At 61.7% G+C, this 135,855-nt stretch overlaps 4 protein-coding genes across 6 annotated transcripts; 3 read left to right on the top strand and 1 right to left on the bottom strand.

Annotated features, from left to right (window-relative positions):
• The first annotated feature begins 772 nt into the window (after positions 1–772).
• On the top strand, positions 773–7,903 carry RNASEH1 (ribonuclease H1). The gene is made up of 8 exons (XM_090280875.1): positions 773–962; positions 1,245–1,354; positions 3,917–4,078; positions 5,361–5,460; positions 5,827–5,881; positions 6,112–6,196; positions 6,758–6,882; positions 7,559–7,903. Exons 1-8 carry the CDS (start codon positions 841–843, stop codon positions 7,778–7,780), a joined length of 981 nt encoding a protein of 326 aa, XP_090137001.1. The 5' UTR covers positions 773–840; the 3' UTR covers positions 7,781–7,903.
• Positions 7,904–16,971: 9,068 nt separating this feature from the next.
• On the top strand, positions 16,972–20,735 carry ADI1 (acireductone dioxygenase 1). Its single transcript, XM_090280149.1, has 4 exons — positions 16,972–17,106; positions 19,127–19,246; positions 19,968–20,147; positions 20,302–20,735. The coding sequence occupies exons 1-4, from the start codon at positions 16,987–16,989 to the stop codon at positions 20,419–20,421; spliced, it is 540 nt and encodes a 179-aa protein (XP_090136275.1). The 5' UTR covers positions 16,972–16,986; the 3' UTR covers positions 20,422–20,735.
• Positions 20,736–23,533: 2,798 nt separating this feature from the next.
• TRAPPC12 (trafficking protein particle complex subunit 12) lies at positions 23,534–42,658 on the bottom strand. The gene is made up of 12 exons (XM_090280874.1): positions 42,516–42,658; positions 39,904–41,117; positions 38,325–38,441; positions 36,831–36,944; positions 35,494–35,632; positions 30,682–30,794; positions 29,246–29,318; positions 27,478–27,551; positions 25,781–25,879; positions 24,569–24,669; positions 23,898–23,985; positions 23,534–23,824 (listed from the first exon to the last, which is right to left on the bottom strand). Exons 2-12 carry the CDS (start codon positions 41,110–41,112, stop codon positions 23,582–23,584), a joined length of 2,370 nt encoding a protein of 789 aa, XP_090137000.1. The 5' UTR covers positions 41,113–41,117; positions 42,516–42,658; the 3' UTR covers positions 23,534–23,581.
• A 3,714-nt stretch (positions 42,659–46,372) lies between these two features.
• On the top strand, positions 46,373–115,600 carry EIPR1 (EARP complex and GARP complex interacting protein 1). Of its 3 annotated transcripts, XM_090280871.1 has the most exons (9): positions 46,374–46,602; positions 51,954–52,037; positions 57,476–57,608; positions 93,810–93,966; positions 106,477–106,576; positions 109,723–109,859; positions 112,019–112,186; positions 113,292–113,459; positions 115,396–115,600. In XM_090280871.1, exons 1-9 carry the CDS (start codon positions 46,561–46,563, stop codon positions 115,568–115,570), a joined length of 1,164 nt encoding a protein of 387 aa, XP_090136997.1. In that variant the 5' UTR covers positions 46,374–46,560; the 3' UTR covers positions 115,571–115,600. The 3 variants fall into 3 exon arrangements, with proteins under 3 accessions (XP_090136998.1, XP_090136997.1, XP_090136999.1); XM_090280872.1 differs by lacking the exon at positions 51,954–52,037 and having other exon boundaries at positions 46,373–46,602; XM_090280873.1 differs by lacking the exons at positions 106,477–106,576; positions 109,723–109,859.
• The last annotated feature ends 20,255 nt before the right edge of the window (positions 115,601–135,855 follow it).

Below are 135,855 nucleotides of genomic sequence, written 5' to 3'. Positions count from 1 at the left end.
CCAGCAGGGACCTGGGAGGGCGCGTGGAAGGAGTCGCGCAGGGACGTCCAAGCTTATCCGACGCCCCGAGGGGGTTAACACCCTTGTCCCATTAACGAGTCTTAGTCATGACCTTGTAATAACCAGTTGTAATCATTTTCTCGATTCCTTCTTTTAAAACCAATAATTAACATTTAAAAGTGTAAATTCCAATTACAAAGACATTCACATTTAGTAAAACATTTAACATACCAACTAAGGCCTGCGCTTCGGCGGAAATACTTCACCTGCAGTGCTCGCTGCCCTGTTCCACCGTCGGAATGGGAAACACAGGGCATCACGGGGCTGCAGGCCCCCGGCCAGCCGGCCGACTTGGGACGGCAAGTCCTAAGTGGGTCTGACCCACGGCCGCGCCGCGGGGCGGGAGGGGGCCCCTGTCAGGCAGCTCTGTGCCCCGGCCCCCCGGTACTCCCTCTCTTTGATGGACGAGCCCCACGGACTTCCCCGCCCGCTACTCCCAGACCACGCCCACACGAGGCTCAGTCCACACCCCGCTCCCCGCCACAGGCCCCGCCCTTCGTGTGGCCCCGCCCACGCCGCCCAGAGCCCCACCCCCCACATGCTCCACCTCTCTGTAGCCCGGTCAGAGCACCCTAGGCCCCGCCCCTCCCCGGAGCCCTCCCACTCCAGGCCCCGCCCAGCCCAGGCCGCACTTCCCGGAAATGGGCGAACCAGAAGAGCGCTTGGCTCTAGGCCCCGCCCACCGACCCTGACCCTCCGCGCCCCGGCCGGAAGTTCGGTCCACGTGATGGCGACGCGAGGCCGGGAGGCAGGCTGTTGCCCGGCCCCTGGGTGCGCCCGATGACCCGGCTTCTGCGCGCGGGGCACGGCGTCGCTTTGGCGGCCGTGCGCTGCAGCAGCGGCGGGCCGGGCATGTACTACGCCGTGAGCAGGGGCCGCAGGGCCGGCGTCTTCCGGACCTGGTGAGCGGGCCGCGGAAGCCTCGCCGGCGCCGCCTCTCCGGGGACCCCGGGGCTGTGGGTGCTCTGAGCCCGACAAACGCCCGGCGGTGCTGGGGGCCGTCTGGGCTGTGCGCGGGCTCCACCGCGGCGAGGCGGGACTCTGCGCCCGGGGGCGGCGGCCCCAGCCTTCCGCACGGGCCGCCCAAGGGGGAGCCGCCCAGAAAGGGGACGCGGGGGCGGGGGTGACGCTGCGCAGCGGGGACGGGGAAGGCCGGGCGGGGGTGACGCTGCGCCGTGTTCCAGGGACGAGTGCCGGGCGCAGGTGGACCGCTTCCCGGCCGCCAGGTTCAAGAAGTTCGCCACGGAAGAGGAAGCCTTGGCCTTCGTCTCCCGGAGCCCGCCGGACTCGGCAGGTAGTCCCGACCCTCGGCCCTGGGCCCCGGGACCCCTCCGGGCCTTCCCCGCGCCCTGATGAGCGAGGATGTGGCGCCGGGGAGACCCGCGGTCGGGCCCCGCCCCGCCGGCGAGGGACGAGCTCAGGCGAGGACGACACCGCGGAAGGGAGATAGGGGCCTGCTCACGACACTCCCGGGCGCTGGGAGTCCGGTGTCGCCAGGAGAACCGGGGGTTTCAGAGCAGAGCGGTTGGCTTATCCCCGCTGGTCCGAGTGCCCCGACTGGGGGTTTTGGGGGTTTCATGCTGCGGCCACTTCTGGGTCCCCCCTCCCCGCTGCAGACCGTGGGGTGGATGCAGAGCCTGAAAGGCTTCCTTTCCCGGGCGGTGGGAACGGTCCCCACGGAACCCCAAGGACGGCCCTCCCCCGGGCCGGCCTGGTGTTGCTTGTGAGCAGCTGGCGGTCTCACCGGGCCGCGCCCCGGACTGCCGAGTGCGTGACACGTGTGTGCCCGGCCCCTCCGTCCTGCCCGTCGGCCTGTCGGTGACCGCGTCGGGGGCCAGCACTCGGCTCTCGCTCGTTCCCGCCGCTGTCCTCACGTTTGCTCTTGTGCTGGGCCGGGTGGGCTGCGATTTCACGTGGGGAACGGAGTCCTGTCCCAGCAGGCGCCTGGGTGGGGTCCTCACGGCATTTACGACGGGGACACAGTTGGAATTGGCTCCCGTCTCCCGCGTTGCAGGAAGGATGGCGAGTTGCAGCTGAGGGATGGCAGGTTTGCAGGGTCAGCTGTGGCTCTGCTCAGACCACAGCATTTTAAAAAATCGACCTTCCCCTACCTTGAAGAGGTGATTTATCATTAACTTGATTCATTTTTTTTTTAAATAATTTATTTTTTTAGAAAGGGGAAGGGAAGGAAAAAGAGAGAAAGAGAAGCATCCATGTGTGGTTGCCTCTCACGTGCCCCCAACTGGGGACCCGGCCTGCAACCCACGCATGTGCCCTGACTGGGCATCAAACTGGCAGCCCTTTGGTTCGAAGGCCGGCGCTCAGTCCCCCAAGCTGCACCGGCCGGGGCTCATGTTTCTTTGCTGCCGTAGACTAAGCCGGCACAGGGTAGTTTGAATCGGCTTGTTTTGACCAGTCTCCAGAGCCCGCTAGATACCTGCTCAAGCCCCAGACGGCTGTCCGTTTCAGATGCCATAGCAGTCGTGGACAAAGCAGAATTCAGGGAATGGCAGATGCGGCCGGGAATGCCCCCCCGCCGGGCTTGTGTCCCACGCGGGCAGACCGTCACCCCATGTGCGTCTGCCTCACCCTCGGCCTCCCGCTGCTTTCGAAGGAGGTTCTGCGTGAGCGTTTCCCACTCAGACGGAGGGGAGATCAGTTTGGGACACAGAGCGGGTGGGGGCCACGGTTCTTTTCTTGGCTGGGTTCTTAATATCTCCTGTTCTCGGATTCTCGTTCTAATCAGTCAGTAACGCACAGCTCACGGCTCCCAGTAAAAGCACATGTGTGTTTACGAAGGGCTCTCAGCACTCAGGAAGGCTCGTTCCTTGTCTCTGTGAGTCCGCCCCTCCAGGAGTTTCCGCAGACTTCCCCGTCGGTGACACACACGCACGCACACACACACACACACACACGGGCACCCCGAGAGCGCAGGCCCCGCCCCAGCCACCTCCCAGGGCGAGCCTGGGCCTCTGGGTCCCCAGCGCACAGGGAGCTCACGCCCGCGCTGTGCTGCCGGCAGCGCCTGCCCAGAAAGCAGCGGGCAGCCCGTGATGCCAACCCTGTGCTGCCCAGCGGCAGCGAGCTGTCACGTTCCTGCGGGTAAAGGGTCCCCGCCCGGACGGCGGAGGCCCTGGCTCACCGGGCTGGTTACTGCGGGCCCGGCGGTAGTGGCTCTCCAAGTCGGCGGCGAAGTGGGCTGCGTGGGTGGCCTCATGCTCTCACGAGCGGGCTCTGCAGCGCGCATTTCCCCCACGGGACCTCCTGCAGGCAGCCCGTCCTCAAACCCCCGCTGCCCCATTGACTGCCCGTCGACGAGGCCCGTGGCACGATCAGAGCGCTTGGCTGTCATCTGAGACGTCCCCGCACCTTCCCCGGGCGGTGCCTGGTCAGGAACCCGTCCCCGCTCCCCTCCGAAGCTGCTCCTCGTCCGTCAAACATGCTGTCGCGGGACGGCAGCCGTGCCGTCCCCTTCGGGCTCCGCTTCTAACTCCAGTTCTGCGGTTTCTGTACGAAATCTTGGTCTTCGTGTTTTCTGGAAGGAGCCCCTACAGTTTCCAAGCTCTGACCCTGAGGGGTCACAGCCCTCGGTATCTGCTGCTCCATCAGAACCACACCTGTTTCTTAACGGGAGCCTTGCCCTTGGCTTCCCTTTGCCCTGACCCGGCTTATCCTGGAGACCAGAGGGCTCTTACAGGACGTCAGAGGCTGGGAAGGCGGGGGCCGCCTCTGGGCGCCCTCTTCACGGGTGTTTAAGGCGGCGTTCGTAAAGTGATGGACTCGCTGAGTTCCTGGGGTCTCAGCCCTTCCACATTGGGTTCCTTGTCCAGCCTCTGAGCAGACCCCTGTGTTTCAGGGCAGGCGCACGAGCGGGCACCGGAGCCGCCAGCGACAGCCAGCAAGCGGCCCCGCGAGCCCGCGACTGCTGGCGGAGGGGACGTGGAGCCGCGCGCGAAGCACGGGAGGCCAGCCGCGGGGGCCCCAGCGCCAGCCGGCGGAGACTCGTTCTCCTACGTGGGTATGGCTGTCTTGGGCTTTTTCGTCTTTAACATCGAATGAAACTAGACGTGTAAAAACCTCTTTCAGTCTTTAAATGGGGACATTAGAGCTGGAGTTGTAACACCCTCGTTCTCATCTGAAAAGGCATTTCCTTACGAACCTCCAAGGTTACTACTTGGTCAACGGCACAGAATTGTTCCAGCTTTGGGCAGTTGTAGGAAAGCCGCTCTGTGGGCTCCGCGTGGAAGACGCTCAGCGGCCCAGCCCCCTCCAGACCGGGCAGCCCTGGGTAGGGGGTGTGGGCTCCTGCGAGCAGCACCCTCACCCTCCAAGGTCAGGAGCCGGCCTCAGCCCCGGGTGCGCGTGGGATCTCCACCAGCTGCAGCGTCGCCTGCGCCCGTTTGTGACCCACCGAGTGGGCTCCTTTCTGTCTCACGTGTGTGAGCACGGACTGGGAGTGAGGAGTGTTTCTGAAAAATACAAGTCGGTATCTGCGGGGTCCGTGTTTTCCCCCAAGAAGCAGCCCTTTTACAGTGAAGGCAGGCCGGTAGTGTTTTGTCGAGCATGTAAGTCGCTTTGCAGTTAGTTTTTTACCCCACAGGGGGTCCTGACCGCCTGTCACCAGGAGGCGCTGAAGCAGCCACCGGCAGGGTCCTGGCTGGAGGGCAGCTGCCAGGGGCGCAGGCGCGGCGCAGGTGCTGGCAGTGGACGCGGGCGGGGTTGGCCGCTGCGCAGATAGCGCCGAGGCCAGGTGACCTGAGCAGGTGCCACACGGTGCCCTCGCGCTCCCCGCCTGCACCTCCGGCCCTCGGCGGCCTGTGCTGCGCGCAGGTGCCTCTGTTTGCCGCGCGCTCCTGCTCCCTCGCCGGCCGCCCTGCCGCGTGTCCAGCTGGCCGTCGGTGGCCTGAGGGTGACCTGCTGTCAGTCCTTCCGCCTCGTTCTGTACAGCGTGGTGTGTTGATCAGATCCGCTGTCCCGACAGAGGAAAGCAGGACGGGCGCACAGCTGACCCGTGGCAGGCGGGTCCCCATCAGGCCAGGGCCCTGCCCCTGGGCGAGAACGAGACCCGCCCCCCGCGCCCAGGAGAGGGCGGTGGCCTTGGTCTCGGACCCCTGCCGTTTACTGAGTGGGGTCCTCGGTGCCCAGCGATGGGCTGCACCTGAGCGGGGCCCCGGCACGAGGTGCCAGGCGCCCGTCAGGGGCGTGATGACGTGTTTTAGCCGGAACCACCTAGAGACCTGTCGGCCCCCTCCAAGTCTGCGGGGCTGAGCTCCCGCGCTCACGACCCCGTCCGCCCGCAGGAGAACGTGTCGTCGTCTACACCGACGGCTGCTGCTCCCGGAACGGCCACGGGAGGGCACGCGCGGGCCTCGGCGTCTACTGGGGCCCTGGCCACCCGCTGTGAGTACGCACGCGCCCCCTCCCGGGCCCTGGGCTGAGTCTCCGCAGCGCAGCGCTCTGCCTGTCGCTGGGCTGTGACAGTGACACACAGCCTGCACGGGGGGTGGCAGAGTCACCTCTCTTCCCAGTGGCCGCTTCCCACCGGCCAGGAAGCCTTAAGCTCGGGGCCGGAGGGATCGGCGCCGGAGGCAGCCCCGCCCCCGTCCACAGGTGCACCCCCCCCACCCCCACCCCCCCACCTCCGTGGCTCTGAGCTGTGTGGTCTGCGAAGCCGAGGGCCGTTTTTATGTGGTGCTTTCGTATTTCAGATGAAAATATTTACCAGTCTGTTAAATTTTATTCTCTCCTGTACTGTTTTGAAACCAGAAATGTAGGTGACAGACTTCCTGGGCGACAAACCAACCAAAGAGCAGAAATTCAGGTAAGTTATCAGATGTGTTTGTTGTTTCCAGCATTGACTAGGACAGGAGTCTTCTAGAAAAACTATGAAACGTTTCAGAGGTGTGTGAACAGAACTGTGTGTAGCTTGTCTCACACGGGGCGTGGGTGCGTCACGGCCGGCGCCGAGGAAGGGAAGGCGCCCTGCGCCGGGACCGGGCGTCCCAGCGTTGGGGGCCGAGCCCCTCTGCAGCCGGCCGGTCTCCCCCGCAGGCGGCCTGCAAGGCCATCGAGCAGGCGAAAGCCCGGAGCATCCAGAAGCTGGCCCTGCACACGGACAGCATGTTCACCATCAACGGTGAGCTGCGGTTTTGCTTCTGCTAGTGCTTTGCGAGTGAGTTTGCTGGGAAGTAGGTGTGTCCCTCCCCTGCGGGAGGGACTGGATCAGGGCGGGACCCGCACGTCCACGGGGCTGTGTTGGGTTGGTTGGGTATCAGGGAGAAAGTGCAGACCTCGGAGTCCCAGGTCTGCTGCTCTGGTATTTGCCACATAGGGATTTCTGTGCCAGGCACCTAAGACACAGTGGGAAGGGAGATAAGGCCCTGCTCTGGTGGCCTTTCGAGTCTCAGCGTGTGAGTACCTGAGGATGGCGTGCTGATGGCTTCTGTGGGAAATACCATGTACAGGAGCATAGGGAGCGATGCTGAGGGCTTCCTGGTGGAGGTGATGTCTTGGGCCGAGAGATGTAGGTCAAGGACACTTAGGGTAAAGGGAAGAGAAGGAGGTGTTTCAGGTCTGCCAGAGGCCCAAGCATGGCCCAGGGGAGGAATGAAAGTCCAGGTGGGGGTGAGGCGGCGGGGGGTCCAGGGGAGAACAGCAGCGCGACCTAGACTCAGCGCCCCGGGGGCGTGGCTTCTAGGTATCACCAGCTGGCTGCCAGGCTGGAAAGAAAACGGGTGGAGGACAAGCGCCGGGAAGGAGGTGATCAACAAGGAGGACTTCATGAAGCTGGACCGGCTTGCCCAGGGCATGGACATTGAGTGGGTGAGTGTCTTCCCAGGGGCTGGTCGTGTGGCCGTAGGGCCCCGCAGCGTCCACTGCCAGAGGCGACGCTTCCGCGAGGGGCTCAGACGCGAGGCGGAGCAGCTTCCCCGACACTCGCGTCCTGCTGTGCGCTAGGACGCGGTCCTGCTGGGCCTGGAGGGTCCCCCTCGCGTCCCCGTGGGGCGAGCAGCCGGCCTGCTGCTGTCTTTGGAAGCAGCCGTCACGTTAGGCGAAGCTAATGTGATGTCGTTTCTTAAAGGTGAAGTGTGATGGGACCTTAGGAACATGAGTATTTTCCTTGTAACACACAATCTTCCTTAAAATTATTTTTTGGAACAATCTAGAGCGAGCTAGAGGGCCCCCGTTTTCCTCCCCACCCTGCGGTGCCGGCCGGGCCCGCTGCCCGAGCCTGCCCCCCAGCCCGTGGGCCGCGCTCAGTGCCCTCACGGAGCGTCCACGCGTGTCGTGTGCACACGCTCTGCCTGGGTCGCGCGCCAGCTCATCCTGCGTGGGGGAAGCAGTGAGAGCAGTCAGAGCCGAGCTGGGGGGACCGGAACGGGGCTGGGTCTGCCTGACACAGTGCGGCGGGGCCCGGCCCTGTGCCCTCCGTGTCGCGGTGTGGGGGCATGGCGCTCTTTCCCGAGAGGGCGCAGGTTAAAGGACACGCCTCTCACAGGTGCACGTTCCTGGCCACGCGGGGCTCGTGGGCAACGAGGAAGCCGACAGGTTGGCGAGGGCAGGGGCCAGGCAGCCCGAAGCCCGCACAGAGCCTGCTGGGGCGTGGGAGGCCTCGGGCCCTGGCCGCCCGGTCGCCAGTGCGCGCACGGAGGCCGCGGGCCACGGGGGACCCCTCTGCGCCGACGCGGGGTGTGGCGCCGGCCCCCGTGATCCCCTGTGACGCAGCGGCCTCTGCGTGATGAGCGCCGTGTCCTCGGCAGTGACGTCCTCTGAGTTCGGGGCGTTAGGCTTTTGGGGCTCAGTGCTGTTTTCATTTGTCCCATGTCACCTGAGCAGAAGTGTTCGGCCTTCCTGCGACAAGGGTGTATTAATAAAGGGCTAAGCCTCGCAGACAAGAAGCGAAAGTGTCGTTTACCTTCCACTTGGCGGGACTGAGTCTCGGGACTTGCGGCTTGGCTTGTGCTGCCTGCCTGCAGGCCAGAGGCCGCCGGGCTGGGCTGCAGAGGAGAGGGCCGGGCGCCCCCTGCCGGGCTCCCGGGCCCCGCGCAGACCTGCACGCATGCCGCTCTGGCAGCTCCCCCGTGTGGGACAGGCGCGACTCGGAAAGACCAGGATGCACAAATAAGTCTTTAAAGTTTCCTTTGGCTGCTTGTTAAAAGCTCTCTCTGCAAGCTTAAGAAAATGTTAGCTATCATTTATTTGTGTCTTTATTACCCTCTCGCCACAGAAACATACGGAAGATGACCCCGAACAAATAGCTTATTGTAGTTTTCCTAAGGTGGATAGCCCTGTCACCTCCGCCCAGGTCAAGGGACAGAGCTTTGCCCGACCCCCCGGAGGCTCCCCAGCCGCCCCTCCCCTCCCCCCTGCCTTTGACAGAAGGGACTTCCTTGGGGCCCTGTGTGGCAGCTGACTCGCCCTGAGACCAGTCTCGTTCTCCAGCGTTCGTCTGGCGCCGCCCCTGGGCTGCCTGTCCTCCCGCGCCCTGCGGTCCCGGCGGGTGCTCGCAGTGCCGCAGGCGTCTGTCTGTCCTCGGGTTCCCCGCAGGTCGGCAGCCGGATCGGAGGCCTGGCCAGAGTCAGGTTCGGAGCCTTCGGCACTGCCGGGGCCCCTCGCCCCGGATGCTGGCGGCCGCCGGTGCTCGTGGCCTCGATCCAGTCACAGTCCGGTTGCAGAGCGGTGACATCGCCGGCTACCTGCCTCCGCCGCTGGCACAGTTGCCAAAGGAGGTGCTCCCCACCCTGCTCCTGGTTCCCCGGTGGTGGGGCCCACGGAGGAGGGGCAGGGTCACCGCGGGCGGAGAATCAGCTCCCCGCTGTCCTTAGAAGGAGAACGGTTTCATTTCGTGACGTGCGTGTTGACCTTCGTGCAGAACGGACCCAGACTCTGCGTGTTCCCGCCCTGCCCGCGCCCTGTCCCGGGGCCGCCGCAGTGCTCTGCAGCCGCGTCCCTGCCCCCAGTGCAGAGGCCGGCTCCGTGGCAGCGGGGCTCCGGCGCCGCGCGCTCCACCCCGGGCCCCCACTGTCCGCTCTGCTGGCACACCTCCTGCCGGGGTGTCTGTGGGTCCCTGCTGCTGGGTCCGGCGGGAGTGAGGGGAGAGACGAGGGGCGAACGGGCCATGAGTGTGGGGGTTTATTTGGGCGCAGCACAGGCGGGCTGAGGCCGGGGAGGCGGGAGGCGTCGGCAGCCAGCAGACAAAGGCGGGGCTCCTAAAGCGTAAGGGGGGACAGATGTAGGGGAGCATTCTGTGTGCTTTCGAGAATTGTGGCCCAAACCGCAAGCCAGGCTCCTGAGAGCCTTGGACAGGACCGGAACACCGGGAAGGCCGGGCAGGCGCGACCCGAAGGCCGCTCAGGAGGTTTCCATGGGAACCGGATTTGAAGAATGCGTATTGTGCTAGAGCTTGCGCTGCTGTTCTTACTCTCAGCAACTAGAGACTGTGTAGCCAAAGTGCATGAAGCCTTGCACCTGATGTCAGCATGGCGTCAGGAGGGTGACCACACCCTGACAGACCGGTCACTGTGTTCTTCGCGTGGACATCTGTAAGCAGTAACTGCCAACCGTGACCTAAGCATCTAAAGTTTACTGATGATTCATAAATCTTGACCTTGTGTCTCCCGAGTCCCCTCCTCAATAAAAGGGACCAGGGGAACACGTTCCACTCTCTTCTCCACTAGAGAGACTTGCCGCCTCTCCTCTCCCCAGACAGAAGGCAGTGTCCCGGGTAGGTTTGTCCTCTCAGCAGTGACCCTGAAGCCTCTGCGGGACGGGGCTTCCCGCCGAGCCGGGGCGTTGCAGGCGGACAGCCGTACGCAGAGAGGCTTACTGAAACAGAAAAGTTACCAAGGACTCGCGGGCAGGCTACGGTGTGTTGGTGTCAGCAGTTACCGCAGGGCAGCACACTTACTGGGGGTCAGGCCGTCCCTGACGCCAGCGGTTACCGTGGGGCTTTCCTGAAACCAGGCCTGGATTCCCGGAGTCGGGTCTTACGCCTAAGACCTCCCCCACCTCCGTCCCAGGTCCACCCAAACGTCATTAAACACCCAGCTTTGCTCGCCACTCCTGTAGGCGTGATTCTGCTTCCTGTCCCCTCCCAGATCTGTCTGCCTCTCTGCCACTCACTCCTTACCTGTGCGCCACGAGTGTTCCCACCCAGCACTCGCCACCGCCAGACCTACACGGTCACCTTTGTCTCCACGCAGGAACTTGAACTCTGGGGGCACAGACGTTCCCTCCCCCGTTGGCTCACTCGTGTGTGCCCAGGGCCGAGAACAGTGCCTGGCACAGAGCAGGTCCCCAGGAGTGTTTGCTGGGTGAGCGGACACCCTGCGCAGTCAGAAGGCCCTGAGCAAGCAGAAGCCGGGTGCAGGCTCTCAGCGGGGGAGGGGTGCGGGTGGGGACAAGACCGGCCCGCACCCCTTCAGGAGTGACTTCAGACAGGTGGGGCCCTGGGGAGTGAGTGGGGGCTCCAGTGTGCCAGGTCACAGATAGATGCTCCCAGCAGGCACTGGGGGGGGGGCTGCCTTCTGTGGGGCAAGCTAGCTTTTCTCCAGAGAGCGCTTTGCTCCCCGAAACACTGTCCTTACGGCTCAGAGCTCAGTATCTATCAGTTTTACGTTCCTGTGGGGTTTTATGCTGAGAAGGTTCAGTCTGAGTGCCTGTTGTCTGAGTGCCCGTTGTAGGTGGTTAGTGGCTTGGCCGCCTCCTCCTCCTTCTCCGCCCCCAGTCCCGGTGTTCAGGACGGAAGCCACCTGCCTGGGAAGGAACAACACCCCCGACAGACAAAACCGGTTTGGCTACACAAGCAAAGCTTGATTTACTTTATTTTGAAGACTAGCCTCTTGTTTGTCATTTAAGACAATTCTAAGGTAAGCAGTCGGCGTGCGGCACGAGCAGCCCCCGGTCACCAGTGTCTGGGGCGTGGCAGCTGCACAGCAGCCCTGAGCTGGCGGGGCGACAGGCAGGGTGACGGGCGGAGCGCGCCGGGCGCCCTTGGCGGCGGGCACGGGACCTGTGACGCCACCGCCCGGCGGTGCCTCAGCCTCGCCTCTTCTGAACTTGGCACAGTGTTTCCGAAAGGTTCTTCTGTGGACTGTACTTGGAATTAGTGTCCGCCTGCCCCAGAATGCTTAATTGGTCTCCACTAAACACCTCCTTCATCAGGAGCCTGACCATTGTCAGGGGAGCGGAAGGTTTTTTTTGACCTTAAAAGTCTTTGCAGGTGACACCTCTCAACTTACGTGACACGGGGCACATCTGGGGAAGTGCTTTATGGGGATCTGTGTCTTGGGGTGGTATAGCCCCAAGTGATGACAACGAACCTCCAATGGGAGCCAACCCAGGGTCTGAGTTCCATCTCTGAAGCACGAAGCTTTGGGGTAATTCACTGAAAGGCTGCAAATGAGCCTGTGTCTCCCCAGGAAAAGTCTCCAGTTCTATGGGTGTCTCTGCCTCCTTTCAAAGACGTATTAAGACCAAGAGAAATGTCTTCCTTTTAATTAGTTTGAACAAAGTTTTGCTGACTGTGGCCTCCAGGGAGCTGGTTCTGAATGTGGCCCCCTTCAGGAAATTCACACACACTGATGGCTTATTTCTAAATTCAAAACCATAACTTTTTGTAAGAATTGTTGGAGTTTTTAAAACACACAAAAAAGAAGAGCTTCAGGAATGTCTATGTATCTCTGCACCCGGTGTCACGATGTGGGTCTCCTGTCACTTATGTGCCTTCAGTGAAGGTGCCAGGTTTTCTGGCCTTGGGGCTGGGGGTGGGGACAGTCCTGTGGGTTCACTGACTTCCTGCTCCCCCGTTTATTGGATGTTCATTTACAGCTGGGCCTTGGGTTTCACAGCTAACTCTTTAGAGAGAGAGGGGAAGGGAGGGAGGGAGAAAGAGGTAAAGAAACATCCATGTGTGGTTGCCTCCTGCGCACCCCCAACCGGGGACCCAGCCCGACCCCAGGCCTGTACTCCCCTGACTGGGAATCGAACCAGGGACCCTTTGGTCCGCAGGCTCAGCCCACTGAGCCACAGCAGCAGGACCACAGCCAGCTCTCTCGGCAGCTCTCCCTGTAAAATGCCCTGAAACAGCACTTTGTATCCAGTGGAGCTTCCCGCTACTGCCAAGTCTTCCTATTCCTCCCGCCCTCCCGCCCTCCCTCCCTGAACTCTGCGTGTTTTCAGAAGCCCCCCCGCCCCAGCGTGTCCCGGTGAGCAGACAGGAGCTGGTCTCGCCCCAATGCAGAGTCTGCAAGCCGGGCTCCCCACGGAGGCGGCTGGAGGCGGAGGCCCTGCACCCCGCACTGGGAGCAGTGGGCTGGTCTTGTTTTCTATTCACTGGAAACTCAAAATGCAGGGCCCCCCACCATGCCGTGTGTGTGGTGAGCGCCCCTGTGTCTGCCCGCACGGTGCCCCCCGAGGACTGCGCGCGCTCGGAGCTCCCCCGATGCACCCAGGGCCCAATCGGCACAGCCTGGGCTGTAGGCCAGGTCCCTGGTTGGGGGCACGTGAGAGGCAACCACACGTGGATGTTTCTCTCCCTCTCATTCTCCCTCCCCTCCCCTCCCCTCTCTAAAAATAAGTATATAAAATATTTAAAACAAAATGGAAGCCATGGGGAAAGATGGCTTCCTCCTCGGCCTGTCCTACCCCAACACCAAACAGCAGTGGCTCCCACTGTGTCACGTGCAAAACGTAATCAAGGACCCCGCCTTCCATGACACCGTTACCCCCGCTGTTGTCAGGACCATCTGCCGGCACTCAGGTGTCTCCTCACCTCTTGCCGCCCGGGGTAGGGTCTGGTGTCCGGAAGCCTGTGCTGGGGTCTGCCCCCAGTGTCTCTGGTCACTTGCCAGCTTCTTGGACCGAGGACAGGCTCCCCCGTCAGCTTGTGCCGGGGTGAATCGCAGACCCTTCACAGTGCTCCCCACAGGCCAGGAGGATATAGTTCTTGTTGATCGGGCGTGAATATTATCAGTGGGGTAGAGGCGTGGGCGGCCTCCAGCCCGTGACCGCAGACGGTGCCTGCGTTTGTATGTTCCATGAGCCGAACGGTCCTCATGTCCTGACCTGGTTCAAGGAGCAGCTGTGCGCCTCCTCCCTCCGTGGCCTCTTGGCCTGCAGAGCCCCCCAGGGTTCCTGCCCGGTCCTCACGGAGGAAGCCCCGCCCCGGCGTGCGTGTCCCTGTCCTGTCCCCGCACAGCTTGCCAGCGGCCCCAGGGCCGGGAGCACTTCGCCCGGCCTGGGCGGCATGGTCTGCAGGCAGGGCTGCGGCGGGGGGCACGTCCATCAAACATCCCGACAGGGTCTTCCCCGGTCGCCGGCACTAGAGCGATACATTCTAATCATGAGACATTGTTTTGGCTGCTGGTTGGTCTTCGGGAAGAAGCTGCTCAAGTTCAAAAGCGTCAGGAGGAATCCCGTGGGCCAGCGGGGTCCCATGAAGCCAGTGAGCAAGGCCCCCGGCCACCTGCTGGGCCTGGGTCCTGGCAGCTCTGCAGGCATCCGGGTGCCTCATTTCCCCAAATACCTTTCCAAACAAAGCGGCTCCCTCCCCTCCCCCGCAGAGACAATGGGCTCTGAGATGGAGCCAGCGGAGGGTGATGGGACGGAAGGGGACCAGGGGCAGGTGCCTTCCCTGCCCCGCGCGGTAACAGTCCCCGCTGCCCCCGTGGGCCGGGCGCCCCTGAGCTCCAGCCCCAGTCGGCCACGTCCCGGCCACGTGTGGAGACTATTTGGAGTGTTGCCCGTCACACCCCTTCCATGTCCCCTGAGCAGACCGCCAGGCACGCGGTGGGGGGCGGGGGGCAGTGGAGCAGAGGGGAGATGCCCTCTGGCCCTGAGCTACGAGCCGGCACTGGCCGTACAAACCAGTTCGTTCCTTCGGCGACTAACACAGATGCGGCTGTCAGGGCCGCGGTGGAGGGGCAGGCATCAGACGAAGGGATCGTTACCCAGGGCCCCTGAGAGCGTCCAAGGGCGACCTTTCCTGGCACAGGGGGGGGCGAGGGGGCCTCTCTGGGGAGGGATATTTGGGCTGAAAATGGATGTAGCCACGGAGAGAAGTGCTTGGGGGAAGGAAGAGCATTTCAGGCGGAAAACTGCATGGGGGAGGCCGGCGGTATGGGCAGCCGGGATCCAGACAGAGGCCGGAGCGGGGGAGGGGCAGGGAAGGAGGCCAGGAGCCGGGCGGCAGGGCCCAGGCGCTGGGACGGGGACAGGGATGCAGCAGAGGTGACGCAGTCAGGCGTGTATTTCTGAAAGCCGCCCGGCCGCGGGCACAGGACGCACTGCAGCCCCCCGGGGAAGCAGGGCTCGCTGCCAGGGGCCAGTTCCATCACGCCAGCGGCACGGCGGGCAGAGCCGCACCGCAAGGGGCCAGCGACCTGTCACCGGACAGCCCGCCTTGGCGCGCTCCTTTTGCCGCTGTGACCCTCTTTCCAGAGCAGAAGCAGCCCCACCCTGGCTCACCCCTTCGCTGTGATCTTTCTTGCTTCCCCCTTTGCCTGTCCCCAACGTTGATAAACGTCCTCTCAAAATCACCTGGACTCGTGTTTCAAAACCTGTCCCACATGAAGTCAAGAACCCACACATTCCAAACCGGGCCAGGACAGGCGACCACCTCACCCACTCCCTTCCCGGGGACAGATCTGAGGTGTTTTGAAGGTCAAAGCGACAGGACCGGCGGAGAGGGTGGATTGGACGTGGAGGGCGAGGGGGAGAGAAAACAGGGAAGCCCCGGCCTTTTGGGCCAAGCCACTGGGTGCTGGGCGCTGCCTCTGTCTGAGTCGGACGTGTTAGGTGGGAGACACTCAGTGGCCATGTAGGCGGTGATGCCTAGTGAGGCACCCAAGTCAGGTCCTGGGTGATGTTCCGGCTGGGGGCACCCTGTGGGGCCGCCAGCCTGTCATGTAGGGGAGGTCACTTCGAGTGCACGTGGACGGAGAACAGGACCAGGAGAGGGCTCCGGGGCACAGGGCGGAGGTTCCCAGCGAGCGGAGGGAGGAGGAGAAAACGTTCCCAGAGGGGGGCAGGCAGATGCGGAGAGCTTGCCCGCAGGGCCCGAAGCAGTGATCACGCCTGGCAGCCCCAGCGTGGGCTTCCTGCTGGAGCTGTCTGGGCGGGGTGCTGAGAACAAGCTTTCTCCGGTGGTGACAGCGAGGGGACGGGGCAGCAGGAACCTGGCGGTGATGTCTAAGGGGGAGCCCTGGGGGATGAGCAGACTGGCCAAGAGTTGGAGAGCAGGCTCTCTAATGAGGAGGATGCGGAGAAAGAGAACAGAAGGGCAATAACTAGGCTTTCTGTGCAGCGTTGCTGAGGTCTGGAGCCTGCCGCACGCGCACACCTGGGGAACAAGCTACCTTAGAGCGGCGGGTTTAAGTCCCACAGGTGCTGAGTCACCTGACCCCCTGTGGTGAATGGCTGGGACAACCCGATCTTCTTTGGTTGATTGCTTTGAAAAGATAAAGCCAGGGAGATTGAGCAGCTGGGTTTACTTTTCTTTCTTCCTTTTATATTTTATTTATTTTTAGAGCGAAGGAAATGGAGGGGGAAGAGGGAGAGAAACATTGATTGGCCGCCTCTCACATGCCCCCAACGGAGACCTGGCGGGAAACCCAGGCCTGTGTCCTGGCCAGGAATCAAACTGGTGACGTTCAGGTTCGCGGGCTGATGTTCAATCCACGGAACCGCACCAGCCAGGGCTGGATTTGCTTTTCTTATCAGCTGAATTTGTAAGAAATATGAGGACTAGGAAGGGGAATTTTTGGTTTACCACTGATTTTAGAGATGGCAGGAGAGAGAAAAAACCCCATCAATTTGTCAACGTAAGAAACATCCAAACCTGTAAGAATTTTAAGTTTGTTCGAGCCAAACTGACACTCGCTGGGAAGCAAAATCGCAAGGGAATGAGAAAATGGTGGGAAATGAATGGCTATTTCACCACTTACTTTGCACATCAGGATCAAGGGGACGGCTAAGAAGGTCCCATGAAATCTGCGGGCGAGATTGGTTAGGGAGGCGGGAGAGAGCACAGCGGGAGCCTCTGGGATACGAAGGTAGAATGACAGACCCGCGCTTCTCTTGCCCAGCTGGGTGCGGGGCGGTTCCCGGTTAAAATGAACCCGATAACAAGGAGGGAACCTGTGCCCCCTGCGCTGGCGTGGGGTGGTGCTTCCGGGGGTCGGAGACGAGATGTCTTTGATATCCCAGCGGTGGGTGACCCTAGACGCAAAGAGAGGACCGGCTCCGTGGAGACCGGCCCGTTAGGGCAGGACAGCGCCCAGCACGTGACTGCCCCCCCCCCCACCAGCCTTCAGCCAGAGTTCTAACTGCAGACCGTCCTCCGTGGTCCCCTTCGGTGTCCGCGTCTGTGAGGTCCCTGCAGGCCTCGCCTGAGCTGGTCGGGGTATGAAGTGGCCCCTTTCCCCGCCAGTTTGGCGCTCCACACGCGTCGTGGGTGGGTTCTTGCACGTGCGCCCGCCAGGGAGGCAGCCCGCCGCTCGGCGCAGGGGGCGCGCGCCCCAGCCCTTGGGGCCCCGCCGGGGTGTACTTCGTGGTCCCCGTTCTAGGACACGCGGCGGTGTCGACGACAGGGCAGCGCCGCAGATCGGGGCCGGCCCGGGGCGACACCCGCTCCCCGGCGGGGCCCTGGCCGCACGGGTTGGGAAAACCGCTCGCGCCGCCCTTGGCTCTCCTCGCGGGCACCAGGCCTCGGTGTAAAGAGTCCCGGGTGCGCGGGCTCCAGGCTTCCTCCCGAGCCCCGACCCCGGCCGCAGGCCCCGCCCCCGCCCCCGGGCAGGACCCCCCCCGAGCCCCGCCCCCCCGGCCTCAGGCCCCGCCCCCGACCCCGGGCAGGACCCCCCCCGAGCCCCGCCCCCCGGCCGCAGGCCCCGCCCCCCGGCCCAGGCCGCCGACGCCGACGCCGCCGCCATGGTGCAGGCCTGGTACATGGACGACTCCGCCGCCGACCCCCGCCTGCCCCACCGCGCCGAGCCCGCCCGCCCGGTCGGCCTGGAGCAGCTGCGCCGGCTCGGCGTCCTGTACTGGAAGGTGCGCGGGCTCGCGGGCGGGCTGGCCCTTTGGGTGCCCCCGCTCCGCGCACTTGACCTTCCTCTTCTCCCGACGCCCCCCCTCCCCTCCCCTCCCCTCCCCTCCCCGCTCCGCCGAGTGCGGGGACCGGGGGTCGCCGGCCGGGGCGCAGTGCGCACGCGCGGCAGCAGGACGCGGTGGTCGGCGCCCAGGGGTGCGGCGCGTGCTCAGCAGCCGCTGGCGGGTCCTGGGAGGCGCCCCGCTCCCGCCGGAGCCCGTTGGGACGGGGCGCGCGGGCTGCGGCGGGCTGCGCTGTGCTGGCGGCGGCGGGCCGATTTGGGGGTCCGCGGGGCGGGGTGCGGGCCGGGCCGCCGCCGCTGTGACGTCCGCGCTCTCGGCGGGCGGCCTGGGACGCAGACCACGTGTGTCCGTTCGCACCTGGTGTTCCCTGTGCCCTGGGCTGGGGCTGCGACTGCGGAGCAACGGGAGGGTTTGCGAGGGCCGTTGCGGCCGGAAAACAAGCTTCGTTTGGTCATAAACTGAGCACCTCCGCCACCCAGGCGACCCGGGGCCCGGGCTGCACGCGGGGCGTCGCTCTGCCAGCGAGGCAGCGCCCGGGAGCGACGGGAACACACGCACGATTGCACGTTAGACCTGTGCGCCCCGCGTGGGGTGCAGCTGAGCCGGGGCTGATCATTCTGGGGGTCATCTTTGCAGAAATTAATGTATCGACGACTAGTAGATTGAGATATTCTGGAGTTTGTTATTCAGAACTCATGATACAATATGCATTTTATAGCAATTTACGGCAAAACATGCTAAATCGCTGCTAGTGGTTTTAACTGGGGGTTCAGACTGATTCTGGCTGGCTCCCTAGGGGGCTGGCCCTCACAGAGCAGGTGGGGCGGGTGAATGAACAGGGTGAGTGTTGGGGACCCCGACCCGCAGAGATCCCGCGTCCGGATGAAGTGAAGACTTCCCAGGCAGCCTGTGCTCAGGGAGAGAAGGCCGGCCAATGTCTGCGAGACAGATGCCCCGGCGGCCTTCCCCCAAGTCTTACTGAGTGCAGTCAGCTTACGGGCACACAGCCTGCACGGGAAGCTCATCAGCCAGCGCCAACCAGTGCTGATCACAGAAAACAGATATTGTTCAGGGGTTACAACTGAAGGAGCGTTGAGACCTCCCTCAGGTCAGGGTGTGCTGGACACAGACTTCAGATGGCTGTAAAGTAGGGAGGGTGAGTTCATTCTGAATTAAAGCTAAAGCCTCCGCTGTTGGTTCGATAAAGTGACCAGGCGAGGTAAGAGGGCAGGGCACGCTTCCAAGGACACAAAGCATTTTCTCACGGCCCGACTCCCACCGGGCCCCCGGCTATGGCATCGAGGCTCGTATGCACCCAGCTTTCCCGGTTTTCCGGTCCGGTCTTACAGGCTTCGTTTCCTTCGCCTGGGCTGCCCGGGGCCCCAGGTCTCGGTACTTTCCCAGGGGACCCCGACAGGTGAGAGCGTTTCCGGCGTGGGAAGCCATCAGGAGCGAGGGCGTGCGGAGGGGAAGCATCAAGGATTTTTGAGGGGTAGCAAATACTGCTGTTTGGTGTACAGTGTAGTTCGTTGTTTTTTCTTAAGTAGGGAACAGGGACAGAGAAGAAAGGGCACCTGGGACCAGGTGACAGACGACCTTGGGCTTCGCCTGTAGGCTGAGGACGCAGGCGTTCTGACCCAGGAAAACAGACTGACCGGAGGCCATAGCAGCTCAGCTGGACCGCGGGGCGGACGGGCAGAGGGCACCACCCGGAGGCGGTGTCTCCCTGCCTCTTCCTGGCGGGGGACACGCAGTGTGAGGGGAGCCCTGGGAAGGACTTGGGGAGCCGGGGGGTGGGACTTACACATGACTGCGTTATTTTTAGCTGCTAGGGAGGAGGAGAAGGAAGGTAAATTAGGGTTGGCAGAGGCCGGATGAGGAGCGCACGGGAGGTCCTGGAAGAGAGCGACTGTCCCCTCGCGTTAGCGTGACCTCGTTTCTGCTGTTTAAATGTTTTTAGCTGGACGCTGACAGACATGAGGATGATCCAGAATTAGAAAAGATCCGGAGGGAGAGGAACTACTCCTGGATGGACATCATAACCATCTGCAAAGAGAAGCTGCCGAATTACGAAGAGAAGGTAACAGGCTCTGGGCCACGGGAAAAGGGGAGTCGTCATAGTCACCCCTAATGCACAGGCTTTTTTCCTTCTAATGTGTCCACTGGGATTTATATCAGGAGTAATGCATATTTGCATATTTTTATTATAGGATGTTAGGGGGAAAGACACCAAAGCGGGGTTGAACAGATGGAAACTCCTTGTTTATTGAGATGGTGACTGCCTTCCTCAGAGCTTCATGTGGCTTCTGACCTTGCAGTGTGATCAGTGTGCATGTGGTCATGTGATGGTGGGTGATCACGTGTGATTGTGTGACTTCCTGTGACTATGTGTGATCATGTGACTGTTGGTGTGATCTGTGGTGGGTCATGAGCAGGAGCGAGCCTGTCTCTAGGAGCCCTGGCTGTGCCCACGTGAGGTGTGTGGTGCTGGGTCAGCGACCTGGCCTTTCTGCACCCCATGTCCTCATCGGTCCAGTGGGGACCAGATAGCACCCAGGTGAGTGCATTCCCGTGTTTAGAACTCTGCCCGGCACGTGGTAAGTGCTGGGTTATTGTTCATTCTTTTCCTGTTGGCTGGTTGATAGGTTTCATAGAATATTGTAGCTCCCGCCCCTTCTACTTATTACACGACCTTCTTTTTATGGGGAGAACCTGCGCCCACCTCAGTCCTGGGCTTCGAGGTCGATCTGTGTGCCCGCAGCGTGCTCTGCGGCACTCAGAGGCTGCCCCTCGTGCTCTAGATTAAAATGTTCTACGAGGAGCACCTGCACCTGGACGACGAGATCCGCTACATCTTGGACGGCAGTGGCTACTTTGACGTGAGGGACGAGGAGGACAGGTGGATCCGGATCGCCATGGAGAAGGGAGACATGATCACCCTCCCTGCGGGCATCTATCACCGCTTCACGCTGGACGAGCAGGTGGGGACCGTGGTGACTGGAAGGTCCCTCGGCAGACAGATGCCCGGAGGGTAGACTGTGGCTTACAGCGTGGAGACATGGGAGTTAGGAACAGCGAGGAACGTTCTCCACAGCTGGTTTAACGCGGCGCTGCGTGTGCTTGTGTGTGTTCTAGAACTACGTGAAGGCCATGCGGCTGTTTGTGGGAGACCCGGTGTGGACGGCGCACAACCGGCCGGCCGACCACTTTGCGGCTCGGGAGCAGTACGTGGCGTTCCTGGCGCAGAGGACGTAGCGGGGTGCACCCCTCGGCCGGGTCCTCCTTGCATCTCTGTTGCGGGTTTGGGGCTGGTGAGCTTTCCTTTGTGAGGTTATTTGACCAAAGTCTGTCCCAGTGCAAGGAGCCAGAAAATGGATTTTCACGTTGAAGCCTCTGTGGGGATGTGGACAGTCCCATTCCTCCCTTCTAACCCTGTCACCCTGTGCCCCACACATATTCCCCGTGGGCCCTGATGAGTTCTGTGTCCCCAAGTGTCACTGCCTAGCCACCCCATTGGGACCTGAGTCCGTGCGAAGCAAGGCCACACCCGCCTGAGCAGGTCATGGGACGGGCTGGGGGGCGACTTCTCATACTAGAGGGACCCTGCAGCTGCATGTGCCACTGTCTTGTTTAAAGTAGCCGCCTTACCTTTGTGCCATGGCTTGGAGTCACCTCAAGTCCAGGTCCATGTGGCGCCTTAAATTCACCCCTTGCAGGTTTTGTGTGTGATCACATCCGTGTATCATTCATATTTTATGTGTTACTCTTTGTTCGGTGTGAGATTTCTAGGTTAAACTCCCCGCTGTATGTTCTGTTACAATCAAGCTTTTGAATTTTAACAAGATATTGGTACGTTAATTTTTTATTCAATAATTCTGAGATGTAATTATGTCTGATTTGTTATAATCATTAAAAAAACTAAAATCAACATCATGTTTTGAAGGGCAGATTGTTTTAAGTATTTTTAAAACTGGAATAAAAAAAATCTTACCATTAAAGTTTATCTTCCAAGCCTGCGTGTTGGCCTTGGGAGCGCATGCCCGTGGCACAGAGGAAACGCGAGTCTCAGAAATGTCAGTAAACTGAATTCTCGGCTCACGCGTGCAGGTGGCAGGATGCTCAGTCTACTCCCTGTTGCTCCAAATCCAATTAAGTGGTGATTTAAAAATAAATATATAAAAGTATTTGACAATATTCTCAAAAGGTGGAGCCCAGTTCTCCCTGAGTGGGGGCTGGGTTGGCGGCTCATTTCTCCCAGATGAGAGGTGGCAGGGACAGCGTGTGACAGCTCTCTCGGGTCAGAAGGTGCTGGCCTCCTGCTGCTCCCTGGGGTCCCTTTTGGGGAAGCCAGCTGCCATGCCAGGGCACCAGCAGCCATGGCATCGCTGGGCGGGGGGACGCTGGTGCTGCCCAGTGACCAGGACTCTCCCAAGGGGCCCGGCAGCAGCCGAACCACTTCCCGGCCCCTGGCTCAGAAGCCACAGGCAACGGTACACTGTTGCCTTAAAACACCGGTCTAAGTCACGAACTGTTGGGGTGACTGCCGCACAGCGCTGACAACGGGTAGATTAGGTATAAATCCTGAACAGCAGCGTTCCCCCTGCACCGAAGGTGCTACCCGGGACCTAACATGAGGTGGAGCAAACGGAGCCAGGCCTGCGGGGAGGAGCAGGCCCGGAGCTGCCTGTCTGAGCAGACGGCACTAGACCTGCGCGGGAGCAGGGGACACGTTCCTGTCCCCAGGCCGCAGGCTCCCGTGGGCCATGCATGGCCGGCCTGTGGGCAGCAGCTCTCAAGTGGGCAACAGGGTGGGAAGGTCCTTCCTGTCCTGGGTGTGCACAGGCGGGTGCGCGGCCACAGGGTTCCTGCCTCTGGGCCCTCAGGGTGTTGTCCCAGCCCAGCGCCCCGACTCGGTGCGTCACAATGCTCGGGACACAGTTTCCTGTCTCAGTTGCGCTGTTCGTTGCACCGTGAAGGAGCTTCCGCCCAGTGGCCAAGGCAGGAGCACCCGGGGGGGGGGGGGGGGTGCCAGTCCAGGGGGCGCCGGGCCCTGTTCTCATTTGCTGCCTCCGTCCGGCAGGAGCCTCCAGCGCTACCTGCTCATCTGTACAACTGACCCGGGACACCCTCAGCCGCCACCGGCACGCAGGTCTGGGGGGGGGGGGGGGGGGCGCTGCGTGGCCTCTGGCCGGGTTCCAGCTGCAGGCTGCGTCTGGTCTCACCTGCCAGAGCCAGACTGAAGAAACCCTCATGATGAAGGAATTCAAATGGCATCAGATTTTGGGGCTTTTGAAACAAAAGATTTTACATTTCTCTTATTTTATTTTTGGTTTCAGAAGGGAAGGGAGGAAGAGAGGGAGAGAAACACCGATGTGGTTGCCTTTCGTACGTGCCCCAGCCGGGGACCAGACCCACAACCCAGGCCTGTGCCCTGACAGGGAATCAAACCTGTGACCTTTTGGTCAGCGGGAGACAGCCAACCTGCTGAGCCACACTGGCCAGGGCTCCTCTTGTCTTGAAGAGAAAGATGTTAAAACCTCTTAAGAGTGCTCTCGGCTGAACAATCCCATTCCCCCTTTTCACTGTGTAATTAGTCAGTTTCAGCAACATGCTGAGGTTTGCTGTTCACCAAAGTGAACCCAAGTACAGCTTCGCTCCGCTTTACACGTGCTCACGTCAGGCTGTAAAATGAGCTATGTCCCCAAAGCTGCTGAAGGGCTCTGGCCGGGGTCTCAGGAACGTGAAGAAGTTGTCAGGAGCCGTGGGCTGCTGAAGAGCAGGAACGACCGTGTGGACATAGAGTGACGGTCAGGACGTTCTGATGGGAGAGCAGAATCCGCTCCGGCCGCTGCCTGGTGCTGTGCTCTGTGCGCGTGGACTCTCGTTCCACGGACGCCCCCAAACCCCGCACCTCCTGTGATGTACAGAACCCCGTGTTGTCACCATCACCGGCTTGCTCACAGTGTTCACAGGGCGGAACAGTCACCAGGTGAGTAAACGGACGTGTGCAGCCTGGGGTGTGGGAGCGGAGCAGAGGCGGCGGCGGTGTCTGTCACGCTTGGTGCCTCTGCCACTTACACACGCCCTGGACGCTCAGGCAGAGCGAGGATGGCTTAGGTTACACTTTCAGCTTCTCTCCGAGGACACTCAGACTTAAAGCAAGCAGGCCGGCTTCCAGGAACACTGGAAAGGGACCCAGTGTGTCCTGTGGAGCCCCTGTCTGGGACCGCCACCCGAACGGCATGTTTGCCCCTGTTCACAGACGGGGCAGGGCCGCAGGTCAAGCCGGCTGTGGCTACCAGGCTGCCCGGCAGCCGTGGCCTTGCCTCCGGCCCAGGGATGCGCCCCCAGGCCCCGGGGAGAGACGGGCCCGGCGCCCGGTCCGCACAGGCCCGGGGCTGCCGGCAGCGCCGCCCTAGGCCAGCTTGAGGCACTGCGTGTTGAAGCTGTCCCCCTCCTTGGCGGCCACGGCCTGGAGCAGGGCCTGCTTCTTCTGCGCGCTGCGCGAGGACTCCAGCTCGTACATGGTGGTCAGGTTGAAGAGCACGCTCTCGTGCAGGCAGTGGCCCGGCTCCCGCTGCACCAGCGCCTCCAGCTGCCGCAGCGAGTCCTTGAGCCGGCCCAGGTACAGCAGGCACACGGCCGCGTTGTTGTTGGCCTGCGGGAGGGGCGCCGTCAGGCCTGGGGGAGCCTCCCCGCCCCCCACCGCCCCCGGGCCCGGCGCCTCTCACCACGGCGTTGGTGGGGTCGATCCTGAGCGTCTCTGTGAAGAACCTGTGCGCCTCTGCGAAGTTGTTCTGACCGAGGTGCAGGAAAGCCCTGGAACACGAGGGACAAGCGAAGCGTCAGCCAGCTCAGGTCGGGACGCTGGCGTGCACCAGCGAGTCGGGGAGGGGCCCCCAGTGTCACCCCGAGCAGGTGGCTGCGCCCTGCAGTCAGTGGGGGAAGAAATCGCAGCGGCTTCACCCCCGTGAACTCGGGGCCTACAGGCCTTTCCGGCTGGACAGCGGGCCGGACCCAGCCTCCCCCCTGCGCCTCCGGGAGCGTCACCAGGCGCCACACCTTAGCGCACCCCACGCCTCGTCACCGCCAGTGTCCCCCGCACAAGCCACTCCCAGAAGAGAGCAGAGGAACCGCAGCCTGCGCTCAAGACGGCGCACTCTGAGGCAGACGTGCTGAAAACGGGGCGCGGGGCGTCCTCGGGAGAACCGGGAAAACGTCCCCCGGTGAGGTTAGGCCTGGAACCCGGGAACACGCCCGTCCACTCCTTGGGCCTGTGATCCGTGGTCTCAGCTCTGAGACGTGGGACCGGAGGGAACGCGTCCCCCAGGGCTGGGCTGCTCCGTATGCGGAGTGTCTGCTCCGGGGAAACCTGAGGAGACGTTCCGTTGGAAATGCGTACCTGTTCATCAGGACCATTGTCTTCCCCTGCGGTCCATCCAGTTTCTGTGCTACTTTCTCAACGTCCTGAAAATATTTTTCTGCTGTTTTTATGTCCCCAATCTGCTCGGACAAAAGCACTCAGTCAGTTCAGGGGACGAAGCTCCATCCTCGCCCATGGTTCCCTGGTGTAGCAGGCAGGGCAAACTCTGTAACCGTTTACTAATGATTTTCGTAAAACAAGGAGAAGACCTTGAGGATGCAGAGAGGCCGTGTCAGAAACTGAGCACACAGGACACCGCTGTGCAGCTCGCAACCTGCAGGGTAGCTAGGAAGTCAGCACGTCAACCAAACTAGTTACTTAAAAACAAAACAGATGAGCCCTGGCTGCTGTGGCTCAGTGGATTGAGCACCGGACGGTGAACCAAAGGGTCCCCGGTTCGAGTCCCAGTCAGGGCACAGGCCTGGGTTGTGGGCCAGGTCCCCGGTTGGGGGCGTGTGAGAGGCAACCACACACTGGTGTTTCTGTCCCTCTCTTTCTCCCTTCCTTCCCCGCTCTCTAAATAAATAAATGAAATCTTAAAAACAAAAACCAGATAATGAGTGGGTAAACTAGTCAAAAGCAAGCAAGCAAAGCAAACTGAATCATAAATGTAAAAGGAGCAGTAACTCCAGACAGAAAGGGAACGGAAGTCACTGTGAAGAGTGTCCCACTGAGCACTGCAGACGCGCGAGCTACAGACGGGAGAGGCGGTTTTCTAGGTCACGTCACGCTGCTCCCAAAATGGATCCCAGAAACAGGCAGAACGCCTCCCGGCGGAGAGCACTCCCGGACCCCAGGGCTCGGCACAGGCACTTCTTGGGTGAATTACTCAACCCTCCCAGGAACCGCTAACGCCAGACCACCCCCGCTGCGCGGAGCGCGGAGGACGGCCTCTGACCCCTTACAGAAGCAGGCGGAAAGCGGGCCTGGCGCCCGGGGAGTGCCGCGGCTGCAGATGGAGACGCCACGGGGAGCAGGCCCCTCCCCTCCGCAGCCCCTGGGGCACAGGTCCCAGAGGCGCCCCTGAGCCCCTGCGCAGGGACGGGACCCTCCTCCCCAGCCCGCCCGCTGGACCCCTGGAGCTACGCGTCTCAGTCCTGAATCTGGTCCCCTGACCACCTCGGCTGCCCCGAAGTCACTGCAGGGGGCGAGTGACCCAGGCCCCCCGGGTTCCCCGAGGGGAGCGCCCACCTGGAGGAAGATGCGGCCGATGCCGCTGAGCAGCTGCGGCTCCTGCTCGGGGTGGAACTGGACGACCGAGCGGTACGCGTCCACGGCCAGCACGTAGTCCTGCGGAGGGAAGCCGGGAGGGGTCGGGGAGGGCCCTCGGCCCAGGCACCCGCAGACGCCCGGGGGTTGGGGGGCGACACCTGCCAGGGGAGCTGGCGGCGAGCAGGGAGCCCAGCGGGAGTCACCAGCGTCCCGGGAGCTCCTGCCTCACTCGCCCGCCCACCCACCCACACAGCCGGAGACCCCATCCTGCCCCTCGCGGCGGGGACGTGGCGCCCCTGGTGGTCACACAGGCCTGAGGGTCCTCGTGTTCCCTGCTCTGAGTAGCTGCGAGACCTGGACTAACGGTCTCCTTCCTGAAGACGAGGCTGCGCTGGTCACTTTCCTCTCCTCCCCGCCAGCCGTTTCCAGAAGCCAGGCTGATGAAAGCCTCCTCTTACCTATTTCCTAGGCTAGGAACGGAGGTCCCGCCTTTAAGTGCACACACGTGAACCCGCAGGACACAACTTCACTGAGAGAACACAGGCTCCCGGCAGACGCACAAGCTGGAGCCGGGGCGCCGCGCCACGTCCCCCACAACGCGCCGTTTGTACAGGGGCGTCCACCCAGCCCGTGCGCGCCGCCTGCCCCTGCCCCCGCCCCCACCCCGTGGACAGGTAGCTCCCTCCTGAGTGGCTCACGAGGCGCCAGCCCTGTGGATGGCAGCGTCCTGCCCCGTCCCCTGCGCGCTGAGACTGGTGGGTGGGGCTGCCCGGGGCTCCAACGGACCAGCAGGCGGGGGAGGGGACCGGACCCCAGGAGCCGGCCTTGTCCGACGCATCAGGCGGAGGCTGGAGGGAGACCCGCTCTGAGGACGCACAGATGGAGCCTCCAGTGCCACACATGCCAGCGGCGTGGGGACTACCCAGCGCTGACCCCTGGACGGCAGGTCCCGGCCACACCTCTTTGTGCCAAATGGACGCGCGGTGAGGCCGAGTTCACACCTGCACCCGAGCGGACCGTCCCCACGCCCGGCATGGCCCTCCGGGGCTGCGAGGGGTCTGTGTGTGTGTCCCTCGGCTGCCACCCCAGGGGCCAGCGCAGGGCCCTGCAGGCGCGTCCCCCACGTGCTAACTGCCTGCCTGCTCTGCTGCGTGGGAAACCCAGCTCGGGAATGACATCGGGGGCCGGGGTCGGGGGGGGGGGGGGGGGGGGCCCACCCCGCTCATCACAGCCTGGCAGGCGCCTCGCGCTGCTCCACCCCCCGAGCTGACGACCCCCCACTGGGCGGGGCTGGACAGGGGGCGGGGCCTGACTGAGGAGGGCGGGGACTGGAGAAGCCGAAGGCCCGCCTCCGCCACCTGACTGGCCCTGTCCCCGTGGGGGCTGCGGGGGCTGCGGGCGCCAGGGAGGGCCCTGTCCCAGGGAGCAGGGCTCCCTCCATGGGACACACCAGGGAGGAGACACACTCCCTGACACGGAGGACAGAGGCCACCCTGCCGTGGTGGAATCCAGAGAAAACCCGGAAAGGGTGGGGAGACCGAGTCTGAACGATGCTTTAATTTAGTCATCGAGACCCACGCCTGAGCGATTCAACGTGACAGGACGCTCCACGCTGTGGCGGTTTCCCGCGGCTCCCGAGCTCCGCGAAGCCCCCGCCCCGGCCCGGACGCACACACCTTCATCAGCAGCAGGCAGTTGGCCATGGAGCACGTCACCCGGCCCAGGCGGGACCGCCACAGCTGCACGGAGGCTGCGAGAGAGGGCGGACGTGAGCACGCAGCCTGCCACCAGGCCGCGGTCCCTGCCCCGGTGCTGCCGTGGGCCCAGCGCTCTGGGCTCTGTGGGCAGGTCGCCAGGCAAGGGACCGGGGCTCAGCCCTGTGACAGGGAGCGGGGAGGGCCCGCCGCCCCAGGCCTGTGGGAGGAGCCCCTTCTCCAGGTTTCCTAACCAGTTTCCTAACCTTTCCAGAGGAACCCCCACCCCCCTCACACCACACCTGCTGCCCCGAGCTTTGCCAGGACTCGCGTGATGAGCACAGAGGTGCTGCCTGGAAGGTCACAGGCGCACGCGCACCGCACAGGGCGTCTGCACAGCGGCATGCTGGCCGCCGGCCCCTGCAGCGTGCGTGGGACCGTCCTGCGGGCCGTGGGCATCCCCGCTCGGCCGTGCCCGCTCTGCCGCCAGCCATCTCGCCACCAATTTCCAGCCCGAAGTTCCCCCGACAGCTGCCCTGGGGTGAGGGGCGGCTGACTGGTGGCCCTGGTCAGGGTCGACGACAAAGCCGACTTGAACCTTCTATTCTGTCACCAATGAGCGGAGGCCCAGACAAGCTGGGGCGGGGGTGCACCCTGACCCCAGTCCTCACAGGGGGCCTCAGTTGTGACTCAGAAACTCAGAACCTGAGGACGCAGGAGCAGGGAGGGTGGCGTGCTCCGCCTGAGCCGTCCGGCTGACCGTGGACCACGACCTGCCAACTTCTCCCTCGCGGGTCCTGCCCCTTTGCCTGACAAACCCGCTCATCTGCTGGGATGCCACCGAGACGCAGCGACTCTCTGCTCCTTCCCACAGACCCGGCACCACAGAGGGGTGCAGTGGCCGGGGAGGGACGACAGCTGGGGGCGGCCCCTTGTGAATCCACTGGCAATGATGGTACTGAGAAGGACGCGCCCACAGACCTGATGGTCACTGCGGCTTCTCCAACAAAGGAGGAAAACCACAGCCGGTGCTGGAGGCCCCCGAGGACCAACGTGTCCTGCCGCGGCCCTCCCTGCCACTCACCCCTGCAGGGCCACGGGCACAGGGCCGCTCCTCTCCAGGGCCCCTCGCCCGCCGTGCACACCCTCCCTCTCAGCGTGGAGCTTCGCAGGAAGCCCGCAGAGCAGGACAGAGGGCGCAGGAATGAGGTGTGGGGCAGCCCCAGGCCCCGGTGCAGAGGCGCCGCCCTGAGGACAGGGTGGGGGTGGGGGTCTCCACGGAGGTGCCACCTGTGCTGGGCTCCGAAGCTGATTAGAAGCTCATTCCTCTCTTGTTCTCAAGAGATCGCAGCCAGGCTGGGGATGAGGGTCTCACTGCAGACTGCCCCGCTGCCCAGCACGCAGGACCGAGACCAGCGTCATCCGCCCCCCCAGGGATCGGCCTGCAGGGCTCCCTCCCTCTCCTCCCACTGCTCGAGGCCACAAGCTCCCTCCTGCTGCAGCAGGGACCCCGCTGGCTGGCCGGGCAGCTCCTCTCCCCGCCGGGCCTGCCTCCCTAAGGAAGCTGCCACCAGTTCCTGGGACAGGGTGGTGCAGGCGGGTCTCCTGTGCCCAGGCCGCCCCGAGCGACACCGCACGGTCTTGCTCGCAGGGATCCACAGCACCGAGCACAGCCGTGGCCGTGACATCCCCGACCAGGACGAGGGGGAGCACAGGGAAAAGACACACGCCAGGGGGCCCCGGCACCGACCTTGCCTGTTCTCCGGCGTGATGAGGCTCATGCTCCCGTCCTCGGCCAAGCCCTGCTGCAGGTGCACCAGGATCTGCGGGGTTGCACGGGAGAGCAGGGCAGCGGGACGAACCTGCTCAGGACGCTGCCCCTGCAGCCCCGGGGGCAGCAGCCTGCCCCGCATGAGGGCCCGCCTGCCGAGGAACGTTTCACACGGGCCCACTTCCAACCTCACTGCCCACCGCACCCAGACAGTGGTCTACCCTGGCCGGGATTCACGGGGGTCAGTGGGCGGGACACGGAGAGGGAAGGGGGATCCAGCAGCAAAACCCGCCACGACGCAAGAGCTCAGGGAGGCAGAACTGCAGTCCGAGTGCCAACGTGGTGCGGACAAGGTCAGTGGCCACGCCGGGGACTGGCCGCCTCCTGGCCTGCAGGAGGGGAGTGTGAGGCCACGGGCCTGTCACTCTGCCAGGAAGTGTCAGCACTGGCCCTGGAAGTTTACTCGTGTCGGGAGACACTAATTAACCCTTCTGGAAACAACCCCCGCACTGCCCCAGCCCGGTGACAGTCGGCTGTCAAGAGCCAGCTCGTGGGCACTGCTGGACACACTTCTCCAAAGCGCATGCACTGACTCCTGCCCTCGGCTCCGTTGGCCCCAGGGTCCCCGCAGACCCCTTCTGTAACCTGGGCCCTTGGCCGGGCTGCTGGGGGCTGCGGAAGTGACACCGGTGGTGGGCACGCAGCCACCTCGGCGATGACCCAGGCCTCCAGCCGATCTGACGTCCTTACTGAAATCTACTTATGCACGGGACTCTTAGGAACGTGTTCACTCTGGCCGGGCGGCCTGCAAAGCTCTCTTGGGCCCAGAGGTGAGAGAGCCTCAGAGGAGCCGCAGGATCGGGAGGAGAGGACGGAGGCGCCTGCTGCCCTCTCCTGACCGTCATCAGGTCATCAGCGTTCCGAAGCCACAGCGGCCTGGGAGGCTTCCTTTACGTCCAGCGCACTGGACTCTGCACTGACACCACGACATCAGAACCGATTCGCTGCGTGGCTCTCCCCCGTCACTCGTAATGCAAAGGCAGCAGACAAGCCCCCTGGACTACCCCTGAGCCGCACCCGTCCCAGGAGTCAGTGTCACGAACGACCGCGGTCATGATGCAGCACAACCCGCGTGGGCCTGGGTCATCGCAGACCGTCGCGCCTGCAGGTGTTGCCCCAGCACACCCTGTGCGGCCGCAGGCGGCACACACAGCCCGCGCAGGATGCCAGGGCCGGGCCCCTGGGCACGAGAGAAACCCTCCCCGCCCCGCCCGCCACTGCACAGGAGACAAGGGGCCTCAGGACCCCAGCTCCGCCCCGTCCGTCCCCTGCCCCAGCCTGACTCCCCAGAGCGGGGACCTCCCACCCTCACAGTGGGCGGCGGGCGAGGGGCGGTCACGCGGCGCGAGCCTCACCTTGCTGCAGACGGCCTTCATCCTGTGCAGCCTGTCCAGCGAGGCCTGGGGGCTCCCCAGGTACTGGGGCAGCTCTGCATGCAGGACCCGCATGGAGAAGGGGACCATGGAGCCTGCAATCGAGGGCAGGGCCGTTAGCTGCAGCTGGGGGGCACCCCTGCCAGCACCCTGGAGGGAGGGGTGCCGACCCCCAGCAGAGGGGCGACAGGGCCGCTCGGCTCCGTCAAGCTCATCATGCTGCCCGCTGTCAAGTGCACGGGTGTTCTCCACGCAGCCGTGGGCAAGTATGTTCTAGACAGCCGTCAGGAGGACAGGCAGTGACTGCCACTGCCACTGCTATGTTCCAGCGTGTCCGGACCGTCACCCCGTGTGCTGCCAGGGCTGCCCCCCTGCAGGGCAGGCAGACACAGCACGCGTGGGCTCTCCCTCCCCACGCGGCAGGCTCGCAGAGAGCCGCTCGGCTCGCGCCCCAGAAGGAGGTCCTCCCAGGAGGACCTGTCAGCAAGGACGGCTGTGGGGGACGCAGGAGCAGCAGGGGGGCCGAGGCACGCAGGTCTGAGGCCCAGGTCCTGGGGACATGGCTTTAGCCAGATTCTGTGGTGTACATGAATATGCATATGTGTACATACATGTCTGCGTGTGCCTTTGGAGCCAAAGTTCAATTCCGTGCAAGACACAATCCTACTACGCCCCACCCGAGGAGGAGCAGATAACCTAAAGAGGCCAATGTCTACCTGAAAATTAAATTAAGAAGCCTTCCAAAAAAGCCAGCATCAGGCCCAAACGGTTTCACTGGTGAATTTTATCAAACATGTAAGGAAGAAATGGTCCCAATTCTCTAAAATCTCTCAAAAAACAGAAGCAGAGGGGTACTTCCTAACTCATCCTATGGGGCCAGCGAGACCCTGACACCAAAGCCAGACAGAGACATTACAGGGACGCGACAGACGCAAAACTGCTCAACAAAGCAAGCGAGTCAGGTCCAAGCGTAGAGAAAGAACTACGGAGTTCGACAAGCTGGGACCCATCCCAGGTACGCAGGGCTGGCCCCACTCTGAAAAGTCAGTCAAGGGAGCCCCTTGCGCCCAATGAGCTAAACAAGGAAAACCACAGGGCACGTCAGCAGATGCACAAATGCATGTGACAAATCACAGCCCCCATTCGCGGTGAAAACTGTCAGCAAACTCGGAACAGAGGAAAGCGTCCTTCACTTAATAAAGAGCATCTGCAAAAGCCTACGGCTGACAACATGCTTAACACGCACACCTGCCCCATAAGATCATGAGCAGGGCAAGGCAGGGGGGCAGGGGGACCCCCTTTTGACCTCTCCTACCGAACATCAGAACGAACGGCACAGAAAATGCAAGCGGGCAGAGGAAGACAGCGGTAAATGCAGACAAGCAGCCCTGCCCGCCAGGAGGGCTCACAGGGGTCGGGAGGCCCCACGGACCAGGGACCCTTGTGCCCGCAGCCCTTGGACCAGCGTCTCAGGGTCTGCGTTGGACGGGACCCGGGCGGTCCGAGCTCCTCCCAAGTGCGAGGGGCGCCGCGCTAACCCGTGGCCTCACGGAGCAGCCAGATGTCACTCCCCCGGAGGCCGGCAGGCGACCTGACTTCTGCCTTCACACACGCGTCGCAGGTGCACATCCGGATTCATCGGGTCCACGTGACGCTTGAAATGAGTGTGACACAGGATGCTCGTCACACTGGGCGAGGCAAAGGCAGGTCTACGGCTGTTCACGCGGGGAATAGCGCACTGATCAACACCTAACAATACAAGAACCAACTTCGTGTTTCACGCACTCACAGCTGTGACCCCGCCCCCTGCCCCGCCGCACAGGCAAGTGACGGCTCCCCCCTCAGTCACGTGTGCTCCCCGCTCCCTCTGGAAACCAGGCAGCACTTGCGGACTGAACGGGGCTCGGAGAAAGGCCACAGCCCCCCACGCGTCTGCCCCCCGCCTGCGGCCACGTGGCACGGGTGCCGGTGAACGGGCCCTGCCGCCCTCCCTGCTGGCCTCTCCACGCCCCCCACCCCCGGGGTGTGCACAGCAGCACCCACTGCTTTTCAGAAGGGAAAACGCACTGGACACAATGTACCCACGTATTTCTAACTGTGGGGCGTGGTGCGTAAAGTCACAAAACCATTGTCAGTGTAGCAAAGCCTCTCAGAATTCCATTTTAATCTGTTTTAAAAAGAAAAAGTTTAACACTATTAAGAAAATGTTCTCGTGTACCCTCTGCCCCTGACGGGTCACAGGTAAAAGCCACACTGCAGGGAGTCCCGGGCCCGGCTCTCCAGAGTGGACTGGGCGTTGAGCTCAGCGGGGGCGGCTGGCGGCTGGCGCTGCAGCTCCTCAGTGACTCCCTGTGGCACCGTTGTAACCCCCGCCCCGTCCCAGTCCCACCACCCAGGCCCCGGCCACAGACCCCAGGCACGAGGACCCCAGGCAGAGGCCAGTGCGGGGGGCCGGTCCACGTGAGTCTGGGTCTCCCCAGGTGGCAGAGCCAGCGTCAGCCTCTTCCCGAGACGCGTCCCCTCTGTGCTGCCGTCCGCAGAGGCGCCGGGAAGAAAGCTGGGAGCGCAGGAGGACGGCGGCCCCTCCCCTGGCCCCACGACAAAGCCGGAGCCACTGAAACCCTGCTCAGCCAAAGCTCCGAGGGGGAGGCGGCGCACACACGGCCTCGCGGGAAAGGACGGTGAGAGGCCAAACCAGGAAGGAAGCGACCCTTCCTAGGAGAGCCGATGCCCCGGGTGGGACAGAAAAAGAAACGGCGGGAGTCCAGCCCGCCCCGGCTAACTGACAGACCGCGACTCGGCGGGTTTAGGGTGTAGGGGCCGAGCACAAGGCGAGCCACCGGAGGCAGACAAAGGGGACGCGGCCACCGCGCCCAGGACGCTGTTCCGTCAAACGGGCAGCAACTGCTTCGATGACCTTCAGGCCGGTGCCGACCACGCGGCACAAGAGCGCAGGGGACAGGGCCACTGAGCCGCTCTGTCCGCTGCGGGGCCTGCGCTGGCCTCCCTGCGTCCGGGCCTCCGGGAGCCACTGAAATAAGTGCCCAGCAGCCCTGGGGACGACAGACACGTGCGGCCCCCCCCCCCAGGACCCCGGGCCTCGCGCTCCCCTGCAGGGACAGCGCCATGACAGGAAGGGCGAGTCAGAATCTGCACGAAAAAATATCTCCCCGTGGGCCTGCTGTTCTGGAAGATTCCCACATCAGGATGACCTGCCAAAATCTAGGTCAGTATAAATACTGCAGAAGTGTTCTCGTTAATCACTTACAAAATGTTCCATGAAAACAGTCCTACAAAATGCCTTTCCTAAGGCCCCCACAGTGCTGCGAATGCAGCCCCAGCTCAGAGCCAGACAGGGACACGCCAGACGGGGCCCAGGCCCCCCCGACGGCAGGCCGTGACGGGGGGAAGGGGGCGGACAGGTGAGCGTCACGCCGGTGGACAGGCCACTCCTTGGGCAAGCGCAGGCCGTTCTGCAGCGTGGTGATGACGGGCTGGGTGCCAGGCGACAGCGACCCTCTGGATCCGCGTGCCACCTGGGGCGCCCGGCAGAGAGCGCAGGGAAGCTCTGCGTGGGTCCCCTGCCACGTGTGACCGCTCTGCTCTCTCCACATGCAAAGGAGGCTGCGGGCATTTACTTCCGCCCCCTTCACTTACTGCGGTGACTGAGCCACACTGCCCCTCCTTTCGCTGCTCCACCCTCGGGACACGGGCTGCGGGCAGCCGTGCTTGACAAGTATGCCCATGCACAGGTACTGTCCCGGTCAAGGCTGCGCCCGTCCCTCCTGACAACAGACCGAGTGAGCCGTCCCTGAAGCGGGGAGCTCAGTGGTGCCCCTAGAGCCGCAGAGCAAGGAGGGAGCTGAAGGCTGGGTAGGCTGCCCCGCACGGCGCGCGGGACAGAGGCGGCGGCAGGTGTCCTACAAGACGGGCCGAGAGGCCGTCCGTCAGGGCTTCCGAGGGTGGGCGTGGGCCCATGGGGTCTTCCTTACCCTGCTAACCTGAGAAAAGCCCGCAACGGCAATGCTCACAGAAACGGGGGGCAGAGTGAGGCGCACGCGGCAAGAACTAGCCAGACTCCCCACCTGGGGGAGAACGCGCTTCCAGGGACCAGTGGCTGGGAGTCCTGGGCACGAGTAACATCAGCTGGGAGTCTAGCCAGAGCAGAACACGTTCACTCTGAGAGGCGCACTAACCGGACATGCAAAAGGCAGGCGTCTGACACAGGCGTGTGTGATCCTGAGCCAGCGGGCGTGGCCACGTGTTGGCACAGCGCTTTCCGTCAGAAGCGTGGGCATCGTCACCGTGTGGGAGGGCCCCAGGACGGAGGGCCCAGCGACAAGCCGCCTTCTCCTCCATGAGGAGCCGCGGTGCAGGGAGGGCAGACAGTGAGCGTCCAACTGACGCGTTTGCCTGGTCAGCCTCAGTGTGACTTGGGAATCCGTAAGGATGACATCGTGAAATAGTTTCACACGAAATCATCACAGCTCTGATGACCTAAACCGAACACGTAGAGCTGAACTGAGCTTTAGGAGAGGCACGTGCGTGTCTTAACGATGCGCTGCAGGGAATTAGGACACGTTCGTTTCCGGCGGCACCGTGTGCACGTCCCGACGCGGGTCTGGAGACAGCGGGCTGGGTGGGGGCTGCCTCTCCAGGCTGACGGCCAGGCTCCCGATTTGATTTTTCAGGACTGGGCAAGTAAGGGAAACGGAGGACAGGCCGCTGTGTGCAGAGCCAAGCGAAGCCAAAGCACACACGTGCAGAGGCGCGGGCACGGAGCCGCAGCCTTACCCCTGCGCCCGGGGTACACGTGCGGGTAGTACTCGTAGTAGAGGTCCGGCTGGTCCAGGCCCCCGAAGGGCTCCATCTCCGCCTCGGCGTTCTGGAAAAGGCCCAGCTTCACCAGCAGCGCCAGCCTCACAAACCACAGCTGAAACACAGCGGGACAGCAGGTCAGCAGCGCCGACTCCCCACAGCAGGACGAAGGCCACACCACCTCTGCACGTCTGCTGCGTACGTGCTCATAGCCAGGGCAGTGTCTCACTTGACCCAGTTTCCTCGGACAGTCCTCGCTGGGCAGGGTGCGTGAGCAGGAGCTGCGCTAGGCCCCAGGGAGGGAAATCAGCCTCTGCCCTCCCCGGAGAACACAAGCTGGGCCGGGAGGGGGCACGAGAGGGGGGCACGAGGGGAGGGCCGCCCAGGAGGCGTGGGCACGGCCGTGCGGGGCAGGGTGGAGGCTGGGCCGGGGCTGGGCGCAGTGGAAAAGGGCCGCGTGGGAGCCGGACCTTCCGGAAAGTGACAGGGAGTCAAACGCGAGCTCCAGCCTCGGAGGCGGTGAGGAGCGAAAGCTGCCGGAGAGAGGGGCTCGCTCAGCCTCACCTACAATGACAAGGGCTGGGGACGCGCGGCTCCCCAGGGGCAGCGGGAGCTATGCCCTTTGAGCAGGAAGGTCAGAGGATCAAACTGCGCTTTCTTACTGAACGGGAACAGGGAGCCTTGACAGGGGGTCGTGTAGGAGGCTGGGGCAGGACTGCAGGGGGACAGGGCGGGGGTGGCCAGAGCTCAGAGACGCATAAGAAACACCACCACCGACCCGGGCAGGAGGCAGCGCGTGACTCCCGCTCACCTGCCACCGCGGGGCACACACTGGGGCGGCACCTGCCTGCGGTACCCTCCCCCGCCCGGTCCCCAGTCCATCCCCTTAAACGCGCTGCCTGTTCGGAGAATCCTGGGGGGTCCACAGAGAACACTGCCTGGGGAGCGGTGAGGACCCAGCACGCGCCAGCTGCCGCCGGACCAGCCTAGGTCCCCAGCACCCAGGTCTCCGTGTGCTGCCCGTGTGAGAACCGCTGACGATATACTGGGGACAGCCAACCCCGGAGGAAGCCCGCGTCCCTCCCTGGGCGTCCCCACTTTCTCCCTGCACCCACAGGGCGGCCCCACCCCTGCACTGAGACTGGGCTCCCTGCTCCCAGGGCAGAGTGACCCGTCACGAAGGGGAGGACCAGCCACCTCACACTGAGACTGAATTCAGGGGACAAAACTCTCCTCACTGGCGTGGAAGGCGCCTTCCCTGCCCCCCAGCTGTGATAAACCAGAGCGTAGCTCAGTGTCCGGAGGGGCTGTACCTGCAACGAGTCCGCCGTGTGGCTGGTGGGCAGCCCGCTCTTGCCGTAGCCTTGGCCGTGCGCCGTGAGCAGGCGCCCGCACAGGTCCACCGCCGCCCTCCAGTTTTTGCAGCTCTGCAAGACACAACGGGACCCGTCACCACGACAGGCCAGCCACGGAGCAGAGGCTGGCGGTGAACGCCGCACGCACGGTCAGGCAGGACGGGCACCTGGCGGAGACCCAGCAAGAGCAGATCCTGAGGGCAGCGGACGGGACCCGGGGGGGCGGGGGGCCTTGTTGGGAAGCTGTCCACGGCCCCTCATCTGTAAGACTGCTTTCTGCTTTAGCAAGGTAACTCTGCTGTGTGATTTCTACCAAGTTAAAACCGGGAATTTCACTGGAGATTACGTGTTGGTTATCTTTGTGTGTTACGGTCTGCACGGGACCATAGGTAGTTTTATATGTTTGACGTGATTGTGTTTTATTACCACGAAACAACCAACTACGCTAATGGACCCCGTACAGGCCCGTCCGTCAGCACAGCCCGCTGCCACGTGACTCCGTGTTGCACCTTGAACCCCGGAGCCTGCTGGCTGGGTGCTGGCACCCGGCTCCCCCTGGGACCTCCCGCGCTGACCCGGGCCGCGATGCAAGGAAGGGGGCTGCTGGGCAAGCGGACGGACAGCGTCATCGGAGGGACGCTGAAGCCCTGTGGGAAGCTGCGCGGGGGTAGGGGGTGCTCGGCGCCTGTGTCCCAGGCCCGCGGGCTCCACGCTGGGCGCCGCGCAGCCCCCGCTCTGTCGCCAGGCAGCAGACGGGCTCAGGCCAGCTGCCGCTTTCCTTCCCAAAGCTTCCCAACCACAGGGCGCGTTCTAGAGTGGCAGGAAAGAAACCCAGCAAGGCGGCTGACTGACGTTTCCACGGACGGTGTCTGCTGACCCCCGAGGCAGGGGCTTCTTACCTGCCTTCCTGAGGACGACATTCCCACGGGTGAGAAGACGCTGAGAAAGGCCGCCGTGGGGCCCACAGACCCACGGACGCCCCGCCCGACACTCCACGTTCCACGCCCAGTCTGAGAGCGCCCCCGTGCCCCCGGGACTGTCTCTGCACAGACTCTGCTTGTGCAAGCAGACCTCCGGGTGGGCTTCTGCCGCGCCCACCCGCACAATAACACGCTTTCTACACCAAGTGGGGAAAACGGAGTAACTTTTTAAAAAACTAACATAAAGGTATTTATCTCTAGTTATTGTGTTTGATGAAGCATATTTAATCAAAGTATATCCTGCTTCAAGTAATCTGATCATTTAAAATAATGGCTTTTAAACTAGTTGGACTTAAAATTAAAAGTACATTAATAGGATACTTTTTGCCACCCAGGGCTGGTATTTAACAGCATCCTATTTATGTGCCAGGGCTTTGGATAATGGAGTCAAAGTAATTACCTCCAGGAAAGCATTAGGAAGGAAGGCAAGGCCCGTCAGACAACCCCCAGCAGGGAGCGCCCCGTCACTCACAATGAGCTGCTTCAGGCCCACGAACGACTGCTCCACCGAGCCGGCGGTCAAGGCCTGTCTCTTCGCTGCGGCCTTCTCCCCCAGGAAGCGAAGCATCAGGTCCTTAACTGCGTCTCCCTGCACAGCACGTACGACAAGGACGTCAGGACAATAACCCGCGAACTAAGCTCAGCTCACCGGAACCCATCGGCAGGGAAACTCCTCCTCTCTCCGCCGGGGCACGGGGGCTGCCGTGGGGTCGGGGCACCGTCCGGCTCCCGCCGGCCGCGCGCTCAGGCAGCGCTGTCTGCTGTGAGCGCGTTCCTGGGCACCGCCCTGCCCCGAGGAGGGCACAGCAGCACCCCCGGCACCAGGCCCAGACGGAGGCCCACGGGGGAGGCCCCGAGTGTGAGGTGACACGGCTGGGGACGAGGAGCGGGCGGTCTCTGGGAGGGGACCGGCACGGCTGGGGGAACAGGCCTGGGCAGCGCCGGCTTCCATTGCGTCGGCCATCGGCCTGGCGGGGGCCTGCAGGTAGGGGCGCAGCACTCGTCCGAGCTGGGAGCCACCAAGCCCAAGGGCTGCGGAGTGGGGGTCCCAGGGGCAGGGTGCTGAGGGAGCTGCAGACCCAGGGCTGAGTGCCGCCCGGGGCCCCACCACAGGCTGGGGACCGCACGGGAACACACACACACGCCGCTGCTGCGCCCAGGCTGCCGGCCACCCCTCCGAGCGGCAGGGCGCGGGCCAGGAGCCATGGGCGGAGGCAGCGCTGAACCGCCCTCTCCCTGCAGGGTGCGGCTTCTGACTGCAAAGCATGTCCTGCGGCAGGAGGGCTTGGACCGTTTGGCTCATCTGGACGCTGGAGTGTTTATCTGGGAACTAAAAGTGATGTGAGTGTTCACGCGGCTCATGCTTTCCTGGAAGAGTGGAGGAACCGGGTGTGAGATGCCATGGAGCGAGTGTGTCACCGAGCAGGGCTGCCTGAGACGGGCTGTTTCCCGGTCTACCACCACGGGATAACGATGAGCAGACCCTGAGAAGCGGGACTAATTTTATCATACTGGTGAGACTGCACTTATATTACCACTTACTGCAGAGAACTTTTATACGCTTTTATGGTTTATTATTTTGGGGGACATTCTTATTTTTCCCGTTGAACCTGTAAGAATGTTTCCTACATCACACACAGAATATACAAATGCTTTTCTCTGGATGTAAAAAAAGGAACGGGAGATTTGTCATTCTGGAGCCCAGACGTCACGACAAACCCATCCCACTGTCCGGAGCTACTTCAGAGACGGACGCAGCGACCACCTGCCTCGCTGCCTCACTGTAAGGCACGACTGGCACTTTCTGTACTTCTGTCGGGGAAACGGACAGCGTTCTCAACTACCTCGTGACGAACACACACTTGCCCCATCAGAATTTTAGGAACACCTCAAAAGCAGGCTTTTCTAACGCTTCCAGGGTATGTTACCTCTACACGTTACACATGTGTACAAAGAGCAGCAGCAGACGGGAAGGAGCAAGACGCGGACCCAGAATGATCTATTTCAGGGGAGGAGCCGACAGCCAGCGTTTCCACAGGAAATGGCCTCACCTGGATGTTGTCGAACTTGAGGCCGGGCATGGTGAGGTTCTCCTTGTCCACGAACACTGTGCTGTACTGCTGGGTTGCTATGGAAATCAAGATGTCTCTGGTCCCCTCCCCGGGCAGCCAAGCATCACTCCGCCGGTCCATCTCGCTCATGCTCAGCGCGGTGGCAAAGGGGTCCTCGCTCCCGGCGAACACAGCCTGGATCTGTGAAAACGGCTTTGGAGACGGAGGGATCTCTAGAGAAGCCGTGGAGACGGCGGGCCCTGACCTCTCTGTCCCGGGGGAGCAGGGCTCGGCAGGACCCGGGGAGGGCCCTCCCACTGGGGAGGAGAGTGAGGACAGCTGCTCCGGAGCAGCGGCACCTGCATTGGGGTTACTGACAGAAATGAACGTGGATGTTGTGAACGAATCAAAGAACTCTGAGGCCAAGGAGTTGGTGTTGGTCGTCTCTCCGAAAAACGTGCTTAGGCTGGGGCTCGGCTGGACCACCTGGGGCGGGGTCGTGGCGGCCGGCTGGCTGGTGCCACTGAAACTAGGCGACTTCACCACCTGAGACTCAAAGCCATCCTGCAGAAAGGTGGGTGGCTGGGTGGCCGCAGGCTGGGTCTGGCTGAAGATGGTGCACACGGGCACTGGCTCGTCCTTGGGAGAGGGCTGCCTGGAGGACGGGCCTGGTCCCCCAAGGAGAGGGTCCTGGCTCCTGGAGCCCGAGTCCCCTGCACCGGCGTGTGTGCAGGCGGACAGGCCTCTCCCTTCTGGCTCCAGGTCTCCCTCCAGGGACGTCCTGCTCGCAGGACTCAGGTCGGCGACATCCTTAGGTGCTTCGTCTGCATCGCTTTCACGGTCGTGCCTTGGAGCGTCCGCCGCGCCTTTATCAATGACACTGTCCAGTCTGTGATCAGCGCTGCCTCCTGTGACATCCTGCACACCACCAAGGTCACCTGTGTCGTCCTCACTGTTGTTGGGAGAGTCAGAAATGAGGACACTCTCCATCATGTGCTCACTAAGCTTGTCTACGAAATTATTCGAGCCTTCTGAAACGGTCTCGTTCTCCTCCGACCCAGACTCGTCTCCCCCAAGGTCGATGGTTTCCTCCTGGTACAGCAGCCCCGGGTCTTGCTGTGGCGCCGGCGCGGTGATCCTCTCGGTGAGGCCCTCGGCCAGCTGGACCTCCGTAGCCAGGCTCTGGTCGGCACCCTGCGCCTCCTCCATGGTCTCTGAAACAAGACAAAAGCAAGCTCAGCTTTTCGTCAGAACTCAGCAAACTGCCGGTCAAGCTCTGGAGGATGGGGGCATCATCCCAGGCTGGAGGGTGGGGAAGCTCCGCGGAGCTTGACCGGCAGTTTGCTGAATTGTGGGCATGGGAGAGGGAGGGCAGGAGTGCTGGAGACAGCGGGAGATAAGGACTGCTCCAGGTCGTGATGCTGCGGAGGCCTTGGCACTGCCCGGTGCCTGGTGGCCGTGGCAGGCTTGTGCGCATGTAATTTCTTCCCTGGTCCTCAGAACCACCTGCAAAGTGGCTGCCTTGGCTTCCTTCCTTCTGGAGATGAAGAAAGGGAGGCTGAGCAGAGGCTGTGGAGCCTGCCCCAGGGCACAGAGCTGGCAGACAGAAACCAGACCCCACCCACGTGCGCGCGCGCGCAATGAAGCAGGGGTCTGCAGTCTGAAGGCAGGGTGGCTCCTTTCCTTAACTTTCTCAGAGCAGAAGTTCTGTTCTACTCTCCTAGTGCACAAATTCGGATTAAGAAAACCAAGACTACCAGAAACGACGGCTTTCCCAGGAAAATCGCTCTCTGACCTACAGAAACGATTCGCCCCTCAGATCCCCACTCAGCGGCCCCTGCTCTGTATGGCCCGGGCGACCGGAAAGCGGAAACCCAAAGCTACACGCTGCGGGGGCGCCCCTGGTCCGGGTCCGTCAGTTACTAGCTCCCCACGGGCTATGCATCCATCTAGTAACCATCAGCTACCAGTGGCTCCGAGCCAACCAACCAACCAACCAACCCCGAAGCCACAAAAGCAACAACAGCCTTTTTTATCGAAATGCTGGACGGCGCCTCGGGCCCCCCGTGGACGCGCCCCCCACGGAAGGCCACTCCCGGGTCGTCTCGCCCAAAGGTCAGGCGCGCGCGGCGCAGTAGCTGCGAGCGCAGCGCGCGGACGGCCCGGCCCCGCAGAAGCAGGGCGGGAAGGGGGCACCGGCCCGGCCCGCCTCCGTGTGCGCAACCAACACTGTCTTCCCAATGTACTGGGGGGGGGGCACTAGGAGGAAACCATCTGAACCCGAAGAGCTGGGGCCTCCGGAAGCCACAAAGAGGGAGGAACCGGGCCGCACGACGTGGGTCCCCGGGGTGCCGGCCTCGGGAGAGCCCGCCTGGCGCCGGCGGTTCCTTTTCAGCGGGCATGTCCTCGGGGTCACCGCACTGGGCGCTGTGGGGCCCGCCAGTGCAGCCGCGGCTCTGCAAGGGGCAGGACGCGCAGTGACAGCCAACGCGGCCTGGGGACTTGGATGCTGTCACCGACCATCGACCTCGCCCTCCCGGCGCGGACCTTGGCCGGCGCAGCGGAGGCGAGGGACGGCCGCCCCCGCCCTGCAGCCCGGGCCCGGTCCTCACCTGCCGCCCGCGCACGGGACCGCGGACGGAGGCACCCGCGGCAGTGACGGGGCCCCGGAGAAGGCGCAGGAAGCCCGGAAGGAGGAGCGAGCGCAGACCCTCCTGCGCGCCTGCGCGCGCCGGCCCTCTCCGCGGCTCCCGTGCCCGCCCACTGCAGGAGCTGGCGCCCCGCCCCCGGCGCGGCCGGAAACACGGCGCGCTTCCGGTGCGCGCAGCCGGGGGCGGGGCCTGGGCCTCAAGGAGTGAACGCGGGCGGAGGAATGGGCGGGGCGACCCGAGCTGCACCTGGGAACGGAGCGGGAAGCTGTGCCGCTGGGCGCGGGTCGGCTGGGAGCGGGGCGGTTCGGCTCTTTTCCTTCCGGGCCGAAGCCCCTGGAAAGACTGCTTCCGGGGATTTGTCTTTGCGCTTACCTCTGTTTTCTACGTTTCCTGCCGCGCATGCGTCCTATTTGAGCAAGAAGGCTAATGATGATACCAGTCAGTGCCCAGACGCCCTCGTTCACCCAGCTGCTCCCCATTCGGCCGGAACTTCGCCGCGCGCAAGGCGTTGGGCGCTGGAATACATCTGAGCCAGGACCTGCCATTTCTTCTTCCTTTTCGGTGATGAAAAGTGTTAATTTATTTACAAATAAAAGTGTGCATATTTAAGCATACAAGTATACATCGTGAAATGACCGCAATTGAATTCACACGTCCATCACCTCGGTCACCATTCTTTGTGTGATGACAACACTTGGTATCTACTCAGCAAATTTCAAAAAATAGGATATATTATTATCAACTATAGTTACCATTTTGCACATGAGGGCTCCAGAACTTATTTATCTTATAATTGAAAGTTTGTGCCCTGTGGTCAGTCCCCCAGCCCTTAGTCTCTGGTAACCAATATTCTCTCTTACAGTGACTTCAACTTTCTTTTTAGATTCTACATGCAAATGGAGTCATGCAGTATTTGTCTTTCTGTGTGTTTATCATTTCGCTTAACACAATGTCCTCCAGGTTCATACATGTTGTCGCAAACGACAGTATTTTTTTTAAAGGTATTTGTTTTTTAGAATGGGAAACATCAATTTTCTGTTCCACCCACGCATGCACCCCGAGAGGGGATTGAACCCACAACCTGATGCTTCTGCGATGCTGCGCTAACCAACCAAATGAGTTACCCCACCAGGGCGGATTTCCTTTTTAAACAAAGAAATACTTTATTTATTTATTTTTAGAGAGGAGAAGGGTGGGAGAGAAATATTGGTGTCTGATTGGTTGCCTCTCACACGATCCCAACCAGGGACCCCGCCCACAACCCAGTCGTGTGCCCTGACTTGGGAACTGAACTGGGGACCTTTTGGTTTGCAGCCCAGCACTCAATCCACTGAGCCACACTAGCCAGGGTCTTTTTTTTAAAAGGCTGAATAATATTCCACTATATATACATACACATACACAGGTGACTTGAACAACAGGAGTCTGAACTGTATGGGTCCCCTTATATGAGCATTTTTTTCGAACAAACACCTGTATTATTTTTTATCTGTGGTGGGAATCCTCAGATATGGAAGGCCGACTGTATGCAATGACCTGTGCCATTTCATATAGGGGACCTGAGCATCCAGCATCCTTGGATTTTGGTATCTACAGGGGTCTTGCAACCAACAGCATGGACACAGGGACAACTTACATTTTGGGAGAGTCAAGAGTTATATATAGATTTTCTACCGAAAGGGGAAGCCGGCATCGCCAACCACTGCGTTGTTCAAAGATCAGCTGAGATATTTCAGCTCACACGTTCTTTATTCAGCTGTTTATCAGGGCAGCCTTGCTCTGAGAAGTCACCCAGAGACCACTGTCGGGTCAGGCAGTGGGCTTATTGAGGGAAAAAGGGGGGAGTGGGGTGGAGAGGAGAGGCAACTCCCAGACGAACTCAAGGGCTGGTAGAAGCAAGGAGGATGGGGAGCAAGGGAGTGGGGAACGGGGAATGGGGACTCCTGGTTCTCCTTGTGGGCCCATAGGAGTCCTACAAGCGCTTCCGCAGGCACCTTTTTTATACTTGTCAACCACACTTTTCGGTGAGGGTAGTTTGCTTATCAACATATTCAGTAGGTCATTTACATATGATTGCTCCCCCCCCCCACACACCAGATTAGTTGACTTTTTGGACTAGGTCCATTACCATTTCCCCGAAGGGGTTCAGGCCATCGCATATCTTTTGAGAACCACTAAGTCCATCAGCATATCCGTTGGGAACGGCTAAGCCCCGGGCCAGGTTGGTGAGCATACACCAAAGCCCAGGTGTGCATTCCAGCTGCCTCCGTGTTCTGACAGTGTTAGCGGACACTTCGGCTGTTTCCACCTTCTGGCTGCAGCGAAGAAGGCTAGATGAACAGGGGATGCAGGTATCTCTGGGACAGGGATTTTTTCCTTTGGATCACAGAAGTGGGATTGCTGGGTCATATGGTAGTTTTATTTTTAATTTTTTGAGGAATCTCCTATTGTTTTCCCTAGTGGCTGTACTAATCTACATTTCCATTAACAATGCCCGAGGGTTCCCTTTTCTCCAATCCTGCCAATACTTGTTACCTTTTGACTTTCTGATAATAGCAATCCTAACAGATATGAGGTGATACCTCACTGGGGTTTTGATTTGCATTTCTCTGCTGATTAGTGATGTTGAGCATCTTTTCATATACCTGTTTCAGACTCAGCCACTTGTTAAGATAATGAACCACACAAATGGAGGAGAGACGCATAGTCCTGGAAGATATTGGAACTCAGGCTAATGAAGGGGGTGCAGCTATGCCATTTGGGGATTACATGCCATGTAATTTGTATGCCAAGGGTCTCAAGGTCTGGGCCAGTTCTTGCTAAATGCTATTCTTGCTAAGTGTTAAAATGTAGAACAGTATTTTGCAGACACAGCTGTAACCGGATGGGAGTGACAGGAACCCGATAGGGTAGGTCCAGCCAACTGCCAAGAAGACATCAGCGTGTAATTAACGAACTAGTGTATGCAAGCGGTGGCTAAGCCTCCCTTCCGGGGGACAAGGCTTTGGATGGGAATCCCTTCTGCTTGACTGCTGCAAGTAAATAAAATACCGAAGGACCACCCCAGTTTTGAATAGGACACCCCAAGCGACAAACCCTTTGAGCTGGGTAACAAGGGCATGGCCTGACATCAAGGTTAAGCGCTCTGGGAGTACTGCCTGGGTACCATGACAGTCCCCGGAGATCCGGGGCGGGGGCGGAACGACCTCAGGGTCTTCCTAGCTGATTCCCTTCGTTGTCAAATGCCGCTCGGACTCCGCCAGCACTGCCAGGCCGGCATCCCGGAGACGCGGCATTGGCCATGCGATTCCTTCCCCAGGCCACCCACCCGCCCGCGGCGCCGGGCGCCGGGTTTAATCTGGGCCCAGTGCGGTCGGACGGAGCAGCCCGCACTCCAGCGACCGCACGCAGCGGCTCGGCTCTACATGGAAGCAGAAGACGCTTTCGTCCGAAGGTTCTGGGGGCCAAGAGCTTGACGCCAGTGGGTAGAAAGCGGTCGTCCTCACGCGGGGAAAGTACTCAGGGTAACAGAAACGGAGACACCGCCCCAGGGGAGCGATCCCGGGACAAGGCAGCTCAGGTGGCCTCCAGCAGAGACGCGCCCGCGGACCCCCAAGCCGAATAGAGGGAAGCCCCGCCCCGCCCCGGGAAGCCCCGCCCCTCCCCGGAAGCCCCGCCCCTCCCCGCCCCGCCCCCACCACAACGCGGTCTCCCCGCCCACTCCCGCTTCTCGCGTCGGCGGCCCCGCCCCCGGGGCCTGCAGAGCTGAGAGCCCGGATGGGAGCCCAGTGGGCATGCGCGCGGGATTCGGGCGTCGCCGCCGCAGGCCGCCGGTGAGGAGCGTCTCGATGACGCGTCCGAAAGCACCGGAAGTGGGCCCTACGGCAGCCGCGCGGGGCCAGGAAGTCTCACTTCGGCGCCGGCCGGGCGGCGCGGAATGAATGGGCGCTGAGCTGGGGGCGCGCCGGCTCTCGGGACCGGCCTGAGGCGTGGGGGCGGCCGCGGCATGGAGGACGACGCGCCCGTCATCTACGGGCTGGAGTTCCAGGTGGGTCCCCGCGCCCCCGTGCAGCGAGGGCCCCGAGGCGGCGGGGGCTGCGGGACCCGGTCCTGGGGGCGCGGCTGGGGCCCGCGGGGACGCGCCCGCCGCCTCCCTCCGCTGTCCCGGGCGCCGCTGCGCCTGACTGTCCCGCGGACCCCGGGCCCTCGCCCGAGTACGTTCCGCCCCCCGCCCGCGGCACCGGCACTCCCGGAGGCAGGGACGCCGGCCTTTCCGGTCGTTGCTGTGGGCACAGTCGCGAAGGCCCACGGCGGGGGGCTCCTGGGCACGCGCGCGGCGGCGCTTCTCGCGACGTCCTCAGGCCTCGGTGCTCGCGCAGCCTCGACGGGGCGCCGGGGGCCCTGTGCCCGCACGACACCCGCTTTCCCTCCAACGCCAACTCCTTCCTCGCCCGTGGGCTCCAGCCCCTGCCCCCCGGGCCGGCACGCAGGTGCTCCGCAGGCGGCGGGGCCGGGCAGCCGCCCCCGACACGTGCCGTCCGTCCCCGCGCCGTCCCCGCACCGCACGCGTCTCCCGTTGGGTTGCCCTCGCGTTCTCGCCGTTCTGGGAACGTTAAGGCATCACATGCTAGAAACGCCGTCTCTTCTGCCGCCGTCGAGGTTAGAACGGCCGCACGAAGCTCGCCGCCCTGACCCTACGCCCTCGCACGGTGCGGTCTTACCAGCGTGTTCGCGTGGATGGGGTCGGACCCCTGAGCGCCCCGGCCCCGCCGCCCCGGCGGGGAAGTGAGCGCCCCCCACGCGGTGAGAGCACACGGGTCAGCACGTCTCACCCAGGCGCTCAGGACAGTGCCTGGCGCGTCACGAAGGTTCAGGAGGTGCTGTTGTAATCGTTACAAGGAGACAGAAATCTCACAGGTAAAGTCCACGCAAGGCGGTGTCGGCCGTGTCGGGGGACGTGCCTCCCGGCGCTCCCGCTCCCGCCTCCGGCGCCGGTTTGACCTGGGTTCCCCCCAAACCTCGCGTCCAGCCGGGGCGGGTCCGGCTCCTTTGCTTCCCGCTGGGGAGGTTATGACCGCGGAGGGGCGGTCGCGCGCGGCCGCTGCATTGCCCCGGCGGCCCTGGGTGTCGGGAAGTGTGTTCTTCCCTGTTTTCGAATTGAGGACACGCGGGGTTAGAGGAGGTGGCCCGGGTTCCCCCGGATACGTGCTCCCTGCTTTGTGGGGCCCTTCATTCAGGACGAGGCGCTCTGTTCCTGGTGCTTAGGGCCCCGGCTGAGATACAGGTACCGTCAGACGCCTGTTCGAGCGCGGAGCCCCCGCCCCCCGTGACAGGACAGGGCCGGGGACGCGCGTCTCCCTGCCCTCCGTCCCCCAGCGGGCACCTCGCGCCTGTTCGCTGGGTCCCCGAAGTGAAGCGGTCCTTGGAAGGCGGCCGCGGGGGCCCTGACCGCCTGGTGCTCGGGCCACACCTGGACCCCCGGGTGTGGGCTCAGTGACCCCCGGGGGGGCTCTTGGGCGGAGTGTCCCGCTTTGGCTTAAACAGCGAGAGGGACGTTTGCGAACGTTTTCCTGGGAAACAGCGAGTCTCAGCAGAAGCCTGGAATTCCACCGAGCGAATAAAGCTTAGCTTCAATCCGGAGGGTATTTGCGTGGTTTGTTTATTGCGTATTTGTCGATGTGTGCAGTTAGCACAGTCGTGTTTTTCGTTGCAGTTACTTATTTGCTCGCTTTTTTAAAAAATCGTCTCCTTTAAAAAATATGTGACTCGGGGTAGATGTATATGCATGCATGTATATACTTACATATAACACACCACACACGTGTATATGTAATTTATGACTACATATATGCATATGTATATGTATATAATTTTTCCCCAAGCAGGACCTGTGTTTTTGTTCTGTTTTTTTAAAAATTATACTCTATTGATTACGCTATTATACTTGTCCTGATTTTTACCATTTTACCCCCTCCCCTTGGCACCCCCCACTCCCCCCACCGTTGCTCTTGCTCGTGGGTCATGCGTAGGCTCTTCGGCTTCTGCATTTCCTGTGCTGTGCCTGTCCCGTCACTGCCTGTTCGTGCTGCCTAGTTCTCACCTCCCCGCCCGTTCCCACACGCCCTCCCATCTGGCAGCCGTCAGCACTCTGTACCCACGAGTCTGCCCCTGTCCTTGTTTGCTTAGTTGGCTTTTTAGATTCAATTGTCAGTGGATTTGTATGTCTTTTTTGCCATTTTATTGTTCATAGTTTTAATCTTTTTTTTTTTTTTAATAAGTCCCTTTAACATCCCTTTGTTGATGATGAACTCCTTCAGCTTTACCTTGTCTGGGAAGCACTTCATCTGCCCTTCCATCTAAATGATGGCTTTGCTGGATAGAGTGATCTTGGTTGTAGGTCCTTGCTTTTCATCACATTGAATACTTCTTGCCAGTCCCTTCTTGCCTGCAAAGTTTCTCTTGAGAAATCAGCTGAGTTTTATAGGCACCCCTTTGTAAGTAACTCTCTGCTTTTCTCTTGCTGATTTTAAGATTCTCTCTTTACCTTGAGCCTTTGGCATTTTAATGATGATGTGTCTTGGTGTGGTCCTCCTTGGGTCTAGCTTGTTTGGGACTCTCTGTGCTTCCTGGACTTGTATGTCTTATTTCCTTCGCCAAATTTCGAAAGTTTTCCTTCATTATTTTCTCACATAAGGTTTCAACTTCTTGCTCTTCCTCTTCCCCTTCTGGCACCCCTATGATTCAGATGTTGACATGTTTAAAGTCTCAGAGGTTCCTAGGACTCTCCTCATTTTTTTCAATTCTTATTTCCTCATTCTGTACTGGCTGACTTTTTTTCTTCCTTATGTTCCAAATCATTGATTTGATCCCTGGTTTCCTTCCCTTCACCATTGGTTTTGTGTGGATTTTCCTTCGTTTTACTTAGCACAACCTTCACTTCTTTTCTTATGCACTTGCCGTACTCAAGCATATCTGTCAACCTCTGAACATCTTTATCACCAGTGTTTTGAACTCTTCATCTGTTAGGTTGTCTATCTCCTCATCTGTTAGGTTGTCTATCTCCTCATCTGTTAGGTTGGCTATCTCCTCGTCGCTTAGTTCTCCCACTGGAACCTTGATCTGCTCCCCCCTTTGGGCCATACTTCTCTGTCTCCTCACCTTGACAGGCTCCTGTGTTTGTTTGCCTCTGTGTCTTAGGTAGAGCTGCTGCACCTGTTACAGGGGGGGGAGCCTTAGGGATTCATCAGTTCAGGGCAACCCCTTTCACCACATTCTGGCGCTGTGTGTGGGGGAGCCTGCCCAGCACTCGCCCCTTTTCCAGGCACTTCTCCCATCTCTGTGTGGGACTGGCACCCCTCCAGCTACTGCCCTGGCCGTCGTTCCCAGAGTGGGTGAGTCTGTGGATGTTCCAGGACCATGGAGGCCCTTTAAACAAGCGGACTCTGCTGAGAGACCGGCAGTTTCTGCCTCCGCCCCAACCCCCACTGGTCTGCACAGTCAGAAGCAATGAGGCTTGATTTTCCCCGGCGCTGGGACCATGAGCTTCGAGGTCTGGTCTGGGACTGGGAGTGCTTTCCAGGTGTCCCTCCTGACTTTTTAAAACGTGTGACTGCGCTTTCCACTGGCCTGCCACTGTCGCCACCACACCGCGTCCTCTCTGCCCCGGCTCCGCCCCTCCTACCTGTCTGGATGAGTGTTTCTTCTTTATATCTTTGTTTGTCGGACTTCCATGCAGCTTTATTTTCTGGAACTTCTGGTTGTCTCTAGTTCTGAGGTAGTTGTGTTCCTTCTTAGTTGTGGAGGGAGACGCAGCGTGTCTGTCTAGGCCTCCATCTTGGCCGGAAGTTTTCTCATTGTAATTTTTAAAGATGCAGTTTTGATTTTTTTAAAAAATGAGAATGGTTTTCCTCTTCGATTAGAAAAGGTGCCCCTGTGTGAGGAAGAACAAGGTCGTTTCCAATGGGCGGCGCTTCTCAGACTGTGCCAGCCTGACCCTGAAGCACGCGGTCTGCTCCGACCTTCGTTTTGCATGTTTCCCACCATTCCTGTCCAGGTACGTGGTTCTAGGTTCCATGACCTGCTTCGGAGAGAAGCAGACTCGGCTGGCTCGTTATCGGCGCTCAGGTAGCCTCTGCCCCCGGGAGGCGCCCGCCTGTCCTGGTCCGAGAGCCGCGCGTCCGATTTCCGTGTGTGGGGCTCTCCCCGTCTGACAGCGGGGCACGCCTCCGTCGGAGTGCCGCTCGGCTGTGTCGGGGCCGGGCGCCCTAGGCCAGGGCTGTGTAAGTCGGACGGGGGTGAGAGGGCCTCTGAATCTGCGGGTGCACACAGCGTTCTGTGTGTGTGCATGCACATTTGTCGGCAGAAAATCTGTAGGCTCATAGGGGATTCATCAGCTGTGCCGAGAGGCCCGAGCCTCCGAAAGCGTCAGCCTGCGGAGGCCGGCGGGGTCCCGACAGCGGCCCTGGACGCCCGCGCCACCATGGGGCCGGGCGCGTAGGGTTTCCGCCGCGCGTCTCGTGGTTGCACCCTGCTGCAGACGCGTGTCTGCGCCTTCCTGCAGTGCATTGTAGCAGGTGACATTCGGGCGCCGCTGCCTCTGTTGGGGCAGGCGGAACGTGCGCGAGGTGGCCGCGGCCCACAGCAGACTTCCGGAGGCCGTGGCGGGCCCGGCTGCAGGTTCCGGGCGGCTGGGCGACCGTCCTCTCTGTTCCACCACGAGTGAGTCAGGGCAGCGAGAACAGACGGGGGCTGATGGGATGGGGGCCTCAGGCTGTGAGGCCTGGTGCCTGCTGCAGGGGAGCCAGGGTGTGGGCAGGGGTAGGGCCCACGCAGCGAGGGTCTGCCGGCCACCGCAGCGCAGCCCTGCGTTCGCGGAGCAGCACTCTGTCGCCCTGTGGCTCTGTACTGCTGTCGGCGGGCCTCCCGTCGCTGTCTGCCGAGGAATTGGTTTGAAACACCTGCTCTGACCCTGACCGGCGTGGCTCCGTGGGTTGGCCGTCCTCCCACAAACCGAAAGGTGGCTGGTTTGATTTCCGGTCAGGACACAGGCCTGGGTTATTGGCCAGGTCCCCGGGTGCTCTCAGCCAGTGGTGCTGCTACACACCGAAGCTTCTCTCCCTCTTTCTCCTCCTTTCTCTTTCTGTAAAAATAAATAAAACCTTAAAACGAAACGGACTCCTGCTCTGCCGTGGCTGGACTGCCGACAGGTAGTTACCGTGTTCCCCCGGGCTGTTACTTAGGAAGTTATGGTTTTATTAACAGTACAACCTGCATGTTTACTGCTCATTTTGTGCCCCTTGCAGCTGTCCCCGCAGCGCAGCGGGTGTGGGCGGCAGGGCCGCGGGCCCATCACCGTCCGAGACGCAGCGTCGTCATCGTGTGCGCCTTCCTTCCCCGCAGGCACGTGCTCTCGCCCCGCAGACGGCAGAGACGGACGCCATCCGGTTTCTGGTCGGGACGCAGTCTCTGAAATATGATAATCAGGTAACTTTCTGACAAATGCACGTGTGTCAGTGACCAACCCTGCTCTATTTTGTGACCATTTTGCTCTTGATCGAATGTTCAAACAGCATTTGGGAGAGTTAATGCCACACAAAGTAAAGCTCACTGGGATGTAGGTATCGGAACTGGTTGCGTTGAGTAACTGACACTGACCTGTGGGGTGTCCCTCTTGTCGCTTTCGTGGTCCCGCGGGATTTCCTGTGTCAGTGACCGGGAAGCAGCCTGGGGTCCGTGGACCCGCTGGCGTCGCATGGCTCAGAGCGCGCGCGCCACCTGAGCCTGGGTGAGGCCACAGTGCAGTGCCACTTAGTGTTCTGGCTGTCACCGCCAGCTGTGCCAGGCGGCCATTTTGCTGTTCTGGCCACGTGAGAAGAAAGAAGTTCGGGTACATGTGAGGTCAGGGTTCAGTTCCTGGCTCGAGCCTGACTGTGCCACCTGAGCCAATGCACTGACCTCGCTGGACTTCCTTCCCTTCCTGCGAAACAGAGGGTCGTGACCGTGTGAGGACGAGCAATGGCCCTGAGCCTGGGTAGCACACACGGGCCGTGCCAGGCAATGCAGGGCCTCTGCCCCGTGCCATTGTCACATGGGGAAATGGCACGTGAACGATCCCGTCAGAAGGCTTCCGTGTTTAGCTCGCATTTTATGGTAAGAAGCACGTGACTGCCTGGAAACCTGTCCCACGTCCTCCTGCTTGCAGTGGCCACCACAGAGCTCGGCTGGCGGGACCCGTCTTCCGTCTCGATCCCTGCAGACCCTCATGGAGCCGCCAGCCAGGCTGTGGGCTCAGGCCCCGGTCCGTTTTCTGACCTGGGGGGGCTGAGGGGGGGCTCCCGGCCTCCTTGCCGCCTTCCAGCGGCAGGTCTGGAGAGTGTTCCTGACGTCTGGGAGAGGTGCGCCACCTTGCTGGGACAGTCGTCGTCCGTCAGCGGGTGCTGATCGGGCGTGTCAGCGCTCTTTCGTCTGAGCTGCGCCTCCGGTGCGCGGTGCGGCGGTGAAATGGGCGTGCAGGGCCTGCACTGGGTGGCTGCGGTCCCAGAGCGGTGGCCGCGTCCCTATCTGTCGGCACTGAGGCCTGCAGGCCAGGGCGTGTGTCACTAGCCGTTGGCCTGTTTTCGTTAGCACTGTGACACATTCCTCGGGAGGGAGCCCTGGGGGCGGGGAGGGGGGGACGCCCGCCCGATCTGCTCCCTGTGCTGCTGGCAGCAGCCCTCACGCGCCCCACGCACACCCCTTCCACGAGACATGTATGTTTCCTCATGTGGCACCCTGTGCACACACAACACGCTTCCCAGTGCAGTTCTCATGGTTTCTCTGGTGTGCATGCATGTTCCCCTTGTGCATGACACGTGCTCACGTGTGATGCATGTGATTTCACGTGTAACACATTTCTGTCAAACATGACGTGTCTGCGGCCCCCATTCGTGGGGCTGCCTCAGGCACTAGCCTGTGTTCTGCTCCTGGAGGGGGCCCCGGAAGGGTGAGCAGGATGCCCGCCACGCTACTGCTCCCTGCAGGAGGGGACAGCCGTTCCTGGGTTTCCCAGCCGAGTTACACTGTGGGGTTAGCTGGTGCATGATAATGATGGAAGGACTTGTCCCTGAGTCTCCTTGTCTTTCAGCCCCTCCCTGAGCTGCTTCTCTGCAGCAAGGACAGAACTGCGGGTGGCTCTGTGACAGTCACCGTGTAGCCGTGGGCTTGGACAGGTCTCCAGCAGCCGGGTGAGGAGCGCACTTGGAGCAGGCCCCAGCCGGGTGCTGGCCCCCAGGGGCCCTGGGCGACTGAGGGCCAGAAGGGAAACAGGCTTCCAGGATGGAGGTAGGAGCGGCTGCAGCAGACCTCTGACCCCAGGGTCAAGGGCCAGGCCGGGCCGTTCCCACACCAGCTCCCTCAGAGGACAGAGCCACGGATGCCGACCCCGATTCTAAACAGAGAAGGGAGTTGGCCCTAAGCAGTCCCATGGTTGGTCCCTGGTGACCCAGCTGGCCTGTGACAGGGTTGTGACTAAGACACCGGCTCCTCCTGCCCCCAGACGCGCTTCAGTTTGCATTTTATAAAGCATGTGCCACGGGAACGCAGGTCCTGACACCTGCTGTACACATCGCTGCAGACCCCCCCATCAGCACCGTGTGTGAGACGCGCATCCCAAGGTCAGGACGCTCGCCCAGGCCCGGGTCGGGCCCCTGCCCGCTGGCGGCAGCTCAGGGTGGGCTGTGCTGCAGGGGAGCCGGGACCGCAGCATCTCTTCTCCTCCAGCGGCGCTGAGCCCCGCCCCCCGCCTGGCGCACAGCTCTCCAGGCCTTTCCTAGGGACCCCTGGCTTTGCCTCAGGCCGTTGGCTCCTCCCGGGCGGCCATCAAGTCCCTAGAAAGTGCCCAGCACCTGCACTGTTTCTACTTAATTCAGCTTGCTCTTTCCTGACAGGCTCAGGAGCTGTCACAGTCGCTGGCCTGCCTTTGTCGCGTGAAGCACTTTGTGTTCTGTACCCTGCACAGGGCTCCACGCTGAGCAGAGGAGCGCTCTGGAGTCTGTGCTCCCTGGGTCCCAGGGCGGTGCCTTTCTCGGAGGCTGCATGCCCCTGGGTCATCAGGAAGCCTGGTCGCAGCTCGGACCAGGGCTTCCAGGCCGGAGGGGTTTGCGGGGCTCCGTGTGGTGCTCTGTGTATATCACTAAGCCCGGTTCTCCTGCAGATGGGGCGCTGAGTGTCAGGGTGGCCAGGGGGGCTGACGCTTGTCCTCCCTCAGCACAGCGCTATGGGTCATGGTCAGGTTCAGGGCCAGGCCCGGGACCTCAGGGGGTGACATTGCAGCTGGTGCTCTCCCGCCTGCAGAGCTGTCCCTGTCAGTTCTTTTCATCTGTGAGCTTCAGGGTCCTAGGTTTGCATTTTGATTAAGAACAGCCTTGTCACTTGGTGCCCCCTCAGCTGGCAAGTCCTGTCCCTGGCCTCCTTGTTAGAAATCAGGTTCCTGGGCCTCCAGGCAGACCAACTGACCCTCCCTCCCCCAGCCTGCCCCCTCCTCCCCTCCTCCCTTCCTCCCCCATTCCTTTAATGCGACAGGAATTGATTGCCCCCTGTCAAGCATCTCCAGGAGCCTGGTCTTGGGTGAGGCTGGACAGAGCGGCTCAGTGGAGCTGCCGAGATCCCCGTCACTCCCATTGCTGTTACCTAGACGGCCTGCCGTGCTTAGGGGCCCCGATGTGCTTGCTCCCCCCATTGAGTTCAGTGTCTTTGCCGTGCCGCCCAGGGTGCTCGCTGCCATGTGCCCCAGCTCCTGAGACACTTCTGTCCAAGACCCACCTTTGCGGGGCGCCCTGAGGGTGGGGTCTGGGGTCCTGTCTGGGTGGCCAGGCACGCACTGGGGCGTGGACAAGGGTGGGAATGGAGGATTCACCTGGACAGGTAGACAGTAGTCACACCACAGGCATGACAGGCATGTTTGATCATACGTGACAATTTCACTTACCGTGAAAGTCTTGGTGGAAGGAGCCACTTATGTTTCAGTTATGACACGGACCTTAGAGATCCAGGTCCCGCCATGTGCGTGTGCTGAAGCGGGGCCCGAGCCTCTGAAGGACCGTTATTGACACTGTTAAAGCTGGGTCTCCCCGTGCCACGGCCGGGGAGTGGCAGCCGCCCCGGAGCCAGGCCTCCTGGCCCACGCCGTGCTGAATCAAACGGGGCTGCAGCGGAAACTGGGTTTTGGGGTGCTCATGTGAAGTGGGGGTAGAGCTGGAGGTGAGAGACGGGAAGCTTGTCGCATCGGGAGCACGAGGGGTCTCGCCGCCTGCACTGCTGTGTTATTTGTAAGGAAGGGCTTCCTAAGGCCTCTTGTAGCCCCTGTGGCTTTTTGTCCCTCTGCACTGGGCAGCCCGGCCGTGACAGCTTTAGTGACGGCAGCTCAGAGCCTGGGCGCTCGGTCTGCGCTGTAGGCGGTGAGACACGCGCTAGGGACTCGGGCGCGGCACGAGTGCTGACGTGCAGGTGAGCGTTCCCAGCTGGCCGGCGAGGTCCGCGCCCCTGGGCTGGCGCCAGTCGGCCTCCCGTCTGTGCACGCACCTGCATCCGGTGCTTCCTCTGTCCTGTCGCTCGTTTCTGTGACTGCGGGTGTGTGCACAGCACAGCAGGTTTCTGGTTCCAGTGTGGGCGGGCAGACGGGGCCCCGAGAGCGGGCAGCTGTCTTCCATGTGCAGGCGGGGACCCTGAGGGTCAGGGTCACACAGGCGTTCAGTGGCAGAGGCAGGGTTTGAGTCGGCTCCGAGTCCAGAGTGACCCCCTAAGGGCTCTGGGGGTTCCTGTCACGTGCAGACCCGGTGAGACGATGTGGTCAGGATGCCATGGAGGCCCCTGAAGCTTTTGGGGTCGTGGGAACGTTGTTTGGAGCAGCATCTCATGGCTGCTCTGGCGGCGGAGCAGCGCACGTGGGTCACGAATGAAGGTTAGAAGCGCAGATGCCCCACGAAGAGGCAAAGCAGAGCGCTGTCCTTCCGCCACCCGAGGGCGCCGGGCCCTTCCAGGACGAGCTGCTGTTCGCCTGGAACATGCGCGGAGCGTGAGCTCTGGGCTGCCTCCGTCGCCCCTGCATGGGGAGGGCGGGCCCCTGCCCTGGCACAGAGCCGTCCTGCCGCATCCTGAGAGTCACGCCGCGATGCTGCAGCCTGTTTGAGCAGCCCCTGTTGCCAGACACTGAGGTGACTTCCGGTTTCTCATGACGACAATGCCACCATGAGCATTCTCTGGTAGAGATCTTTGTGCAGATTCGCGATTATTTTCTTAGCATAAATTTATTCTTGAAAGTAATGTCTTATCTTTCTCGTTGACTTGGGTATTGATAAGAGAGTGGATGTGAAAACTATTTTATTTCTTCCAAAAATCACCCAGGACGCATGGAGACAGCATGTTTAACTTGTCATTTAGTGGCTAAAGTGCAGTCTTCTTACAATGAATGTGACGGAACAGAGCGTTGGCATTCTAACAGGAGTGTGAGGTGTGCGCGCGTACAGTGCCTGCTCTGTCCGTCCCAGCGCAGCGTCCGGTGGCGTGTCACGCCCACCACGGAGTGGTCTGTCCCAGGCCCGGAGGCAGCAGCCCCACCCCGCAGCCGTCCAGCAGGTCCCGCGGGCTCTTAGCTGATCTGCACAGCCCTGGACGACTGGCTGTGCCACCTGCCATGGCCTGATGGAGCCTGGGGACAGAGCCTTTGGTGTCTTGTCTCTTCAGGAGCAGACGTGACAGGGCGTGTTAGGGAGTGGCCGCCTCACCAGTATGGGGGCTTCATGCTCCTCTTTGGAGAGGCATGCAGGGAGGTGACCGTGCAGAGCTGCATCCCGTCAGCATAGCAGGCGCTCAGGGTGCCTTCAGCCCTTCGTCGTATCGCTGTTTGATCAAACGCGGCCCTGACGTGCTCTCTGTTGTGTTTGTAGATCCACATCATAGATTTTGACGACGAAAATAACATCATAAACAAAAATGTCCTCCTGCACCAAGTGGGTGAAATCTGGCACATCAGCGCGAGTCCCGCAGACAAAGGTGTGCTGGCTACCTGCTACAGTAAGAGTAAGTACCCAGCCCCGGTCCGCTGCGCGGGGCGCAGGGGTTGCTGCTGCATCTCTGGTGGGTTGGCGCGTGATTCATAGGATCTGTGTGCAGTGCGCACGGAGGGGCTGCGCTGTTGGGGGTGCGTGGTGCAGCGGATAATGCGATCCCCGGCCCAGACGCAGGCCTGGGATCCGAGCTGTTCCCGGAACTCGCACCTCTTGGGGCTGGGGAGGGGAGGGGACAGCGTGCCAGAGGGTCTGGAATAATAGATGTGGACGTCCTCCCGTACTAATTAGCTCCACCACTGAGGAAGGCCGCTGGGCTGGCGTCTCCTGTTGCCTGTGCACGTGAGGACAGCCCTGACCGCTCCCCCGCGCACCGTTCCTCGCGCGCATGGGTGTGTTTGTGTTTGTCAGCCTCTCGCAGCCTGCTGGCTGGGCCGCGCGCAGCCTGGACGTCTGACACATCTTCCTGCGTCCTTTCTCTGTCGTTGCAAGTAACGGGCGCTCCGGCTCCGGCTTCGAGGAAAACCTCCCACCTGCCCCCTTTCTGTTCCGTGGACCAGAATAACGCCTTGTGGTTTGTGCTGCATAGTTTCTCACCTGTGCCCGTCGTGTGTCCAGTGCGCCGGGACGCCTTGTAGCATTCCGCGGTCCAGTCGCTGTCACACTTTCTGCCTTGTCCTTCCTTCCACGCCTTCGCTTCTGATGTCAGCGTGGGCGCCGGGATGCGTTTCTAGGACCCTCGCTGCCACCGTCTGCTGCCGTAGGACCCTGCGTGCGTTTCTGTCTCCTGTAGCCTCGCATCCCTTTTTAGGAATTGCTTCTCTCCTTCAGGGCAGAAACACTGTGTTCTGAAAGGTCCCTCTGCCCCAGAGTCTTTGTCTCTTCTTCTCAGCTTTTAAGTGCCTCATTCCATCGATTGGAAGCCGCGTCCAGGACCCCACTCCGAGGTTCTCCCACCGTCATGGGTCAGGGTCTGTTTCTTCTGCCATCTCCTCTCTGAGGACAGTCATTTACCCCTGCGGGCAGTGACGGCCTGGGCGTCCCCCCTGAGTCTCCCCTTAGCGTATTTGGGATGGAAGCATACTTTTATACTTGAGAATAAAGAGCTGTTTTTTCCTCCTTTTTTTTAAGATTTTATTTATTTTTGGAGGAGAAGGGAGGGAGAAAGAGAGGGAGAGAAATATCCATGTGTGGTTGCTTCTCACAAGCTCCCGACTGGGGACCTGGCTTCAACCCAGGCACGTGTCCTGACTGGGAATCAAACTGGAGACCCTTTGGTTCTCAGGCTAGTACTCAATCCACTGAGCCAGGGTTGTTTTTCCAACAACTAGGAGTAAACATTGATGGGTTTACCACGTAAGTGTCCCCCCCAGTACACTTGGTGTGGATGGTGGTTGGTCTGTCCCTTGACAATGATGCGATGCATTCAGTACTCTGAGGTCTGCTGGCTGTCCCTGCACGTGGGGTGGCCCTCTCCCCGCCCAGCCTGGGCATTGCTGGTCCTCTGCCTCCAGGTGCCTTTGGCCAATGTCCACCCCACCCCCTTCTAAGGGAAGGTGGCCGCCTTCCGTGGTTAGAGGTAACCAGCAGTTTCTGCATCAGCAGATGAACAGGTGGTCCGTGGTCCTCTTCCAGGAGAGCGCCTCCAGCTCTCTGGGCTGGTCTTCCTTTGGATTGACAGAAGGTCATTTGATCTTAATTCATCTCCGGAACAACCGTGCCTCTTCCGTGTGACACTGCAGTCACGGAGTGACTCCATTGCCCGTGCCATATGCCGTAGGTCAGAGGCAGGTCACTGCTCCTGCCTGCACTTGCGGGGACCACTGGGACGTGTGTCTGAGCCGCGTCTGCGCTCCGTGAGCACTGTCCCTCCCCGTGCAGACACAGGCACTGTTGTCCCAGACTTCCGGGCCTCTCTCAGCCTCTGTGGAGCCAGAATTACACCGGGCCCTGCTCATCTTCCGGCGACGTGTTCCCTGTCTCCTGCTCTGCACGTGGCTGGTGGACGCCCTGTGCAGGTGTTGTCACGGGTCCCCACGCTCACGGGTGTGAGCGTGAGGCCGTGCAGAGGTGCTTTGTGTGTGCGTCCCTGGGTGTCCACATGTGGTTCCTGGGTCCCTGCTTGCTGCAGCCCCACTTCCTGTTTCTGTTGGTCTGCGTGGCGTTTGGAGAGAGGTCGTTCCTTCTCATCAAGATCCCAAGGGCCACTGAGCTGTGTGGCCCTCACGCCGTGTCGTGCCCTGTGCAGCCAGGGCCCAGTGGAAGGTCGGTCAGGCAGGTCCCTTCCGTGAACCTCTAGGAGTGGCCACTTCTGGTAGAGAACATTCTCTCTCGAAGCTGTGTGCTGTGTCCCCTGCACAGGTGGCCTGACGCTCGTTATGGATCTCACGGTGGGGGGACAGACGGAGAAAAGAGCCATGGGAAAGGGGGCCCACGCAGAGTCCAGAAGCCAGACCTGTGCGTGCCCCCTGCTCTGGAGGAGCCTTGGCAATGTTATTTGTTATAAACTGCAGTGTTTAAAGATCTGTGTATTGCAGCATGCAAAAAGGTCCATGTTGGTGGCCCTGGCTGGTGTGGCTCAGTTGGAGCATTGTCCTGTACACCGAAGGGCCATGGGTTCCGTCCTGTCAGGGCACATGCCTGGGTTGTGGGTGTGGTCCCTATTCGGGCGTGTACTGCAGGCAGCCGATGGGTGTTTCTCACATTGATGTCTCTCTCCCTCCCCCTTCCTCTCTGTAGAATCAATAATTAGATCCTTGGGTGAGGATTGAAAAAAACAGTACGTGTTAGTGAAAGCGTGCATTGTGGTAGAGCTCATACACACGCGCGCACACACGCACACACTGTGGAATACAGTGGCCTTGAGGGTCAGTGGGTTAACTCACCCCTTGTTTCTGAAGATGCGCATGAGGAAACCTCCTTCGGTCCTTGGGAGGGACCGTGACCAAGGCGGCGCTGAGCTCCCTGCCAGCCTGCACACCTGCGCCCCCGCTGCTGCTCACGGAGTCCGGCTCTCCTAACGGTGCTCGGGGCGCGAGCGCGAATTTGCAGTAGGTCCGCGTAACCGAGGGCTCGGACCGCACGCCTGCCTCTCCTAGCGTACGCCTCTGTTGTGCGGGAAGCAGGTCGTCATGGGTTATTGACACGGTTCTGTCACTGCCATCGATCGGGATTTAGCCACCCCAATAATTGTGAGACATACGTTCTCGGGGTCAGGGCGGTGGCGGGGCGTCGTTCCTGCGGTAACTCCTTTCCCACACAGATGCAGTGGAAACAAACAGACCCCGAGCTCTTCTTTCTGGGCATTTTCCAAGAAAAGTCATCGTGGTGGAGGCGAGAGGAGGGCCCGTGGGAGGGTGAGGCTGTCACCACGGTCCCCTGCGTTCGGAGCAGGCGGCAGGCTGCACAGTAACTGAGCAGACGCTGGCAGGTGTGTAGCCGGGGCGGGGACATGTGCCAAGGCCCCCTCGGGACATGGGCCGGAGCGCCCTGTAGGCAGAAGTAAACCTTCGGTCTGGCCCGACGTCCTCCCTGGAAGGCCAACCTGTCCCTCCGGGAAGTGACACAGGATGGCATTCCTCGGTGATTTCGGCCCCTGCAGCTGCCAGATCCTTAGGGCTGCCCCTCCCACACTGTCCCACTCGACGGCGCTGCTGGTGGCTCGGAAGCTGCCACTTACACCCTCGCTGTTCTGTCCTGACTCCCCGCACAGGCCCCCCGACTGTGCCCTGAGAGAACGCATCTCAGCTGACCCTGCCTGGACTCTGTTTGAGAACGATGACGTGACTGCCTTCGTTTCCTTTCCTTCCGAATGAGTGTGTCTGTCACACCAGCGTGCGTGTCTCTCGTGTCCTTTGTGGGTCTGGTGTGTGTCATGTGTGTCGTGTATGTGATGAGGCATGGGTCTTCTCTGTCCAGCGTCACGTGTCTGTCGTGTGCGCACCCGTGTGCCTGCTGTGTCAGCTGTGCATGTTGTGTGTCGGAGGTGTTTGTTTTGTGTGCTCATGGGGCTCATCTTACTGTGTCGTGTGCATGTTGTGTGTGTGATGTGTGTCCTGTGTATGTTGTGTCTGGCTGTGACCCCGGCCCCCTTGGGGTAGCAAGGGCCCCCAGTGTCCTCTCTGCGCCTCCACACTCCGGTACCTCCCCCTGCCCCCCTCCTGGCACCGCATTGGTTGTGCCATTGGCCTGATGCTGTTTGAAAGCTTTGTTTTTAAAAATATTTTATTTATTTATTTTGAGAGAGATGGGAAGGGAGGAAGAGAGGGAGAGAAGCAGCAGTCTGTTGCCTCTCTGGCGCCCCAGCTGGGGACCTGGCCGGCAACCTAGGCAACCCTCTCACTGAAGACTGGGAATCGCACCAGCGACCTTTGGTGGCAGGCCGGCACCTCAATCCACTGAGCCACACCAGCCAGGGCTGTTGGAAAGCTTCTTGGCACTTCTCAGGCATTTCTCTAAATATTGTCACCAACACGAAGACCTTGTTTGAAAAGCATGTGGCAGAATAAGGCTCGTTGCTGGCCTCTGGCTAGGTGACTCGGGGGATGTGCGTCATTCCCTTCATCCTGCACCCTGGGTTCCTGGCCCCCATGTGCTGGGAACCCGCTGGAGCCCCACGTGCTGGGCGAGCCATGGCCGCCTGACCAGGTCTCTGGACAGTGCCCGTATGAGGGTGGGAGTTGCTTCTGTTCCCTGGGTTCACAGTGGTCCATCGCTGCTTGTGACGACACAGCTGTGATAGGAGCCAGTATCCCTGGGCTTGTGTAGTGACTGCAACACACAGCCCAGGGTGCGGTGCGGGCTTCCGGGAGACTTCCACGCCCGAGAAGTAAAGGAGTGGCCGCGGTCGTTCCGCTCCTCCAGACCTGCTGCTGCCATCGCCAGGAACCTGTCGGGGTGTTCTGAGCCCTTCTGGCTTGAGGGGCCACCTCTGTGTTCTCTCGGACTGAGCGTGTCACGTGTGGGTGAGGTTCCTGAGACACCCTGGAGCTCCCAGGTGTTTCTTTCAAGCGGAGGTTTCCTGTTGATGTCGGTGCCAAATCAGAAGAAAAGTTGCGTTTTTTGAGTTCAAATGGTTACTTTGTTTAAATAAGTCAAGAGAAGTGGGTTTCCCTGGAAAAGAAGTTTTAGGGCCTCTCGATGAAACCATGTAAGATAAAATGACTGAGACTCCTTCGGCGAATGGAGGTGGGAACGGCAGGGAGGGAAATCCGCGCCCACGGACGCCATGTCCCGTGTCCTGGGGTCCGCGGAGGACAGGAGGGTCCCTTGCTGCATGCCACGTCCTGCTGGAGGCACACGGGCTCCTACCGCGGGTTCCAGCCGCCGCCATTTCCCGAGCAGGTTTGAGAAGGGGGAGCATGTTCTTTTTCTCAGGGCACAGGTGCTAAGCAAGGAGAGAGTTGAGTTTTCTCACGATCCGGGTGCCAAGAAGTAGCACATTGAAAAGAAAGAAGGTGGGAAATCCTGGCAGAACCGCCCGTGGACCTCCAGGAGCCCTCCCGAGGCAGGCGTGCGTTTGTGCGTGGCCATGCTGAGAGCCAACGGAGCTCAGACCTCGCCCCCGGTCCTGTTTTCCTCCCAGACCCAGCAAAATGGGTTTTGAAATGAGAACGTTTGTATTCCATTTTAGCACTTAAGTATCTTGTGGGTCTCAGTTTTTGTGACTAACAAAAAGCAGAGTTGACGGACTTGTCACTGGAACAGCTGTGCGCCTAGGAAGCGTCGGCTGAGGGTTCTCACTGGAGATGGCAGTCTGCGGGGCTGCCACGGAGGTGTGTGCAGTGTGTGCGTGTGTACTGTGTGGGGTGTGTCCCGTGCCTGTGTGTGCTGTGCATGGAGTGCATGCTTGCACACAATGTGCATGCTGTGTGCACGGTGTGTGCTGTGTGTGCTTTGCACATGGGGTGTGCATGCTCTGTGCAGAGTGTGCGTACTCTGTTGTGTGTGTGGAGGGTGCTTGCTGTGTGTCGTCTCTCCATCCACTCACCCATCGATGGACGTGGCATGTTTCTGTGCCCTGGCTGTTGGAAATAATGCTGCAGTGGATGTGGGCGTGCAGCGGAGTGTCTAAGATCTGGAACACAGCTCTCCTTGGTCTTTCTAGAGATGCGTGTGTGTTTCATAGACCCAGATACTTTGTTGGCTGGGTATGTCCCGAGCGTCCTAATTTCGTTGGTATTTTTTTCTAGGCCCCGAGGTCCATGATGTCTTTGTAAACATTGCGCCAGGACTTCCTGTTTCCAAGTTGGGGTTGCAGAGGAACTCAAACGTGCATATCTGCACAGGCCCCTCTCCTGCGTTTGGATTCCCAGTTGGGAGGCCAGGCGCACCCTGGTACAGGCATCTGTTGGGGCGCCTTGTTTTGGCTAGCAGGTGGGGGTTCTGATCACCGGGCTCACCTGCGTGGCTCACAGCCGGTTTGGGATACCGAGGCCTTGAAGAGCCGCGTTCGGACAACAAGGGACCCCTGCATTGTTCTGGTAGAAATCAGGGGGGGTTCCAGAATATAGGACAGTTTTTAATTAGCCTTTTTTTATACACTCCTAACCTCTTTGGATCCCATCTGCATCGTTTCTCTGTCCTCATTGACTTTCTGTGGCACCTCCAAATTTAGTGTCATCTGGAAATTTAATTAATGAGCTGTTTACTGCTCCTTCCAGATCACTAATGAAGATGTTAAATAAGACTTGATCCCCAGAGCAGCTCGCTGGCCACCTCCTCGCAGCTTAATATTCTGTCCTTTACCCGTGCACTTTGTTTATGGCCCTTCCTCCAGGTTTCAGGCCACGAGGGGGTGCTTGGACCAAGCCAAGTCTGCATTCATTTTTCCAGAGAGACTGGAAGAACACTGCGCCGCGTGCTTCCTGCGCCCCCAGACGTGCCTTGGCTGGGTTCCTGCCGGCCTAGGGATGCCCTCATGCCCTTGGCACGCGCCCTCTCCTCGCGTGCAGAGCCGAGCTCTGGTGGGGGCGGGGCGGCTCCTGCTACAGCGCGTGCACGGTGTGCCAGGTACCCGCGTGTGGGCTCAGCCCGTGGGGTCCGCGACCACTGCCACAGGCTGGTGGGGTGCAGGAGGCGTGAGCGCGGACACGGCCCTCCTCACAGCCCCAGGTCGCAGGGGTGGTCTCCCTGGCCGCTCCGCTCGGCCTGTAGATGGCCGCCCTCCCTGGTCCGCTTGTGCGCTTCCCTTGGCGTCTGCCCTGATCTCTTCCTAGACCAGAGCCCTCATTTTAATCCAGCCGCCTCAGCAAAGGCGCCACCCCCGTGCAGTCCCGTCCTTAGGTGCTGGGGGTGGGCTTCCACCTGTGGCATTTGAGGACACAGTTCAGCCCTTAGCAACTGTGGAGTCTTCCGTTCGCTTACTTACGCGGGGGCCTGGGGGGGAGCTGCACAGAGCCCGTGTGAGGTCATGCGCCGGCCATCGCGCCCAGTTCTCGGTGTCCCACGGTCTGGCCCGCGTGGGCGGCGGCCTGGGAGGCCCGCTGCTGGACTTGGCCTTGCTTCTGCGGTCGGCGGGGGCGATGGGCGGGGCCGGGGCAGCTGCCCGCTGGAGGCGGGTGGGCGTGGCCAGCGGGGGAGCCCGGGAGTGGGCGGGGCGGGGCGGGGCCTGAGCCTAGGGCTGCGGACTAGCCGAGCTCTGACCGGCGCCCGCCCTTGGCGCCGGGGCTCCGGGCTGGAGACGGCAGGCCGCTGCGCGATGACGGGCACGGAGCCGGTGCGGCGCGGGGCGGGCCCTGACCGCAGTCTGCCCCGGGCCCTCGCCAAGAGCCGCACTTCCCGTGGTCAAAGGGATGCGTCTGCGCCCCTGAGTCGGGGGTTTCGGGATCAGATCTGTCTTTTCGGAAGATCACTGAGGGACAGGGCTGTGGCAGAGGAGAGACGCCAGGCTCACCCAGTCGCAGCACCCTGAGGGCGGAGGGAGGCCCGCTCACCAGTTGCCCTGCCACTGGGGCCCCGCCTGTGGGGTCATTCACGCACGTTGTGGTCCTGTGACTCACCAGACAAAAACACCACGGGCAAGCAGTCGTTAAAAAAGGCGCAGGTACTCCGAAAATGAGAAAACCGTCTCAGTTCGCCGGGAAGTTGAGGTTTCAGGAAGCCCCAAAGAGGGCCTGTCAAAATAGAAAATAATAAACGCAAAGGCAAGAGGGGAGTGAAGGTAAAGTGCGGCAAAACGGCGTCTAAATTAGGAACCCTGGAAGCCTTCTGTATAATTGGCGACTTGCTTAGCTCGTCCGTGACCCCGTGGAGGGAGGGGGAGTGGCAGCTGGCGTTACCAGCAGCTGGAATCAATCTCGTGGCCCCGTGCTCGAGAGAGCGCCCCACAGCAGGCCCGGGGTGAATTTTTCAGCTGAGGAAGGTGAAGTGTCAGGGAGATTGTAGATCACGCCGGCGCCACGTCCTGGGGAGATGAGGACAATGAGGGGCTGACAAGGCAGCGGGCCGTGAAATATGGCCCACACGGCCGCCCCGCGCTGCGAATGCTCCAGCTGGCAGGCAGCCCTGCCTGCCTGCCGCCAGTGAGAGAGCAGAGGACGGGTGGGCCATTGACCCGGGCCCGCTGTGCGGTGACAGCGCATGCTGCCGCTGTGACGGGGGTGGTGGGTGCAGGAGGTGAGTGCAAGGGCTCCGTGGCTGGCAGATTAAGTCCCCAGGGGGAGGGTGGGGGTCCGAGGCCTCACTCCCTCCTCCTCTCCCTCCTCCCACGGGGAGCCCACCCTGTCCTTCCTTTTCTGCCCGGGCGTCTGCTTTGGCTGCAGCTTCTTGTCCCCTGCAGCTGACTCCCCTGAAACTCAGATCCGGGCTCCCCACTGTGCGTCCCTGGGACTACGGTGACGAAGCCCGGGGCACCGGGGGGCCTCGGGCCATTTTGTGGGGGGTGCTGGACAGTTGGGGGAGCGGCCGGCTCAAGAGAACTTGGGAGGTCATGAGACTGTCTTCAGAGTCACAGGCGTCTGTCACACGAGGCAGAGATGACACGGTCCCCCTGAGAAGCCGGTCTCAGCCCCTCGCCTGGGGTGTCCTGCAGACACACTGTGCTGCCGGGCTTCCCACATCGTAGGCTGACCGGACTCTGTGGTCCTTCTGTTGCCGTCCAGTCCCGTGTTTCTGCAGATCCTGCGTTGTGCCTGCTCATCCCCTCTGCAGGTGGCCATGTGGCGCACGGGGGAAGGGCTGGCCGAGCCACAGGAAGGGGGCCAGAGCCTGCCCTGGGAGCCCAACCAGGTCCTCACCGCTCCCCCCGAACCGCATTGTTTGTAACTAATCTCTGAAAAGCCTTTTTAAAACGTGAAAACAAGTCACTTCCAGAATCCCCAGACTGCCGGAGGTGTGCTGAGGGGCCCCTTCCGCACCGACGCCCGCGGTGACTGCCTCAGTTGGAACCGCCAAGGGGCTTCATGTGAAGTGATGGCCTGCGAGGACTGCGGGAACCTGCAGCTTCTACGTGCAGGTTCCACTGATGTGGAAAGAAGAGCCAGTAAAGAGCCTTGCTTTATACTAGTGGTGACGGACACCCGGCAGGACCTGATCTTGCGTGGACTGGCACCGGGACGAGACCTGCAGAGACTCCCCAAACCCGGGCCGCTCATCCAAGGAGCTGCTGGGCCGTGTGTAGGGAAGGGACGCAAGGTTAGTCATCGGGGTGTTTTTAGACACCCTCTGTGGTTTTGGCAGTCAGGTTAATAGGAGAGTGTGCACCGCAAGAGCAAGGACTGTGAGATCGCGGCTCCTTCTCTGGTCTCAGCCACACAAGTGTGTCGGTCGGAGACACTTCTGTGGCTGGAGGCCCTCTGACCTGCACGGACGGCGGCCTGGTGGCATCTGCACAGGGCTCCCGCCTCAGAGCCGTCCTCAGGCCGCTTCAGGGCGGTGTTTGCGCTCGGCTCCTGGGGGCGGCATCTTCCTGTGTCTGCTGTGCGGGCAGCAAGAGACGGCTCGGAGGGACGCACTGCCCAGAGGCTCTAGGTCACGGCCAGAGTCCCGTTCCCAAACATACCCGCTTCCTTCCTCCAGGACTGTGCCCTCTGATGTATGGGAAGCTGAACTGAGTTGTTTATTTGAAAATATCAGATGCTTTGGGAGAAAGGAATCATAAAAAATTTAATAGTGTGCCAAAACTTAATAGATAAAAATATTTTTTAGGCATTTGTATACCTGTGAGAGATTTCAGATCCAAGTACAAGTGTGCCCTATGGACTTCCTGTGTGTTCCGTGTGTCATGCTGCAAGCCTACTCTGAAGTTCAGATTAACTTGTTATTTTTAAATTATCAGAACTTTGAAAAGCCTTTGAGGATACGCTGCTGTTTCTCTTCTTTCTAAGAAAACCGTTAAAAAGGGAAGATTCTAATGGTGTCCTAAATATTCTTGGGAAAACACTTGTGTTCTTCAGGTTCTCGAGAAGAACACCTAACAGTCACTTGCTGGCTGTGGTCGATCTTCAGTGGCCCAGAAGTGCTGCATCCTGACGTCCGTCCCGGGCTAAGAACGTCCCTCTCACATCTAAGTGATGTCTTGCCCGCTCGCTGGCAGAGTGTGGCGATCCCTGGCTGACGACTGCCCCCGTGAACGCCGTGACTTGTGCGGGGTGGTTGTCCCGGGAAGCTGTGCCACAGACAGGGTTTTCCAGGTGGAAGAAGCACAGGGAGCGTCCCGACCTGGTGCCGCTGTCACAGGGACCCGGGGCCACACTCTCAGGGTCCACATTTAGGGAGCAGACTTCGCAGGGACTGGGCCTCCACTGGGGCCCTTCACTGTCTGTGTCGGCGTCGCCTCCTGTTAGCAGGACAGGGGAGAAGGCAGGTGTGAGCCTGCATGTTCCTCCTCACCCCGGCTAGAGGGGTCCTGGGGTCTGTCCCTATGCGGGTAGGCCCCGGCCCAGTGGAAGCCCCGCCCAGCCCCTCAGCCGGGGCGCTCGGGTTGTGGGAGCGGGTGTTTGGTAGACAGTACACAGTTGGGCTGTATGTTTTTTAATGCATTCTGCCAATCAGTGCCCTTTAACCGATGCTGTTTACATTTAAATTATTGACATACAGGGCTGAAGTATGTCGCTTCATTTCTTTTCTGTTTGCCCTCTGTTTCTTATGGCTCTGTTTCCCTTGTGCGGCTTTCTTGTGGATTACCGGAACAGTCTGTAAAGTTCCATTTTGATTTATTGGTAGTGTTTTTGAATATACTCTTTGTGTACTTTTCTTAGCATTAGTTCTAGATACTACAACATGAATACGTAACTTCTGAAGTCTACTTTGAGACAAGTATAGGAACCTCACTTCCGCTTAGGGGGCCCTTGGCCCTCCCTACTTTTAAAATAAAATATCTTAAAGTTTATGTTTATATACATTGACCATCAGATGTTAGATGTCCGTGTGTGTGTACTTTTTCTTAAACAATAGAAGCGACCTTCCCTCGGTTCGGGAGGCTGGGCTGGGTTCTCCTGTGACTCCTCGCCTGGCCTAGGGATGGCTGCGTCTTCCTGTGTCCTCACGTCCCCTCTGCACGTGGGTCCCACTGTTTCATCAGCCACCACGTGGGATCTGGACTCGGGGCAGAGAGATAGCGTGTCGCCCCCCCGATCTCTGCCCGCCCCGGGTGCTCCTCCCTGCCGGCGGCCCCGCCTCCTGTCCCTCGTGTCTGGGAAGCAGCCGGTAGCTGTTGTCTGAGGCCGACGCTCCCGGTGGCAGATTCTCTTGGGGTTCTCTCTGCGAGTGTCTGTTTCCCTCATTTCTGAAGGGGGTTTCACCCAATAGCAAGCACAGTCGGCAGGTCGTTTCTGCACGATGTGGACAGCTTCGTGCCGCCCCAGTTTCAGGTGAGACGTGGGCCACGCTTGGTACTGCTGGTCCCGTAAGAAGAGCATCTTCTCTCTTCTGCTTCAGGCAGTGGGTCTGGTCTTTCGTCTTCACCGGTCAAGCTGGGCATGTGTTGGGATTGGGCTTCTTTGGGGCATCCTGTGGGGGATCCCTCGGCTCCCTGGGTCTGTGGGCTGAGTCTCCCACCAGCCCGGAGCCTCCAGCCACAGTTTTCCCAATGCCCGTCCAGCCGGCGCCCTCCTGTCCTGAGGCGTCAGGTGTCCGCGGGTCCCTGAGGCTGTGCCTGTGCCGCGTCGGGGTGTGGTCCCCGCTGTTCCAGCTGGGTGTTCCCTCTGTTCTGTCTGCAGCGCCACTGACCCTTCCTTCCCTCACGGTCACCTGCTGCAGAGCCCACGCGTGGAGCTTTCTGTTTGGGCCCACTCTCGTTTCCAGTTAGGTGGCCTCCGTGCGGTCCTTTTTCTTTTTTCTTTCCTTCCTTTTTAAATTTTTATTTTGTATGTCTTCCATCTCTTTGGTGAGATTTTTTTCCTGTTTCCGTTTCTTCTTCGTTTGTCACGGGTATATTTTAAGTTGCTCACAGGAGCATTCGTATGTCGGCGGCTTTAAAACCGCGTCAGGACATGTACACATCGATGCATCTCGTGTTGACGTCTGGGACCGCCCCTTCCCACCGGGGCTGTGATTCTCCTGGCTCTTGGGCAGCTCTGGGCCCCATGGTGGCAGCACCCCCCAACCATGGGTGCGCGCCCTCGCTGTGCTGTCCCGGGGACTCCCCTCTCAGGTGCTCCTGGGGCTCATGCCTGTCCCCGTGGGGCCGCCGGCAGTGGGACGTCTTCCTGGGACCGTCAGGTTGGCGGGGAGGTGCCGGTGCACTGCCCCTGCCTGCACCCAGGCTGCACACTTGGGCAGGGCCCCTGCCTCCCCGGGGGTGGGGGGAGCCTCTGCCTGGGCCGTCCTCTGCTCTGGGGTTGGGTGGGGGACAGCTGGGGACCACGGCGACTCCTGGAGCTCTTGAGGCCTGGCATTTGGTTCCGTTTCCATTCCCGGCTGTCGGGAGATGAGGTAGTGGGAACCACACACTGACCTCAGTCCTGAGTATCAGACGGGGTTCCCGCTCTGACTTTCTGACGAAAGGAGTCTCAGGAGGAAACCGCCCTTTTAACGACAGAAAGAACACAAGGTGTCATCAGAGGGCAATGACGGGGAACACGTGTCAGGCTTGAGCAGCACCCGCAGGCGTCGGGAGGGGGCCACGCAGATGCCCGCAGAGGCCCCACTGCTGCTGCTGTCTGGGGACCTAGGGCCTCTCGCCCTGAAGCTGGGCTCGTCTGGCTCCGGACGGCTCTCCCAGGTCCATTTCCGCTCCCTCGGGGAGTCTGGCACAGCACTGTCTGGGACGGCCCGCGGAGCCCACGGGGCCGCACGGGGTCTCCGTGTCGGGTCCGGAAAGGCCGTGAGAAGCCCCTGACCGCAGGCGGCACGACGAGGTAGTGGGGGAAGAGGCGTCCCGAGGGGAAGACAGGACGGGGCAGGGGAGCCGGAGTGCCTGCTCGGGCCTGGGCAGGAGGGAAGTTACAGGACGTGCGTGGGTGTGACAGGCCCCAGGGAGCCCGCCTGGAGGTGGGCAGGGCGGGGCCACATCGGACTCCCGTGGCTTTGGGCCTTTGTGTCGGGAGGGGGTGTCGGGAAGGTGGTGTAGGTGTTGCCATGCTGGGAGGGCCTTTTCAGTGGGCGAGGAGGAAAGACGCATAAGTGGCCCTCAGTCTGTGGTCTCCCTCCCTCTCCTCGGGGTAGCTGGGCCCGAGACTGGGGCCCCATCACCATGTGGACAGGGCAGGCTGGGAGCGGCACGTTGAGTGGCAGGTGTGAGAGCCCTCAGGTGGGAGAGCAGGCGACTGAGGAATGCTGGTGACCAGGGGCACTGTCCTTCCGTTCGCCTCGCTGGGGTTTGTCGGGACCACGCCCTGCAGCCGGCAGGCTCTGTCCTGGGGCCGCCCGAGCCTTGCGTGGGCGCTGTGACGGTTTAGGGGGTCCCCTTCCTGTCCCTTCAGCGCCACCTGTCCTGGTCCGGGCCTTCTTCTGCCGTTGAGGCTGGTGTCCTGGCCCCGGGCAGTTCAGTCTCCAGTTAGCCACGGGGCATGCAGGGCAGCTCTGCACAATGGGCTTCGACGATGATTGATCTGCGTCACTTGGTCCTGTGTGATCATATCAGGTCTTACACAAACAAGCAGTAGCTATTCTGGTGTCACTTTGTCATTTGTGAGGACCACCTTTCTGTCCTGGCCAAGGTCAGGCTGTTCTGAAAGCGGGAGTTGGCATCCGTCACGTGACCGCACGGCGCCCTTTGCCAGCAGAGGGCGCAGCGCGTCCGGGGTTCTGAGGCCGCGCGCAGATCGCTGGTCTCCCGCCGCCTCGCTGTGCCTGGGGACGCTCGGGAGTCCGGTCACAGTGTGCCCCGCGTTGTTCCCGGCTGCTTACCGCCCTTGCGGTGGCCTCCCGCTGCTTGGGGGGAGCTCCTAGGTTATCAGCCCGATCTTCTGTGAGGGAAACAAGAAACCAGGTTTCCAGTTTCCCCAAGGACCAGTGTGTGTCCCAGGCCCTGCCGGTCCGAGGCGGCCCCACGAGGGGACATGGGGCTCCCAGTGCTGGTGGGGCGGGCACCTGGCGGCCACCAGCACAGGGGGGTGGTCATGGAGGCGGGGCGGGTCACCCCGGGCGGGGCTGGTTCCTGGCACCCAGGGGCCCTGGTGCAGCAGCGGCAGCTGGGAGGCAGCCTCCGTGCTGGGTGGTGGGGACCACAGGTGTCCAGGGGCCGGCGCCTGGGCTGGTTCCCAGCATTGCTGCGGACACTGAGCCGGGTCTGCGCTGGACTGCGGCCGCCCTGCCTGTGTCGTGTCCTAGAACCGTCCCTCCCTCAGCAGATCGGCTCTGTGGGTGGTGGCTGCGTGTGGGGGGTACGCGTGCGCTCAGGTGGGCGCAGAGGCCCCAGGCTGGGGTCTGGACAGAGAGCCGCAGTGAGGGGCCGCGTGGCCACACTGACCGCATGTCCGTGAGCCGGGGCTGCACCGGTTACCATGAACCGTGGCATTCGTCTTGTTACAGCCGGCTCGGCAGGAGCTGGGGCCCAGCCAGCTGACCACCTTGCCGTGGCCGCCCGGGCGCTCCATCCCTGCTGGCCACAGTGCCTGGTGGGGGGCCTTCTCCTTGCTCCTCCCGCAGCATCGGTCCCGTCCACGATGCCGCAGGCACTGGCCGGCAACCAGCGGCTCATGCCTGGGTGGGAAGGCCAACACGCCCCTGCTCCCCACCCGGTGACACTACACCCGCGGCAGGTGACCTGAGGGAGGAAGGCCAGCCCCAAGCCCCTGACGGCGACCCCCGGACAAGGCTCGGCCTTGCCCTTCATCAGCACAGCCCATCCTATCCTGTCCCGTCCCGTCCCGTCCCGTCGCGTCCTGTCCTGTCCTGTCCCGTCGCGTCCTGTCCTGTCCTGTCCTGTCCCGTCCCGTCCTGTCGCGTCCTGTCCCGTCCCGTCCTGTCCCGTCGCGTCCTGTCCTGTCCTGTCCTGTCCTGTTGTGTCCCATCCCGTCCTGTCCTGTCGCGTCCTGTCCCGTCCCGTCCCGTCGCGTCCTGTCCCGTCCCGTCCTGTCCCGTCCCGTCCTGTCCTGTCCCGTCCCGTCTCATCCCATCCCATCCCGTCCTGTTGCGTCCTGTCCCATCCCGTCCCGTCGCGTCCTGTCCTGTCCCGTCCCGTCTTCCCGTCCCGTCGCGTCCTGTCCTGTTCTGTCCTGTTGCGTCCTGTCCTGTCCCGTCCCATCCTGTCCCGTCGCGTCCCGTCCCGTCCCGTTGCGTCCTGTCCCGTCCCGTCCTGTCCCGTCCCGTCCTGTCGCGTCCTGTCCCATCCCGTCGCGTCCTGTCCCGTCCCGTCCTGTCCCATCCCGTCCCGTCTCATCCCATCCCATTCTGTCCTGTTGCGTCCTGTCCCATCCTGTCCCGTCGTGTCCTGTCCTGTCCCGTCCTGTTGCGTCCTGTCCTGTCCCGTCCCGTCCTGTCCTGTCGCGTCCCGTCCCGTCCTGTCCCGTCCTGTCCTGTCCCGTCCCGTCCCGTCTCATCCCGTCCCGTCCTGTTGCGTCCTGTCCTGTCCGGTCCCGTCCTGTCCTGTCGCGTCCCGTCCCGTCCCGTCCCGTCGCGTCCTGTCCCGTCCCGTCCTGTCCCGTCCCGTCCTGTCCCGTCCCATCCCGTCTCATCCCATCCCGTCCCGTCCTGTTGCGTCCTGTCCCGTCCCGTCCCGTCCCGTCGCGTCCTGTCCTGTCCTGTCCCGTCCCGTCCTGTCGTTACCCCTGCCCCGGCACTGACGTCACGCTCTTCACAGGCCTCAGCTGGGGTCGGCGTCCTCACGCTGGTCAGGCCTGGGAGCGCGTCCGTGGGGAACGGAGTGGAGAGGAGCGAAGGGCGACTGTGTGCAGGAGGGGGGACGCGGGGCCTGGCCGGCGGGGCCCGGTTTGGAGACGGAGGCCGTGAACGCTCAGACGCTGGAGTGCAGCTTCCCGTGTACCGGTGTGAGAGCGGGGCACGTTTTCATGCGTGACTTGAAAGGAGACCCTTCTAGAAACAACCAAGGAAGAAATTCCCAAGTGCTCATCTCAGTTTTTTTCTCTACCTTCAAAGCCAGCTTTCCGTCTGTCTCGGGAGTCGCAGGCGTCCCGCGAGGGCCCCTCGGGACGTGGAGCCCACGTGGGCCCTGGGAGATCAGCCTCTCTGCTGCCTACCTGAGCGTCCCAGGGCCCAGGCCCAGACCCCTCACACGGCCGGGGGGCATCCCACGCGGGGCTTTCTCAGGCCCTTCCCCTCTGGCCTCTGGCAGCAGCCTGTGCGGGCTCCGGAGCCCTAACCCAAAGTCCTCTCGGTCCCACTGTGTCGCGTTGGGCGGCCCCTCCATCCTCGGAGCGCGGGGGTCTTGTGAAGCGCCCTTGGCCTGCGCGCCCCTGCCTGGCTCTTCACCCGCGTTTCAGAGTGAGAGGTCGGACGTGTGTTCCTGAGTTGGTTTTCATTCCCTTGTGTCCCTAATGAAAACACCCAGTGCCCAGCGCCCAAGACATTTAAAACGGCGAATCGAGTGTTTGGAAATTTCTCAGGCTGCACTCGGTCCGTGCCCCTGGGGACTCTCTTTTCATCTCAGCAGCTGATTCCGTCCCTCGGAGCATCTGTCCGTGTGGTCAGGCTCTGAACTGAAAGAAAGAACCGGAGAAAAGCAGAAACACCTGTTCTGTGGTGAAGCTGACGCAGTTCGGGAAGGTTTCCTCGCGTGAGGGCACTGGCCGCTGCGGGCCCCGGGCGATCGGCCGGCCTGCTGGAAGGAGCAGCAGCCCCCTGACTCGGCAGCCTGGGGCGGAGCGTCCCGACCTGCCAGTGGCCGCCGGCCCCTGGCCAGCGCACGGCGAGCTCCTGGGCAGCGCCAGGGTGGCGTGGGAAGCCAGAGGCTGCAGGTGAACGTGGCCTCCCGCAGCACAGGGACGCGCCCCATAGGTGGGTCCAGGGGAGGCGTGGACGGAACCTGACGTTAACCAGACTTCGGATTCTGTCCCACACACCCAGCCCCCAATAGCACAGCGATATCTAGCCCAGACCTGTGGTTTCCAAACCCTTCTTTCTAAAGCCACAGAACCCGTTTCTCACACGTTACAGGGAATCCCAGCTGTAAAATGGCCAAGGTCGGAGCTGCTGATCTGGTTGGAGAGTGGGCCACGTGAAGGCTCGGCATGTGGCCTCTGCTGACGTGTGCGTGGGGAGTGGACAGTACGTAGGAGGTGTCCTGGGGTCGCTGCCATGTGAGGTGGCGCTGACTGAGCACTGCCCACTGCTGTGCCCCGCACTTCTGGGAGGGCCTGGCGTATAGTAGGTACTGAAAACAATGTTAATGTGGCGAGTAAGCAAATGAAGTGTTTGCCCTGGGTCTACCTGGAAACGAAACAAAACAAAACGTTTTTGTGGTCTGGGGCCACGGAAAACCGCAGCCAGCCAGCGAATCGGCGCACGCCTGGTTTTGTCAGTAAAGCTTTACTGGCACACAGCCGCACTCACGTAGAGGCGCGGCTGCTTCGTGCGGCAGGGGCTGGCTGCCCCCTGAGGCCCGGGTGCTTGCCCTGCGGTCCTTCGGGGAGCGTGTGCCGTCGGGGCTGGAATGCAGGGCAGTCTGGGGTCCCTGTGTGCGTGCAGCTGAGCGGGGGTGCGAAAAGCCCAGAGCTCGCCTGACCTCACAGCAGTGGGCGGGAGGGGTGCGCCCCGATCCCGCTTTTATTGCTGGGGTGCAGACACCGCCGTTTCTTAAGCACCTGCTGTGCCCCAGGCTTGGGCTTAACTTCCGCCTCCCAGCGCGTGTGTGCCGAGTACTGGCCCCCTCGCTGGCAGACGAATCAGAGAGGGTGAGTGGTACTCGGCTCCGCTCCGTGGCCGTGAGTCTGGGGCTGGAACCTCTCAAGCTAGGGGCTGTCTCGTGCACCCCTTTCTGCCCTTCCGGCATCACCTTTTCCCCGACACCCAGTTAGCAAATCCCACAGAGTCTTTCTCCCTTTACTTTCACCAAGTACGTGTTGAGCTGGTGTTGCCATACGGACCCGGAAGCTGGGCCACCAGGGGCGGGTGAGGCCGCGCGATCCCTGCTGTGCAGGGTCACGGACAGAGGTTGCTGCAGTGCGCGGTGACTCCCACCGCTGTGCGCGGTGACTCCCACCGCTGTGCGCCAGAGGGTGCGGGGAAGCCGGCGGCGTGAGGGCAGCGGGAAGGCCCTGGGGGGGGGGGGGCCCAGGCGGCGGGCTGGGGCTGAGCCTGCAGAGGAGAGGCCGCAGGTCAGGCTGGGTGGGGTCTCTGCCGGCCTGTCCAGGAGCTCAGCCGTGGCGGGGAAGCAGTCACATGGTTATAATGATGCCGCTCGGGGTTGGCGCTGGGCCCAGGGACACAATCGCTGTTACACAGTAGAACTCGTTGTTACCTAAGGTTTTAGAAACCCTTGTTGCATGCTTATTATATATAATTATTGGTCACTGATTTGCTTCTGAAGAGGGAGAGTGAAAACATTTGCACGTTGGATATCATCAAAGAATCATTAAGGTTGGTCTTTGTTCACGTGTTCAGAGTCTGTGACGTTCTGATCACCACGGTTTCCCTTTGATTAAAATCAGAGGAAAACCGTCTTTCTTACTGAGCACTTGGTGTGGCTTCTGTGGACCTGACAGCGCGTTACAGATCTCGAGACGTCAGAACAGCGGTGCTCTGGGCAGAGCTGGAGACGGCCTGGTCACTGCCTCAAAGTGATGCCCAGGTTCTCATCTGTGTGGGTGGGTCACGCTAGAGCACGTTAGGAGAGTCCGCTCTCTGCCTGAGGACACCTGCCTCTAACACCTGTGAGGACTGCTCGGGACTGGTAAGCCCAGGAGGAGGTCACCAGAGGTGACAGCGGAGGTGACGTGGTAGCTGGTGCCACAGTGGCCGGTGGACCAGGCTTTGGGGCAGGGTTTTTGCTTGCTCTTCTCGGGATCCAGGGGAGGCAGCAGGTCCCCCGGAGTGTGCAGCCTCGTCACAAGACAGCCAGCCAGCAGGCCTTCCGGACCCGGGAGGGCCCCGTCCGGCCTGGCCCAGGTGGCAGGACCAGCACTCTCGCTGCCCTCACATGCCTCTGGAGGCCGTCCTGGGGTCTCCCTGCCATGGGTGCCACTGCCCAGGGGTTGATGCCCTGACTCGGTGCCCAACACGCCGTCCCGGGACTCCTGTGAGGGGCTCGTGGTGAGCCCCTTGTACGCACTAGGGTGTTCTGAGCCGGAGTTGTCAGCGTGTTGGTTTGCGACATGATGACATCTCAGAGGTGGCTTCTGTGATGGAGTAAAAGCCAACCACAGAGGCGCTGACAGAGGAGGGCAGGGTGCTGGGGGGACCACACAGCTGAAGGAGAAGACGGTTGTCATTAGCCTGGAGGCCTGCGTGTGACCGGGGAGGTTTTACGTTACTGGTTTAGAATGGCTTCTCTTGTTGAAGGTGAAACAGCGACTCTTGTTTCATTATTTTTTTTCTACTAAAGGCAGTGTTTTGTAGATCTAATCACTAAGTTTGTAGTCTCTTTGTGAAATATTTTCACTCCATCTCATTTTATTTTTGATACGAGCTCAATCCATGTCTTGACCATTTGGACTGCTATAAAAATCCCATGGGCTAGGGAACTTAGCAACTTTGATTTCTCCCAGTTCTGGAGGCCGGAAGCCCCAGCAGGGCCCACTCACTGTCTGCTGAGGACCCTCTTCCAGGTCCATGGACGACTGTCTTCTCCCTGGGACCTCAGGGGGTGAAGGGGCCGGGAGCCCTGTCGGACCCCCACAGATCCGCCTCCCTGACCTGGCTGCGCCTTAGAGGCCCCACCTCTGCACCCTAGCGTGGATTTGGGTGGGCCCACACATCCCGTCTGCGGAGTCCGTGCAGAGGAGGGGGCCTCGCTCCGCTCTCCCGCTGCTGTCACCCTCTTGGCAGATGCATCACGTGCAGCTGCGGCTTTGCGGAACCTTGTCGTCTGTTGGTCCAAGGAGGCTGGTGGTGTGTGCGGACATGCAGATGAGACACAGCCGGCCCTAGGTTTGCATCCCGGCTCCTCGGAGGCTGGGGGACCCTGCGGAGGTTTCCTAGGTTCTCTGAGCCTTAGGCTGTTTGTCATGGGGGTCTCAGAGCACCTGCTTGGGAAGACTGTCATGGGGGCTGAAGAGGTGCTCCTCGCAGGTTCACGTGGTCGGCCGACTGGACACAGGAGCCGGCGACTGTCATCGCCGTCAGCAAACCGTTAACAGGAGGTGAACGACAGCGACAGGTCCTCAGCCTGCTGCACATCGGAGCTGCTCCGAGAGGTCCCTCCCGGTCCCCGCGCCTCGCCTTGAGTCAGAGTGTTTTGCAAAAGGGCCCAGGCGAGAGGAGTGTTACACTGTCCCCGAGCGGTTTGAGCAGGTCGCTGGAGTGGAGACCGTGGACTTAGACCTCTGTCCCTTAGCGGGAGGCCAGCACGGTGCCTGGGGCGACCGTCGTGCCAGGGCGCAGGCCGGCTCTGGGCTCGGGCAGAGGTGCGCATCCTGGCTGTGGGCCTGTGGCCACGTCAGCCGCTCCTGCGCCACGTCCGTGCGTGCTCCCTGAGGAGGTCTGGAACGGGCAGGGTGCAGCGTGGAAGAGCTCGGGTTTTGTTTACAGTGTGACGCGAGCAGCGTGACGTGAAAGGATGTGTTGTGACGATGAGGCAAGAGGTACAGCCCCCCTCACCCACCTTCCCTCGTGTGCCTCCCACACGTGCACGCTACCTGTGCGTTTGTGCACGCTCCTGGTATGTGTGTGCGCTACCTGTGTGTGCGTGCGTGCTGTGTGTGTGCATGCGTGCTACCTGTATGTGTGCGCGCACTGCCTGTGTGTGTGCGTGCATGCTCCCTGTATGTGTGTGTGTGTGTGCTACCTGTGTGCACACTACCTCTGCGTGTGCGTGCATGCTGGTTATGGTGAGAACAGTTGTCTTAGGAGGTGTGCATTTAGATAAAACTAAAGTATGGTATATTTTATTTCTTATGTTTTGATCTACATCATAATGTGTTTAGCAAGTAATCCTTCTTCTTAGGTGCAAAGTAGGTGGGTGATAAAGCCCAGTAGCCCATGCCCAGCAGAGTCTGAGACAGGCAGGTGCTCAGTGTGCAGTGCACGGGCACCAGGCACCTAAGACAGCATCCCATTGTGCATCACTGTGAATCCCAATTACAAAAAACTGAATGCCTGACCTCCAGATGCCTGTGTAGTAATGCTGGGTGTGACTGTCATTCGCTTCCAGTGGTCACCCCCATCCCCCACCAGCTGTCCTCCACTGCGTTGGACACCGACACTCAGACATGGCTCCTCAGTGTGGAGACCTGCATCAGGTCCGCCAAGTGCCCCCGCCAATGCCACAGCCAGGGGACCTCAGGGACTTGGGCTTGTTTTACTTCCTGATCAGAAACCTGCGGGTCGGCTCCTGGCGTGTGGAGTTCGCCACTCTGGCCCCTCACACACTCCCTGGCTGGCCGAGGCACTGGGAGGTAGCGCTTTCCCTGTGTCCTGTGTTCAGGCAGAGACAGGAGCACGCCTGTCCTTGCTGACGCCTGTGAGCTGGGTGGCGGTCAGCCTGGCCGCGGTAGAAGGACCGTGATGACCCAGGTTTACCTGACTCTCCCTGTCACACCACAGCTGCTCGGTCCTGCTGAAGGGGATGTTTCCTCTGCGTCTAGGCACACCTGTGTTTTGAGGACATGTCCCTCTTCCTGTTGCTCCTCCTCTCTGCCCTGTTCTCCCCTCGCCCCTTCGCTTTCCCCTTGGGGAGCCACAGGGCACCTTAAATTCAGGCCAGATGGCCAGGTGGTCAGCCGCCGTAAAGACAGAGCTGGAATAAGTGATGCTCGGGAACAAGTCCTGAGGAAGCCTGAGTCGTGGGGGTTGCCGTGGCTGCGTCTTAGGAGAAGGGGTTCTCTCGACTGTGGCTTAGGCTCCCGGGAACATTCACTGAGCGGGTGACAGCCCTCGGCCCAGCCCCATCACGCTGGGGGGAAGGTGGCCTCTCTCACGAGGGGCCGTCATTGCCATCCTTCTGCATTAAAAAAGGTCCTGCGCCCCATCCTTTCAGTGCTTTATGGGGACGTCGTCCTCGTTCTCTGGCATCTGTCATCGAGCACATGCTGCGTGTCAGCCGTTGTGGACGTGGGACTGCAGCGCTGCCTCGGGCAGGTGCCGCCAGGGGCCGTGGGGGCGAGGACGGTGCGCAGCACGTGCGTCTCAGTGCGGCTTCGGGGAGAGAGACGTGCATGAGGGACACGGTGGGGCAGGGTAAAGGCCGCGGTCCTCAGAGGGCCAGGCACTATGCTGGGTGGCGTGGGCTCTGAGCGCCTGCAGATGAGGGGAGGAGTGTCAGTGTGTGTGTGTTCACATGCGTGCATGTGTGTGGGGGCTGCACTGTGCAGAGATCTCGGAGAGTGACGTCCCAGAGGAAGCCGCAGACGTGGGGAAGAGAGTGTCAGCATGTGGTGCCAGTCTGCATGTGCATCATGTGTGCACCTGTGTGTGCATGAGCATGCGTGCATGTGTGTGGGGGGTGCACTGTGCAGAGATCTGGGAGAGTGACGTCCCAGAGGAAGCCGCTGACGTGGGGAAGAGAGTGTCAGCATGTGGTGCCGGTCTGCATGTGCATCGTGTGTGTACCTGTGTGTGCACGAGCGTGCGTGCATGCGTGTGGGGGCTGCACTGTGCAGAGACCTGGGAGAGCGGCATGTCAGAGGAAGCAGCAGACATGGGGCTGACGGCAGGGCCAGGCTGGCTGGTGCCACATCCGGGAACAGGAGTGGGCTTGAGTGGGAGGCAGGAGGGGCGCAGCCCTGCAGGGGTGTGGCTGAGGACAGGGAGGGATGCGCCACCGCTAGTCTGTGCTGAGGACAGGTGTGGAGCTTGCTTGTGGTGGGAGGCGTCCAGAGCAAAGCCCTCCCCTGGAGCTCACTGTCTGGGGGTCAGGGGCCGTGCACGTGGCAGCGGGGGTGCAGTGCTGGGGGCAGGGAGGGCGCGGGTCCTTGGGAGAGGGGGCAGCTGAGACTGGCAGAGGGCGGAGCAGGGCGCTGGCGGGGCTCTCAGCGACCTGGGGCTGCCCTGGGAGAGGCAGTGCCGGCAGGTAGCAGGGGGGGTGCACGGTTCTGAGAGGGGGCCGTCGCGGTCACCCTGGCTGCTTACGGAGAAGGGATGTCCCGGGGGACCAGGCGGGAGAGGGGGCTAGGGTCGGTGCTGCGCACGCGGTGAAGCTGTGTCCTGGGCTGGTAAGCAGGGCTGTGGGAGCCCCGTGGGGCAGCGGGCTGGAGCGCTGCAGGGGAGACTTGGGGTGCGGCTGGCGTGGCTGTGGGGTTCAGCGCTGATGGACACGCCTCTGCGTGGAGAACAAAGGTCACAGGTGGGCCCTGACCATGCAGCGCCGAGGTCAGGGGTCGCTGAGGAGGCCAGGGCAGCGTGGGGGCAGCACACGCCGGTGCACATGGAAGGGCGTCCACGGTGCTGAGGGGAGGACGCGGGCTCCCTGGGCTCCCGTGCTGGTGTCCGGGGCACAACCCCCGCTCCCCCCGTCTGCACAGAGAAAGAACTCTCTGAGGCTGGTGGTCTTTGCTTTAGAACCGGGACTGGGGAGGTGCTGGGTGGAGGGAGAGAGTAACGGGGGCTGACGGGGAGGACGAGGCAGAGTCGAGCGCCGGAGGCCGGGGACAGAGGCAGCAGAGGGACCTGCCAGCCAGCACAGAGACGCGCTTCCTGTCCCCCGTCGCAGAGACCGGGGAGAGACCCTCACAGCGCGGTTCTGCTGCCTGGGAAGAAAGCAGGGCGGGCAGTTAAAACCGCAGAGAGCTGAGCGGTGCGTGAGAGGCACGGCGTGGAAAGACCGCCTTTTAACAAAAGGAGGTCGTGGACAAGGGGGCACTTGGACAGGCGTCGGCTCCGACAGGACGCACGGAAGGCGTGTGGCTGGGGGGGTGGCCTCAGGAGGGATGTCAGGCGTGCGCGGGACCAGGCACCCGGCGCCGTTGGGGTGGGGCCGGCGCGCTGTGGCAGAGCCCCCCCACCGTCGACGTGCAGAAGGCACGTGCCCTGCGCTGCTGGCCTGGGAAGACCCATCTGTGTTCAGAGGTGCCTCCCGGTGCCGCAGGGTCTGGCCAGGCCTCGGGCAGACGCCTTTCTGAGAGGTGAGGGGTGGTCTTGTCCGCGAGGATCTGCGCATTTGGACCCCAGTCCAGTGGCTGCTGCCCCCACACGGGCTGACAGGTCAGCCACCTGGGGGAGGGCGGCCGGCCCTGTTGCTAAGCAACCAGTTGCAGTCTGCATCTGTTCTCCCAGGGCCTCAAGGACGGCCTGGCTTTGTCATGAAAGTACTTTTTGTGTTTTGCGATGTGTTCCTCCGTCCCTAACAATCGCTGCTTACTTGGTCCTGCCAGTCAGAGAAGCGAGAGAACTTTCCGAGCACGCCAGCCAGGCGGGGCCCGAGGCCCTTTCCTCTGTGACGCTGGCACTTCAGAGCTGAAGGGCTTGGATCATTTTACTCAAGATTCCTGAAACTAGTAAATGGTTCCAAAACACCTTTCAAACTCAGAGCTTCCATCTTTTGTTCTGCGACGAGGCGGCGATCTGTCCTTGAGAAGTGGGGTGGCCGACAGCAGCAGCCCTCGTCCTCCTGTGAGGAGACTGGGAGGAGAAACGCGGCTGCGTTTCAAGGGCACAGCCCGCACCCCGCCTGCCACGTCCCTGCGCGGGCGCCGCTCCTCGCTGCCTGGACTCCGGGCCGGAGCTCCTCTGATCCCATCAGACCCACGCCAGGCTGGAGAGAAGCGTCACGTGCATCAGAGTCCCACTAGGCAGCCGCGCCCGCCGTTCCTAACCCACGAAGCCGCGTCCAGGTGGGAGGGCGGCTGGGGAGTGGCTGTGATGGTGCAGGCTGCCACGGAGCCGCCGGCAGGGCACCACGGGGCCGAGGCACGGAGAGGGGGGCCTCAGCTTTCCGAGCTTGGGGCCCTTAGGGGAACGAGAGCCTGGCTGACCTCGGGTGTTCAGTGAATGTGTCCACCGCCCGTCCATCTGTCCTACCCCATCGATCCGCCCTGTGAATGCCTCTGGGCGTGTGCCACATGTCCAGTGAGTCTCTGGACGCTGGGCACGCAGGACTTCCCTGCACCCCTGCCCACGTGGACCGCAGGGGCAGTGGACGCGGCTCCGGGCATCTTCCTCGGCATCTCTTCACCCAGACGCTGTCCTTCAGCTGCCCACGGGGAGGCCTGGCGCCAGCTCGGCTGTGGCTGGCGGGTGCTGCTCCTGGGGCCTCGCCCGGCTGCCTAGGCCCGGAGAAGGCACCTGGGTGTCACCTGCAGTGCGGGAGACAGAGCTCCTGCCTGGAGGGGCCATGTGTCACCTTGACCACACTGCCAAAGGGGTCCTGTGGCCCCCCAGCCCCAAAGGGTGCGAGAGGGAGGAGAACCCGACTCCGGAGAGGACAAGGCTCCGGGAAACCCCAGGGGGCTATAGGAGGCATGCGGACGGCAGGCCCCGCAGACAGGGCCCGAGAGGGCAGAGCCTCAGCTGGCGTGGGAGGGAGGTGTGGCCTGAGGCTGGCATGGCCCCCCCAGCCCCCGGCGCGGACGCGGCCCTGGGGATCCTGCTTGCCAGTCCCTGTGCTCTCACTGCACAAACGTCACTCCACGAAGGTGCCGTCACCCCTGTCAATGAGAAGACCCTCTCCTGGGATCCCAGAGCATCTGCACGGAAGCTGGGGTTCGAACTCGGGTCTGTCCAGCTCTGAAGTCTGTTTCCAGAGGCGCTTGTGCTCGTCCGGCCTGAGGGCAGGGGCAGCGGGAGGGCTGCTCCTCCGGGTCCGCTGCTCCCTCTGAGCGAGCTCCGCCCCCCGGCCCTCCTTCCCAAGCCCGTCCACAGGCTGTCACCTGGCAGCTGCACAGGGGGACCCCTCCCGCCACCCTCGGCGTCTGTAAAGACCTGAGCACCCGGAGGTGGCCGAGCGGGCAGGTCTCGGGACGCGTCAGATGCCGTGAAGCCCCAAGTTGCTTTTCCCTTTGCCTTTGCTTCCTGGGGGCCCAGAGCTCCCCGCCCTTGCTCTGTGCGTTTCAAAAGGGATTCGTGAGCAGATTGGTGTGTTTAAAACTAGCATATTCATTCTGCATATTCAGAATCCACCTTCACCCTTACCCACTTTGAGCCATTTTAAGAGAAATAACGAGGCTAGAGAGGAAAGGGAAAGGCAGATCTTTCCCGGAGGCGGGGGGCGGGGAGACAATACCACGTTCATTCCTGTCGGCGGGGGCCCCCCTGCAGCTCTGCGTCTCCTTTGGGTGGCTGAGGGCAGCTGTGCTCATCAGTGAGACTGCTTGTCAGTGGGGAGAGGGAGGCTTTGGAAGTGGCTCCTCGTCCCGCCACCCCGGGAGTGTTAGTGGGCACCAGCTGGGCTTCCCCGTGCACGCTGTGGCCTTGTGGCTGCAGAGGGCCCCCGTGCGGGCTCCAGCACACACTTCGGGGCTGTTCCCCAGGCAACAGCGCCCTGCAGCCAGTTGGCTCTGCCCCAAGCCCATCAGGGCGCACGCCTGCCAGGCACTGGCACTGTGGCCTCGGCCCACGGCCGTCTGTAGGCTCTGACGTGTGGGAGCGTTGGCCGTCAGGTTTCAAGGTGAGACGGAAGGGAACGAACGAGACAACCAGGTAGGCAGGGACCACAGTGTGGGGTGTGTGTAGCCCCGTGCCAGGCCTAGGGAGAGCGGCGATGCTTAGCCTTGTGTGTTGCTCCAGACAGAAAGCGGACCCCACCCCTCACTCTGTCCAAGGTGGGGACTCACTTGGTCCAGAGCGACCCTTAGCCAGGCCCAGGGCGGTAGCAGCTGGGGCGAGCAGGGAGGACAGGGGCTGGGCGGGGGGCCAAGTGATGGGCGCACACAGCGTCCAGCACGGAGCCCAGGGGACCGCAGCGTCTGTGGGGCTGTCCTGGAATGCCCGTGGACTCCTTAGGTCGTTTGGCTGGGACTGCCCCCCGCAGATACCGCTGTGCCGACTGGCACTCACTGGTCATCTGTTCTGCAGGGTGGATGGGAAATTCGATATTCACGGAGTTCACCTTCGAAAGCTTTCTGGTATTTGAACTTGGACTTTTCATCTGACACGAACTCCATTTAATTCCAGCAAATTGTGTGGTGTGTGATGTACATGAAACTCAGCCTCCTCCCTCATTGCCTGTGTAAACTGTGCCACTGCCGTGTGCCGCTGCAGGCTGGGGACTCGGCAGCTCAGGGACCTGCCGAGTGGCCACCCGCCGCCCGCCCCTCCCAGCCCACAGCTGTCACCCGGGCTGCCGCATTGCATGGGCTGTGTGGGAAGGGCACCCCTTGCCCACCCCGCTCCAGACCCGTCCCCCTGGGAGGCCGAGCTGCTTGTGCGTGGCTCTGAGCAGCACCGCTTCCTTGGGCTCTAGGTGTGATGCTCCCCCGACTCCGAGACACCACCCCACCCAGGGGTCCCTCCCCGAGGGCCCTTCTGGGCCCTGAATGCAGCTGACCGGCAGGGAGACGCGCAGGAACCTCCTGTCTGTCGCCCACGGGGTGCGGGGCGGCTTGGAGCTGAGGCGGAGTGGTAGAGGCCAGTCCTGTGAGGATCGCTGGTACCTTCCCAGGGTGCACAGCTCTCCCGCGTCGGCCCCATTTGTCTGTGTGCCCCTTTAAATATAGAAGCACCTGTAGCTCATGGCCAGGCAGCCCCGGGCAGTGGGCCAGGTCTGGCCGTGGGTGTGGCGTGGCCCCTGGGTGGGGTTTGTGGCAGAGCCGGAGCCCTGCACTGGGGCGGGCTGGCCAGGCTGTGCGCTTTGCCCCTGCCGTGGCGATGCCTGGCTGCCGGGACCCTGCCGGGCCGGCACCTGGGTCCCTGGTGCCAGGGCTGCGTCCTCTTGCACGCCAGAAGGTGCAGCTGCAGTCGGTGTCGCCACCCAGTGCAGCCTGTGACAGCCACTGTCCTTCTCCAGGACCGTGTGCCGGTGGCACGGGCCCGCCGGGGAAGTCAGCAGGGGTCTGGGGAAAACGGGCCTCTTGTGGGACATGGCTGGTGACCCGTGCTCTGTGTTCCCACAGGGCCCCGTGCCGCCTGTGCTGACTGTCCCTATGGGGGCCTCCAGGTGTCCTGGGCAGTCCTTCCCGTCACAGTCAGCTCTGCTGTGCATGGACTGGGTGCTGTGTGGGACGTGCTAGTGCCGAGGTGGCCCCTTCCTCTTCCTGTCTGGGCACTGCGGAGACAACTGCAGGCTGCCCCACGCCCTGCGGGTGCACGGGGGCCAACCCCTCAGGGCTGGCCGTGAGACTGGGGACGTGTTGAGCCCCGCCTCCCATCGGCCCTGCGGGTGGGCCCCTGAGCTCCCCGTGGCACAGCCATGCCAAGCATGCCGGGCTCTGCTGGACGGTGTCACAGGGCCCTTCCCAAGGCGGCCTGGAGTCCCGTCCAGCCAGAGGCTCTGGGTCTGAACTGTCATAGGACAGGGACTGAGGGCAGCTTTCCGCCCGGACCTGCGCTGTGCCCGCTGCCGAGGCCTGCCCAGTCTGTCGTCCCTCTCAGCTGCTGCCGGAAACAGCTGTGTCCGCCTGGTCCTCCCACTCTGCCCAGCCTTGCCCTCGCAGCCGGGGAGCCTCTACAGGATGGCATCCCCCCCTGAGCTGCTCAGGGCTCCCTGCGCTCGCTCGGGCTGGGTGTGAGGGGAGGACATAAACCCACTCAGAGCGAGGACTCTCTCTCCTTTGTTCCCTCTCCGTGGCCGTCTCTGCTCCCTGCGTACCTGGGTGGCATGCATGCGGGACGCCGCCCTCTGGCACCTGGCTGCACGCCCACGGGACGCTGCCCTGTGGCACAGGAAAGGCCAGTGTGGGGGCGCAGGGTCTGCACAGCGCTTGGCTTCCCATGTGCACACCAGCTCCCGCCTGGATTGCGGGCGGCCTGCAGCTGGACGTTGCCTGCACCAGGCTCCGACCACTGAAGTCTCTAAAAATAGCCCTCGGGTTCTGGATTCGACCTGCTCTCTGCCCGTTGGCCCTGTGGGAGCCGCTCCCCGCCAGCAGGAATGTGTCCCCAGCCGGGCCCTTGCGCCCTTGAGCAGTGACTGGAGTGGCTGTTCAGGCTCAGGAGGCACTCAGCCCCTCTGCAGGCCGGCAGCTTGTGGGGCAATAATCCCTGACCGTGCGCCTCGGCCCCCGGACACTGCTGGCCCTGGGCCCTGTTACCTCCTCGTCCCCATAAGTGCCTTGGCTCCTGTGTTCTGTGTGAAAATCGGGCGGTGGCGTCCACTTGGCCTCAAAGACTCTAGTTGTGTCTTGAAGACGGCCGTGGGCTTGACCAGGGTGCTATCGAGCCGTGAGGGCTGGGGAGCGGCCTTGTCCCTGGCCTCTGTCCTGCCTGTGGGAGGAAGGGGTGCGAGGTCGTGGCTCAGCCTGGGGCTGCGGTCGCCTGGAGCAGGGCTCTGTCCTCTCGGGGCTCCTGGTCGGGCAGCAGGACCACACGCGCTCCGGCCACAGGGAGGAGGAGGCCTCGCCGGCTGCCACCGCGCCGGCTCCTGGGGGTCAGGTTTTCCTTCTTGGCTGCTGCGGGGTGCACTGCGGGCGTTGCCGAGGTCCACAGACGGGAACCCGCAGAGAGCAGCTGGTCTGCCCGTCCCGTGGGTGTCCCTCCAGCCTGCGCACCCAGTCACTTTACCTCCCTTGTCCTCTTCCCGGGCTGGGAGAGTGTCTGCTGTCACCTCCTGCGTTCCCAGGACCTGCCGTGTGCACTCTATTCGTCAGGGTTTGCCGCTGCTCCATCTCCAGGGTTGGGGGTGTCGGCGGGCGCCAGGAGGTGCCCCTGGACGTTAGTCTCTGGTCCCCCTCAGGGTGACTGCCGGTGGCCCCGTTTTCAGTAAGAGGCTTAGGACTCACCTTCTGCCCACCAAGTGTCCAGGTGAGGTCCTGGGAAGAAAACGTTAAATCTTTTCAGAAACTCAGTTCAGTTTTATGTGCACTCGAGATTTCCCTGAACGTTTTCCTTTCCTTTCCAACTTTTGGAACCGACCTTTTGGTTCACACATTTGCAGAGGCATCTGGGTCGTTCCGTTTCCCCCTGTATCCCCCGTGTGTCCCCGGAGCACATGGGTGGTTCCTGTGTGTCACGTGTGTCCCATGAATGCGTGTCTTGCTCACGAGCTGACGCCTCCGTTGCTGCAGCCGATGTTTTACCCGGGTCCCTCCTGCTGTGGCCGCTGCGTCCCCACCACGTGTGGCCCCGGAGCACCTTCCCTCCCTCAGCTGCTCAGGGCCTGTAGGGCGCCGCTGCACACCCACAGCGCCTGTGCGTCTGGTCCCCGGCGGTGGGCACAGATGTTCTGGGCGTCGTGTGCCCTCGGGGCCAGCACGGGACCGCAGTGGGCGTGTGTCCAGGGAGACGAGGTGTCTGTTCGCCGTGGCTCACGGGCACTGCCGCTTCCTGCCGGTGTAACCGCCCTGACTTGTGTCCCTGCTGCAGTCTCTTTTCCGATCCAGTTCCCCTCGCGCTGGCGCCAGGTGGTCCCTTGTCAAGCACAACCCTCAGCTGTTACTCCATGTTTTGTGTCCTGCCGGCTCTTGTGTCCGCGTTTGGAATTGCCCGTCTCCACACCGTTATCCAGAGCAGACCTTCCACGCCCGTCGAGCCTCAAGATCCTGCCTGGCCTGGTCCTAGGAGGGCCTCACGCCTCCTTTCTGATGGCTGCGATTCCCTCGGCCGCACCCCAAGCTGAGCCGCTGGCCACTCCCTCTCCTGCCTGGCCGCTGGGCCCGGAACCCGACCTCTGGGACGCCTCTGCATCCGCTTCCGCGGCCCAGTCTCCCTGGCCCCCTCGCGTTCTTCTCTCCCTGTACCTTCTTCTTGCCCCTCGACGGGGGCCCTGGCCGACCTGGACCTTAGGTTCTGTGACCGCTGGGTCATATTTCCTACCCCACGGGGAGTGTCTGTCCGACCCAGATGGGGGCCGGCACACACGCGGGTGGGTCTGTTAGCAGCAGCCACAGACCTCAGGTCAGCTTTCAGCTGCCCAGCTCCCTCCCACAGACGGAGCGGTGCAGAGGCGGCCTGGGTCTCTGTCCTGGCTCGCTGCTGGCTGGACGTCGGCTGGTCTGCGCTGGGCGTGCCTGGGCTTCGTTCCCAGCTGCCAGCCGGTCCGTCCTCCCCGAGCAGTGGCTCTCCGGGCCTCGCTCCCATGGCAACGGCACACGTCTGCGCGGTCCAGCCTGGCTGTGCGTGGCGAGTCACGTCTCTGGCGGTTTCACATCTGCCAACACCGCATTGACAGAGCAAACACCACAGCCTAGGGCAGAGCCCAGAGCAGGAGAGAGGCAGCCGCCCCGCGGGAAGGGACGCGGCAGGAATTGGCGAGGGAGGACAGTGGGGCCCCTTTCCAAGGGGCCCGTGCTTTAAGCTTTGAGACTGAGGTTATTTATTGAAAGTAAAAGAGTTTTCAGAAGACAAATGAGAAATCGTAAATAAAACGTGTGGTTGTGCCGGGCACGGCGCAGGTGGCGTCTGTGCCGGGCCATCCCTCCCCGCACCGCTGGCCGGCTCCCTTCCCCTCGTTGGCGTGCCGGTGACCTCCTGGGGGCCCCGCGGAGGCCCGGGGGTACGGTGGGCTTGCTGACGGGGTGCCGGTGAGAGGCAGAGGAGCAGAGGCAGGTGCGCAGGCAGGGCCAGGCGGCAGCCCTGTGCTGAGGCTGCCCAGGAGGCCGCGGCGACTGCCGTGCGTGCCGTGAGCGGGCTCAGACAGGAAGGGGGTCCCGGCCTCTGAGGGGGGCCTTCCCCCGGCCTCGCACACGGGCACGCACACACCAGGCGGGCAGCGCTCGGGGTCAGTGTCGTCTGCTGTGCTCCGGGGCATAGTCTCCACGGCTCCCAGGCAGGGGGCCTCCCTGGGCCGGCCGCCTGGCTCGGCCACTGCTCCGGGCAGTTGGGAACCTCACCAGGCCACTCTTGCTCTGCAGCCGAATGTGGTCCCCGGGCGTGCGGTCCACCAGCCACGCTCCACGCAGCCTCCCCTGAGTGTTGGGTCACTTGGGCGGCGGATGCCCGGCGCACGCGTCCGGTTCACACTCTTCCAGCAGCTCGGCCGAGGCCTGGCCGCTCGGCGTCGTGGCCGGGACTCGGTGTCGCCCCTCCTCTCCGTTAAGCCCCAGCCGGCCCGGCGGGCACAGTGCTCTCCGTTTGGTTTACTTGCGTTTCTCCGTTCGTGTTGGTGTGGAGCACTGAGCGGTCCTGTGCTTTCTTTTCTGGGGTGTCTGGTTCAGCCTTCGGCCCAGTTAAAAAAAAGGGGGTCATTCGTCTTATTAAGTTAGGAGAGTTTTAAAATACATTCTGGGAGCAGGCCCTTTGTCCAGACATCTGTATTATGAATATTTCTCCCAGTTTTGCTTTATTTAAAACTCTTTTTTCAGATATTTTAAATTTCATTTTATTTACTTATCTTTAGAGTGGGGACGGGAAGGAGAAAGAGAGGGAGAGAAACATCACTGTGTGGTTGCCTCTCACTTGCGCCCCCAACTGGGCCCCGGCCTGCAACTGAGACCTGTGCCCTGACTGGGAATCGAACCGGCGACCTTTTGGTTCACAGGCCGGCGCCCAGTCCACTGAGCCACAGCAGCCGGGGCTTGCTTTATCTTTTAAAGTGTCTTTCCAGGAGCAGAAGTTTTAATTTTGATGAAGTCCCATGTCTTAGTGAATCGAAGTTCCTGATTGTAACGTGTCCAGAGTTGTCAGTCTGCCTTTGTGATTAGTGTTTTCCTTCCTGGGTGAGAAATCTGTGCTGATGCCGAGGTTGTGTGGACTTCCTGCTCTGTGGCTAGCGAAGGTCCGTCTTAGTTTTCCGACCCTCGGTCTCTCTGGGGTTAGGTTTGAGCATGTCGTGAGGTAGGGCATGAGATAATTTTTTTCATGGAGGGCAGTTTTTCCAGCGTCTCTTACTGGAGGGACCACCCCTTGCTCACTCCAGGTTGGTGACATTTTGTTGTGAATCAGGGGACCGTCTTTCTCCGGTCTGTCTGGACTCCATTTTCTTCCTCTGGGCTGCTTACCTGCTCCACACTGAACCGGCGTCGCCGTGGCTCGTGGCCCTGCACTGTAACCTCCCTGCCCGTCGGGCTGCGGGGCGGCTCTCACTGCCAGGACAGTTTCAGAAGTTCAGAAACAGGGGGCCGAGTCCCCGGTCTGGTGTGGCTCAGTGGGCTGAGCACCGGCCTGCAAACCGAAGTGTCGCCGGCTCGATTCCCAGTCAGGGCACAGGCCTGGGTTGCGGGCCAGGTCCCCAGTTGGGGGCGTGTGAGAGGCAGCCACACGTTGATGTTTCTCTCCCTCTCATTCTCCTCCCATTCCCTTCTTCCTAAAAATAAATAAATAAGATCTTTAAAAAAATTATTTAAAAAAAAGCAGGTTGCTGATTTCTACACACAAAGCCTGCGGGAGCCCTGACTGCAGCTCACGGGCTCTGTCCAGCACTGAGCTTCCTGTCCATGAACCTGGCGCACCCTCCGTGTGCCGTGTTCTTCATTGGCCGCGTCCGGGTGGTACACCTCCAGCTTCAGGTGTCGTTGGGTATTTGACTTGTAATGGGATTGTTAATATGTTTTCAAATTCCGTTTTCTAAATGTTTTGCTAATCTATAGACATACAATTGATTTTTAAAGTGTTTTTTTAATCCTTACCTGAGGATATGCTTACTGATTTTAGAGAGAAGGGAAAGGAAATAGAAAGAAGGAGAGAAACATCGATGTGAGAGAGAAACATCCGTCGGTTGCTTCTTGTACACGCCCTGAACTGCAATTGAACGTGCAACCCAGGCACGCGCCCTGACCGGGAATCAAACCCTCAGCCTTTCAGTTCACAGGACTACACGCCGACCCGCTGAGCCGCACACCAGCCAGGGCCAATGGATTTTTATCTATCAGCTTTGTGTTCAGCAATTTTGTTAAGTTTCCTGTTTTATTTCTAACAGTATAATGTAGAATCTCAAATTTCCTACGCACCTAATTATGAGCATGTGATGCTACTATTTCCCTTCCTGTCCTGTGTTTACACCTGCGTTTCCTTGTGTCTCCCCACTGACGCAGCTGGTGTGACATTAACCGGAAGTGGTGACACACGGCCCTCTTGTCTCCCCTCTTCTCGAGGGGCAGCAGTGGCTCCTTCACCCCTACCTGTCCCGTCTGCCCTCTGAACAGGGACTCAGATGGAAGGAGGTATCTTCCTGACACTGAGCAGACTCCAGGGAAGGAATTGGCTCGCCCGGGAGACCGGCCCCGTTGTTTGTGGCCTCCGTGGCAGCTGTCAGCACGGCCCGCGCCTGCTGTCGTCTGGGCTCCTCGGCCTTGCGTGCGCAGCCACACCCGCTGCCTCGCTGTCAGTGCGGTGGCCGTTCAGAGCGGACGCTGGCTGTTACGTAGGAAGGCTGAAGGCTGACCCGTCGGGCCGCTGCAGGGGCTGTTCCAGGCACTCCCTTCCTCGTCCCAGGCGTGGTTGCCGGGTCTCTCCGGCGGTTCTCAGGTGTTCAGGGGAGTGTCGCCCCCCTCGCAGGCTCTGCACACAGACTGTGCAATCAGAAGCTTCAGCAGAAAATGGATTTCTTACGTAGACAGAAACCATTGTGTGTTCCACGCGATTCCTGTTCTTCCAGCCTCGACCGCATGGTGTTCAGCCCCGACGCGGCCCGTGAGCGAGCACCGAGACTGGGAGCAGAGGGCCAGGCGGGGACCCTGCCGCTGCTCCTCACCATGTGCTTGCGGAGCTGGTGGCCCCAGTGGTGGCACCTGCGAGCCAGGCGGTATGCTGGGTTCCCCGCCCTGCTTCCTGGTTGGTTAGTTGGCATTTTGATTGAAGGGTCATTGTAGCCAATCAGAAGCGGGGTATTTCAAATGTAATGCAAGGCCCTTTGTTTTTCTCTTGTTTCATGCATAGAAAACACGACCGACAAGGTGTTCTTCCTCGTCCCACGGTCTGTTCTGGTCTTCGCTCGGTACTCGTCGTTGACTTAGTGCTGAAGCTTGTTTGTGTTCCTACCATCGTGCATGAAAGGTGGTCTTTAAGGGAGACCGTGTTTACCGTCTGATCGACGCAGAACTGAATGGAAAGCAGATCTATATTCGGGACGTTATGATTATTTTTTATCACATAATATTAAATCTGATTTCTTTTCGCTCTTTGTTTTTGTTGAAAAAGTGTCTAGAGGGGCAGAGACCTAGAGTCTGCGCGTCCCCAGAAAACGAGGGACCCGGCCTTTCTCCCCTGAGCCTCGTCTCTGTCCGCAGAGCATCTCCACGAAGTGCTCTGACAGCACAGGCTCGGCCTGGGGTGGGCGTCTGAGCAGGTGCCAGCAGGCGTGCGAGGACACGCGGCTCCTAGATGCCGTGTCCCCGTGGCTGGTGGGCCCACGGGACGGCACCGCTGGGCTCCGTCCTGCGCTCTCCTGGCCCCGACCACCACCCGGGTCTCACAGCACCCACCACGCTCTGCACAGCGGAGCCCTTTCGGGTGCGCCCGTGATGCCAGCCTGAGACGGACGCGAGCTGCGTTTGTGTGGACCATGTGCCCCGCCCCCAGCCCTGCTCTATTTTTTGAAGGGCTGTTGAGGAAGCGAAATCTTTTGAAACAATGATGGTTTTCAAACCAGGAGGAAGCGGTGAAGCGGGAGCGCGGCCCTCCTGCTTGCTGGTCAGGGCCTGTGGGTCCCTGCTCCCCGCTGGGTGCGCGCGGGGCGCCGGTGGGTGGAGCGGGCCGGCGGGTGGAGCGGGCCTGCGGGAGGGGCGGCGGCCTGCTGACCGTGCCTCTTGTGCAGCTGCAGACGGCAGGGTCCTGCGCCGCGCCGCCGTGTGGAGGATGCCCGAGGAGTCGGAGCCCGGCAGCCGCGACGCCCCCGACGATTCTGCGAGCACTGCGCACTCCCTGGAGCGGCTCTGCGACCTGGACCACGCGGGACTCGGGAGCACGGCCTGGTAGGTTCCGCGGGTCCCTCCGCCCGGCTGCCGGCGGGCAGAACGCGGGCTGTGCGCGCTCCCGGGCCAGAGCAGCGTGCGCAGCCCCGCCTCCCCAGCTGTGAAGAGACGCTGGTCAGGGCTCGCCTTCTCTCTGTTGTAGTCCCAGTTTTTCCCAGGTTGGACGCGTGTGGAAGCCCTGCCGCGTACACAGGCCAGAGCTGTGCGCGGGGTCCTCCATCCTGGACACGCTGCCCGGGCACCCGTCCGAGCGCTGGCGTAGGCTCGGCGCAGCGCAGCTCTGGGGCACGGCGCTTGTCACCCATGAGCATCTTAGACTCCGCGTCTGCGCGCGAGTCAGGCGTTACTACAGGCGGAGCCGTGATGCTTCTCCTGGGGCTAAACGCGGCGCTGTGCGCCAGGGTCTGGGCCCGGGGCCCCTGTGCCGCCACCCTCGGCGTATTTCCCCGTGGGCCCCTGCAGCGCCAGGGACCCTGCCTCCCAGCCTCGCTGCCCGTGTATGACGAGGGTTTGCTGTCCCCACCGCGGTCTCCGGGACCCTCCTCAAGAAGTCACAGCTCTGAAGTCCTCAGCCCCTCCCACGTTCAAGGAGCCCTGCCTCGAGAAGGGACTGTGGGGCATAGTGTTGCCACGGGTGCCCACAGTTCCCAGTGTCATACTGTGCTGCCTGACCCGGTGACACTGCCCCGGGAGCACGTCAGACAGACAGCGCCGCCCCTTCTGGACAGTGAGTTCTGTCCCAGCCAACGCGACCGGTTAAGTAAACTGTACCCAACAGGCGCTGAAAAGCATCTGCTGCACATGCCTCCCAGGTTCTAGAGGCCACGGTGATGGGTCAGGTGACCTGGCCCAAGGAGCGACCCTCTCTCTCTGGGAGACCGTGCTGGAAACATCTGACTGGGACGAGGGGCAGATTGTGGCCTCCCCTGCAGCCGTCGGGCCTGTGTGCATGGGCCCCGAGGAAGGCGCGGTCACTTCACTGATGGGGTCGCTGAGCGAGTTGCCCAGGAGGTGACGCTGGGAGCCAGGATGGAGTGTGCTTCCGTCAGCTGCGGGTCTTGCAATTGTGAAGAGAGTGGAGTGGGAGGTCCCTGCGGCTCTAGCAGCTGCAGCTGAGGATGGTGCTCCTGACAGAGTGGCCAGAGGCAGCCCGCAGAGGGGCCCGCAGAGCGGGGGACACAGGGGCCCGCAGAGTGGGGGACACGGGGGGCCTGCAGCCCCAGGAGGACGCGCCGGGCAGCTGAGAGCTGAGTATAGCGCGTGCTGTGGAGAACACGGCCCGGTGAGGGGTTCCACATGTCACAGCAGCCACACTTCCCCAGTAGACCCTTACATGTGTTTGCCATTTACAAGTGTGGATGTGTCACGTGTATGTGTGCACATGTTCCAGGTGTGTAAGAGAAGGTGCAGGCCGCAGTCCCCCAGGGGTGGTCAGCGTTGGTGAGTGCAGAGGTGGGGTGAGCTCAATGGAGGGAACTCGCCTGCTCGGGGACCAGGAGCTAACGGAGGGCCCACCGGCCGGCTTCCGCAAATCCCCGCCGAGGCTCCGCTGCTCCGGCCAGCGTCCTGCCGGCCAAGCCCATCCGTGGGTGCGTCACCGGAAACGAACGTCAGGGCGAAGTGCTGGGTGTGGATCACACACCCGTGGTTGCACAGCTGGGACCGGGGGACATGCTGGGAAGTCATCGTGCCTGTCTAAGGGCACCAGATCCGCCAGGACCAGCTGTTGTGACGTTGCTGCCACGGTTCAGTTTCCTGGGTTCCTCTCGGAGGCCTGGGACACTGCTTTGTGCGCCGCACTTCGGGGTGACTGCAGACCCACGCACAGAGGCAGGGACAGGGCTGAGACCTCGGGGCCCCCCCTGTGTGAGCAGTGGGACCCCCATGCGGGTTCAGAGGCCCATGTTGCATGTGTGCTCACGTGTGCACATGGAGTTTGCTGCATTGCATCACGGTGTCGGTTCCTGTGGCCACTGCCGTGGTCCCAGTCCCCAGCCAGGCTCCCCGCGGGGCCTTGACCAGCCGCAGCCACTGCGCGCCATGCTCAGCTCCATCCTGGCAACCACAAGTCTCTCCTTCCCCCGGGGAGCTTGACACTTCCAGAATGTCCTATAAATGGAATCCTGCACAGCGTAACCCGTGACAGTGGCTTTTCTCACTCGTTGTCACTCCCTGGAGGCTCATCCTAGTTGTTGTGATCAGCGGCTCAGCTCTCTTTGTTCTGAGTGGTGTCCTCTGTAGTGAGTGGGATCTCCACCCACTGGGGACGACACGTGGGTCCCCCCGGGCTGGCTCTCAGGAACAGAGCTGCTCGGCACACGAAGGAGCGGTGTGTCGCACGAGCCTAAGTGCCCCTGCCTCCGGCTGCACGTGCGTGGCGTGTGGCAGCTGGTAGTTCTGTGGAAGCCTCTGCCCTCCCCGGAGTGGCTGCCCGCGGCGCCCCACCAGCGGTGTGAGCGTCCCGTCTCCTCCACGCGGCTGCGTCCCGCACGTGCATTCAGTATCTCGGGTGGCGCCCCGGTGTTGTCACTGGACGAGGAAGTCGCGTCTCGGAAATGCAGTCTGTGCGGGGTCAGACGCAGTGTGTGTGAGTGCGTGTGTGAGAGTGCATGCGTGCACATGTCTGTGTGGGTTCACACGTGCATGTGAGTGCCTGTGGGTGCATGTGTGTGTTTGCTTGTTGGCTTGTCACCTGGCGCTGCCAGGCAGCTGCCTCCCCCAGACTCGCCGCGGAGACGTCCTTCGGGGTGGTCCCTCCTGGCCTCCTGGGATGGCGGCAGCTCAGTGGCCGCTGCACGGCTCTGGTGGTCGGACTGAATCACGGGGGATGCTTTTGCCAAGTGGTGATGTTTTAACCATTTTCAGTGTATCCCATCCGGTCATACTCCAGGTTCTATGTGTGCACCGCCTTAGGTTCTTTCTGGAGCATGTAAAGTCGACGTCATCCTACTTCCTTGTGTTGAAGAAACTGAGGTAAGAGAGTTAAGCCCAGTGCCCCGCAGGTCGCCAGCCCATCTCACTTTCTGGGAGGCGAGCAGGGACCCTTGAAACCTCCGCATTGTGTGTGGTCACCCTCTCGGGTGGACTGAGAGCCAACGTCTTGTCGCTGCTGGGTGGGGCCCTGGGCTGCTTGGGTGATGGGGGAGGCTGTGCCCCTGGGCCCTCCAGGACACCTACTACATTAGGCCACAACCAAGACAGAGGCAAGGCAGCTCTACCCAATACACCGAAACACACACACATGCATAGGGAGGCTGCCAAATTGAGGAGGCAAAGAAGCATGGTCCAAATGAAAGAACAGAACAAAACCCCAGAAAATGAACTAAACGAAATGGAGATAGACAACCTATCAGATGCAGAGTTCAAAGCACTGGTGATCAGGATGCTCAGAGAGCTCGCTGAATACAGCAAAAGCATAAGGGAAGAACTGAAGGCTATACTAAGTGAAATAAAGGAAAATCCACAGGGAACCAACAGCGAAGGGAAGGAAGCCGAAGTTCAAAGCAACAATTTGGAACATAAGGAAGAAATAAACATTCAACCAGAACAGAATGAAGAAACAAAAATTCAAGAAGAAAAAACAGAGAGAGAGAGAGAATAACAAGACTCTGGGACATCTGCAAAAGTGCCAACATCTGAATTAGGGGAGCCAGAAAGAAAAGAGGAAGAGCAAGAAATTGAAAACTTATTTGAAAAAGTAATGAAAAAACTTGTATGTCTATTTCCTTCACAGAAAACATACAAGTCTAGGAAGCACAGAATCCCAAACAAGCTAGACCCAAGAGGACCACACCAAGACACATCATCATTAAAATGCCAAAGGTTCAAGATAAAGAGAGAATCTTAAAAGCAGCAAGAGAAAAGCAGAGAGTTACATACAAAGGGGTGCCCATAAGACTATCAGCTGATTTTTCAAAAGAAACTTTGCAGACAGGAAGGGACTGGCAAGAAGTATTCAATGTGATGAAAAGCAAGGACCTACAACCAAGATTCCTCTATCCAGCGAAGCTATCATTCAGAATGGAAGGGCAGATGAAGTGCTTCCCAGACAAGGTAAAGCTAAAGGAGTTCATCATCACCAAGCCATTATTATATGAAATGTGAAAGGAACTTACTTAAGAAAAAGATCAAAATTATGAACATTAGAATGACAACAAACTCACAACTATTAACAACTGAATCTAAAAAATAAAAACAAAATCCGACTAAGCAAACAACCAGAATAGGAACAGAATCATAGGTGTGGGGATCATTTGGAGGGTTATCAGCTGGGAGGGGGAAGGGGGAGAAATGGGGAAATGGTGCAGGGACTAAGAAGCATAATCGGTTGGTACTAAACAGACAGGGGGAAGTTAAGAATAACATAGGAAAGGGTGAAGCCAGAGAACTTATATGCACGACCCATGGACATGAACTAAGGGGGGTGGGATTGCTGGAGGGAAGGGGGTACTGGGAAGAGGGGAGCAAAGGGGAAAAAATTGGGACAACTGTAACAGCAGAATCAATAAAATATACTTAAAAAAAAAAAAAAAAGACCTGGATGCTGAGGGGCACTATTAGAAAAATATGAAAACAAAAAGGCTCGAATTTTAAGTAATTAAAAGGCTTTAAACCTGAAGGTATGCTGTATGCTGTGTGAGGATATTTAACGACAGTTGATTTTTTTCGTCCTGTGTAACACCCAGGTGGGGCACGAGGAGAAGCCAAAACCACTGTCTGGAATTCAGACAGTTTGTTGCCTGAGCGTGTGTCTGAGCTGATGGGGACTTGGGGCAACAGCGGGGGAGGGGTCGGCCTGACTGAACGTGCCACCGTGCAGGAGGAGCGTTTGCCGCAGCGCTCGGTCGCTTGGCCTGCTGCCTTCTGCACGCTGGGGAGGCACAGGTGAGACAGCGGCCACCTGGGCCTGTGCTTGGACAGCCTTGACGGCTTCACACCCTGGGCCTGAAGGCCGGCAGGGGGCATCAGTTGGAGCACGTGCCAACCCTGCTCTGGCTCGACACAGACAGCAGGACGGCGGGGGCTCCCACGCAGAGTTGTGCCCCGGGAGGGCAGCAGAGCTGTGTCCCACACCCCCCACACACCCCACCGGGCAGTGCGTGCCGGCCCCGGGGCTTGGGCCTCTTGCACGAGGCTTTGCAGTGCCGTCTCCGCAGGTCTCAGCAAGGATGAGCACCTTACTTCCCCTCCCCCACGCTCAGCCGTTTCTGCGCGTGTGGGTTTCTGCCGAGACACTGCCCCACGGAGTTTCCTGGGGCTGCAGCCACCGAGGTCAGGGCCTCCACAGAGGAGAAGAAACCTGGAAAAGGACCCTCTGTCCTGCGCCGCTGCATCGTCCTCGGCTTTTCCTGGGACTGCAACGCAGGTCGGGGCTGGAGCTGGACACTGGCCTGGCCGGAGGCGACAGACAAGCCGCTTTCATGGTGAAGTCACCCTGGGGCCAAGCCGACCGACTCCTCTGTGCCCTGTGGCCGCAGGCGGGGCGTAAGCGCGGCTCTGTGACTCCAAGTGTCGCTGCGTCACGGCTGCCAGGAGCTTTCCCACCACGGATGTGACTGCCGGGCGGAGCTGGTCCCGTCCCTGTCCTGCTCCTGTGGCCGCTGTGAGGCGCTGGGACCTGGAGCGGGAGGCACCCCCCCAGGCTGCCCGGCCTGTGTGTTCTCAGGACGCACGTGCTGTGCAGATGGGCTGTTCGGTGTGTGACCGATAACCGGTGACTGACCGCTGGCAGGGAAGGTGTGGTCCTTCCTGAAGGTTCCCCCTTTTCCGTCACGTAATGCACGTGGCGAGTGTTCGCGTGCAGCTGGCACAAGTGGCCTGCGCGGCCGCGGTCCCCACATGCGAGCCCGGCTGCGGCACTTGGGGCTCTGCCTCCCGCATGTCCTGTGGTGGCTGGTGCCCCGCCTGCTGGTGAGTGTCGGGGCAGCCCCTCCCCACCGTGGAAGCGGGGGGGCGCAAGGAGGTTTGAGATGGAAAATCAAGCTGATCCCCTGGGGAGGTGCGTGTAGAGGCCCCTCGTGTCCTCTGGGCCGTCCTCCTCCACGGGGCCGCCCGCCTGGGAGCCTCGCGCCTTAAGGCGGGACTGCGTGGGGTCTGATCCGCACGGGCCCTGCCAGCTCGGAACGCCTTCCTGCTCTGTGGACCTTGTTGGAAGTGCAGGTTTCCGTGTGCGTCAGGTCAGAGGCAGCCCCTGCTGCGCTCCCCAGGTGGTCCGGAAGGGCAGCAGCTTAGCACGCGCGTTAGGTGTGCACCGCTCTGTGTGTACATGTCTAACTGGCCAGGTAACGGGATGTCTTTTCAGACTCACCGGCGAGTATGGAAATGCAAAACGGGGTGATTTCTATGAACAAAGCCAGTTCAGAGGAGCAGGCAGGGCGGTGTCCAGGCAGGGTCCTCAGGGTCACAGCACAGCAGGGTTTCTCTCCGTGCCGCGCTGGGTACGCTCTGCTCTCCTGAGGACCGCCGTGCGCCGGTGATGGCCTCGCTACACAGCTCGGCGTGCCGGCCCTGGGCGACCCCGGTACACTCGGCGGTGGGGCCCCCACAGCGCTGTGCCCCACGGGGCGTGAGGTCAAGGTCGCGCTGCATGTGGTTCTGCTCCAACGCCGCAGGAACGCTTTTCCGGAGGCAGGGCTGGCAGCGGGGTTCCGGCGCGGGGTCCCACGCCCTGGAGAGGCAGCAGCACCTACGCGAGTGTACGTTACAGGACGAAAGGGAGGGGGGTCGGGAAAGGGATGAGGTGAGGGGCCGCGCTGGGAGGCCAGTGTGCCTGGCTGACACGGACGCGGCCCGGGCTCGCGCGGCCGTGGGGCTGGTGCATCCGCCCGGGGACGGGCGCCCGGAGCTGATCCGGCCCACGGCCCAGCACAGCAGGGCACGTGGTCACCGCTTACAGCCAAGAACGTGACTTAGGTTTTCTGTGTTCAGATCTCCAAGGCCCGTTTCTGCTCTGATGTCAGCTTCTGTTTACCCACTTCCTGTGTGGGGATGGGGGGAGAAAGGGAGAGAGAAATATGAATCAGCTGCCTCTCGTACGCACCCTGACCGAGGACCAAACCCGCAGCCAGGGTCAGCGTCTCTGCTGTGACAGCACACGAAGGCCCAGGATGGGGCTGAGCAGGGGCTCCTGGTGGCCGCGCCGTGAGGTGAGCGTGCGGAGTGGGCGGGCACGAGCGGGACAGGCGGACTGATTGTGGCCGTGAGCTGTGAGAAGGTGAGCCGCGCAGGCTGGGGGCCGGATGGATCAGGGAGGCGGCCTCACTGCTCCTGTGTGCGGCGTGTGGGAGGGCCGGGGAGGGCAGGGCTCGCTGCCTCGTGTTCCTGGGAGAAGGGCGGCGCCAGGACAGAGAGGCAGCAGAGCTCGGCCGCTGCCTTGGGGTTTCAGGTGGAGTGACTACCCTTGAGACGCCCCTGGGACTATCATGGGGCCGGGAGCCAAGCTGGATGGCTCAGTGTGGCTTCATGGGCATGGCTGGCACCGTGGGATTTGCTGCCCAGAGGTGGGGAGGGTGGGTTTTGGAGGGAGACCACGTGTCCCTGGTGCAGCACCGTCACGTGGTCAGCAGTCCTCTCGAGCCTGATCTACAAGCCAGGCCGCTACCTGATGAGGGTCTTCAGATGCTGAGGAGCAAGCCCTCTCGAGCTGGCTGTGGTGGCCCATTTCCGCCGAGTGCTTGTGACCAGCTGTCCTTTTCCCTGTCACTTCTCATGCGATGCGCTCAGCATGCCCTGGGTGCACACTGAGAGGGACCCGAATTAATTCTGCCCTCCCTCCCCTTTCAGCACCTGCTTATTAAGTGCCTCCGCTGTGCAGGTCACCTTCTGTGCGGGCGCCCGGCACGGACAGTGGGGCGTCTGTGCTTCAGGAGAATTCACAGCCGTGCCGGGAAGCCAGACATGACAGTCAGCGTGCCGCGTGTGCGAGACAGGACCGGGCGGCCCGTGTGGTCCGGGGGTCGGGCAGCTCCCAGGAGGGAGCGGTGTTTCAGCCCAGCCCTGGCAGCGTGCCCCCTGGCAGAAGCAGCAGGCTCCGCCTCCCAGAAGGCAGCCTTTGTCCCGGCCAAGGAATGAGTCGTTCTCCTGACGGCATCTGATGGCCTGTCTTCCCAGCGCCGGGCCCGGGCCTGCGGGGGAGCAGCCTCCCCCAGCACTGACTCCCTGGGGCACAGGGAGCCCGAAGTCCTTGTGCCCGGAGCCCGGGGCAGCCTCTCTGGGCCCCGCCCCTCCTCTCCTGGACATCCGGCCACCCCAGACCCACGGCTGCTTAGGGAATTGCCTGCTGTTGTTCTGAGTGCGTCACCCCTCGTGACTGTTTTCTAGAAACTCAGGGAGGCTTTTTGGGTGGGGGGTTCCGCAGACCACAGCAAGGATGCGTCTTCCTCGGAAGGCGGGCCCCCGGTGCCCAGCCTGTGAGTGGCCGGGGGCCTTGGCGTCTGCATGGCCGGCTGCCCGTGGTCTCGGTGCAGGAGGCTCCTAGGACCCCGCGCTCCCCCGGCTCCCTGTGCTCTCTGCCGTCGTTAGAACCAGGTCAGGCGCCCTGCGACACCCAGACGTGGCAGAGACTTTGCTCCCTGAGGAACGTTGGGAAGCGTGTCCTGAAACCGTCGCCTCCCGGGGCCCCAAGCCGTTGTTCTCTGAAGCAGACCAGTGTTCCCTCCTGTGTTCTTCAGGCTTTTTGGTTCTTTTGGAACAATTCTATAATTTTTCTTTTTAGATATAAAAAGTTACTTCTACAGCCACTTGAAATTCGTTTGATTGTGTCCTCTGATAACATTACTGAGAAGCATCAGCCTTCTCTCCGAGAAACACATCCCTTGGCCCTCACAGGCACATACAAGTTCTGTTGAATAAGGAGAGGGGAGGGCCAGTGAGCCGCAGGTTCCTGCAGGGGACCCTTGCGCCCCCTCTCCTGGAACAGAACTAGACCAAGGTGACCCGTTTTCTTTAAGCCGCAGGGAGAAGGCATCATTAATTGCCTGTGGTCGCGTCTCAGGAAGAATGTTCTTGGGAGCACGCTGCTTCCTCGTAGCATCCTCTTGCTGTTGGATTTGGTTTCTAGAGTGAGCGTGTGAATCGGTTTAGATTCTCTACAAGTTTGGAATTGATCCCCATGCAAACATGCATGTCTGCCACTTGCTAAGCAAACAGAAATGAGGGGAATTGGGAAACCAGTTGTCATGGGCATCTGGCATTGACGTTCAGCGCCCCAGTCCACATCAGAGATGCTCTGGAACATACTGGGGCCACCGTGTGCACCTGACTGTGGAGAGCAGGCTGGACTTGCTGTCAGTGCTCTCGCGTGTCCCAGGCTGTCGCGTGCTGCTGGTGCCCTGGAGTGTCTGCTGTGGCTCAGGGACATGACCTCTCCACCCTGTGGGAGTGGAGGGAGGGGGTCTGTCAGTGCTGGGGTCTCAGGCCCTGCCCCACGGTCCCTTTCCTTGGGGTGTGTGCTGCAGCCGTAGGGGCCTGTGGGATTTGGGTGGTGGGCCAGGGACGCTGCCCGCCTGCTTCAGGGTGCGAGGCATTGGCCTCTGTGTCAGAGGAGCTGCCGAGAAACTCATGTAACTTTCAGTGTTCGCCTCTTCCTGCTTCCGTGGGAACGTGGTGCTGCACGGGGCGCGGTGACTCCGCCGCCGGCTCCCTGCGGAGGACATAATGCCACGTGGTCCAGTGTTTTCTCACAGGTGAACTCGGCGCTGGTTTTCAGATCTTTGACTGTACTTAGAACTTCCCCACCTGAAATCTTAAAAATTACCTTTGAATAATTTAAGTTTTCTTAATTACTGAGTTTTATTGAAGTTAAACATCAAAACTTTAAAAAACTGGGGTGGAAAGTTTTTGAAAACACACTCTGATATTTGCTACTTCTTAATTAGCGTGTACAGCAGACAGACCACAGCGTTTCCAGGCCGACAGTCGGTGCTTTCCTGAGGCTCCGCAGGCTCCACTGGACACGGCCCCCCCGTCCCCTCCCGGCCGCCCACCCGCCCTCCTGTGATCGGGTTTTACAGCCTGCCCCGTGGCGCGTATTCCTGCTTGAGGCAGCCTCTCTCCTCTCGTGATCCACGGTGTTGTTCCCTTGTGGACTCAGAAGTCAGCCCACAGTTAGAAGTGGAAGCAGCATGAACGGGCAAGGACGCTTGTGTGCAGCGACTTAAAACCTACAGTAAGCCGCACGTGTTACTGTGTGGGCCTGACTGCTCACGGGCCTTGACGGCTTCTCTCGTGTTCAGGCTGTGGCTGTTTCCGAAGTCCTAACGCGCCTACGGCTAACTGAGCGCGTGTGAAGGTGGCCTCGTTTTTCATGCAGGTCCCCACTCGGACCTGGAATTCCTCACTCTTGCTTCTCGTTCCCAAGCAAGGACTCCTGCGGTGCGGCGCACCCTGAGCATGGCCAGTCACTGGAGGAGGTCAGAGCGTTGCGCTAGAGTGGGTCTGCCCTGCGCAGCCTCTGACCCGGCGGGGGAGCTGCTGTCGGCGTTGCCGGCACCCGAGGCCATGTCCTGGGTCCGCGTGTCTGCTCCGCTTCATCATGCGGTGCTGATCCTTGCACCTCCGTGGCCGAGTCTAGTCTGTGATCTGCGACTTCCCTGGGAGTCTGGCACTGGAGTTCCTGTTCAAGGTCCGCGTGTCTGTGTGGTGACAGTGTCCTCGCAGGCTGTAGTCTTGCGGGATGACGACCGCTGGGCAGTGCCCGTCACTGTGTTCCTCGCTGTGGCCGGGCAGACGCCCTGTCCCAGTTGTGTCTGTTGCAGGCGGGGACGCGTGTCAGGTGTGAGGGTTAGTTACCCAATCACTCGGTCGGAGGGTGTTGCCCTAACAGCTAGTGTCGTACTGTGTTTTCTGTCCCTCCCCTGAGCTGCGCGTGTGGGAGCCATCATCTCCAGGGTGTTGGTATTGGGAGGTGGGGCATTTGGGGGGTGAGTAGGCCATGGGGATGGGGCCCCCACAATGGAATTGGTGGCCTTATCGCAGGGGCAGCAGGGCCAGCCGTCTGTGGCCCGGGAGGTGTCCTCTCCACAGCCCAATTAGCCTGGCACCAGAGTTTGGACCGCAGCCTCCAGGCCATGGGGGACTGTCCACTGATGGAGCCTGGGCCTGCGATGCTCTGGCGGCAGCCCCAGCAGGTGAGCACGTCTCCCTGGGACAGGGCCATGGTTTACCCTATCCCTCCGTCCCCTTCGGCTTCCATGGCCAGCTGTCTGGACTCGACCCAGGTCGGTGAGAACAGGATGCTGAGAGCATTTTGAGCCTCTTGCCCTCCAGTGTCTTCAAGATCAGCACTGGATGTGACCTTAGCCACAGCAGCACGGACTTCAGAACCACACTGCCGGCCACGTCTCCTTGCTGGCCCGCTTCCATTTTGCTGATAACCACGCATTCCCAGTGGTGGTTATTAGCAAAAGCACAGTGAGCTCTTGCGGAGAGAGCGATGGGCCTGGGTCACAGTCAGCGGCCTCCTGCGCATCTCCTGACTGTGAAGGAGCAAGACTGGCTTCGAGTTGGCAGCCTGGAAAAGCCACTGGGAGGGCGGGGCCTCGTGTGCCCCCCCCCTCCCCCCCGCCATCCTGGTCTGGGTGAAGAGGAAATGGCCTGTGTGTCCTCGCCAGCATCGTCAGTGTGTGTGTTAGAGCCTGTGGCCTGAGATCTTCCCCTTTTAAGCACTTGATGGGCTTCATCAGGAAGGATGGAAATCCGTCCTAGTGACCGGACTGGACAGTTCTCCGCTCATGGCTGCCCCCAGAGGCACTGTGATGTTTGGCCTTGGTCATTCACATGTGTGTGGCATCAGGACATCATGGCTGCGAGTCATGGGAGACTGTGACTCAGGTTGACGGGACCGCGGGGCAGGGCCTGAGATCCCGGTGGGCAGGCTGAGCTTGGCGCCCCGCCTCTGCTGGTGCTGGCCATGCACTGGGGACAGCTGCAGGAGGTTCCAAACCAGCACCCGTCTGTCTCCTGGGGACCCAGCCGCAGGCGCCTTCCCGTCTCACTGGCCAGCAGGGCTCCGCTCTTGGTCTGGTCAGTCACTGGGAGCACGGGTTGCTGAGGGTCTCAGGCAGCTCGGCTGACGTAGCCAGCACCATGGCAAGGCGCTTGCTTAAACAGCAGAAATGTTTCTTTCTCTCAGTTTTGGCCGGCGTGGGCACGTCCTCTGGCGAGGGCATCTTCCAGTGACAGACGGTGCCCCGCTGCGTGCTCACAGGGAGGGGGCGGGACCAGGGCTGGGGGCCAGTCTATACAAAGGCGTCCCCCACGGGCCCATCCTCACCACCTCCCCTCACCCAGTCCCCCAGAGCCCAGCGTCCTAGCAGCAGGTGAACGGGAACAGAGGTCCGTGCCCAGCAGGTACACAGGGCACCCGCACTGAGCTGCTTCTGTTCCAGATCAACCCGCCCACGCGATGGCTGGGATGGGGCCCCGCTGGTTCACGGCAGGCGCGGGACGGGGCTCTTAGCCCACGTTTGGCGATCTCCGGTCCATGCTCACATTTGCTCCTTCTGCCCTCAGTGTCGTGTGGGAGCCCACGGGAGACGGGAGGAGAGCCATCTCGCTGGCGGACAACCACATCCTGCTGTGGGACCTGCAGGAGAGCTCCCGTCAGGCCGTGGTACGTAACAGGACTTAGTTTTCAGCTTCTGGTTGTTTTTAATTGGGCTTTTGGCTGGATTGAGAATATACCTCTTGACGCATATGTGTTTAGAATGTTGACATCGATTATGAAATGACTGATGAGCGGGTTGAATTACCGATGAAAGGACTGAGTGATTGGCCGCGTTGGGTGAGAGGCGCGCTGTGTGGGGCCTCCGGGCCAGGTGCAGGTGCGGGCGGAGCCCGGAGTGTGGACAGAACGCCCCCTTGTCGTAACCTGCCCGCAGGGGCAGTGGGAGGGCTGAGAGTGCTGCTTCCGTTCCAAGTGGACTGTCTTAACGAATGGCTTCTCAGTCCGTTTGGCGAAAGGCAGTGATTCATGGTGCTGACCAGCGTTTCTCCAGCCCACGCGTGCGCTGTGGCAGCAACTTGGCTGTGACTGGGACCTTCCAGCCAGCATGCCTCCCTCCCCTCCCACGCGTGCCCTGGGCTCAGGGCATGGGCTGTCAGACAGGCCGCGGCTCCTGTGCACACGGGAAAGGGGCCACCGGGCCCACTCAGCGGTCGGTCTCCATGGGCGGGGCGGCTGGTCCTCACGCTTTCCAACCAGGAGATGCCGCCCCTCGGACCTGCTTCCTGCTGAGCACCGGCTCTTGCAACCAGTTCTCTTTCAGATAATCTTCGCTTTCCATGCTTGGTCTTCCGTAGAGAAGCAGTCTGCCGACTGGTGTATGGATGTTCCTGTTTGGTTCCTTAAAACGTCCTCCTTTACAGTGTGATTTTTACCTGTGTTCACAGTTCCATTGTGTTTGTTTCTGTCACAATAACAACGTTAGAGAACGAGGACTTTGCGGTGATGAAGGCTCTCACCTCCTCACTCGGGTGGGGGGCCAGGCTGCCGCAGGAAACGGGGCACCGAGGGCAGGGGCCCCGCGCAGGGCTGCGCCCGCGGTGCTGGGGCCTGTGCTGCTTGCTGCCCCTCCCCTCGTGGTGCCACCGTGGCCGTAGATCCTTCCGTCACCCCTGCCCCCCGGGTTGAAGAGGGGGCAGGAGTAGTGATTGATTGTTACCAATATGTGACACAGACTCGGGCTTTTTAACATATGAAGCGTTTGTTAACGTTTTAAAACCCGTGATTGGAAGGGAGTCTCATGGCCTCCAAGTGGAATTAAGAGCTGTCCTGTTTTCTGTACGTGTAGGTAATGTTTAAGGGGAAAAATCACTTTTTACTGAAGAAAAACGAGACCTCTCTGTTGCGGAGCACGCGGCCCCCGCACACGCAGTGGCAGGTGAAACGGGACCCTTGCAGGAAGCCCAGTGCCCGGGACTGGCTCCTGCGGCCGCCTGGTCTGGAGTGGAGGCGCCACGCCCCACCCTCGGGGGCTCGCTGGGGCGTCTGGGTCAGAGGCGGGGGCCTGCTTTTCCGTCCCTCTCTCCCAGCTGCAGGGCAGTCGCTGTTCCCAGGACTGGCAGCCGGGGGACAGGAGGCTCCCCTGGCGGAAGGCGTGGGGCGAGCGGGGTGTGGAGCCCGGCGGCTGGTCTGGGAGGGGGTGAGTGCAGCCCGGCTGGGCCGTCCTGCAGGAGGGGGTCCCCCGCACCCCACCGGAACCCGGCAGCTGCCCCCACCCCAGCGCACATCTCCAGACCCTCTGTCCTTGAGGTGATTCTGTGGTGGAGCCTGTTTTCTGCAGAGACCATTTAGTTTTCTCGGCCCCTCTTCCGTCCGCCGTCAGCTCTCTGTCAATATCACTTGGTGACCCCGGCCATGGCGTTTCATCCTGAGACCCTCTGATCGATCTGGCCGTCTTCACACCCAGCTCCTCAATTTTTTTTATTGTTTGAGGATATTGCCTTGTGTGGGGGATCTAATCTCAGGCTTGCTGCATCATTACCCTTTGCAATTAAACCAGAGGTTCTTTGCCATTTATAATCATTAGCGAGAGCCCAGGGGAGGCCTGGGGGCGGGTCTGCGGGGGTCCCAGACCCCGACGAAGGCAGAGGGGGCGCCCCCCTCCCCCCATTTCGATCGGTGCTCGTTCATCTCTGGGCTCCAGCAGCTTTCACTGGCTGTGGAAATAAATAGCCCCTTCAAGGTGCGGCGGGCGGGGGAGCCTAAGGAAGCGGCAGCCGTGAGACCCGCTGCCCCTCCCCATCCCTGCGTCGGTGTGGGAGCCTCCGAGCAAGAATCCGGCGGCACGTGCTCAGGGTCCCGGGCCTGAAGCACTTCCGTGCAGCAGCACCTCTTTGAAGGAAGAGAATGCGCTTCAAGGGCACCGTGTGCTTTTAGAAATTTCGGTCACTGCTCCCCCCTCCACCCCCACTACCTACACTTGGCTTCCTGTTCCGGAGACGGGGCCCAGAGGGCAGGGCAGGCAGAGGACGTCTCTCTCCCGCTCTGGGCCTAACGTCTGGACCTCAGGTCCGAGCTGCCAGGCTGGTCCCAGCGGGCCCCGCTGCTTCCACCGGCTGGCCAGGGGCGAGGGGCCCACCGGACGGAGGCTGCGCTCTCGTCTGGCTCCCGCGCCGTCCTCATCATCTCGGGCGTGCCTGGTCCCCCTGCGGGGACGCGGCCCAGGACGCGGATCCGGTCACCAGCCTCCCTCTCAGCGCGGTGCAGCTGCACGAGCAGGCGTGGGTGGAAGGGGTCTTCCCGGCCTCTGGTCAGAGCCCCTCGCAGAGAGGACGTCCCCGTCGCCCGGGGCTCCTTTTTGTGGCCCTTCTCTCGTCCTTTCATCCTTCTACGGGGTCTTTTGCAGAGCAAAATTTTTAGAAGTTCTAAATAAATTGATTTTTTGGAGCAGCTTCAGGGACACGGTGGAACCGCGGGGATGGTACAGAGATTTCCCGTTTCCCGCCAGCCCCCACGCGCACAGCCGCCCCCACAGTCGGCACCCCCACCAGAGCGGGACGTCGTCATGAACCTGCGGGGACCCGGGTGCGCTCCTTCCCTGCAGCATGGTGCCCAAGACCTTGGAGCAGGTCCAGTGCGGCGAGAGGTCCTCACACCCCGAGGGCCTGGCCGGGTTCAAATACTCTTGCCTTTTCAGGGAAGCAAACAAAGACCGGGTTTCCTAATTGTTTTCAGTAATCATTTCCACTGCTGTCCTGTGATAGGAGATGTCCTCTTGCATCTCCCGAAACGAGCTCAAGTGTCTTCATTTGCAGCTGGCCAGCTCGGCCTCCCTGGAGGGGAAGGGGCAGCTGAAGTTCACGTCGGGGCGGTGGAGCCCCCACCACGGCTGCACCCAGGTGGCCACCGCGAGCGACACTGCCGTCCGGGGCTGGGACACGCGCAGCATGAGGTCAGTGACGGGTGCGGGCCCAGGGGTGCCAGGCGCCTGGGCTCCTCTCCGGCCCCTTCACCCCCGCGGGCCCTCCTGAGCCAGGTGTGTCCGGGGTGCACGGCGTCTGTCTCGTTTTGTCCCCCCTCCCATGTGGCCGCGTCCCGTTGGGGCTCGGTTGGCTGTTCGGTGCTCCACGGGGGCGTCCTGAGTGCCGGCAATTTACGAGGAGATGCAGGTCGGGCTCCTGCGTCACCGCCCACTCGGGTCCATGCGTGGAGACCCCGAGTGGACACGGTGGCCCCTGGTGAAGCATGGGGCGCTGTCGGCACTCGGGAGGTGCGAGGTGGCCATTTCCGTCACGCTGTGCGGCAGCCGGCGGCTCTCCTGGGACAGACGGGAGAGCCTGGGGTTTGACAGGCAGAGGGGCGCAGGTGTGCTCGCTGTTGTCATGGCGACAGCCCTGCAGCCTCTGCGACACAGCCTGCCCCCGGCTCCTGTCATCTATCACTGAGCTGCAAAGGCTGCGTCGAAAAGTAACTTGCGTTGCCTTCCAGGGAGGGGGTGCAGCTTTAAGTCAAGTCCCATGGCCCCTCTGTGCCCTCGGGCCAGTGAGGGGGCAGCGGCTACTGGCGGCCGGTGCACGTCTGCCCACAGTACGTTCGCTGTCCTGACCCGGACCTGGCAGCCTTTCCTCCTCCGTCGTCATTGTCCTCTAACGAGGGCAGACACTCGGGTCTGAGGGCCAGGTGCCCCAAGAGCGACAGTGCAGACCCCAGACACACCTGGCAGGCGTGGCTTCGGGGGGCGACGTCCTGCGTTTCCCGCCTCTGCCGCGCCGGCCCTTTGGGGCGATGAGCAGCTACGGGGACACGCGGCTCCTCTCTGACCAGCACGTCTTCTGCAAACAGCTTTGGTTGTCAGTGAGCCTGGAGGGTGCCCTGTGTGTGTTAACAGTGTGCTGTGCTCTGTACTGAAATTAACGCCACCGCCGCATGTAGGAAGCCCCAGGAAACGCCTCGTGCATGCGTGACTGTCCGCCCAGTTCAGGTCTCTAATTTTATACATTGCCGGTTTCACTTGGATGGCGTCCGGGCTTAAGGCATCTCATTTTCGGAAAAAACACTAGCACGTCGGAAAGGTGCAGATGTGACCTGCTTCAAGCGTTACAGATGGTTTAGGGCCAGAAGATCCAGCCTGGAGGACGAGGTGCAGGGACTGAGTTCATCTGCCCGGGAGAACAGAGGAGCGCGAAGCCCCCAGTGCGGGTCTGCAGACGCGTGGAGGACAGGGACGAGGAGGGCGCTCCAGGCGTTCACCGGCCCCGGAGCCGGGGAGTGAAGGACGCTGGGCTGCGGGACAGAGGCAGGCACAGCCCGCGCTGGGAGCGGAGCGGGCAGCGTGCACAGCAGGGGCGCAGGGGACAGGGCTGGACCGCGGGCCTGGCAGAGGCCTCGCCCTCTGCTGACTGGGCACCGGCCTTCAGGTCCGGCCGCTGTCCCGCCGCGCCCGCCCACGCGCCCGTCGTTTGGGGCTCCCACAGTGGAGGCACAGTCTGGTTCCAGACCTTGTGAGGAGCAGCCCGGAGCCGTAGGAGTCAGGGCGGCAGGCGTGTGTGCCCGTCCTTGTCCCCGCCTGTGGCTCTGGGTGCGGGGGAGCGGGCTGTGCGGGCCCCTGGCGAAGGCCCCGCGGCGTCGGCAGCGAGTGGTGTGTGTGGAGAGTGGACACGCCCGGCTGCGGCAGCGCTGGCTTGTGTCTGTCATTGCGCTCGCTCCTCCGACTCTCCCGATCGCGACCACGGTGCACTCTGCCTCCCCACCCGCACGTCGTCCGTCCAGTCACGTGTCCAATGTCCCTCCCAAAGCCTGTCCTCGCTTCCTCAGGGCAGGCCAGGCCCTCTGGCTGCTCTCATTCCCAGGGTTCCATGTCACATTTGACACCCATGGACCTGCGTCACTTCCGTGTGTGCTGCTAGGGAAGCCACAGCCTGCGTCACCGCTGCGGGAGGCACGGGTGGGCGCCAGGCTCCCTGGTGTTCACAGCCACTTCCGGAGCGGCCTGGCCTCCTGGAGCGGGAGCCCCAGGCGGGTGCCCCGAGCCCTGGGTGGCAGTGGGACACTGCGGGTCCAGGAGTCCGGCCGTCCCCGCCTGATCCCCACGTCCGTGCCTCTCTCCCTCAGCCAGATCTACTGCATCGAGAACGCCCACGGGCAGCTGGTGCGGGACCTGGACTTCAACCCCAACAAGCAGTACTACCTGGCGAGCTGCGGGGACGACTGCAAGGTCAAGTTCTGGGACACCCGCAGCGTCGCCGCGCCCGTGAAGACCCTGGAGGAGCACTCCCACTGGTAGGGGCAGCTCGCGTGCTGGCTGGCGGGGAGGGTCACGTCGTTTACTTTGCTAATTACGTCACCATCTGGAAAGGCACAGACCAGCTTAGTGTGTGTGCCGTGAACAACTGAGTCAACCCAGTCCTGTTTTTCTGAAGAAACGCTGATTCCGAGTCTGGGTGTTTGTGTTTATTATAAACGTAGGAAGGGGCGAGAACGCAGGCTCTGTGTTCTCCGGGAACGTGCGGTTCAGACATGCAGGCGTGAACGTGCGCAGCTGTTGGCGCACTGTTGGCTGCGCGGGGCGCTAGGCAGCCCCACGCGCCCGCTGGGAGGGATCCGTGCCGGGGCCCAGGGCTCTGTGCCAGGGCCGGGTCGCTGTGTGCACGGCCGGCGCGTGCCCAGGGCCGCCCTGCGCCGCAGCGCGTCGGGACGTGGGCCGCGGGTGAGTCGGTGAGACCAGAGGGCCCGGCGCTGCGCTGGCAGCAGCGGTTTTCATTCAGATAAAGCCTGTGCGCACGCGCGTGCCTGCTTGTGTGTCACGCGGGGGGAGCATCTGGGAGAGTGAGGGCCCAGCTGCTGTGAGGAGCCCTCGCTTAGGCTGGGGCCCATCCCCGGAGCGTGGACGCTCTGTGGTCTCCGTCTCTGAATCCTTTCAGTCAGTTACCGGAAGCCGTGTTGTTTCTGCAGCCAGGAAACTGCAAAGCCCAGGACACTCGTGCGCAGTGTTAGCAGAGTCAGTAAGTGGCCGTAGGACCGCTGCGTGAGAAGCGCCTGGTGCTGCGTGCGGGCTGACGGGCGCTCTCCGCTGCCTGGACCGGCCGGCAGCCGCCCGGCACGCTGGGCGCTCAGCCCTCCCAGCACCCTCGCCTCTGTCGGGGGCACCTCACCCCTCCTGAGGCTGCTGCTCGTGGGTCAGTGCCCTGTGGTTTGGCTGCGGGATTTTCGGGAGCTGTGTGCAGTCCCGGGCCTTCCGCTCCCACTGCTGGGCCTCGTCTCTGTTGTTGTTGGGATTTAAGAGATGGGCTCAGAGAAGCACCAACAAGCCTGCCCCTCCGACCCGGCAACTTGGGGTTCCCGGCGGGAGGGCCCCAGCCCGTGACCGCCCGCTCCTTGCTCCCAGGGTGTGGAACGTCCGCTATAACCACTCCCACGACCAGCTCGTCCTCACGGGCAGCAGCGACAGCAGGGTCATCCTCTCCAACATGGTGTCCATCTCGTCCGAGCCCTTCGGCCACCTGGCGGATGACGATGACCTGAGTGACCAGGAGGAGCGCCGTCCGGAAGACAAGTATGCGCTCTGGGTGCGGTGGGGACTCCCTCTCCCTCTCCCCTCCCCCTAAGCGTCTCTGGGTCCTGTGGTTCGAGTCAGCCATGTCTGGCTCGTGGCTGGGGTGGGAGCCCTGCTGCAGCCGCTGGGGCCACAGTTCTGGAGGTCATGCCATGCGCCCCCAGGACGGGCAGGGCTGGCTCAGGCTGGCGCGTGCCTCCCGGTGTGGACGTGAGGACGTCCCTACGTCCATGTCTTTATTTCCTTACATGTGACTTTAAAACCGTTACTGGTCCGCACACGTAAACATCAGTGGTGTCTCTGTGAGAGCCCTTCCTCCGTGTCCTTTCTGGCTGTCGTGTGTAGTTCCGAGTGGGGCTGTGGCACCTACTCCACATCGGGGCCCCGCCCCTGAGACACACGGGCTCCTGGGTCCAGGCCCCTGCGGGTCACCCTGTGGGTTCATGTGAGTGCGGCCAGCCCGTGCGGGGCTGCAGCCTCTGCGCAGGAGAGATGGATGGGGATCATGTCCCTTGTCAGCCGTGCACGTGTGAAAGGGACCCTCTTGCCTCTGGATCAGGTTCCTTCCCTGTGGGCAGCTGCACCGGGGTTGTGAGTGAGCAGGATTCAGACGTGACCGTGGAGGCCCCGTCTCCCAGGCCCAGAGGAGGACGGTTCTTAAGTCGGAGTCTGAGCCCTAAAACCCAGTGGGGTTGGTCCCTCTGTTTCAAGACCCACATTCTGTGGTCTGGCTCCTCTCCCACCTCCGAGCTCAGCCAGAGACAGCTGCATGAGGCGGCAACGCCGCCCTGGGCCCTTGGTCATGGGTGGGTCTCCTGAGGGGTCTCTCTCAAGTCTGCTGGCTGTCCCTTCACGTGGAAACAGGACAGAGACACGATCACCGTGGTCTGCATCTGTCCGTCACCCCCGTGCGGCTGCGCCTGGTGCTCATCACTGGCCCTCTGCTCACGGCCAGGCAGGCGTCCACGCCCTGGCTCTGTTGGGAGCAGCTGGCTGGCCCCCGACTGGCACCTGTGGGGTTCACGGGCACCCTGCTGTCCACGCAGCAGCCGAGGAGAAGCGTGTTGGGAAGGAAGGGGAGCTGCTGGCTGGCAGCTCTTCCAGGAGCCGTGATAGCGCCTGGTGTCCCCATGACATCCTGCAGTCCTGCTCGCGTGGTCTGTCCCCGTCTGATGGGACTGCCAGGACGGTCAGAATCCCTGCCAGGACTTGCCCTGGTGTCTAATGGAACCGCAGGTGCCTGCTGGCAGGTCCGCCCCCGGGAGCCGGGCTGTGTGCTGAGTACTGGGCAGGATGCAAGGGCAGGGCAGGGTGTCCCGGAGGGAAGTGTCTTCCCGCGGAGAACCCAGGAGCGTCGGCACTGTGGGTGCTCCATCGGTTTCTGTGAAAAGGGGAGAAAGAGCCAAAGACGTCTGTGCCGGGGTGGCAGGTGCCTGCACAGGGGCTGGGTGTCGGCCCCAAGGACGGAAAGCACCCGTGGGTGTGGTGGGTGTCATCTGGTCACGGTTCCCGGAGAAGGAAAGCTTTAAAGGGGGTGACGTGGGGCAGCGTCCTAAATGAGGGCACCATGCCATCCAGGGCGAGGACCAGCAGCTTGTCCCCGCAGGCTGCTCCATGCACGGAGGGGCTGCACAGCCGGTCCCCAGGGTCCCTTCTGCTCAGACGGCACGGGCAGGGTCTTCTCATTTTTACATCATCCTTTCGGTGCCCTGGATATTTCTGGTCACCCCCTGACCCAGGAGCCCCTCATAGATCACCAGCACCCACCACCCAGGCCCAGAGGAAACGGGGGGTGCGGGGCGCTAGCGTGGGGTGCCCGATGCCCCCGCGGTCGCCACAAGGATCCAACGGCCGGCGGAGGTCCAGCGCGTCTCCCATCACGCAGATGAGAAGCCTGAGGCCCTGACGCGCTCACGCCCGTCTCTGGTCCTTGCAGGAGCCAGGAGCCCCCGCAGGACGGCGTCATCGCCACGTACGAGGAGCACGAGGACAGCGTGTACGCCGTGGAGTGGTCCTCGGCCGACCCCTGGCTCTTCGCCTCCCTGAGCTATGACGGGAGGCTGGTGGTCAACAGGGTGCCCCGGGCGCTGAAGTACCACATCCTGCTGTGACCCACCCGGCCCCCAGCAGTGCCCCCCACACACACATGGACGGTGCGCACGTGCAGTGTAAACGTGCCGGTGCGGGGCTGCCGCACAGCTGACCCGGCCGTCCTCTCGCGAGCAGGGCCCCTCGGCCTCCGGACGCTGCCCCGTGACCCCGGGAGCCCGGTCTGTCCCTTTCTCTTCTCTCTGTTAAGGACGTTGGCGGTTTGTTTCATTTCAAAAACATCTTTGCTTTCGTGATATTAACTCCTCTTTCTTTTGAGGTGAAAAGCGAAATAAATAAGCGAGGCCGTCATGCCACTTGGGCTCCTGGCTCATCCCTTCTGGAACTCTGGCCCCGACCGTCCTCGCCTGGTCTCCTCTCTGTCCTGGCCGGGGGGGGGGGGGGGGGGGGGGGGAACGGGGACACAGGCCCCCAGGGCCCGCTCTGTCACGGAGCTCGCGGGAGCTGCGCCTCCGGCCGTCTGCCGTGCTCGGCCCTGGCGTCAGGGTGGCCCCGTCCGGGCGCCCTGCCCGTGCTGGTGACCAGGCACCTCCGTCGGCCTTGGCACAACGTCCCCTGCACTGTGTCCCCTCCCGTTATGCCGATGGCACTGGAGATGCAGCTCCTTGTCACCTGAGGGCACCAGTGCTCTCACCTGCTGAGACCCCGTGTCACTGTGTCCACCCCCGTCCCCGGGGACTCTGAAACACTGATCACGCGGCCTCAGGCCCGTTGCTCGTCCTGTGGGTCCATCGGTCCTTTCTGGGCCGTGGGCAGTGAGCGGTGCACCCAGGGTCCACGTGACCCCCCTGCCAGGTCCCTGCAGGGGCCGCGCCTGCAGTGGGGTCCCTGTGTCCTGCTCCTTGAGAGTGGGGCACTGGATGGCATTGCTCACCACCCCTAAGTGGCTGTCAGGTTCGGTTCTTCCTTCAAGAGGCTTCCTTCTGGAACATGACTCACTCTGAGTGGCCGGTTGTGGTCCCCGAGTATCTGTGGCACATACTGGGTTTTGTGGAGCAGAGTGGGGGCCTCTAGGGGAGGGGAGGACAGGTGGGCTCTGGGGGAGGGGAGGGAGGGGGCCTATGGGAGAGGCATGGCCTCTGGTGGTTCAGAAGCTCTGTCCTGCTGTCCTGCCTGTGACCCAGTGAGGGAGGGGACCAAATGAGGCAGGAGGCAGCCAGGACCTCAGGACACAGAGGTCAGAGCAGATTTGCCACCAGCGAGCTGGTGAGCCTGCATGATTGAGGAGCAGGGTTTCTGTCATAACGCAGTGGACAGGGTGTCTCACAGGGTGGCGCGGAGGAGGGAGGAGTCGTTCCTTACGGCGGTGGCTGCCTGGAGTGGAGGGTGGGGGTCTCTAATTCAGGTTTGGGCACAATGAGTTTGAAATGTTGGCTTGGCCCACAGGTGGGGTCGGCCTGCAGGCAGCTGGGCAGGGAGGGCCGAGAGACCTGTCAGCGCCCCGGGGGCCAGGACACAGGGGAGCCTCCCATGTCTGCTCAGTTCCAGCTGCCGTAATGGGCTAGGGGCCGGCGGCTGAAGGAACACGTCGATGTCTCACCGCCTCCAAGTGCGAGGTCAGGGCGCCAGCAGGTGGGGTCCTGCCGCGGGCACTTCCAGGCCGTGTCCTCACAGCGGCAGGCGCCCGCGCCCCTGGTGGCCCTTAGCGGGCACTAATCTACCTGGAGAGCTCCACCCCCTGGCCTCGTCACCCGCCACCAGCGCTTCAGCGTGCGGGTTGGGGTGCGGGCACAGGGCTTCCGTAACGCCCAGGAAAGCGGGCACTTGGAGGCGAGCCGACCGGGAATGGAAGCCTGAGGCACGCTCCTCCCAAACCCGTTGGCTCAGCAGAGCTCCTGGGACCAGGATTCCCCAGAAAGTGCAGAGCCTAGAGGTTCCGATGCAGCCGCGCTGACGGGCCAGAACCTGCCTTTCAATCAAGCAAGCCCGGCATTTCTCAGGAGACTCCCAGGTCTCCTCGTCTGGGAAATGGAATCCTGGTGCCCCCGCTAACGCACTGTGGAACCAGCGACCTTTTGGGACAATGCCCAATCCACCGAGCCGCTGGTCAGGGCGCTCGCCAGGATTGAAGGAGGAAATGAGAGAAGGTGGCCGTCACCCCTGAAATGGGGCGCTCCATCCCGGCCAGCGCAGGGCAGGACTTGGGACTGGTCAGCACACTGCTGGTCGGCAGGTGTGGGGAAAGGAGCCCAACACCCCAACTCCCCCAATGCCACGTGCCCAGCCCAGGTGACGCCACCATTGTTAGGGTCCATGGTCACCTGTCCCTGGATTGTGTCACAGCCCAGGGGGCCTTCAAGTGACAAGCGTTGCTCCTCTGCCCAGCCACATCCAAGGACCGCCGGGGCTCAGCTTCTTCGCGGGGGAGGCGCGGAGTCGCCGCATCTGGTGGGCATCTGGCAATGGGTGGGCCAGGCCGCACAGGAAGCTGCACAGAGCAGCGCGCGCCCCTGGGACAGAAGGGAGAGGTCGCCGGCTCACGGGGGGGGGGGGGGGGGGGGGGGGGGGCGGACAGCCGCCCTCCCGGGCTTCGTGCAGGGGTGGGAGATCAGGCCCCGCCCGTCATTCCTGGTTTCTCCCGCCCACACCCGGGGCAGCTCCTCCGTGAGGCCGTCACAGCCCGGTGCGGGGCGTGCCCTTGGCTCTGCGTCCGGCTGTCTCCGCCGGCTGTTGGAACAGACAGTCCGTCCCTCCCGATGCAGCGCGTGCTGGTGTGTGAACGTCTGCGCGGTGCCCGCGGGCTGGCGCGGCCTGGCTTTGGGGCTGCTTCGGTGCTTCATTCAGGAAATGGCCAGGACGCTCGTGCGGCCTGCAGTGACCAGCTGCTTGTTAGAAGCGTTCAAGGCCAGTGGCCAGGAGCTGCAGCCATGCTGGGGGCTCTGCTGCCCGAGTAGGGGCTCGGAGCTGAGTCACGGCAGTTCTGGGCACGTGGCGTCCGGAGGAGCCACGCGGGGGAGCCTCGCCAGCTGCCTGCGGGGAGGGGCCGTGTGCCCGACAGCGCGCCGGCGCTGTCGTAACAGCCAGACCTACGCGGAGAGTGCAGGTTTGAGCGCTGGGGCGTCCGGACGAGCCGAGTCCCGGAGCTTCGGTTCCGCCCCCAGCACCACCACCCAGCGCTCCCTTCACAGCGGTGGCCTTCCAGTCGCCCGCGGCTCGGAGATCAGCCCCGGCCTAGTGGGGAGCACGGCAGCTGGGGGTTCTGTGGGCGGACGCCGGGGACCGGGGTGCGGGCAGGTCCCGGGGCTCTGTCCCCAGCACTAGGCTTCTGGGGAGCCGGGCATGTCTGGGCGGGGCGGGGACCCTGGGTCGAGTGGGGTGGGGGGCTCCTCTGTGAGGCAGGTTTGACTTTGAATCGCATGTCCGGTGTCACTGCTCTGCCCACTAATGAGTCCCCCAGCGGGGCCCAGCCTCCGTCCGCGGTAACAAGCATGTCCCTCCAGCTGGCCCGGGGCCATCATTAGCTTCCCAGGAATGGGGCCGTGGGGGACAGGCTGTGGCTGGGGCGCCTCTGGGAGCCACCGGAGCCCGCACGGCCTGTAAGGCCTCTTGCCGGGGACAGAGGGCCCCTCGTGATGACACTGCAGCCGGGACTGCAGCCCCTTGGCCTCCGACCTCCGTTGGGGGGAGGGACGGAGCCACGGGTGTGTCCACGGTGGAGGAAGGGACCCCGCCGACACTCCTGCTAAAGCCCCCGCGCACCGTGAGCAGCAGAGGTGTTTGTGGCCTCGCTTTTGGGGAACAGAGCGAAGGCCACGCAGGGCCTGGCTGTGGCCCTGTCCTGTGTGTGGGCGTTTGCTCTGTGGGGGTGTGGAGCGCAGTCTCACCTGTATTCTGTCCCCGTGGGCTCGGGCGTTGCTCCATCTAAGTGATGTGAAGCCCCCTGGGGCCTGAGCCACCGCCTGGTGCAGATGCACAGCTCAGTGTGTGTTGGGGGAGGGGGGAGCCAGGGCAGTGGGGCGAGTCCTGGTCCTGCCGCAGTCACCCAGGATCTAGGGAGTTAGTGACCCCCACCCCCCACAGCAGGAGGGGCAGGGCCAGGCATCCATGGTATTTGGTGCCCAGAGGGCGCTTCTGTGCCCTGTACCTGCCCCCTCAAGGCCAGGAGCTGCACCTCTGCGGCTGCACCCCCAGGGGACGCAGGTGCTCTTGCTGATGGCTGAGTCCTTAGCACACAGTAGGAGCTTCACAGGCTTCCTGAGTGATGATCCTGGCCGAGATGCAGAGCTGCGGGGCCGTGACCGGCGCGTCCTCCAGGCCGTGGTCCTCGAGGTCACGGTGCCTGCGCCCTGGGCTTCCGCAGGCCTTTGCACCAGCAGCGCCCACTCTGCTTTTTGTTTTAAAGCCGCAGCAGAAACAGGGTCTTTATTGTCATCTTCCAGGAACGGAGCCCAAACCTGAAGTGAAGAACTCATTTTTTTCTGTTCAGTTGCGGTTTTTTTTTTTAACTGTCAAAGTTGATAGCCCAATTCACTTTTTGATGTAGCGATGATGGTTTTAGGAGATTTAGACATGATTTTTTATAGCATGAAAAAGAAAAATAGAACCGAATATATGATAATGATGAATCCTTCGACTTTTGTGTCTGCAATTGCTTCCAGGCATGAGTTATTGCATAATAATTCACGCCCTGTTGTGTCTCGCTGCTTAAGAAGCGTGTGGGAACTGTCTGCGTGTTGTCATCGGGGCGTGTGTGTGCGGTGGCTGTGGGGGAGGCTGGCCACGGCCTGCAGGACTCGGGCCAGAACAAAGGAGTTCTGTTGGCCTGAACTTCTCCAGCAAAGCAAGGGGTTCTGTGTTGGAGGATGGCCTCCGGCTCACGCTGGGATCCCCGGTCCCGGTGGCATTTGTCACGCGTGGTCAGAGTTGACCCTTCTGGCCCATGAGCCTGGCCCGCCCCACGTCCGGTACCTGGCTCTTGGCAGCCGGCTTGAGTCAGCCGGGGCTCCTAGAGCCCCGATCCCCGAGCTGATGAGCCTGACCCCGTGTGGCCCCACGGCCCTCTTTTCCTTCCTCTCCCAGGGCTTTGGGCTTGTGGCCAGGGGCCGGCTGAGGACAGAGGGCACTGAACGAACCCACCTTAGAATCTGCCACAAACAAAACGCGCCTGGACTCAGGGATTGAAGTCTGTCACTGCAACCAGGAGTGCGGGAGGAGCTGAAGAACGGAATCTGTATGAGACGTGATGTGGGTGTCTCGACTCGTCCTGACCATCTTTGTTCTAAGACGTCGTTAACCCAGGAGCCTCCTCTTAGCGGGACGTGGCCGCAGCACACACAGCCTCCGCGTGCTGGCCTCCGCGTGGTGGTCTCTGTGCTGCCCCTGGCAGCACGCTTGGCACACAGGCCTGTGGGACACGAGGAACACGGCTCGCCGGCACCCCCCTGGGAGCTCCGCAGAGGCCCGGGGCGCTGCGCCCACGTGGGAGGTGCGTGGTGTTTGACGCCTGGGGACTTGGACCTGTCCATCGACAGCCTTCATCTCTGAGGACCCCTGAGAGGCACTTCCTGTGTGTGGAGCGAGGTCCGCGACTGGACACCATCGGAGCCGCCGCTGCGGCCGCTGGTCTCACCCGGGAGGGACGTGGCCCTGGCCAGGCTGCATGCGCTCTCTTCCAGGTGGGGAGCGGCGGAGGGGCAGGGGGACCGCATCTCTTCGTAGTTGATGAGGTGTCCAGGCCAGAGAGGCTGATAGGGTGCTGGGGTCCCCCTGTGGGGGAGGGAGACACGTCAGCCCGCGCACATCCCTGCGTGGGTCCCGCGGTCCCCCCAGACCTGTGGCTTCGGGCACCTGGGGGCGGGGACGAGATCTGGAGGTGGGGAGCGATCTCGTGTCGGGCTGCTTTTGGACGTGGAACTGAATTTATTTTCTGAAACCCAAGGTGCCAGAGGACAGTCACGTGAAAGTTACAGGGAGTCGGGTTTTATTTGAATTAGAAAGTAACCGCGTGAGGCGTGGCAAAGGTGCTGGGACACGTGGACGGGGCCGCGAGCTCCGTGCCGCGGCATCCTTGGGCTCGGTGTGGGGTGGGTCCGCAGCTCGGGATGTCCCGCCCTCATGGGGACAGTGACGGCCTCCCTCCCGGCCTGGCTGGCGTGTTCTCCCTGCCTTTTCCCTGCACTGGCCCATCTGCGTGGCCCTCTCCCCACGCTGTTTGTCCTGGGATCAGCCCCGCAGGCCTCTCGGAGTGACGGCCGCGTGCTGGCAGGGGGGTGAGGCGCTCACGGACCCGGCCCGGTGTCACGCGGCGGAGGGGACACTGGCTGCATGGGATGTGCAGCTGCTCGCTGTGCAGTCAGGCCCGTGCCGGGGCCCAGGGCGCCCGCGGGTCCACGTTTGGTGCCTGTTATAGAGTGCGTGTGTGGTGGGGCGCGAGTCCGCAGTAATTTGTGCTCTGTTGTGAGGCAGTCGCCTTATCCCTTGGCCGAGACCGACCCCTGGCAGAAGACGATCGACTTACGCTCACCTCGGTCTCCTTAAACCTCCTGACAGGGGCGCGTCCCATGTGCCCGACCCGCAGGCTGGGAGAGGTGCACACCCATGAGCCCTTCCCCACTCATCGGGGCTGTGGACATGCATGTCCTCCCAGGGCGCCCCCGCCCCGCTGTCACGTGTGTGACGGGAACGCAGCCCAGGGGGCGGGCGTCTGCGGCACCGTGCTGGTGGCGGGGTAGCTGCGCTGAGGGCGGTCATGAGAACGCCCTCCTCCCACTCAGCGTGTGACTTCTGGGCCGGCCTTGCTGAGAGCCCTGCCGTAAGGGGAGGTGGAAGGTTGTCAGGTGCTTTTTCTGCGTCCGTTGAGGTGACCATGTGACCTCTACCTTCCATTCTTTCGATGTGCGGGAGCCCATTTATTGGTGGGCACATGTTGGAGCAACCGTGCGTCCGGGGAAACCCCAGCTGGTCATGGTGCGAGGTCCTTTGTACTGTGTTGCAGGATTTGAGGGGCTGGGGTTTTGCGAGGACTTCCACGTTTACACACATCAGGGACACTGGTCTGCGGCTTTCCCGTCCTGCCGTGCTCTTCTGGCTGTGGCACCGGGGATGCCGGCCCCCGTGGCTGGGGAAGGCTCTGTCCTCTTTACCTGCGGGGGAGGCTCTGAGAGGGATTGGTGTTCATTCTCACTTAATTGTTTGGCAGGTGCCCCCGCGGAACCAGCTGGTCCTGGGCTTTCCCTTGTGGGGCGTCTCCCCGCTCATCCAGGGTCTCTCCTCGTGACTCCGTCCTGGGAGCCTGTGCGTTTCCGGCAGTTTCTCCATCTCGCGTGGATCCCCAAGTCTGGTGGCGGGCCCTTGTTGCTTCTCTGCGTTTGTGGTGTCAGGTGGCGTGTCCCTGGCCGTCTGCGACTTTGTTTGGGTCCTTCCTTGCTCTGCGAGCTGACGTGGGCCAGTTTTATTTACCTTTCCAGGAAACCAGCTTCCGTTTCGTAGGTATTTCCTGTCACTTCTCTGGTTTCTGGCACGTTTATTTCTGCCCTGTTCTTCATTATCTCCGTCCTTCCGCTCACGTTGGGCTCGGTTTGTTCTTCTATTTCTGGTTCCTTCCTGGAGGTGTGAAGTCAGGGTGCTGAGGGGAGAGCTGCCCTTTGACCGAGCGTGGGCGATGCAGGTCACCTTTGCCTTTGTGGCGCCGACCACAGTGCGTGTCACGTCTCCTCGGTGCTGTCCCTGAGTGAACAGATAGACTTAACTCCAAAGGACCCGTGTCTCATGCAAACTGTAAGAAGCTTTAGGAGAACGCTGATAAACGGTGGCATAAGCAACTGGACGTGTTCCTGCAGCTGGATCGGGGGCAGGTGCTCAGGCGGAGCGTGTGTGCTCTACTCTGCCGCCCGGGCCGATGGCCAAGGACACCTGGAGCCCCCCCACCCCCCCACCCCCGTCTGCACCGTGTGCTGGGCTGCAGCGGGAAGCGAGGGGCCCTGGCTTCTGGCTCCCACCGGGTGGGTCAGCGCTGGTTTGTGTTTGGAGCCACACACACTGGCGTGGACATCTGTGGGCCCCGCGTGGGTGCACCGAGACACGGTTTTCTGCGCCTTCCCGTGGTCCAGTGAAGCATCCGGCTTCTCCCACACGGGCCCTGCTCTGCCCTTCTGGCCTCGGCTTTCCCCGCGCTCGTCTTAGCTTTGTTTTCCTTGATGGAGGCGGGGCCGGGTAGCGCATCATTCCCGCACCTCAGCCAGGACTCCCTAAGGGCGCGCGCTCCCTGGTCACGCCAGCTGCGGAGCCCGTGTGTGGCGCCCACGTAGAGGAGCTGCCAGGGAGCCCGGGACAGGGTGGGGGTGGGGGGCTGGTCCTGCCCAGTTAGGCCACGGGACGGCCCACGCCTAACCTGTCAAAACCTGCTCCCATGGACTTGTGACGGGGTCGCCTGTGCCGCCCTCTGGGTTTTGCTTGGGGGTGGGGACAGCAGAGTGGAACATAGTCCCTGTCCTTAGGGTGCTCACAGCATAGTGACAGAGACTCTGTCCCTCACCGGAGTCTGCGCCGGCTTCCCTGCGCTCTTCCACTTCGGGCTCCCCTGTGCGGCCCTGCACTGCGCAGTTTTAGGGAGAACCCTGCTGAGTCGGTCTCCCTGGACCCCCCTCCCCCGCATCCCACCGCCCTGCAGATCTAATCCAGGTCCTCGGCTGCCCCCTCCCCAGGGGATGTCTGACCCCACCTGCCTTCAGCCGCCTCCTGCTGGGCTGCTTCCCCCTCCCACAACCCTGCTGTCTCCTCAGTGGGTCTGTGTTCTCTGACCCTGCCCGTCCCACTAAGCTCGGAGGGGGCTTGGCTCTGTCCCGATGTCTCTTCCCCCTCGTTTACTCCTGGATAAAATCTGTTTTTTCCCCCACTGGCCGGCTTTGGTTTTCTCTGACACCAGAGGAGACGGGCAGCCGGGCCACAGCTGGCTCAGTCCCGGGCGGAGCACATGGGGTGAAGTATGAAGGGTTTCCAAGGGGGTGGACGAGGTTGACCGGCAAGGAGGAGGCAAATGGCGGAGCTGGGAAGAGCGAAGGCGGCTGTCAGGGCGGGAGTGGGGACCACGGAGCGCAGGTGGGCTGACCTGTGCGCCCCCGCAGCTGCAGGCCGCCTCGCGCCCCGTCCATCTGCTCCGCTCGGGCTGAAGGCCAGCAAGGGCGGGGGGCTGGGGGGCGGGTCTGCGAATGGAAAGCGTTTAGCGCTTCACTCCTGCCACTGACCCGGGCCAGGGGCTCCTCCCGCCCGTCCCCGCTGTGGGTCCTGTGGGGGCTCCCGCTCTAGTGCCATCACAGAGGTGCCCCCGGGGGGCAGTTCGAGTTTCTCTGGTTGGTTGGCAGGGGCAGGGGTGATCAGGTATCAACGGAGCTGCCGTTGGGAAATAATGTGAAATTGTTCCCACGTGAGACCTGTGTGTGGTCAGATGGGGGCCGACGTCCACGACACACCTGTGGGGCGGGTTTACCTCTTTCCATCTGAGGCCATGCCGTCTGCCCCTTCCCATCCCCATGGGCCAGTCACGTCCTTTTTCTCACCAAGTGACTCCCTGCATCCGGTGGGGGCCCCGCGGAGGTGGGCAGAGGGGAGCCCGCCTCAGAGGGGCTGGTTCCACAGGCTCTCCTCCCAATGCCTCAGCGACAGTGGGATCTAGCAGGAAGTTCTGGTCTCCTCCCCAGGAAATTCCCAGTTATTCTGAGCCCCTGCAGAAGGCGGAGACCTCCCTCCTTCTCTCTCTTTCTCTGTCCTTTATTTCTGCCACTGCCAGGCCAGGGAGGTGGCCCACAGGACAAGTCACAGCACGCAGTGGGGCATTGGGAGTGAGGGCGGAGGAGAAACCGTGCGGGCGCGCAGGGGTCATTCGTGAGGGTCATTCAGTGCGAACCCTCCCCACGCTATGGAAGGCAAGGTGTTTGGGGGAACGCGCAGGGCAGTTCCCTGCGGAGGCCTGTTACCCACCCCCGCCCCTCCCCCCAGCGTTGCCAGCATGCTGGGCGAGGGACGCCCTGGGGAGCTGGCAGCAGGGAGCCACGCCTGGGCCGTGTCACGGGCACGGCTGTGACCAGGGTCTGCCCGTTGCCACCAGAACCCGAGGACGGGTGGGTGGTCGGCGGGCGCAGGCCAACCCCACCCGGCGCGCCTGTGGGCAGCACGGAACCGAGCCTGTTCTCCGGGCTCTGCGGCCGGGCCGGGCCAGGCACCCCCCTCAGCCACGCAGGGCCCTGGGCCGCTCTCCACCTGCTGGTGTTCACCTTCCAGGCGAGAAATTAAGTTTTCAGCACAGAAAACAGGAAAATCTGGAAACGCAAAGGAAAATAATTTATTTGTAACAATGAACCTGTTCTCGGAAATAGAGTCGAAGGCGCGGCGGGTCTGCAGGCTGGTGCCCGAAGCTCCGGCCCCTCCCACGGAGCCCTGTGCCCGTTCCAGTCCCGGGACTTTCTCCCTCCAGACGTAGGACGATGCCACCGGTGGACGTGCCACCCCGACTCCCTTACTCAACGGCGTTCTGCGGTCTGTCTTCGGTCCGCCGGGCGGCAGAGGTCAGGAGACCGCCGGGTAAGTCTGTGACGACAGTGGCGCAGGTCTGTCTCGGTGTCTGTGGGGGTGACCTCGGCACCAGCGTGGCGGAGAGCCCATGGTGGCCTCCGGGGTGCACCCCGTGGGGTCCTGCTCACCCTCAGCGCGTCTTCTCCTGGACTCTCCGCCACCTTCCCCGCTGCTTCGGCTACAAGCTCTGGTTTCTCTGAGATCTTAGGTTCCTCTTCCCCGTGTGCTGTGTGGAAGCTTCCCAGAAAGGAGTGGTTCTCAGGGCAAACTGGTGAGAGGAAAAGAGAGAAACTGAGCCGGCTTCCCCCACGTGGTGGAGCACGGGGGTCCCCGCCAGCCAGAGACGGGTGTTTCCTCCGCAGTTTCAGGAGCTGACCCGGCGGCCATGGCTACAGCGTCAGGGTAGGAGCAGGGTCGAGAGAGGAGCAGGGCGGGGAGAGGAGAGGGGAAGGGTCCCCAGGAGCCACCCCTCTGGCTGTGACAGCCCCTCTCCCTTCCAGCTCTCTCTGAGCCCGTCCTGTCCCGGCAGCGGAGCCCTGCTGAGACTCACCGCCTTCAGGACGGAGCCGAGGTGCACGCAGGAAACCCACCTGCACACCGCCGTGCCGGTCACACGTCCAGTTCTGACTTCCGTCCCCAGTCACCACACTGCTGCTTTCTTCCCAAATGCGGGGACACCGGCTTCCACGTCCTGTCCCGAGCTCGTGGTGCTCATTGGTGGAGGGACAGCTGGCCATGGATCCGCTCCACGTTGGTGGCTCCAGAATGACGTGTTCTCTGTCAAGAAGAAATAAAGGGGCGGTGGGGGGGTGGAGAAAGTGAGTCTGGACCGCGAGCCGACCGTCTCTGGAAACGAGTGGACAGTGTCGTCTTTACTCACGGGCCTCGGAGGGGCTGCGTTGGTTGGCGTGACGTCCCGTCCTTTCAGTCCTCTCCCCGGTCACTCCTCTTGGAGACGGTGGGCAGAGTCGGCTGCACATGCTGGGGACAGGGAGGCGGGCGGCCGTCCCGGGTGCGCAATGCACGGGGGTCGCGCTGTCCTGCGTCTCCCAGCCCTCCCGCCCTGCGGTCCAGGTCCGGCCAGAGGCGGGACCGGAGGGAGCGGCCCTCCCGGGCCCTCCTCCCACTGCCGGTCCGTGGGTCCTGCGTGCCGCTGGTCCGTGGGCCTCGCCAGCTGAGCGTGGAGGGGCAGCGGCCTCCGGGGCCCTCGGTGCAGCCGCAGAGCCGAGAAGCCCCGGGTCCCCGAGTCACTGTGTGGAGAGAGAGAGGATGAGCCGCGGGGGCTCCCTGGCCCGCATCGTGGGACACGAGGAGCAGGGAGGTTTCACTGGGTTCGGACACTGAAAGCCCGCCGTCACGGCCTGGCGTTGTCACCCTCACCCATGAAGCCTCGGATGGGAAGCGAGACTCCCTCTGGCTTGACGGCTGAGTAAGTGTTGGACTTTGGACGAGTCACGTTCTGTCTCTCAGGTTCGTCTCGCCCCCGCCTGACGCGGCTTGTTGGTTTCACTCTCTGGCCTTCGTCATCCTTCTCGCCGCCCAGTGGAGAGAGGAACCGGAGCGTCTCTGGAAGGAGGGCGCGGATGGAGACGAGGCGTCATGACCACAGTTTTGAGCACCGTTCCGCCCAGTACACAGAGAGAAGTCATGAACCGTCTCTCACCTTAGACCGAGCCTAAGTACCGTCCGTGTGGCTGTGACGTGCAGGTGGTGCCGCTCCCGTCGGAGGACCGCGAGCCCCGGAGCAGCGCCGCTCACGGGCTCGGTGCCCGGAGCCGCCGGGACCCGGCCTTGGCGCCGACGAGGCCTTCTGCGTCCTTGGTGAGGTTTCTTCCTGGGTTTGCTGTTGTCTTTTGACGCAGTTGTCAGTGGGGTCGTCCTCTCGGTTTCCCTTTCTGGTAGTTCGTCGTTGGTGCCTAGAGATGCGACCGATTTCCGTCCGGCCCTTTGGTTCGTGTCCGGCTCCTGTACTGGATGCGTCCGTCGGCCCCGGCAGTGTTGGGAGACGTGTCGCGGCTCTGTGTGCACAGAATCTGCGAATAGCGACCGCGTCACCTCCTCCCGCCCAATGCGGGTGCCTTTGGTCTCTTCTCCTCGCCCGGTCGCTGCGGCCAGGACGGCCGGTGCCGTGTCGGATGGGAGCGGTGAGAGCGGACACCCCCGTCCTGTTCCCGCTCTGCAGGGAGACGCTTCGGGTTGTCGCCACCGAGTGTGTTACTGGTTGTGAGCTGGTCACGTGTGGCCTTCATGCTGAGGTGTGTTCCCTTTCGTAGCCCTTTGCTGAGACGTGTTCTCCTCACCGGGCGCTGCGTTTTATTAGACGCTTTTCCTTCACCTGTTGATGGGATCATGTGATTTCACACCTGATGCTGTTTCTGTGACGCATCGCGTTTGTTGGTTTGCAGCTCCTGTACCGACCTTGCATCCCTGGGACAGTGAAGTAATAACGCCCCGCTGTCTCATTATGGTGCATGATCTTTTTTTTTTTTTTCTTTGTTGTTGTTGTTGTTGATAATCTCTTCAAGGTATTGCTGGGTCTGGTTTGCTAAAATTTTGCTGAGGATTGTAGCATCTACGTTCCTCAGGGCTATTGCCTCTAATCGTCTTCCTTTCTAGTGTCTTTATGTGGTTTGGGAAGGAGGATGATTCCAGACTTGTGAGAGGAGCTTGGGAGACTTCTTGTCTCTTGATTTTTTGGACGAGTTCGAGAAAGATGAGTGTTAGTTCTTCTTTGAATGTTTGGTAAAATTCACCTGTGAGCCATCCGGTTCGGGACTTTTGTTTCTTGGGAGTTTTTGATGACCGCTTCAATTTCATTCGTCGTGATCGGTCTCTTCAGGTTTTCTGCTTCTTCCTGGTGGAGTCTGGAAGGCGGCGCGTGTCTAGGAACATGTCCGTGGCGTCCAGACCGTCCAGCGTGTCGGCGTGTGGTCGTTGGCGACGTGTTCTTACCGTCCCTAGCGCTTCCGTGGGGTTCGTTGTTACTGCTCCTCTCGTTTCTGATTTTAATGATGGGGGGATCCTGTCTCTTTATTTATTATTTCATTGCCTTTTAGATAGAGAAGGAGGGGTGGGGGGGAGAGGGGGAAACATCAATTTACTGTTGCACTCTCTTACACACTCACAGGCCGCCTCTCGTCCGTGCCCTGACCCGAGGTGGAACCCGCGCCCTTGGAGGACTGGGACGCCGCTCTCACCGATGGGCTCTCTGGCCAGGGCTCCCTTCTTCTCTGGATGAGCCTGGAGAAAGGTTTGTCGCTTTTGTTTGTTTTTTCAAAGGGCCACCTTTCGGTTGCAGGTGCTGTGTATTGTACTTTTCTTTTTTTTTTTTTTTTTTTTTAAAGACCATCTACCTGTTTCTGGCCTGATGCTGATGATTTCCTTTCCTCTACTCCTCTGGGCTTGTTTGTTGTTCTTTTTTTGAGATCCTTTACGTAGAGAGTTAGAGTGTTTCTTGGAGATTTCTCTTGTTCTCTGAGGTCGGCCTGCTGTGCGCATGTCTCTCCAAGACCCTCCCTGAGCTCTCTGAGCAAACCCCCGTCGGTGGGGCCGCCGGAGCACGTGGCGGTTCTTGTTTCTGTCTGTTCGATGGTTCATTTTCCTGAGAAATCGCGCACTCTTTGTCTCAGCCGCCGCGGCAGCGGTCCTACGAGGGCCCCAGACCTGGCTTTCTTGTCAAGGTGAAACTCAGAACTCAAAACAGACCGCATCCCGGGACCTGAGGTGTCCTGTGTCCGCAGGCTGAGACGAGCCGCGTGAGCTGAAGGGCTCCGCAGAGGGCCCGTGGGAACTGAGAAGCCGCGGAGCTGCTTGCTTCCTGCCGTGGGCGATTCACGGGTCCCCGGGAGGTGGCGACGGAGCTCTGAGAGCGTGGTGGGGTCACACGGCTGCCAATGCACCCCTGCGTGGTGAAAGGTCAGTCCCCCCGGCTCGTGGCCGATCCTAGCCTTGGCCTCCCTCCGTTGCCTTCTGCGAGCGCTACAGTTCTGTTCAGACGCGCGACCGGGTGCCCGTTGACCGGCCGCTTGGGCAGCACCGCCCTGGCCCTCTGCCCCCAGGGCTGGGTGAGCCAGGCTGGCGGGGGTGCCGTGGAGGGTGGGCGCTGGGGGCGCATGAAGCTTTCTCGGGTGGGTTGAAAATGCTACCGCAACCATGAAGGCTTTAAAAAAAAAATGCAACGCGTGTGTCTTCTCCCACGCGAGAACTAAGCCGCCAAAGCGAATGCTTAGCCCACTGTCAAGGAAGCCGGGGTCCGTCCTGCAGCACTGCCAGGTGCCACCAGAGCAGTGACGGAGGCCCCTGGAGGAGGAGACAGGTCGCTCCCCTCCCGGCAGTGTGACTCCTCCCGGGCCGGGCGTGTGCCCAGCGGACCGCTGCCGGGCCCGGGAAGGCCTTTGGACGCGAGAATGACATGATGTGATTTGTGTGTTTTAAAGATCAGCCCGAGTTACCTCTTTTATTTATGGATTTTAAATGTTATTTATCTCACTTAGGTTTCTGATATTAATAATGTTTTAAGATTTTGCGTTAGAGTTGACCTTCAATATTAGTCTCAGGCGTACGGCCTAGTGGTTAGACATTGGTGTCACTGACAAAGCGGCCCCCCCGAAAAGTCTGGGACGGGGTCTCCTTTAAAAGGGTATTCATCCCGTTCAAGAGGGCCCCCCACCCCTTATCTAATTGTCTTTGAATTTATTGGCACCCTACCGGTTGACCCGGTTCTCTAGGTGGCAGGGGCACAGCCCCGTCCCGCGTCGTCTGTGTGCTGTGAGTTCGCCACCCGACCCTCTTCCGTCCCCATTCGTCGCCCCTCCCCCCACCCCCGACCCCCCTGAGACCCCTCTGTGATTTGACATTGGAACTGACACGTGAGGTGTGTCCCGAGAGCGCGTAGGACTCAGACCTGCGATTTTCACCCGGGGGCCGCGCCTCGCCGGTGGGCTGCGAGGACTCGGAGAACACGCGGCCTGTGACCGTTCAGTCAGGGGCGCTGGTCTGTCTTCAAGGCCGTCCTCGCTTTCTTTTCCCGATTCCTCCTTTTTCTCTCCCTGTTTTCTGTTTTCTCAGATGTTTCCCGTGAATTGACCGTCCCGTCGGCTGTGCCGACACGGCCGACAGACCGAGGAGAGCCCTCTGTCTGGGCCCCTGCTTGAAACGAGGTGGTCAGTTTTTAAATGGGACCACCTAAGGGAAGGGGTCGGTCCCCTGACTGAACGGGCAGGTGTTGCGTGTTCTGAACGTCCGCGTGGCGCCCCGGGTGAAAATGGCCCCTCGCGTCCCATGAAGAGGGCGAGGTGAGCTTCAGGCCCAGAGGGCGGCCGCGCAGCCGAGGAGGCGGGAGACACGAAGGCCGCAGACCGGGGCCACCCGCCCCTCCGAGGCCCGTGAGTGAGTGGACAGGGTGGGGGACCCGAAGGCCCTCTGGGAAGAAGGACGGTGCGGGGGCCAGGGGCACGTCCACAGAGGAGGCGGGGCAGAAGGCCCAGATGGAGCGGAGCGGAGAGGACGGGGGACCCTGGGTGAGGCTGGGAAGGGAAGACAGGGACCCTCCATGCAGGAGGCAGGACCCCTGTGACCTGTTCCTCATCCCCTGGCCATCGTACCCTATTCCCTCCATGGAGGGTCCTTTCCCCGCTCTGCCCTGTTTCCTCCATGGAGGGTCCCCTTCCCGCTCTGCCCTATTCCCTCCATGGAGGGTCCCCTTCCCGCTCTGCCCTATTCCCTCCATGGAGGGGCCCTATGTTTCCCCTTTCCTGCTTCCCAATGTCTCCTGTCCCCGCTCTTCCCATGACTCCTCCTGCCTGTCCCCTGTCCCCTGTCCCCTCTGCTCTGCTCTGCTCCATCTGGGTCTTCCGTGCCCCCTGCCATGAATCCTCCATGGAGGGTCCCCCGTTTCCCTGTCCCGTCCGTTCTTCTGCAGAGGGTCTTCTGTCCCCCTTCCCCTGTCCCGTCACTCACTGGCCTCTTCGGGGTATGCGCTCTCGTCCCGTCTTCATGTCCCCCGCCCCCGGGCTGCGTGCCCGGGTCTCTGCCGAGCGAGAGGCCGGCTTTGCTGCTGAGGCAGTTTTAGACTCCTGTGTCCTCTGCATCCGTGTCCAGGGCACAGCTCCGCGGCAGCCGGTCTCAGGCACCCTCTCAGGACTCCCCAGGGCGTCTGCCTGTGTCTGTGACCCCAGGCCTGTGTGTGGGTGAGTCCCCGCCGCCGCCGCTGAACTAGGAGACTGTCCTTAGAAAACACAGACGTCAGGGCCGCAGGAATGACACTTGTGGGAGGCATTTTGGTTTCCCGAGCGTTCCCGCAGACTGAAGGCCGAGGAGCAGGAGCGCCTGCTCCGGTGGCCGAGACCCCCGTGGCCCGGGCCTGGGCGTTTGCACTTCCGGCTGAGCTGGAGCGGCTCCTCACACGGAGCCCGGGCGCGGGCTCACCAGGCGGCTGCCTCTCCCCGTGCTCCGGAGTTCTCCGTTCTGGGGTCCGACGTCTCGTCCTCCACGGCCCTGTCCCCTCTCACAGTAGAAGCACGTGACTGACGCTTGGTTCCAGTGACCTCCGGGCTGCGTATGATTGCATTTTGTAGCCCCTGTCCCTCCTGCCCCGTAAGTGGGGGCCGCTGTGCGCGTGCATGGGTCCCCTTTGCTGTCCCCCACAATTTATTGGATGTCGTATGTTCTCAGGCAGGACTCTCTGTGCCGGGCTCTCTGTGAAGGACGTGCAGACGCTGTTGACTTCTCTGGTCTTCACTACGGACCCGTGAGGTGGAAACTGTTACCCTCGCTCTGCTGTTGGAGAGGTGAGAGCACAGAGCGTTAGGGAACTAGCTCAGGGTCACACAGCGACTAAGAGGCGGAAGCAGGGTGTCAGCTAGCTGTCCACGTGACTGGTCTGGGCTCTTGGTCACCCCAGGCTGCCCCCAGATTTGAGCGCTGCGCTGTGCGACGTAACTTGTCAGACACTCCTGGGTCCTTCCTGGCCTCTGTCTGCTCGAGCCCTGACCACCGCGCGCGTTTCTTTACTGCATCTCTGTTTCAGCGTGAGGGGTCCCAGGGGCACCCCAGCTATCGTCTGCTAAGACGGTTCCTTGCGTCCTCTTGCTCTTCGTTCCTCGTGGCCTTTGTACTCCGTTCTACACGAGGCAGTTCTGTTGGAATTTTAGTTGAGGTCCGTCCGCTTCCCAGTCAGTTTGGCAAGAACGTACGTCTTCTGAGCATCGATCTTCTGATGTGGACGAGCCTACGCATCCCCAGCGGCTCAGACTTTCCTTCCGCAGCCCCCGGGCCCACGGCGGTGTCATCACCCGAGCGCGCGTGCTCTGTGAGGTTAATTTCCGGGTGTTTGACTTTGCTGCTGCGAGCAGCGTGATTTTTACAGTTTGGCCCTTGCTGTTAATGCTAGCATGTTGCTCTTTTATGTTCACAGTAATTACATTTTAAGAATTAGTGTCCTTTTAGATTTTTTTTAGTGTAGGCAATCATATCATGCTTGAATAATGTCATTGTCTATTAAAGACGGGACCACACTTTACATGTATGTGTACACACACAGGTTACACACATCCATGACTGTATCTAAAATGCACATGCCCCCCACCCCGCAGGTGCAGCGGACCACCCGCCTTGCCCACCGTCTCGGCGGGAACGCCCTCCCGACTTACTGTTGGGCACCAGCTCTCTGCTTTGCGCTTTGAGGAGATATTTTAATCACGTTAGGAAATTGTCCCTTTTTCTTAGTTTACTAAAACGTTTCAGGAGAAGTCTTTCCAGCGCCAATGGCACGATCCTAGTGCCTTTCCCCCTGGCTCACTCCCGGCTGAGCCGCTGTGGCTGTCACAGGACACCCGCGGCAGCTCCAGGGTGGGGCCCACGTGGTCTCGGATGCACCAGGCGGCATCCCGTCGCTAATCCGTGCGGCGTGGTCATACAGGGCACCTGCCTTTAGTCTCCAGGCTGCCTGACCTTGCTCGGGTCCCCGGGGTGGCTTGCTTTGGGAAGGGCTCTCTCTGGAAGCATCTGTCTCCCGCGGAAGCTGTGCTGCAGTGTCGCCCGAGAGCCCGGCCCCAGTGTCCGCGGGGCCCTGCTGAGGAGGAGCAATTGGACATGTTCCATTTCAGGCACAGCTTTCTGCCTGGTGCTCACTGGTTCCGTTATGGTGACTCGTTTTCCTAGAGAAGAGAAGTGTGTATCTTGTAGGTATCAGCAAAAGAGTGAGAGACTCTCCCCTTCCCGCGGACGCCGGGGCCGCGGGCCGTCTCCCCTTCCCGCGGACGCCGGGGCCGCGGGCCGTCTCCCCTTCCCGCGGACGCCGGGGCCGCGGGCCGTCTCCCCTTCCCGCGGACGCCGGGGCCGCGGGCCGTCTCCCCTTCCCGCGGACGCCGGGGCCGCGGGCCGTCTCCCCTTCCCGCGGACGCCGGGGCCGCGGGCCGTCTCCCCTTCCCGCGGACGCCGGGGCTGCGGGCCGTCTCCCCTTCCCGCGGACACCGAGGACATGGCCGCTCGGTCTCCTTCCCCGTCCTCTCCGGAGCGCTTCCTGTTACCCTCCCGCTGGGCTGCTACTTTCTTGCAGGAAGTGATTTCACTTTCAAGAATGGCACCTGACAGATGCGTGTCATTTGTAACAACTGTTCAGATTCGCTTGATGACGTGGTTTGAGTACCCCGTGCCAGTCTTTATGCCGCGATGCCCCCACTTTTGAGAGGCTTTTCTGTTACTTCTTTGCCGACGCCCAGGCTGCCTCCCCGAGGACGGCGTGCGGCGAGTGCTGACCCCTTAGCTGGGTATCGAGCTCTGGGAGTGCAGGTTTTGCTTTAACGCTGGAGTCTCTGCCTCATTATTTCCTGCTGTGCGTTTGCTATCAAGAGAGGGGAATGAAGGCCGGGCTGCTCCTTATTTATAGGAAGAAGCCTATTTTTTCTACTAGATTTTTAAAGGAAACTTTACCTGCGAAATTCAAATTTTTACTGGGTTTTGATGTGGGTTTTGGAGTCTTCTCATCAGGTTTCAGTGGCACGTGGGACGTGGGAGGCCGGGCTTCCCCCTCGGGTTGGCTCTCTGGTGGGTCCCTGCTGCTGCCTCGCCCACTCCAGCCCATCAGCCAGTGTCATCCAGGAGGCCACCCGGCAGCCTGGTGGCTCTGGCTCCAGTTCCCATCCTCAGCTCTAGTGTGTCAGGTGACTCCGTGAATTCTTCCTCTTATGCAGTAGACTTTTGGGGGCGACCAGGAAAATGCTGCCAGTTCCGCCATTTTGGAAAGAACTTGGCTGGGGGCAGAGGAAGAGGGGTCTGGAGAACAGGGCAGTGCTGGGACTTGGATGTCAGCTGAGGTGGTCCCTGCACAGAAGAGTCATTCCATTTGGGGAGGGAGATCCGAGGGCCCAGCAGGGAGGGACAGAGACGATCCATAGGCAGATGCTCAGCCAGGACCGGCGTGGGCGGCTGCACACGTCAGCCCGGCTGCTTGGTCCTGGATGCCCTGCCGGCCACTCCACAGGGGAAGGCATTGGCCCTGATGCAGAGACTGTTCTGTTTAACTGGTAAAATGCATGATTAGATCCCAACCAGTAGGGGCCCCCACACCTTCCTCTGAAAAGGTCAGAGTAACTGAGTTAATGATTCGTTGTGAACTGACGTGCGTTTCAGGCTTCTGGTCTGCGACGTCACTGCGCTGCCCCAGGTAACTGCCAGGGCTCCCTGGGCCCGTCTTGAGCGCAGCTCACACTCTAGCTCAGCGTCAGCCGCGGGAAGATTGAAAAGTAAGCTGGAGAGTTTTAGTGGCTTTGTAACAATAGCA

The sequence above is a fragment of the Furipterus horrens genome, unplaced genomic scaffold (assembly GCF_987537825.1).
Source record: "Furipterus horrens unplaced genomic scaffold, mFurHor1.1.pri manual_scaffold_6, whole genome shotgun sequence".
In the NCBI taxonomy this organism is placed as follows: domain Eukaryota; kingdom Metazoa; phylum Chordata; class Mammalia; order Chiroptera; family Furipteridae; genus Furipterus; species Furipterus horrens.
The sequence above is the reverse complement of the archived record's forward strand: the minus strand, read 5'-3'. Positions and strand labels throughout refer to the sequence as shown.

Coding starts and splice junctions, on each gene's coding strand:
- EIPR1 (XM_090280871.1), top strand. CDS start 46,561: ATGGAGGACGACGCGCCCGTCATCTACGGGCTGGAGTTCCAG. Junction 46,603..51,953: donor TCTACGGGCTGGAGTTCCAG/GTGGGTCCCCGC, acceptor CCTTCCCCGCAG/GCACGTGCTCTCGCCCCGCA. Junction 93,967..106,476: donor GGACTCGGGAGCACGGCCTG/GTAGGTTCCGCG, acceptor TTCTGCCCTCAG/TGTCGTGTGGGAGCCCACGG.
- TRAPPC12 (XM_090280874.1), bottom strand. CDS start 41,112: ATGGAGGAGGCGCAGGGTGCCGACCAGAGCCTGGCTACGGAGGTCCAG. Junction 36,945..38,324: donor TGGGCCTGAAGCAGCTCATT/GTGAGTGACGGG, acceptor TGTGTCTTGCAG/AGCTGCAAAAACTGGAGGGC. Junction 23,825..23,897: donor TCGACCCCACCAACGCCGTG/GTGAGAGGCGCC, acceptor CCCCTCCCGCAG/GCCAACAACAACGCGGCCGT.
- ADI1 (XM_090280149.1), top strand. CDS start 16,987: ATGGTGCAGGCCTGGTACATGGACGACTCCGCCGCCGACCCCCGCCTG. Junction 17,107..19,126: donor TCGGCGTCCTGTACTGGAAG/GTGCGCGGGCTC, acceptor AAATGTTTTTAG/CTGGACGCTGACAGACATGA. Junction 19,247..19,967: donor TGCCGAATTACGAAGAGAAG/GTAACAGGCTCT, acceptor CTCGTGCTCTAG/ATTAAAATGTTCTACGAGGA.
- RNASEH1 (XM_090280875.1), top strand. CDS start 841: ATGACCCGGCTTCTGCGCGCGGGGCACGGCGTCGCTTTGGCGGCCGTG. Junction 4,079..5,360: donor AGACTCGTTCTCCTACGTGG/GTATGGCTGTCT, acceptor GTCCGCCCGCAG/GAGAACGTGTCGTCGTCTAC. Junction 5,461..5,826: donor TGGGGCCCTGGCCACCCGCT/GTGAGTACGCAC, acceptor TTTTGAAACCAG/AAATGTAGGTGACAGACTTC.